The sequence below is a fragment of the Enoplosus armatus genome, chromosome 7 (assembly GCF_043641665.1).
Source record: "Enoplosus armatus isolate fEnoArm2 chromosome 7, fEnoArm2.hap1, whole genome shotgun sequence".
Classification (NCBI taxonomy): Eukaryota; Metazoa; Chordata; class Actinopteri; order Centrarchiformes; family Enoplosidae; genus Enoplosus; species Enoplosus armatus.
In genome coordinates this window covers 20,837,981-20,967,012 of record NC_092186.1, presented here as the reverse complement: position 1 = coordinate 20,967,012, position 129,032 = coordinate 20,837,981, and the positions used below count along the sequence as shown (strand labels likewise).

General features: G+C 42.2%; 4 protein-coding genes and 1 non-coding gene across 6 annotated transcripts; 2 read left to right on the top strand and 3 right to left on the bottom strand.

Annotated features, from left to right (window-relative positions):
• The first annotated feature begins 7,445 nt into the window (after positions 1 to 7,445).
• hmcn1 (hemicentin 1) lies at positions 7,446 to 85,346 on the top strand. The gene is made up of 107 exons (XM_070908312.1): positions 7,446 to 7,719; positions 24,137 to 24,207; positions 26,041 to 26,199; positions 26,282 to 26,404; positions 27,690 to 27,861; positions 28,643 to 28,749; positions 32,457 to 32,577; positions 32,702 to 32,965; positions 33,072 to 33,216; positions 33,515 to 33,636; positions 36,296 to 36,565; positions 39,805 to 39,946; positions 40,252 to 40,379; positions 40,773 to 40,886; positions 41,146 to 41,304; positions 42,135 to 42,326; positions 42,407 to 42,502; positions 44,090 to 44,217; positions 44,333 to 44,477; positions 45,612 to 45,724; positions 46,992 to 47,151; positions 47,814 to 47,979; positions 48,561 to 48,688; positions 48,778 to 49,029; positions 49,244 to 49,339; positions 49,605 to 49,799; positions 49,959 to 50,089; positions 50,936 to 51,083; positions 51,270 to 51,396; positions 51,487 to 51,641; positions 51,801 to 52,079; positions 52,605 to 52,886; positions 54,294 to 54,402; positions 54,487 to 54,656; positions 54,882 to 55,036; positions 55,675 to 55,798; positions 55,969 to 56,070; positions 56,739 to 56,915; positions 57,157 to 57,308; positions 57,672 to 57,795; positions 59,582 to 59,757; positions 59,983 to 60,079; positions 60,314 to 60,436; positions 60,573 to 60,728; positions 61,195 to 61,476; positions 61,628 to 61,795; positions 62,844 to 62,957; positions 63,144 to 63,230; positions 63,386 to 63,577; positions 63,703 to 63,876; positions 63,972 to 64,085; positions 64,379 to 64,524; positions 64,631 to 64,781; positions 64,986 to 65,183; positions 65,268 to 65,381; positions 65,472 to 65,659; positions 65,958 to 66,054; positions 66,264 to 66,425; positions 66,602 to 66,715; positions 66,826 to 67,028; positions 67,544 to 67,625; positions 67,777 to 67,908; positions 68,149 to 68,298; positions 68,566 to 68,725; positions 68,844 to 68,968; positions 69,083 to 69,266; positions 69,828 to 69,925; positions 70,030 to 70,308; positions 70,397 to 70,593; positions 70,714 to 70,795; positions 70,934 to 71,070; positions 71,170 to 71,311; positions 71,449 to 71,593; positions 71,814 to 71,941; positions 72,052 to 72,208; positions 72,339 to 72,460; positions 72,568 to 72,732; positions 73,117 to 73,224; positions 73,821 to 73,958; positions 74,040 to 74,174; positions 74,511 to 74,780; positions 75,284 to 75,474; positions 75,672 to 75,885; positions 76,047 to 76,181; positions 76,644 to 76,834; positions 77,022 to 77,103; positions 77,327 to 77,596; positions 77,785 to 77,955; positions 78,064 to 78,234; positions 78,334 to 78,504; positions 78,679 to 78,849; positions 78,994 to 79,164; positions 79,592 to 79,762; positions 79,853 to 79,999; positions 80,141 to 80,278; positions 80,378 to 80,499; positions 80,771 to 81,008; positions 81,205 to 81,267; positions 81,461 to 81,580; positions 81,671 to 81,805; positions 81,880 to 81,993; positions 82,172 to 82,297; positions 82,458 to 82,586; positions 83,676 to 84,044; positions 84,207 to 84,326; positions 84,413 to 84,539; positions 84,980 to 85,346. Exons 1-107 carry the CDS (start codon positions 7,461 to 7,463, stop codon positions 85,344 to 85,346), a joined length of 16,878 nt encoding a protein of 5,625 aa, XP_070764413.1. The 5' UTR covers positions 7,446 to 7,460.
• trnas-aga (transfer RNA serine (anticodon AGA)) lies at positions 53,747 to 53,828 on the bottom strand. Its single transcript has one exon. It is a non-coding gene; the product is annotated as a tRNA-Ser (tRNA).
• A 3,591-nt stretch (positions 85,347 to 88,937) lies between the features above and the next one.
• arpc5b (actin related protein 2/3 complex, subunit 5B) lies at positions 88,938 to 91,830 on the bottom strand. Of its 2 annotated transcripts, none has more exons than XM_070909192.1 (4): positions 91,575 to 91,830; positions 90,320 to 90,401; positions 89,724 to 89,900; positions 88,938 to 89,222 (listed from the first exon to the last, which is right to left on the bottom strand). In XM_070909192.1, the coding sequence occupies exons 1-4, from the start codon at positions 91,712 to 91,714 to the stop codon at positions 89,160 to 89,162; spliced, it is 462 nt and encodes a 153-aa protein (XP_070765293.1). In that variant the 5' UTR covers positions 91,715 to 91,830; the 3' UTR covers positions 88,938 to 89,159. The 2 variants fall into 2 exon arrangements, with proteins under 2 accessions (XP_070765293.1, XP_070765292.1); XM_070909191.1 differs by having other exon boundaries at positions 90,320 to 90,392.
• Positions 91,831 to 99,064: 7,234 nt separating this feature from the next.
• On the bottom strand, positions 99,065 to 118,075 carry pla2g4ab (phospholipase A2, group IVAb (cytosolic, calcium-dependent)). The gene is made up of 19 exons (XM_070908695.1): positions 118,003 to 118,075; positions 116,290 to 116,405; positions 114,669 to 114,750; positions 114,317 to 114,465; positions 113,872 to 113,985; positions 113,302 to 113,339; positions 112,638 to 112,782; positions 110,258 to 110,394; positions 109,642 to 109,864; positions 109,246 to 109,360; positions 106,805 to 106,942; positions 106,623 to 106,712; positions 105,290 to 105,355; positions 104,369 to 104,499; positions 104,102 to 104,213; positions 102,782 to 102,966; positions 102,493 to 102,682; positions 100,781 to 100,938; positions 99,065 to 99,631 (listed from the first exon to the last, which is right to left on the bottom strand). The coding sequence occupies exons 2-19, from the start codon at positions 116,305 to 116,307 to the stop codon at positions 99,473 to 99,475; spliced, it is 2,250 nt and encodes a 749-aa protein (XP_070764796.1). The 5' UTR covers positions 116,308 to 116,405; positions 118,003 to 118,075; the 3' UTR covers positions 99,065 to 99,472.
• A 1,331-nt stretch (positions 118,076 to 119,406) lies between these two features.
• On the top strand, positions 119,407 to 124,505 carry ptgs2b (prostaglandin-endoperoxide synthase 2b). Its single transcript, XM_070908322.1, has 10 exons — positions 119,407 to 119,550; positions 119,883 to 119,999; positions 120,097 to 120,240; positions 120,385 to 120,528; positions 120,916 to 121,097; positions 121,213 to 121,296; positions 121,394 to 121,640; positions 122,189 to 122,475; positions 122,584 to 122,731; positions 123,424 to 124,505. The coding sequence occupies exons 1-10, from the start codon at positions 119,490 to 119,492 to the stop codon at positions 123,834 to 123,836; spliced, it is 1,827 nt and encodes a 608-aa protein (XP_070764423.1). The 5' UTR covers positions 119,407 to 119,489; the 3' UTR covers positions 123,837 to 124,505.
• The last annotated feature ends 4,527 nt before the right edge of the window (positions 124,506 to 129,032 follow it).

The window sequence follows — 129,032 nt, the reverse complement described above, 5'->3', positions numbered from 1 at the left end:
CAATACTAACATGGGATTAGCATGTATCGCTAGCAAACATATTTGGCCACTACAATTATGAAGACACATACATAGTTAATAGTTCATGATGTGCACAGCCATTTCTTCTCTTGTTAATGATGTTCAAGAACTGTTAACTCATAGTTTTACAAACATATCTGTGGCAAAAAGTGTTTCTTGCATGATTCCTCCAGTCATTGTAGAGTGTAGAAATAAAGAGGCAGACAATATGGCAGACACAATAAATTGGAGAACTTATTCATTACTTTGCACAGAGCAACACTTCTATGGAGAGGCTGTTGGAAAATATGTGGTGGGAACTCACATGCCAACTAGAGGAAGAGAGCACACATAATGGACCACTTCCTGACCTTGCGCAATACAAGCCAAGCCAAAATGAAAATAAATGTTTTTGAAACGCTGAATTAATTAATGTTGTGAATTTCTACAAGCAATAGAAACCTCGGTATGACTTGACAGAGCAGATGTTCCATGCTGGAGTTCATTGTGTTTCTGTTCAACTGTAAAAGCAGTATTTTCAAACATGCAGACTTCGTGTTTTCTTCTATACTCTTATGTAAGATAAACATCAGCTTCCTCAAGGCCATGGGAAGTGAGACTTACTGATGAAACTCGTCTATTTTTTGACTAATGCCTCACAAACACACAAATGCCGTCTGTCAGGAGAAGACTGAGGTGGGCTGTGAGAGACTTTTTATTGTCAGAAAATCAACTGTGGTAGAAGTTCCTTCAGTGTGATAAGGTCAAGGAAATGTTTTGAGAAAAGGGTTGTATGGGAAGAGATAAAGTCTGCTTTCCCATAATAATCTAGTGCATGCATGTGAATGAGTGGGGGCTGCCTACATGCAGGTGCGTGGGTTTAGGGAAAAAGAAGAGACAAAGTGATTGTCAACCAGACTGAGAACGACTGACACAGTGTATTTATTGCATAATACAGTCATTTGTAGCGCATGTCCTCCCACCCTCCTCCTCCCTTTTCTCTAAGCTGTTACTTTATTCTCTTCAACTTAAATCCCTTCTCACTCGCCATCATCCCATCATCCATCCCACCAACCCTCTCTAATTCTATTATTTATGGCACATCCCTTTATTGCTGTCACTTTTGGCCAGTTTGTGCGTGATATGCCACTGCTCTTCTGTCCCTTGATTTACAGAGAAACTCTCTATTATACACACATGCACGCTAGGATAGAAAACAGAGAGGAAGACATAAAGCGGAGGTGACAGAAAAGAAAAAGTGGAGTGACACCAGCAACAAGGGTAAGAAGGATACACTTGTACACTGTCGTCTTCTCCTCTCTTCCCCTCCTTATCTATTGTGCGCTGCAGGCAAATTGGCAGAACACAATTATAGCCAGTTGCCACAGTTCGATTGGTCCATTTAGCAGAGTAGGAAAGAGGGAAAGCTTTAATTACCCAGATAGAAAAAAAGGCACGTGACTGACCCAAATTCCCCCACACAGATGTCATTGTTACAGTAGTATGTAAGATGGACAGTATCATGTCCTCCTAACAGCTTTGGTATTACTGTGTGTCCATTTCTGCTGTGGTATTAAACCTGGTGGGTTTGTGCGTGATTTTTCTGAGAAATCCACTGTCCTCAGGAAACAGCAGCGACTGAGCATCATCAGTTGCCTTGGTTCTGCAAATCACTGTTAATTATACCCGTTGCTTTTGAGAAACCATATTGACTCCAGTTTTAATGTTTTTGACCCAAATGATGAGTTACATAAACATCTAAATGTCAAATACGGCAGACACACTCTGTGTTAGTCTGTGTAAAACACGTTACATCATTTAAAGAACGCAATGGTTGAAATTGGTTGAAATTAAGAAACTGGAACAAGGAAATGTCCGTCATTTTATCATCATTGAATTAATCAATGATTAAAATGGTCAGTCATCAAAATGACAGATTCATTTGATGTCAGTCCACGAATCAGTCAATCAGCTATTTCAGATCTATAATAGAGTTGTGCAAGTAAGGGAATAGCCGGGTAAAACACACATATGTTGAAAGCAATGATGTTCTTATAATTGTAGTAATAAAGCATGTGGAATATTTCAATTGCAATTGCATCAATAAGCACACCAAAACCTGTAGTTGTCAATGGAGGTCATGTTGTTCTGCTCAGAAACCCACGTCACATTATCTTACTTGGCCTGTTTGCAATCGTAATTGTGGGGTGCTAAAGTTCACATGTTGCGTTCTAGCAAAAGTACATTTACACAAACACGCGCGCACGTATGCACACCATTCTCGCAGAGTCTGTGAAAAACAAAGCCTGGATGAATGCTTAATTATGTGATCAGCATTCACAGTCGCTTTGAGGGGAGGAATGTGCAGAGCAAATAGCACCAGAGGCCAGAGTAAAGAGAGTGACAGAGAAAGGTGCAAGGGACAATGAAATGAGATGGCCAGGCAGCGGTCTGGACAGATCCAGTTAGATCTGAAGCTGACAGACGGAGAGAAGCCTTTTCTTTCCTCATCTGTGATTTCCATGATCACCCGACTACACCGAGTGAAGACAGCGGTCTGTTTTAATTCAGAAGTCATATGTCCTAAATTGTCATTGTGTGGTTTTGTGCTGTAAAGTTACAAGCGGTAGAAGGCATTATTTTCAGGAGTGTAACATTTCCACTGAATTAAATGTCACTCTTTTTTCTACTTGTTCCTTGATGTCCGCTGTTCTCTCCTTCCTTCTTTCACTCCTTTTTTTTCACTATTTACAGACAACCTCCAAATAGCCAAGGAACAAACAAATGTTTTCATCACTGCTTGTGTGTGGCTGATGACAATTGTTTTTAATAAAAACCATTATTCGTGTGGTTAGCCATGCCCATACTGTACTGTTTATGAAAGACCCAGAGTGGGAGAGAATGGAGAGGGATTACAAAGAGTATGTTGGTGTGTATGTGCACAACCAGTGAGCCTCATTGGTCAGATGAGTTGTGTTCACTACAAAAGAGGGACTTCAGCGAGATGAGAGGCAGTAAACCCAGGGATTAAGTCTGTTGGGCAACAGAGCACCAGGCCCCAGGGCTTGCTTTCTGGTTGGCTTACTGGAGGGATGGAGCCCATGTGTCATGTGGATCTTGTTTGGGAGGCAGGGGGGCTGGTGTTTTTGTGCTGCAGTCATGCCTGTCCTGTGATCCTGCACTCAGCAGACAGTAATTTGCACCTATAGAAAACTACAATATAGGATGGAACACACACACACACACACACACACACACACACACACACACACACACACACACACCTAAATGTGGATCACCTGACTTGTAAAATGGCATATCCAGAAAGACTGTCTCACAAAAACAAATGCAATGCAGCTCACACTAACAACACACTCACCTTTTTAGCCCTTTCTAGTCTGTTTCCCATCCTGGGTATTTTTGAGAACAATCAAGAGAGCGAGAGCGAGAGAGAGAGAGAGAGAGAGAGAGAGAGAGAGAGAGTAGGTAATAAAAGATGAAGATGTGGCTGACTGCTAGAAGCAGAGAGCAGTGCAGGCAGGAGAAAGTTATTATTGTTAACCATATTGTGGCTTGAGTTTCTCACGCTTTCCTTCCTGTCATTACCTCAGCTCTCTTCCTTTTGTACCTGTCTTGTTCACAGGGACCCCTTACCTGTATGTAAAGACAGTGGGGCTACTACTGCGACTCCATTTTCCTCCTCCCTTTCCCCGTCTCCTCACTGTACTATCCCAACACTACAGGTACATGAAGGAGAAAAGTCAGTCTAATGTCAGTTTGTGGAAGCTGGGTCGAGATTCATTGTGCAATGGAAAGGGAAGTTATGCAACTCTACAGTATAGTAATGTGGAGTATTTGGTTTATGTTGGACTGGCCTCAGGCCAGAACCTAAAACAACCAGTCCTGTAGCATTTTTGCTTTTTGAATAAAAAGTGGGGGGGGGAGTGACGCAACAGTTTTTCACCAATACCTGCATTAACAGCCGCAGGAGTACAAGGTTTACCTATTTCAAGCAGCAATTTTGAGTTCTTAAAACCTAAGCAGACTTACATACAATTCATAATAAAAAAAAAAGACAGGGAAGTATTGCACATGTAGATTTCCAGAAAATAAAAACCAGTCAAACAAGACAAATCTGTGATTCATCGTGAGACAAGGTGTACAGCTGGAACAGTGACAGCACAAGATCCATGCCTACTAGTCACCGAAGTGAATCATTGATTCATTGTCTTTTGAAAGAGCTGTAGTAACTCTGGTGGTTGCCTTGGCACAGTGTTGTGCCAGTGAACAAATATCCTGTTTGTACCAACTGTTCAAGTTCTACAGAAGCCGTTAAAGTAAACATGTTAGGTACGGCAATGTCTCGTTTTATGGGGGAAAAGGATACCAAAAGCTGAATTTTCTATTATTAGTATGCTTTCATGATGCTACCAGTTAATGGTGTCATTATGAATACCTTACGGAATTGATGAATGATTGATTATACTGTCTCTATAATCATTTACATTTTTACAGTCAAAAGGTCATGAAGGTGCATTGAAATGTGTACCTGCTGAACTGGGTTGTGATGTGGAAACATATGTACCACCTTCTACTGAACAACGTTCAACTCTGTTTGCCTGTACCTGATAATACATCACTTCACAGAATTGAAGCTATAGCACGTGTCCACATGCGTATCTGTGTCAGAGTGTGTGTTTGACAGTTCAGACAGTTGTTCTTCATACGCGCCCTGCTCTCCAATCTCAGATTACATCAACGCCACCTTTCTGGATTCACAAACATTTCAACATATCTACCTCTGCAGATTGCCTGTGGATGAGTGAATCACATTGTTGGCTTGCCACATAGAAAGGAATGACATAAAATGATGGGAAATTAGTGTGAGTGAGTGTGTTAATAATCCCGTCATTGTTTCTTTCCTGTATGAACTTGTTAGGAACAGGATGTACCTCCAAGCTGTTGTTTTTTCTTGGAAAACGCATGATTTATTTATGTTGGGAAATGTGCAATCACTGCCTGCATGCTAGATTTGCTATGGTGCATATTCAAAAAGCTTTAGCCTCCCTATTTGTTTGTCATGTAAACTTCTCATCAGCAGATGCTCTCTGCGTACATCATTTGCGTGTATCTTGGTTAGTGAGGTTTGCATCTTATTTGAATGTTTCCGTGTAACTTTCTACCCACATCCTCCAGTGAAGACCTCCGAAGAAAGACAGCCTCTTCAATCCCGCTACAAAGCCATGTATTTTGAAATAGACTATGGCGATTTTCATATAATATCTCTTTACTTTTACTTTATTTTTTAAATCTTTCTATTATGATCCTTATGTTATAATCCATTCTAAATTGCCCTGAACTGAATTTATTCCCTGCAACAGCAGCAATATGAGACACCAGTGGTGCACCAGCTCCCCCTAGTGCCAAAATGTGCTCCTTGTTTGCGATTTATTGATTGATTTTTACATTACATTTAGATTACATTACACAGCTGTGACAGGCCGAGCTGCTGCAAATAACACATGATAAAAGCAAGAAACATTCTATCAGAATAATATAATAAGAAACATATTTTGTAGTTGAAAACCTGAAAACAGATGAACATTGAATTAACATCCATCACAACAGTTGCTCTTTGCTGTTCAAACGTTTGCTCAAGCACATTGACTGAAGCAAGGAGTTCAATTACAAAGACAATTTCCAACAGAGGCCTTTTTCATTCTGACGTGTCACAACATAAAAATGCACAGGTGTAAATGATAAAATGAGTTAAGGCCAAATTAGGTTTAGCTGCTTTGGTTTCAGGGTGCACAGGTGTTACCAATAACATAACATAACATAACATAACATAACATAATTGGGGCTTCATTCCATTTTGGCGCCCCAGTAAGTCATGCCGGTGAGGTGGCATGCGCTGTAGCGTGGCCCTGGACCTGGAACACCTGAATGGAATGGAGCTAATCGTTCACCTTGTGAACAACACCTGTGCCCTCCTACCATCCCAAGTCAAGACGTCTGCAGGGGGGAAAAAGGGCAGATCGAATCTCACTTGGTAAGTAACGTGTTAGAAAATTTGAGGATGTGTCTAAGAGTGGTCAGGAGGGGGTAGTATTCCCCACCTCTTACCTTCTGTGGCGTCCCCTCTCCAGTCAAACCAGCTAGAACAGGGGTTGAGATGAGGTGGAGACTGGGATGATGATGATGATGATGAAACCTTTTAAGGTTCCAAATTTGACTCCATTTGGGTGTTTGCAATAATTTGTTTGCTCAAGATGACAAACTGACAGCTGATAAACTTTTGGAAGTGGGGCAGTTAAAAAAAACAAAAAAACAACGACGGTTTTTACCTCTTTTTATATATCATTTAGTTAATGAATAGTTCTTTATTTCCATTTCACTCATGTGAAACCCTTTGCTAATGTTTTTGCAGTTTTTGTTATTTTTGGTGTGTTGTCCTCGTTTAGCCGCCCTTTTTTTTATTATAAATTTGAGACAAAACGTCTCCTATCAAGTCGTTGTAACGACACTGGTGCAGACATCTATTCCTATTAAAGTGTGTAGTAATTAACACACTAAATAAGAATTCCAAAGTGTATTACAGTCGTAGGCAATTAAGTGTGAGGTCAAACTACAACCGCTAGATGGCACTGCAGAGCTCAAAATCCCCGAGGAGCTGCTTTTTCTTTTTTTTTGGATTGTCCTCGTCTCATACCAGCGTGTCTCACACATGAGCTCAGCGTTTCAAACTTCACCTGAATTTCTTTGACTTCATTTTGTGGTTCACAATAGTCATACATCACTTGCCATTCTAATTATTTGCTTCTAACCGGTTCAGATTCCTCGTTGTTTCTCAAAACAATACATGAGCGCTGCAGCAAGTGCGTTCCTGGCACGTCAACCCATCAACATTACGCACTTACGACTGTACACATTTGATCATGGGGAACATGATAGCCCTGCAGCTCTTTGTGTTGGGCAGTTACGTGCTTGCTGTTAAGTAAATTACGCACACGGTCCCTCCAACTCACCCAAAACATCTCGTCCAATCAGAGCACGGCCTGTCTGCATGGGGTCGTCTGCGCCTGGGAGACGTTGTGCCCAGCTGAGAGGTGGTCTTTGTATGACAGAGCTGAACAAGGGCTCCTGACTCTGCGGACCACAGACAACAGGCACTGCTGCAGCTGCTGGGACCGCAGAAGTCTAGTTCACAGAGAGGTGAGAGGCTGCGACTTTTGCGCACGCAAACTGCAGAAGAAACCAAAAGACGCGCACGACGAGGGATTCCTTTATTCTGTTTTCTTTGGCTGATGCCGTGCCATTTGTGACTTGTTCTAAATACGTTTCAGTCCATTTTTTGAGAGCCCGATGTCTCTGCCTCTATCTCGAGACTCACCCTGAGGCTCAGACTGGCGAGAACAAAATACCCAAGAACTTTGCCTGAGAAGCATCTTGGCTCTGAAATGGGTAGCAGCAGTTTGGTGTGGCTGTCCCTGGCGCTGTCAGTGGCGTTTTCCGCCGGGCAAGACACGGGGACCGGGGCCACAAAGGAGGACATCCCGGAGGGCGCATCCACCCTGGCATTCGTCTTTGATGTGACTGGCTCCATGTACGACGACCTGGTCCAGGTCATCGAGGGCGCGTCCAAGATTTTGGAAACATCCCTGAGCAGACCGAACAGACCCCTTTATAACTTCGCCTTGGTCCCCTTCCATGATCCAGGTAATGTAATTACATATGTGGAGTGAAAGTCTAATTCTGTGGTGCTCACATCTTGGCTCATTTTTTTCGGTAAAATTTCTGCACATTGATTTGGAGTTTACTCTCTGCTGTGACAAAAGAAGCACACAGAAAAGTGAGAAATGTGATAGTTTGCTCACAGTCCGCCCTTTGAGTGCCTAATGTTCCTCACACCTCCAGAGGAGGGACTCTGGGATTCTGTCTCCGCACACAGATGTTCAGCCTGGCGGTCACTATCATTAGCATTCCGCCAGGGTAGTGTGTGGCTTTAGGTTTGCAATGCAGCCTGATGATTATCATCACTCCTGGGAGCTCTCTCATTCTGAGCAGCTAGTGCCTAGACAATATATCATTGGGCTATTTAACAGTAACCCTGGCTTGTAGGTCAGAGGTGCAGGCGCACAGTTATAAATAAAAAGTAAATGAAAAGTTCCAAAAAATCAGTGACAGACAGTCAGTTAAGGTTTGAGTCCTCCCGGCAGTGGTATGGGAGTATGGCAAACAAAGCTGCATTCAATGTGCCTGGTGTCTTACGTTATATCACTTTCCAGTCGTGTTTACCGTCACAACCACTGCTTTATTGAAGTTAGCATTTGAAGTTTGAAAGTTCTGGTGATGGAGAGACTTAGTGTAAGATAAGGTTAAAGTCCCTGTAATTACTGTTTCCTGAGAGGGGGTTGATGTCACTTACCTGCTTACAAAAACACCATCAAAGGCTGCTGTCGTGCCATGTCGTGGAGCTTTGTGTGCTGATTTAGAGGTGTTAGAAGTCCACCTGCGAAAATGCTCCATCAACAGCAAGAGCAAGGGGACATGCCAGAGAGTTCTCGAAACATGTAGTCTTTCCAGAAACATAGATAGACCTTATACAGGTCCACAGAGACAGGTAGTGGCAGACATGAGAGACAACTGAGGGAAAATCAGTGTGTGTTTGTACTCAATAGTGGCATTTAAGAATTTTTGGGTACAAGTAACTCAAATAATAGACTCTCAGTTTTGTAGCAGTTGTATAGTATCCACATCCAAAATGTGATTTAGGACGTTTTATATGTGCTTCCCCCTCACTACTTCATGATATATACATTTAAAACGTACTCAATTTGACTTGTATACACTGAGCAACTGCACAAACAAACTGATCCAAGAGATCTGAGACACAAAGAACGGGATGAATTGACCGAGGTGATCTGTGTGGTGAAGAGACAGATTCCTATTCCAGATGTTTGTTCTCCTCTGCTAAACTTCAGCATGTCACAAATTCTTATGAAGCTCAGTTCCTCAGTCATAGATTCAAGCTGCAGCTCTGTGCCTAGAATAATAATTATATTCAAGGAAGAACAAAAGATGATTTCATTATAGTGTGCTTCAGGGGGGAAAAGTACATCTTAGATCATTAGCAGATGATGCATGATATCTTGGCCAAAGCAAGGTGATGAAAGAATACTGTGATTACAACCTGTATCTAACTTCAAAGCTTGATTCATAGCAAGTGCTACCTTCACTTGGGAGTAACTATAGGATTCGCCTCTTACAGTAAACTGAAGCTGCAGCAGCTTGATTCAGAAATTTGGTGTTGACTGCTCTTGTCGCTTGAACTCCATGTCTTTGTGTTTGTCCCTCACCACCAAGTGACGTTCGTTTGCTTCTTAAAATGTTTACGAGGATGTCAGAATGTGTTCTCCAAAAGCCCCAGGGGAATAGAGGAATGATTAGCACAGCACACAGCAAGCAGGGGTAGCTGAACCTTTCCCCAAATGTTGCTCTGCCCCTCTCGCTCTCTTGTCTCACTTTTTGTTCTTCTCCGACAATATCCCAGACCCCCGGAGAGGATCCGTTTTGTTTTCATAGGAACTTTTATTTAGGGTTTGTTTCATTCTGACACAGCTCCATTTTCTCCGCTTTCCATCCGACCCAGTGCGATAACGTAGTCCCTCCTGTTTGATTTGGCTCCTTTTAAATCAGAGGCCGGAGCTTCCCCTTTATTTACACTGCAATCTGACACGGTAAACACTAGAGTGTGTGTTTGTGTATCTGTGTTTCTCTCGGCCTGTGTGTGTGAAGCGAGAGTGTCAGGAGGACGCCTGGATATTGGGGTCAGGCTTGTGTGGGAAGATCAGTCAGGAAGTCTCCCCCCTTTCCTCCATCCTGCAGGGCGAGAAAGAAAGAAAGCAAGAGGATACTTCACAAGTCGTTTTACTGAGGCGCAGGGGTTGTGTATTTAGCACTGCAGTCTGAGAACACTCCAACGAAACAATGGTAGGGTTGAATTTTGGCTACACTGTTGTGTTATCATTTCGTACCCTGGGTACTTTTGAAAATGCCATTCACTTAATGAGAGAATCCACGGTAAAATAACCATCCCAGACTGTTCAAATAACAGCTGTGAGCATGAACATCTCTCTTCTGTAGCTGCAGTCCAGAGAACAATGACTAATCTGTCATTAAGGAATCCAGTTTTAGGCCGAGAAGTCAAAGGTGTATTGCAAGCAGACTCTCTGGACTCATGGAACATTTATTTGAGAGTTTACAGCCAAATAAACTTTATTTCACAGCACTTCTACCATTCCCGAGCCAGGAAACGTGGCATTTGCCCCAGAATTAATGTCAAATTGTGCAGTTTTCCAATTAGCCACACATTAAGAAACTCAATGTGTGAAGAATGTGCTCTAAGGAGTTGAGTTGACATGAAATAAAAAGAGTACGTGTGCGCATGTGTCCACAAATTTGTTTCCAGTGTCCTCTGAGATTCTGAGTGTTTCACGGCTCTGCTGACGTCCATCCACACACATGCTTGTCCTTGTAAATACTACCTTGCTGTGAGAGGGTGTGTTTTTGTGTGTCTTGTACGTGCTTGTGTGAGTGTTTAATTAGCTGAGGTTGAGATGGGTCAGAGTCCAGTGTCTTGGGTCAGTGGGAGACCTAGCACTCTCACCACAGTCATACACATTCGGTGCAGTCAGAAAGTATGGAGACAGTGACACTGTCTTGCTGTGTTAGCAGCGCTCTCCAGCATAATTATTCAAAATGGAGCAATGACTGTAATGATCACCTTCTGACTCAGTGCTTTAATTTGAGGGTGTTTGCATCTCCACCAAAAGTGTCACAATGTCAGAAAGCAAAGGACAACTTAACATAAACTTAAACCAAGTCATTATATTTAATTTTTGGCTGCAAACCTCTCCAGTCAATAAAGTTTTTGCAGTCACTGTTGTCTCGAAAATTATACCCTCATCAATTCTTGGCTTGTTTTGCCATACGCCTGTGTTTGTCTTGTCTTTATGTTTAGGATTTTTGATCTTCTGAATTGTCCTAAATGTGGGTGACCGTTCTCCCAGTATGGATGCGAACACTCTCAAACACCCTCCAACAATAATAATGACAGAGGTATGCTAGTTTGTAGGACCTGTTGTCCAAAGATGTCTGAAGGCAGAAGTGGTTATCGCTGCTGTCATAGAGAGGGGCAAGACAGGATAATCGTTCAAATGGGGATAACGGTGCACACCTTTGGGCCGTCTTTCCTGGAAGGCATTCATAATGATACAGATGCTTGTACATGCAAAAAGTGAGGGAAGTCGTGATGTGAACTGTGAAAAATGACAAAGAGAGAGCTTTAGAGAGAAGTTCAAATCCTGTCTACTTTATTATCACCTCCACACACCTGGCCAATCACTGCATGAAGTGGGCGAGGCTGCTGGATCGTCCACTTTGGAAAGTTGCAAAAACTGTCAGATGCAAACACCTAATTCCATCATTGATGTGGTGGGTACGTGTGTGTGTGTGTGTGTGTGTGTGTGAGAGAGAGAGAGAAATATACATAGTTCTGCCTTCATACTTTGTGACTGCTCTGGATGTGTTCAAGGAAAGGTACAAGCCAAACAGAGAGAGGCTTACTGAGTGATATCTGGCATCAGCTTGCGATTCAGATTTTGACTTTCCAAAATGAATTCAGTCACTGACTCTAATGGCAATTTTTCAACTTTTACAACGTCCCTTCTTCCAGTTGCCATTAATACACAGTAGGAGTGGCCTTACGCAGACCCACTACAACAGATTTTTGCAGTTTAGTTTGATGAACGTACCAGGTTTTTCCAATTCTGCAAGTTGTAGCGTGTTGCTCTGCTAAGAACTGTGTGCGGTCCCTCTCCCTGTGCCTTTTCATTTCCTGTCATCTACGCCCCTACATATGAAACCCTTTGCATCTAATGACCACCTCCAAGTGTCCAAAACAATATTGCAAGATATATTGAAACAAAACAACATGACATGCCAGCAATAAACCTAAATGGCTCCTACACTCACATCTGACATGTTTTGCTTCTGTTTAATTGGTATCTAGTGTTTGTTTCAGCTACGTGCTCCGCAGATCGGTAACGCAGACTTGATGGCCTGCCTTGCTACCCTTCTCCAGTCAGCCTTAGTTAGAAGGAGATGGACCAAAGCCCTGGGCGTTGAGTGATGAGAGGAGATGACGGGATAGCTTCTACCTCCTCTGCATGATCAAAGGCACTCATCTCATAGCTCCCTTTGTTGGTGTTCAGCGTCCTTTACCGCCATCCCCTTCTCCCTTTGTTTCCTTCTTTCCAGAGCAGCAGTTTTTTGTCTGAATCGCCCCGCCTGTGTGAGATTACAAGGAGCCTGCGTTTAGCTGGACAGAGTCAATAATGATGCTATTAGGCAGGAATGCCAAAAGAGAGAGGTGGAGGTTTTTTTGGAGAATTAGAGGAGGAGAGAGGAGTGTGTCAGACTACAATGTGTGTTTCATGTTCTAATAGACCTGCACTGGAATATTAAAATGGCCTTTAATTTTTAGGACTGAACATACACCGTCTGAAGTGCCCCGAGGTGCTCTTAGCGCAATAGTTTCAACTCCATTTAACTTTGTAACCGGTGCTCAGGGGTTATCCCCCTTTCATGTAGGAAGGCAGCACATACCTGAGGGCTGCGACAGGCACACTTTGAAACGTTGTCCATTCTGTTCCCTGTTACACATTTATGTATGACAGCTTTAGATATTCAAAGGCTATTATGACTAAAGGATGTGGCTGGTGTTTAGAAAAGTCACAGGTAGTTGACGTTTGGATGCACTGGTTAACATGAATCCATTTGGCATGAATGACCCATTCAAGAGGCATTTGTCAAACGTTTGTGGTACATTGTATTCTCCACCATGTTGGGTTTGTTTCCCTCTAGGCTTTGGATATCTTTTCCAAGCCTCATCCTGAGGTCATGAGGGTTTGTGTGTCCTGGTTGTGATCTTCAGGGATCTTTGGCATCACTAGTGGTGTAACTGAACGTAGTTGATTGGTACAGACCCCCCCCCTCATCATAGTGTGAAATACAGTTTTACTGCAGCTGTTTGTCTGCAGCTTTTGTGGCTTGTTTTTTGTTTGTGTTCCAGCATCTTTCTAAGCATAGAGGCATGAATGTTGGACAGCGGAGAAACAAACTGGGAAGAATAGCAAGAATGTATGCAGTAAAACAAAATATTTCTTTCATCTCCCCAGACTTTGATTATGTGACAGGATCATTTAATGATGGAAGCTTTGGGCATGCCACAGTACTAGTGCCAACGCAGAGGGCTCCAGAAAAAAAAGTTGAACCTGGCTCAACTTTTGCCACAATGCAATATGACGTCATCCGAGTAGGTGCTGCGTTGGCCAATCAAATATGTGCAAGCTTACATCCCAGGTCGATTACTTTATAATGTGAGTGCTCCTACTGTTTACCTTGTGATCAAAGATAGAATGATTGTTACTGTGATAACCCCCCCAGACTAAAATCTAGTCTCATAGTATTATAAACCAATGTGGAGTGCATTTTTTCTGAATGCCCAAATAATAATTACTAAATGAACCTAATAATATTATTATTTAAGTTTAGACTATAATTTGCCCAATTCAAATGTATGATATCTGCACATGACAAGTTCAAAAAGAACTGTCTTTCGAAGGCAGTTCACTTGACAGAGGAATCTGACCATTACTCTCTGTGCACTGTGTTTGCTGCATGTCTAATATGTGTTTTCCCTGTTCTGGGGCAGACATGTTTACCTGACCTATCCCTAACTCTTACCATGTGTCCACAGCATAAGCAGCCAGTCACTCCAAGTCCATTTATCTAGGAGAGCCCAGCACCCAAGGCAATTCAGGTGATTTTGATAACAGCTGCCACTGCTTGCCTGTTGTTGGTGGGGAGCAGCTTTTAAATGCTGTTCTTGCAGTTTGTTTCGTCAATTGCTGTAACAGAGTAGTGGCTAGAGACGGCTGGAGCCACATCAACACAACACCTCTAGAAATTTCAAATGTAGTTATGAATAACATACTGACCCATTTTCATGCCGTTACAACAAAAGTTAGGGTCCCAAACCACTCTTTCAAAATTGCTAGCCTGGAATCCAAGTGGATTGTGTCCAGCTGCTTATTGCCAGCTATACCAGCTCCAGACATACATACACTATGTTGTATATTAGTATTTGCCAGTCAGCATTTTTACTGCTTTATTACTCATAATAATAAGCAGCAACCTCAGCACTTTTACCGTTTCCCCTTCAATGAGGGCTTTCCTCAAATCAGTGTTTTTATAGTCAATTTAGACTCCACAGATTGATGTCTAGACATTATTCTTCAGGAAACATTTTTCCTAAAGGACTTTTTAGCACGGATTCATTTGATTTCATTGTTTTACTATCATGCTTTCGGGGTCTGGAGGACTCATTTGGAACACATTAGATTTACGTCCATATAGCTCTGGTGCCAAAGTTGAACATTCCCATGGTTTGGTATGGCATGACCTCATTTTCTTTACTGTGTAAGCGGTTCATGTACACTCCAGTTGAAACACATGTTACATGTTTCAGCTGCTTGGATGGTGTGTTCAGAGTGACACTTACTCTCAAACCATTAATACTAGAACGATATGCTTCTTCCCATAGAAATAGATAGTCAGGAAATGGGGGAAGCGACAGGGGCATCGTATGGCTGGAGTCGAACCAGAGAGATCTTTTTCGTGTCTATCAGCTCTTTGTTTTGGTTTTACTGCCCACAACTTTACTGGTGTAGTTCTCTCTCAGCTGTTTTCTACAAACAAAGTTATCGACTAGCTGGTGAACATAGTCAATCATTTAGCTGCTAAAGAGCCAGAGATTTCCCTCAGCAGGTAGTCGAGACCAAAACGGAGGTAGAAGGAGGTTGACTATTGGAGTTACATATGTCAGTTGACCCAACTTGACTTGACACAAATGAAAACTGATGTTGTTCCGTATCTGCTGGATATTTCAACTGTAAACTAACACATTCACCCCAACAACTTTATAAGGTGATAATATGTCAGTGTTGCTTCCAAAAAGTCAATTATTGTACTGGATTACTATACTGGAAAAGACCAAGCAGGGCATTACCTCCTTGTAAAAGTTTAATGATCTTATTATCACAGGACCTCAGGTTTACAGCCATACGTGAGCAGGAGGTTTTTAGTGACAGTCTGTACAGTATGCATGTCTACAAAAATAGACAGTCAGTTCTTTAGGAGCAGTTGAACAATTTTAACAGTTCTGTCCTTCAGTCAGAAAGATATTTAATATAACGCAGACCATTCGATTTCTTGGCAATGAGCCAAAGCTCTGCAATGCTTTCATGATCAAAATTGTTCTCTGCATATGCAAGAAAACATTGTACCTATGTGCAATGTGTTGTGCTTGATGCCTCTTCCCTATTGCCTTTTGCAGGCATACTCTCTTCCCTTTTCAGGTCTTCTTATCCTCTCATTTCTCTCTTTCCACATCGATGCTTCTAGCTGCCTCCTCTTCCTGACAAACCTGATGTGGAGTGCTGAAGCATTTACTGAAAGGCTGCACAACAATGGTGACATGTCCATGTGTCTGCACCAGAGAAAGGGGCATAAGGATAGAAGCAAACAGAGACATTAATAACAAGGCATCTAAGAATTTAGATTGACACTGTGGCCTGTGTGGTTTTTAAATGTGTCTGAACCAGACAAGTGTTTAGGGAATCTGAATTACTGGCTGCAATGCTGAAGGTCAGGCTGTCAGTGCCCTCTGCCCCCTGCCTCTGAGGGGTATGTGTTGGTGGAAATCATGCATCATGAAGACCAACTTAGACCAGTGTTTCCCAACATTTGCTATGCCATAGCACAGGGGTATTCAACTAAAATTCGAAGAGGTCTAACTTGCGTTGTGATTTAGTGTGATATATATTGAAGTAGTAGTATTTATTGTCACTTAACATTGAACTATACAGGTATATAATACTGTAGATATGTATAATGTTCTTCTCTCATTAAGTAAAAGAAGGGCTGCATTTAAAAATAAAAGTGAGAAAATCCCTTAATCATTTATTGATTATAGGTCCGGGTCCGTATAGGACGGCGTCTGGGTCCGGACTCGGACCGTGGCCTGCCTGTTAGTGACCTATCCCATTGCACATGTTCCAAAAATCCCTGGGCACACCATAAAGCACTTAAACAATACAAAATAATATACACGTTAAATTGTGTTCATTACCTACGAATATAGTATCATTCAGTATGAAACCAGAGCTTGTTTTGATAAACTGTGTCAAACTGGTGACAAGCACATGCTGACCTCATGGTCAACTGTCTTGAACACCTCAAAAGGTTAAAAAGAATCTACTTTTCCATAGAACCATTTACAACTTAAATGTTTAATTTCCACAGCACACCTGGGCAGGTCTGAAGGCGCTCTTGTGTGCTGGATGTAAATCACTGCCTCAGACATCTGAGTGTGCGTCTGTGTGTGGTCGGCAGTGCTGATCTGCTGCATCTGAGCTTTCTCCGTCTGCTTCAGCACGCACAATTAGAATTTCCTCAGTAAAACAAAAGAGGCACACTAAACAGAAAACACCACCCAGTCACATTGGAGCACTGTGGGATTACACCATCACTCATAAAATGCCTGGTCATGAGCTTAGCAATTTGTGGTTGTAATATTGAGGTTGTTACCATTTATTTTCAAGCCCCCTACTTCAATTTTTAGTCAAATTAATGCAATTAAAAGGCCACATTTAATTGTAAAGTTCATTCTTTTCTGAGACTGAATCATAGGATTAGCCTCAGCCAAGTCTCAGGGTTTTGGCCTTTATTTCTACAATGGATACCATATGTAGAGACGTCACAACGTTCTCTGTGTGTTTGCTGCCTTTGCCAGTTTTTGCCCTTTCAATGAGAGGCATTTAGAGATTTAGCAGAGACCAAACAACCTGATGCCTCTGTAAGCCACAGCTTTGTCTTTTGTCCTCCTCCTCCCCCCTCCCTCTCATCCTTAATATGTTGTCAAGGCAATAAAATGAGCATCTGTCTTACATCTTTGCTGTGATGCATTATGGGTAAGTGAGATGTAGCACAAAGCAACCCGTCAGGGGTGGGGTCACTTTTGTAAACAGTTTGGTTTTAGAAGATCACACTGCTATGGTTGTAACCACGCACAGGTGTCACCAGTACTTGTGACCATGATTTGTTTGTTTTTGAGCTTTACGTTTTTCACAGACGAAGAAGATAAAGAGGTTAGGAAGATTTATCACAGCTTGACCCAGAAACCCCACTATCAATCAATATTGAAGTCAAGGAGCTGAGATAAATGAGTGCCTCTATGTAAAAAGTGAGGAGGTGCTGAGCTGAGAATTGATAACACAGCTCTGACAACAGTGATCATAAATCAGACCAGAACTCTTACACATTCCTTTGAATTTTCCACAGCATTGTTTGTGTGTACATTTGCTTTTTTAGATGTCTGAGTCAATGTCCTTTGCAATAGTCCATGTTTGAAATATTGGATATAAGCCACCTAATTGGTGGTTACAAATAAGTGATTTGACAAACCAGATTCTGGCAGTTTGTTTCTCAACATTAACTAAAACAGGAAAATATAAATAGTAATCTCAAAATACACCTTGATTGCCTAAACTGAAACTGAAAAGATAACCAACAATACCTGACCATGTTTTAAAACATTGTTAACAGAACAGACAGGAGCGTCGTGCTTCGATAAAGCTTCTATAGTCAGAAAAGTGTAGAGATGTGGATGTGTGTCATATGAAACACCTGCTTTCAAAAAGTGCTGTGGCATACTGTGGCTCTAGAGAAAGAATACTCAATTTTGAAATAGTTTAGAAAGGTAAACTAATGTGCTCCGGACGGATTTATGTATTGTTTACCCTGTCCAGACCATTCGCAGAGTTCAAGAGCACAGACGATAACCTGTAAAGGTCAAAGGTCAACCTTGAAGACAGGGTCAGACAGGGTCTCAGAAAATGATCACTCATTCCTCCTTGTTGTGCTTTTCTTTGAAACCCGTACAGGAGCACATACATCTCACCTCTACACAAGTCACCAAGTGGGTTTTATTTATGCAGCCCAAAGTCACGAATTTGCCACAAAGGGCTTTAGAACCTGTACAGCATACGACACGCTCTATACTCAAGAGATTTGCTTTCAATACATGCCATATATTCCTACACAGTGTAAACTCTATACATGCAGACTGGACAAATAATGCATGATTTTTATGTCTTATTTCTCAACATCTCTCTTGTTGCATGCAGACATAATGTATGTATGACAGACTGAACATCGTCTTCGTGAAGACCATAAAGTAGACAGTGACACTCTCACTTCTTGCCAGATAGTGAGAAATACATTATTCACTTACTTTTGCCCTCCTCCTCCTTCCGTGATTGTCTGCGCTCTCCTCTTGTGGCCGGTATTCAGACACAAAGTCTAGGCGGTCACCCAACCACACAGACAGATTACATTCAACTCTCTCTTTTATGTTTTTCTTTGTAGAAATCCGCCAATGCACACGTCACATTCAGTCATATGGAGCTTGTGGTGAAAATTAGTCTAAAGGCTTTGACTGCCAACATGTGATAATGATTATATGGATCCTCAAGAAAAGGCATCTTTGTTGGGTCCACTATGATCATCGCTCCTGACCCCACCCTTTCCCAGACCAGATGTAAATAAATGGAGCACCAAAAAGTATGCCGTAACAAGTTGAAATCATCGTTCAATTCCTTAACTTTACAGCCTATTGTGCATTCATGTCTTCTAGATAATGTTTATGAATACCACTGAGCGATAATAGAACACAGATGGCTGATATTTCGCATCCTTTTAAATCTTTGGTCGATCACAACACTTATTTCCTCAGATCATTTTAGTGAGTTACGGCTGTCATTAAAAAGGATGGTTTCACATCTGTGCACAGGCCAAGACTGTTCCGACACAATTTTATGGAGGGATATAACGTCAGTTTGAACTTAGTGACGGAAAGATAGGAGACAGAAAATGAGGCTACATTTATTGTTGTTGATGCCTTCGGCAGCATTTCTGTCTTCAGCATGTCATTGTCTTATTACTTTTAACACACCCACACATTAATATGCACAGGTATATAAACGTACAAATAATTAGACATAAACATACACTGGCAGGAGATTTCCATTTGCTGCAAGGTCGCCATGTGTCTTTGCTTGCATGAATGGCCACACCACAGAACCACACATCCCCATAAATGACAATCATAAATGTACACACACACGGCACACGCTTAATTAAGACTTGCCCTCGGGTTGCATCCTCTTCTGTGTTCTGTCTCCGGCACCAGTTATCAAGTCCGATGGATGACGGAGGGTTCAGAGCTGTCATCGGTCTCTGGAACACGCTCCCCATCAGGCCATGCATCTGGGAGGGATTACATGCCTGTGTGTGGTGTGTGTCCATCAGTTGGGTCTCACTACATGTTTGTGTGTGAATGGCTGTGTGTGATAATTTGAACTCATGAGTCATTAATAGAGATCAGTGGTTTTGTGGCCCATCGTCCCGAGACACATCCAATTGCGTCGAGTGAAGTGAAACGAGATACGCAGTGCCGCAACTAGCAGAGTTTAGCTGCCTGGTGGTCCTGCGCTCTCTCTCTGTTGGTTGTGGGGAGAAGTTTCCATCACAAGTTCAGTTTGTGGTGGTTTGAAATCAGGCCTGTTGTCAGTTCTGTCGCTCCGGGCTAAACCTCAGTCTTTAGATGGCAGCTGGTGAAGTCAGACAGGGTAAAAGATGCGGTTTGAAAGAGCAATGGTCAGGAAGAAAAGAGGGAGAAGAAACGGAGAGGGAGACACATAGGGAGGAACTGTAATAAGGGACAGAAAGAAAAAGTAGTGAAGAAACAGAGGGGCAAAAACAGGAAGAGAGAAAAACAGGGGCAAGATTGAGCATGGATTTTGCAGCCTGTTGACTGATAAGCTTTGAATCCAATCCAGAGGACAGAGTAAAAGCAGAGATTTTGAATATAGTCAGTTTATATCAAGCTAAAATGTGATCTTTTTTATGTTGACGGCCAGACTTTATTTGAAATAAATGGAGATTAGTATCCTGTGAGAGGGTCCAACCACCTCCTCCCCGCTAGGCTTTCCCATTTTAAATAGGCAACACATATGAACTTTGTAAAAAAAAAAAAAAAAAGTAAAAACAGGAATTAATCTTTCACAAGGCTGCAGTTTCCTGTTTGGGAAAATCTTTCAGGCTGATTTCACCACCAGTGTCTGAGTAAAGCTGGCCAATTTGAGCAAATCTAATTAGGGATTCAGATCTCTATCAACAAGGCAAGCTAAAAAGGAAGAGAAACTTAAAAGAAAATGAAGGAGTGAAAGTTAACAATAAATAGTAGTAGTTAAAAAATAATGGAAGAAAGGGAGAGTTAGCAATTAAGAAAGAAAGAAAGAAAGAAAGAAAGAATATAAACAATAAAGTGCGGCACATTGTTTTTTGAATGCAGCGTACTCAGACCTATTTAGTTTTGTTGCTTATCCCCAAGAGAGACATAGCATGTGTGTCCACTCTGTTAAGAGTGATGGCTGCTCATACTGAGGTCATCACAGAGCACTAGGTTGTTGACCTTTTATCTACAGTGTATTTGTTTGTGTTTGTGCGTGCATTTATATGTCAAGAGTGTAAATGGACTTGCGTGCCTTACCTCACATGTATGTCTGCAGACATGTTTGCTCCTTTGTGTGCAGTGTGTTTAGTGCTGGACTCTTTCCCAACCGAGGCGCACTAATTGCACCGTGTGCTGTTTCACATGTGTTTTCTCAGTGGGGCTGATTAAGTGAATTATGCCCCATAGCTGACGGTCAGGACGACAGCCACTCTCATTTTGGCAGGTTTTACCCTGAGTCAGCAGAATGACAGAAATCAGTGTGTGTTTAAAGCCTCTGTTGCTGTTTAGGGCTGTAACAGCTACATGTTGTGTAACCTGTTGGAATTAGTTGAACGGGGAAAGCCGTAGATCCTCTGTTACCTGACAATTATTTCAGGGAATAACTTATTCTAGCAATATACAGTGGTTCGTTAAACCAGTTTGAAACACTGGGCACATTGGGAACATTTTGTTAATAAAAATCTTGAACCATGAATGAACTGTTGCTTGTAAAAAGATTACAGCTTTTTGTAACGGTGTTGCTGCTGGCTGATGAACAGAAGGTTCAGTTTAGGGGTTCCTCAGGTTGATGTTGGCCTGTATGCTTTTATAAACCAGAGTAATTGTGAGTTTGGAACATCCTGGTCTTTGCCTTCAGGAATAAAAAAAATGAAAACAAATGTAGACAGTAAATGTGATTGCCGCCGCCGCTATATAAACTCTCCCCACTATGGCAGAAGGTTTTGGAGACAACAAACACGGAGCATATAAAGAGCATAACTTTCCCAAACTGCCACATCATATCATGGTCACAACTTTGAAGAAATGTCAGTGGTACATCATACAATGTCTCTTTCAATTGTCTATCCTGTAGCAGCTTGTGAAACTCTCATGTCTTATGTATTGCTGCCAAAATTTGGAATTTATTTGGTTGGAAGACGTTAACGGCTGTGACCTTTTCAATGCATTGGCCTTGGAATTCCTTGCAGCTGATGTTGTGAGGAAAGAGAAATTCACTCCACAGTGAATGCGTAAGTGATTCCCAGCAAATTACTTTAAGCCCGAATGTCAGTGGAGGTGAAACTGAGTTTGCCATTGGACAGTTGCCCAGTTTGTTCTATCCCATTAGACTTTCTGCAAGTGTTTAAGCTTGCATGTGATTTGCAGATGCATGCTTTTACAGCCGCCATTATGGGTGAATGCCGCAAGGTGGAGGCTGGAGTAACTTGTTTTGATCGTTTATTTCAAGTCCACTTGTGTCAACAGCTTACACAACAGAAAACAGGAAACACAGGATGAGATGCAGATCTTCATTTTGATGTGTTTGTTTTGGTCCATTTCTCTCTTTTGTGGTTCCTTCTTGTCAGACTTTAGAGAATTCTTTCACTCTGAGTTCATTCACTTGTTCACGCCACTTATGTGTTCCTTGTCATCACAGAGAAAGCATTTATTCTATTTCCTGTGTGGCAGCCAGAAGACTGCATTAAGATTTCCCTTTTATATGTAATCATGTACGGTGAGTTAACATCCTATGTCCTCAAACATGATGTATTCAAGTGGTAAGTAAGGAAAATAGCTTTGTTCCTTAAAGTCCAGTAATACAAAATGAATTTGTCCATCTGCCTAAAAAGGTACTATATTTTGTGCAAGGAACCACTGGTTTGACTCTCCAGACCTGCAGGGAAAATGAAGCAGATTTCCCTTCCCATAACCACAATTCATGAGGTGCCCCTGGGTAAGGCACTTAATCCCCAACAGTTCTAGTGGACTGCTGGAATTGGGAAGCTCCCAGGCATTAATGTTTGTAACTTTGGTACTGGCACTGAAAAGGAACATTCATGCTCTAGTTTCTAAATGTGGATAAATGCACATTTAAAGAGATTATAACGATGAACAGCAGTGCTATCTTTATGTTGAAATGTCAAAATCAAAGATCATTACGCACTTAGAGTTTGAAGAGTTTATCTCATCCACAGAGCTGGTGCAAAGACGGTGGCTGTGGTTTGGGGCACCATAGCCAAAATAGGCTAAAAAATTACTTACAACAGCCATGGGAACTTCTCCCATAAGGAAAGAGATGTCAGCTTTTCCATCTCTGAAAAGATTGGCTTGAGATCCATGTTCCGTTCTGAGCAGCCAGACACATTTCCATGTTAGTTTTAAAAAGCGTCTCTGATCGCCGCAAATGTTCCTTCACTCCACCTTGAGGATTTACAAGGATGCCAAAATCTGGGTCATTTGGAAAAAGGCTTCTTGCTTCTTTGTGTATGTTGTCAACGAAATTGAAAGTGCGTGTGGAGTGCTTTTCAGGAAGAAATGTGAGGTGATGCTGGTTGCAAAGAAAAGAAAAATGAAACTGCTTCTGATTCCTCATTGCATGCAGTGTACAGTTACGTCAAATTCAGCAACCTTAAATGTTTTACTTTGAAAAAATCACTTGAGACAGAAGAAGAGTAGAAAACTCTCAATGATAAGTATATTTATCATTCCTCATGCCTCTAGACAAAGTTGAAGACTGTTGTAAAACAGTTCAAACTGTATCCTTTTTCAAAAGTCAGGGATCCTTTGAAATGACCCTCTCTTGAACAAGGGAAACCTTGTTTTCCAATCTGCTTGCATGTGCAGAACTGCAGTGTGTGTGTGTGTGTGTGTGTGTGCCTACGTGTGTGTGTGCTTTTTGCAGCCCCTCATCAGGCTCATTCCACAGCACAGCTGCAGTGGCTGAAGTCACACAGTTTGACTCTAGAAGGGGCTTAGCAGCTCATTAACGGATAGAACAAAGTAGCTGAGAAACAGCGGTGACTACCAACACTGGCAGAGGTACAGAGCACAGGCCATGTTGTCACTATGTGGCGTTGGTGCTGTACGTTTATGGTACAGTGACAGATGGCCTCACTTGGGCCAAATCCTAAGCGGACACTGACACAAGAACAATACAGTAACTGAATTGAAAAGTCTTTCATCTGCAACCACAGAGGAGCCAATAACACAACTGACATTTTCACATCATCTGTTTTTTAATGACTAGTCTAAATTCTGATCCAGGACATGTAGATGATACCAGCTTTGGTACAGAAATGAATTGGAAGTCTTTTCAAAGCACACATGTCTGATCAGTACAAACCTTCACATGTTCATCATCATTGTACCTGATCTGTCTTGAGAAACATTTTAAGACTATAATTCCAATCTTCCCTGTCATTTCTTTTATGTTTTATGTCTCTTTCCTTCTTCCCCTTCTCTGTTAGTTAAATATATCTCCTTTCCTGAAGTTTTTCCTCACTGCGGTTCATATTGTGACATTTTAATCTGGACATCCGCACACATCTGCCAAAACTAATATTTAGCTAAAGAGAAGAATTTAGGAAACAAAAATTCTTTCAGTTATTCATCTGATGCAGACTTCAGCCTTTGGCCCTATTAATCACAGAGCCTCCTTCTGTTGTTTCTTTGCAGAGATTGGACCCGTAACAATCACAACAGACCCCAAGAAGTTCCAGTACGAGCTGAGAGAGCTGTACGTTCAGGTGGGTTCAGAGATCACATTCATCAAACCAAGAAAACAGCAGCAGCAGCCTGGAAGCTATTGCACTAGCATAAGGTCATCTGGCCTTGATGAAAGTGGCAGACTGTGGTCATACCAGACGTCTGGGAAGGAACGTTTGTTCGCTGATTAAGACCAAGCCTGATTGGTCAGTCTACGTTAAATGATGAAATAAGTTTCAAGCAGTTATTTATTTTTCTTTACTTTTAGATTTGCAATTACGGTTCCCATGTTTAGGGGATTTTCATCTTCATATAATAACTAGGGGTTTTCTCCACTCAAGGCTGTGGCCATATGTTGACCTTGCCGTCTTCATCCCATGTTTATTTGCCTTCCTGCACCATTACAAACAAATGTATAAACAAAAACATACAATGGCTAGAAAGCTAAACAGAGTTCTGCCAAGGTCGAATTTTTGTGTAATCACTAGGAGAGAGAAAGGAAGTTGTGCAGAAACCATTTGAGGAAAACACAAAACTGCAAAACTGGTACTCCTCATGTCTAAGGATGACAGAGCGACACAGACAGAGACAAGTAGCATTCAGAGGGTTGTCCTTTGAAGAAAAAGATCTTGGCAAATGTCTGTGCATCCTTGGCATGTGCTACTGTTAATCTGGTGTGCAAGCGTGTTGTGTGTAGCATGGAAGAGATCCAGTTTCCTCTCACTTGCTGCTTCATTCCTGAGTCTGTTTTTCCTCCCCTCACCTCTTCACCTGCACAACCCCTGAAGAGGTTTTGGCCAGAGTGCATGGAAAATATACTCTTTGGAATTGGACATTTTTCTTGAAATTGGAATTCTTCTGACATGAAGTTCCATTGTGTTTATGGGTGAAGATGTTAGGCAACACTTGGTATTTATAAGCCACAAGAACAAAAGTGCACTGAGGGGTTATCAGGCTTAGTATTGGGGGCAATCAGGGAACGGGGGAGTGGATTTTTGGCCGGAGGGGAGATGTTGGGGTTCAGGGGAGACAGAGGATTCCTGTCTCTTCACCTTCCGCCCCCCGGCCGAAAATCATGGGTCACTCCATTCCAGATGTTACTCTTGGGGGTGATGCATCCTAGCTATTGAACCGCTCAGACAGACAGAAATATGTCTGTTGAAATGCTGCAGAGGACATTTGTCTTTGACCCCATCAACAAGACAAAGAGACAGAGAGAACAGTGGATGACAAAGACAGATTGAACACTCACATTCACAAATACTGTCGCACATTTTTAACAGTGTTTGTTGCTCCTGTCTGGCTGGAACAAGTTGTTTTTCCATCCCTTTGTCTATTTTAACAGCATGTCTTTAAAAGCTACAAAGTTCATTAGATATTGACTGTCTCCTGGGTGTCATTTTTACCACTAGACATTAAATCTTTTTCAAGACATAATATTGATGCTGTTAAAATACCAAGTATTCACTCAAATGCAATTTTATTTAAAGATTTAAACTAGGAGAGAAACCATGACAGAGTTTTGCAAGTTTGCAAGAGAATTGTTATGTGTTGGTTTGTGCACTAAATGACTTCCAGTTGTAATATTTAATATATCCCCGGGATCAAAGCACTGAATTGCCTTCTGTTGTCATTGTCATAGAGGTGGCAATTCAATTATATGTTTTAGCATTGAGGTCTGAATTACGTTGAGAGGTTGTTTCTAATATTCTGCCCCCCTCATGTCAAAGACAAAAAAATTGATACACCTCTCAAAGTAATGTAATGTATAACCTTAGAAATCAAATCAGAGAACGGTGTTGATGGCTCACAAACTCACACATATATATATGTACATGCACACCATTTGCTGATGATATCCCCCTCTTTCTCAGGGAGGTGGGGACTGTCCGGAGATGAGCATTGGTGCCATTAAGATTGCCTTGGAGATCTCCTTGCCAGGATCCTTTATTTACGTCTTCACAGACGCCCGTTCCAAAGATTACAAGCTGACCCATGAAGTCCTGCAGCTGATTCAGCAGAAACAGTCACAGGTTTGGACATTACTGCAGCATACAGTATATTGTACACAGGTTTAGAGGTAAAGAGATCACATTCTTCCATATGTGTGTGTAGGTGGTGTTTGTGCTGACAGGGGACTGTGATGATAGGACTCACATCGGCTACAAGGCTTACGAGGAGATCGCCTCCACCAGCTCTGGGCAGGTCTTCCATCTAGACAAGAAACAGGTCAATGAGGTAAGAGCATCACTGAACGGAAACTTGGAGCTGCACTTCTGTTCTCTCTGCTTCTTTGCAAGTCGTTTTCAAGTTTCAGAGTCAGAAGAAAAACTTTCTGGTTTGAAAAGACGTGCTTTGGTCACAGTATTCAAATCATTTCAGCTTGGCCTGGGTTCTATCCGTAAGATGTGTAAATTAAGGTTTTACAGCCTCGCTCTTGTCTTTTGCTGTGCCCATGTTCAAGTCTGGACTCCAGATCAAATGTGCAGGAAACATTTAATTGATTGATGCATAGCATGTCTCTTTTTAACCTTTCCAAGAAATGTAAATCAGCAGTCTTGGACTGGGCTGTGAGTCAAAGCCTGAAGTTTGAATAGTATTTCTGTTTTATTACTGGAAGATAAGAGTCCTTTCTTGGGGAGGAAGGGATTGGAAGGGAACATTGAAAAATGTTCTATGAAGACTGCATGAGAGACCTTCGCTCTTTGTACCTCTTTTTAGTAATACTCCCATTTCTCAATTAATCTTTTTTAATTTTTTACATTTGGTTATCAGCAGTGTCATTTTCACTAAAAAATATTTGCAGGATCACATGCAACTCTCCTTTTACAATCAGCCACCAGAGTAGATTTAAAAGGTAAATACGTGAATTAGAAATATAAGTTGTTTTGTTTGTTCGCAAGGCTTATTCTAAAGAATCAGATTTCAATTGATATATTGATGTACAACAATTCTTGTGGCTTTCAGGAGCAGATGGATGAAAATTCATGACAAGTCAAGAAATTTAACTTTTTTGTTGTATTTCAGTACATTTGAGTCAAATCATTTCTTTTTCTCAGTGCCCCAGCTTTACCCTGAGACACATTACTCTCACGTCACAAATGTCTGCTCCTTTACACATTCTGAGTTAAATAGCGTCTGCGTCTGGGTCTCACACAGTAGCTGTTGAGTTCTCCATAGGGACACGGGGGAAACAGGGGGGCAGGACATGGGGGAATGTGAGAAACTTCCTGATGAAAGCTTTGCACATGTTGAGGGGATGACCTTGTATGCAGCTGAGGGGGTAATTGTGTGTGTGTGTGTGTGTGTGTGTGTGTGTGTGTGTGTGTGTGTTAGGTGATAGATCATTCATGTTTAAAAATGAATTTAAATTTAATAATGTTATTTACATTTGTTGAACATTGAGGTCTTAAAATACAGTACCTTATCTAGCTTCTACACTATCATAGTGACAGAGTACATTCCCACAATATTAATGATGCGTAATTTCTGCATTCTTCACATTTCCTTCCCATCGCTGTAGGTTCTAAAATGGGTGGAGGAGGCGGTGCAGTCATCCAAGGTCCACCTGCTGTCCACTGATCACTTCAGTGGAGTCAGCAACACTTGGCAGATGCCCTTTGACCCCAGCCTCAAGGAAGTCACTGTGGCCCTCAGCGGCCCAGCACCTGACATCGAGATTAAAAACCCGCAGGGTATGATGAGTGTTACCAAACAGAAACAGGATTGTCAGTGTATATTTATTTTATGTGTATATTTATTGTGCATTTATTGGTTATACGGTCACCTTGAATAATAGGTGTGATTTATGTTCACTATCTATGAATATTAGGTGTTTTTGTCTGATTAAGAAAGTACGCTCACTCTGTAGCACATAACTGACATGAAGGAAGTTAGTCATTTGAGTTTGTCCAGTCATTGTAGGCCTTTTTTCACATGTGAAAGGAAAGACCACTAAACATTGCTGACTCAGCATTACAGAAATTACAGTAAATATTCTGTATTAATATACTATTAATAAACTGTGAAAGAAAATTAAACCCAGTGCAGCTACTGGATTTTAAAACGCAGAAAAGCTTTTAACGAAATAAAACTGTGTAATAAAAGTGTCAGTCTCTCTAAATCAAAGAGCAGAAGCTTTTTCCCGACTATTTTGGAACAAAGTCCCACAATCATGCAGGAAGAGGTTTGAAGAAGAGGAGGACATTTTACTTTAGAACACGAAGCTAACTGTAGAAGCTGAAGTATAGTACACAGACCAGAGTTTAAGTGAGTACACCAAAAAAACATAGCATTTTTTTATCTTTCATAGGACTGGATTGGACCATATCCTGCATCTTTATATTTTGACAACTAACATAAATATTTTATATGTAACCTGCAGCCATGTATCAAGAAGTGTTAAGAATTAATTTGCATCAGTCAAAGCTGCAGGAAAGGTGAATAATTGTCTCGCTGTTCATGTTTGGCCTCCAGGGAAGATCGTGGGAAAGAGTGATGGCCTGACTGAGCTCCTGCACATTCCCAACTCTGCCAGAGTTGTCAACATCAAGGACCCACAGCCTGGGATGTGGTCTATCAAGGTAAACAATTCATTCTTTACCTGGAAATGTGTGCAAAATTACAGGCTTTTCCCAACAATTCCCAGAGCTGAGCTGTCTTTTTAAAAGACTTACTGCAGATAGTTCAGCAGTATAACCTTGGAATGAGGTCGCACCTCACACCCCAGGAGGGAGCTGTGCCCTTGAGGAAGGGTTCTTAAGTTGAATTACTGCAGTAATATATCAGCATGTTGAGATAGAGTGATATGCAATCAATTTAACATGCATGACGTCTGGTGAAAGCATCTCGGAGCAAACAAAACATGATCAGAAACACACATTCAAGATGATTTTTAAGACAGTCCTGGTAGATGAAGATAAAGTGTGTTCAAGGCCGCTGCTGTCAAAACAACCTGCTACATTTTTGTTTGGGGCACCCTTGCTGTTGTGGTTCCCTTGCAGAATTGAAGCTGTTGGCACCCTGCTGTTGAGGTAATGCAAAAAAGGTCACACATTTGACTGCCCGTACTGTCAATTCCAGATGTTGGGGAAATGACAAGCATTTTTACCTGAGTGATTTGTTGGAGGGGCCTCGATTCAGCCCCTGTATTCTCTGTAGACTCCTGCTGGGACACTTTCCCCTCATCTCTACATAGCTGCGTTATGTGTTAGCGCCCATTTGATTTACAGGGGAAGAGATTGAATGAAAAACAGTGTCATCTCTGTGTTTCCTCTCAAAAAAAAGTGCAGTTGTGAGCAGATGACGAGGCATGTATGTTGAGTTTTTTTGTATGTTTACTGTAGGTTCTCTCTCTTAAGGATTGCATTTCTCATCATTTGTTTTGGCATTTCTTTGCTTTCTATTCGTGTACAGCATATGCCATTTGGTTTTCATCACTTGCAAAACCATGAAACTTCCCTGAATAGGACTATAGTGTCTCTTTCTTGTTGTGCCTCTTCTTCTTGTCATGCCTCTCTAATCCCTTCTCAGTAGGCAGTAATGACATTATGGGTCATTATGGGCATTATGGGAGAACCTTTGAGTTCAAAGTTTAAATCACATGCATTCATTCGTCTAGATGTAGAGTTAAACCAAAAAAGGATGAATGTACATTCAACTAGTAATGCATTTTAGTTTTTAACTGAGGTTGACTCAGTGTATAAGATGAAACAAGGCCTTTCCAGCTGTGTCTGCACTTAACCCACAGGTTAATCTCGTGCTGGGGTCTGTCACTAAACACCAATGTAAGGAGCCCTTTCCCTGTTCACACAGAAAAACTGACAGGAGCTCAGCATTTCTAACTGTAGCATTGCTGGCTGTCTTTTTCCTCCTGTGTGATAGAGACTAAAAAACACTCCCCAATATGTTGCCTTACCTCTGGCAGACCTTTTTCAACCTTTGATTGATTGTTTACGTCTGATTTTTTTTGGCTTCATAACACTCTCTTTTCTCTATTGGGGGTATTTGGGATTAAAATATGCTCAAAGGTGAATAGCTCTGCATTACTGTGTGTTCTGTTTAATATCAGTTTAAACATCCTATCAGGAGGCTTTGGTTGAGGTCTTTACTTTCAGACTTCAGCCAATTAATACAGTGACCTGTTCCATGGACGGTGCTCATAGAAGTGATGAGGGATATCAAACAGGCATACAAAAGAGAAACTGCCTCCTCCTGTCTTATGTCGGTCCTGTGTTTGCCTCTCGCTCTGCTCCCTGTCTCATCTTTCCTCATGAATCTCTTGCTGTCACTTATCTTCTTTTCTGATTCCTCATGCATCTTCTTCCTCCCAACACAATTACTCCTCTAATTCTCTCCCCCAGAGAAGCACAGGAGGATCTTCTGCTCTCTCTTGTTTTTCCCATTTCTCCTTTTGGACACAGCCTTTTCCAACCTCAGTCCCCCACGTCACTCCATCTGGCCTGCAGACTAAAAATATCTCCCTGTCATCGGTAGCCCTGTTTCCCAGGACATCGCGAGAAATGTGGATAAATACTTTAGGGGGATTTCACTGTTCTGCCATGCTGGGTTTCAGCAAGGCTAATGGCCTGTGACACCGCAGTGTAAGGCCCAGGCCATAGATTGTGTGTGAAAAGGAACTTGATCCTTTTTAATCTGCCTTTAATTGGATGTCGTGGTGGAGTGTAGAAGGTGGGATCACCCCACTATCACCCCCTGCTTTCTTCATTTAGCTTTAGCTACCTTACATTCATTTTGTGCTAAATTCATAGTACATTCTATTACTATTACTAAGTGCAATCTATTTGCAAATACTGTTTTGGCAATTAGTGTAGACGAAATGATGTAATTTTCTGTTTTGCACTAATAGGAGATGAGCAGGCTGACCAGGTGTGCACAGACAGATGTCAATCAAACAGGGACAGGATATGAGAACTTGCCAGACAGCAAGCAACAATAATTTCCCAACAATAGTTAACTCTTTAACCTTGCTCAGGATGTCTCTGGAGCCACTGTACCTCTTTCAGAATTTAAAAAAAAAATCTTTATTGGCTGGCAAAACACAAAACACACTTTGAGCAAACAGTGAGGATGTCAATGGTTTTCTCTTTGCATGTGTTCTAAAGAATCACATCTTTAGGTCTTAGCTGATTCAGCTGAGTGAGGGTGTATCCGAGACCTGTGCTGCTCAATCTGTCCGGGTGGGTGTGAAATTGGGAAACCAGAAGCTTTAATGACAGGGACTCTTCTTGTCTTTTTGTAAGAGCATGACCTTTAAAGGACCTCTCCCCTAATTACGGCCTCATTTACAACCAACTAAAGACCCGGGATGATTTCATGGCGGCCATTAGGGCAGGTTTGATGACCACGGCATGTATTGTTTTTAATGATGGCAGGCATTAGCATTTAAGGCTGTGCTGGATCCCCTTTGTCCTGGAGTTGCCTCATTCTTTGAGCAATTTCAGCTCTTGCTTTGTTGTCTGTCTGCCTATATGCACTGCACTATCCTGTTTGGTACTTCTCTTTTCACTGGGACTTTAAGTTTTTGCCAGTTTGAACTCAGTAATCGTAAAATACAGTGAATGCACACATTCTCTTTCATTTCAGGCAGTTGCAAATGACAGTTTATGTTTGCATGCCTCACTCTGCGTTGTGAGTCAATGTCTGTGACTCCTCCGAGGTGTTTTACCTAAGGTGAGGAGTTTCCACCTCTCACCAACCTATATTTCTTTCTAATTACTCTGTCTCTATCTTTGCAAGCTTCAAAAGAACTCCACATGATAAAGACCACATGAGCCATTAGCAACTCTTTGATTATAGTGGTCATGTTTGTTTAATTAAAGTGTGAATGTCAGACTGAATGGGTCATCTCTGAATTGGTGGATGTTTTATAAGATCAGGTGTGAGATATTTGACAGTCATCCTTGACTTACTTAGAGTGGCTTGTCTATACATGCAGGGATGGTTGGCATACAAAAGGCTGTTACACAACAGTCTGTCATTTAGACCACTCAGCACTGCCTTTGATGCCACAACTCTTCTTTCTTTTGTTTTCTTGAGTTATATAAATATATACATATATATATATATGAGTGTCAGCCAGGGTTAAAGATGTGACTTTGTTTTATGTGCTTGTATTATATTAGCACATTAAGACAAAACTTTGTCATGAAGATAAAGCTAGAAACACAGATGTAGTAACCAGTAGTTCTGAGTCACGTTACCAGACCTGCATCGGGAGTCCTAGACATACATTTCTGTAAATCTACATGTCCCCGTTTTTTTGATACAGACCTCTAGTGAAGGAAGACACTCAGTCCGTATCTCAGGTCTCAGCACCATTGACTTCCGAGCTGGATTTTCCAGAAAGCCCACCCTGGATCTCAAAAAGACCGCCAGTAGGCCAGTTCAAGGTCAGTGAGGTCAACCTTACGAAATTGTAAAAAAAAAAAAAAAAAAAAAAAGGATATCACAGCTGTTGTCTGTTTTCGCTTTCACCTGTACCAGTATACAGTATATGTTGTACCAACTTTCCAGGTATTCCCACCCACATCCTTCTGAACACCACCGGACTTTCACCTCCTGCTCGGGCTGACAGGCTAGAACTCCTGTCGATCACAGGCAAAGTGCTCAAAACTTTGCCCATCCGCTACTACCCTGAGCGCCAGCCATACAGCCTCTGGAACATCACAGAGTTCATTCCACCCAACGAGGCCTTCTTCCTGCGGGTGACAGGATATGACCTGGACGGTTTCCCGTTCCAGAGAGTCTCCAGCGTTTCCTTCTCCAGCATTATACCTGGTCAGTGATGCAGGTTGTCACCCAAGATGTGAGAGATTACTTAATAATTTGATTGATTATCTGCCTGACTGATTTTTTTTGCTGTTTTCCTTTATCGCTCTTTTAGTTGCCCCTAAGGTGCTGATGCCAGCCAAAACTCATGGTTACTACCTCCAGAGAGGGACTGTCATCTGCCAGGTAGAGAGCCTGATCCCCTTCACTCTCCGCTTCAGCAGGGATGGGAGGCGACTTGGGGTGGACCAACTCTTCAGGTGAGCAGGGCTGGGGAGGACTATGTGTGTCAGTTTAAGGGACTGTTATGTTTTTCACCATAAGGTCATTTTGTCCATGCCCCCATTTCCAACCTGTTTAAAGTCAGGAGATTAACACATTTTTATGACTATAGCTGAGGAGGTTAAAACTCCCATATTGTGTTTCCATCTCTACACTCCTGTGTGACTTAATCCGATTGGATCAAGGGATAAGTTCATAGCAGATCGAATGGATTCAGCTTTAATCTGAACAAATGGTGATCATAAAGGTATTGAATGTTCTTCCTTTTGATTCTAGTGAGTCCGACAATGCATCATGGGAAATAGCCCAGGTAACTCTGAAGGATGAGGGCCACTACGAGTGTATTGCTGTCAACAGCGCTGGGACAGGAAGAGCTCTCACCTTCCTGGATGTATCAGGCAAGCACACATACCAAGACTCATTCACCCCATCACAAGATGATAACAGGCAACTTATTCAGCTTATTTGGTGATGTACTTGTAATGCCATAATTCCATTAAAATCATAATTACAAGCAGAAACACAAAATGCAAAGGTCCTCTGAAATTAGTAACCATATTATTAAAAACAGCAACTAAAGCAATATGCATTTGCAGACTGTGAGACAAATTATATATTAAGACACTATTACAACATGTCAGAAAGCTTCGCTACATAGACAGCCGTGTTGACTTTTGTCAATGGACTGTAATACTGTAGGTTATGTTAACTAACAGTGTATGGTGAGCTACCCTTCATTACTGAGTGTAATGAGCCAGGACTGTCAGGCAGGAATGCTTAGGAGCTGGCAGGCATTACACTGTCAACAAGTGTAATTGGTGTGTGATGGATCGACTTTCAGGACACTAAGCAGTTTAAAGTCCAACTGAAATTAAATTGCATTTTTCTGTCTGCTACAGCACACATATCTGCTCTGTAAATCACTTGTCCTTTGTTCTCCTTTGAGGAAAACGTAAGCGTACCTGCAAACACACATACTGTATAAAGACACAAAATACCTTGAGTGAAATGGTGCAGCACACACACTCATACCCACCTACACTACTTACAGACATAAGGTTGGAATCCAAGCGCCAGTCAATGTGGGTTGAATTTTATAGGGTCCAAGGTCTCTTGCTGTGGATCCCATGCAGAGAACCTGCATGACGGCAATATTAATGTAGCTTTATGGAAAATTTGACCCTAACACCATGTTGTAATCCATACCTCACAGCAATGATGTCATGGGGTTTATGGTATGGTTTGTGTGCCTGATTGGTAAAGAAATGGACAGCAAATATGATGTAAGATGAGAAAACATGTGACGGTGTAAAGAAGTTCCAGGCTGTGCACCAAGAAAAACCAGTATAGTGATAGTTTAGGTGGCTAAACTGTGACTCAGGTGCGCTGTTTCAATACAGCAGTCACTGGTCACCACAATAATAAATGCATAACAATTTACGATATTACAGAGAAATTCCTAATCTATGTAATAAATTACTTGTGTGATGATTTTGTTATTATCATGATGTCAAAGCTTTGAACACAAACAAAACCAGTGGGATCACATAATGATTTATAGTCCCACCGCTGGCCAAAACAAAAATTAATTTTTGCCTATTCCAAAATCCTCTGTAGTGCATTTATTTTTCAATCCGAACAATTTCCATTATGAGACACCAGAGCTGACACCACATGAGTCCCGTTGCCGTCAGTAACGGACTCTTTGTCCAAATTCTGCTTTCCAAAAAACGTCCTGCTTTGTGAAATTCACTGGAGCCTCATCAACATGATGGATGCCAAGCAGAAGGGAAGAAGGTGGAGTGCGGAGAAAAAGAGAGTGAGAGGTAGTTGAAAGATGCTTTGTGAAACAGAAGGAGGAGAGAGGGAGCCAGGCAGGGATCTGTGTAATGTATGAGTATAAGTCATTACTGTAACTCACCCACCATGTTCACAGTTTAAAGGTGCAGAGGGGACTTTGTTTGTCCAACTTTTACCTCTTGTGACGTCTCTAAAATTAGGTGAAAATAATCCTCTTCAGCCACAACTCCAACCTTTGTTACTTGGCCAGTGATATTCTTAACAGGATGGCAGCATTTCACACTCGTACACAAAGAAACACACACATAATACCCACTCCGCTGCCAAATCTGTCATCCTAATCCCAAGGATCTGTGCTGAAATCCCCAGCATCCTCCTTCTATCAGAGCCAAAGCCTCTGCTACCTCTCCTTGCCCTCATCTTCTTTTTCTCTCCCTTTTCCCCTGACTTCCCATTTTCCCTGCTTAGCTCGGGCTCACCCATGAAAAAAATAATTCACGACACACTGAGTGTTTTCGACATGGTGACGAGAGAAAAGACAGAGCTAGTGGAGAGAGAGAAAGATGATAGGAAAAGGACAATCATTCTCATAGAGGGTGTTTCAAAAATTTCTCTTGCACAAAGATGAAATAAACTTTATGGAATACATTTATACAAAACTTCTTCTATTGAAAACGTAATCTTTTCAGGTGAATTTTAGTTTCCCTTGTTCTAAATCAGTGGTTCCCAACCTTTCTGGCTTTTGTCCCTTTTAAAGTGAAGCATTTTCTACTAGTGACCCCTTGTCACAAGTTAAATATATCCATGAATTGTGAGCAGTTCAACCAAAGATTGACGTTCCCTTCTCCGATTGTTTAATTTTAGGCTTAAGAGCTAAAACCATTCAGGACTTCATAATAAAAGAGAAAGTTAGAAAGAAAAGTAAACATTATTCGTGTAGCAAAAATGTATTTTTTACCCCCATGATCTCCCAACCCCTCAGATTTGCCTTGAAAACGGTTCTAAACTGGTCTAAATGAGAGGCTAGAGGCATTTCCACCTTGAGTTAAGGTTTTGGCATGAAGATAGATACATTTAGGGTAAAAAATAACTATAGACTTCTAAAAATCCGTATGGTCCGCAACATTGTTGGAAAATACTTCATGTCTCTACATACGTAAGTGTCAGCAGGAAAGTAAGCTTTGAATTCCTGTTCAGCTTTCTTTATGATGTAAAGTTCCTGGCAGTTGCCAACAACAATATGCCCTCATCCTGCAGAGCCGCCTCCAGCCATCACAGTGGAGGGTAATGTAACCGCGTCTCCTGGCTCCCGTGCTGTCCTCACCTGCCGCGTCATCAGCACAGTCAACTTCAACCTCACCTGGCTGAGAGGAGGTCACGATGCCCGTCTGGACCCGCGGGTGGACGTCTTGACCAACCTCTCGCTTCAGGTGTCCGCCGTGACCCCAGACCACTCGGGCTGGTATGAGTGCATCGCTATAAACGAAGGAGGGGTGACGGCAGAGCGAATCTCCCTCACTGTTGAAGGTGAGGAGTGTGTGTTTATACCTGCATGTGTTTAATATGACTCCGTGGTGTAATATCAGAAATGTGTGAGTGACATTGCAAAACAAGTTGTTGCCTGTGTTCAAATACATAGGAGCACACATCTGCTTCCAAAAGCTGGGGCTACCAGGCTTCATTCATTTTGTTGGTGGTTTCTATGTGTGTGCTTGCATGTGTTTGTGAAACTTTGTCTGTGGTATGTGTGAATGTTTCTTCTGCGTGATTTACACCGTTGGGGAACAGGACTCTTGGCAAACACAACCTCCTTCCCAAATACATAATCGTCTCCCAAGTGTCCCCGCCCTTCTTCTCTCCCCAGCTCCCTATAATTCACCCTAATGCTTTATGGAACGTGTGAAAATTATTTATGCCTGACTTTCAGGCAGCGCTAAAGTAGAGTTTTCCGTCTCCGGACAGCTCTCATGGTCCCGTTCCTAACACTTCACTGACACTGAATCAAGAACACTTTGTTGTACGGATGGAAGAGAGTATCGCTGGCTATCTGGCCAGCACCACAGAGCTTCGGCCCGGGCCTGGCCAGGAAATGGCGATGTAATACAGCCGTTAAAACCTGTCATTAGCAGATGATTTCAGCCAGAACCCCTTGAGGAGAATCCAGGAGGTATAGAGAGTTGAAAGACATGGGAGCAGCAAAGAATTTTGTTTTACATAATTCAATCCGTCCAAATGAACATCCAGTATTTACTTTGTTATACAACCATCAGTCCCAGAAGAAGTTAATTCAAAGGCCATATGCTGCTTACTGTAGCCTAAATTCCTTCTTGTATTTGTCCTGCCAGGCCTTGATGCTTTGAAGCAAAATCATTTTATTCTTTCTCTTTTAAGATAAAAAAAGAAATAGTTCCACTTCACCTTAAGCTGACTTTTTTTCTTGACCTAAATTTGAATTTTTGAAGTGTTCACTGTGATTTTAACTTGGAGGGTTGCAGTTGTCTTTGCAAGGTAAACCTCAATGACACAGATTGAAAAGTTGCAGGTTTAATACTAGTGCTGCAGACAGGTTTGGAGGGGAACTCTGTCATTTGGCTCGTCTCACTGAGTGATAAGTTGCACAGTTGAGCCTAAGGCATTATCCCTCGTATAACAGGATATTTTTCTCTTTTACATCTCCTCCACCTGCATGCCATTTTTCACATCATCCTGTGATAATTTTCTTATTATTTACTTTAACTGATTTCTTACTGCTTCTTCTTTTTCCATTTTTTGCGTCATCTCTTTCTCTCTCTAAAACAGCTGTCAGCAAGCCCTGGGGGTGTCCTAATTACCCCTTGATCAGTCTCATCCTACTTATTAGTCTCACTTTGAAGTGAGTCAAGTCTGCTGACATCTTACAACACTTGGACAAAGAACACAGTGGAGCTGAGTGCATGTCCATGCTAAGGCAACTAAGTTTGAAAATGCATCTTTTCTTTTCTCCGTTTTGGACGTAGTCCACACTAATCACAGTATATATATATATATATATATATATATATATATCACACAATACAGGTGTTGTCATTAAGATGCATTTGTGTTTGCTATCATAACATAGAAGAACAGATATATGAAATTTGAGAACAACAAAACTGTGAGTTTGTTTGTTTGAGAGCAGGAGGGGACAGAAAGAAGGCTGCACCAGCTGTCAGCAATCTTTGTGATGCACTTTTGTTGTTTAGTAAAGATATGTAGCTGTTTTCCTGCTGTTGTTGCAGTATAGAAGGAAAACTTTAAACAACATGAAAATGCTATTGTGGATGCACATTCTCTCTCTCTTTTCTCTCAAAATGAGCCAGCTTAATGTGGATGTAGGGTTAGTTGAGAGTATGAGATAGGTTGAGATAGCAGGAGGATGCATTGTGAGTGGGAGTGAATGCAGACGAGCGAGGGAAAGATGGAGCAGGTGATGAGGGGAGTGCTAAAGACAGGCTCCTTCCTGACACATTTAGGCTGCTGCTGAGTCAGGGCAGAAGAATGCATCTTCTCTCCCAGGAACCTCCTTGTTCCTGAACGCAGAGGTGTCCCTGCCGCCCTCAGGGCAGGGTGACCTCGCGAGTTGGAAGAAGCAAGTGAGGAGAGAGCCTGGCTGCAAACACAGAAAAGGGCCCTTCAGTTGCTCTGACACCCTTACTTTTTACCTTATCTGGGTCATACAGTCAGTACAGTACAGCCTTAGGCACCGCTAAGATTAAGATCAATACAGTGGCAAGTTGAGGTATTTCAGTGAGTTTCAAGTCAAGGTTGTAATATATCAAACATATTGCCTGTAAATGTATTGTCAACATCTGGTAAATGTGCTGTATTACTTTCAAAATGTGGCATCACTGATGATTTAAGTTGAAGCATCAGTACAAAAATCTATACATTCCTTCACACCTCCTGTACTTATGAGAGTCTGTTCAACTTTTTGAACTTGTGACTACTGGCCTTCTAACTAACCCAGTGACAGACAAAGTCATATATTGGTTTGTAGACGGCATGCACGGAATAACAAGTTTGCCTTGCTGTTTTGCTTCTGGCCATAGGACAATTAGATACCTCAGAATAAATCCCTCTCTGGCATCTTAAATAGAAACAAATTGGAATTGTGTTGTTTTGGAAGTGTTCAAACTCTCTATTGTGACAACTAGTTCTCACACTGTATTTTCTTCACGATGGAAAGTTCAGAGACTCTGGAGATGATTCTAGCAGTGGGAATAGAATAGAGAAAACACGCCCTTGAAGGGTTGAGTTACACATCATGAATCAATTGGAAAATCTTTTCAGATTCCACAGCTTCTCCGGGTCTGGATTCAATATTCCTCCCAGTTTTACCAATAAAGAGGAAATGATGGTGAAAGACAGGCTGTGAAACATTATTAGATGTAGTAACAACCATCCTGCTATAGTGACAATAAAAGTTTATGCTCTGTTACATCCTGTGGCTGAGCCTAAATTCATTCAGGGTTATGGAAGAAGTTCCTGACTTGCATGTGAAGGTCCAAAACATCAAACATCACCTTAGGTGTACTAATGTGTATCAAGACTTTTATCTGAAGTTTCTCACAGCCAAATACACTCATATCCTAAATGATGGACATTCACATCGAGCAAAGCAGACCCAAATCAACTTTATATACATTTCAAAGTGTGACATTGATGTTTCACTTTCTGACTGAATTAGACAGAATATTGATTAATTGATTGATTTGTATTTTTGAATCACTTTTCTTTTCCTCTAGAGGTGCCCAGGGTTTCAGTAGAGCCTCGGAATCAAACCTTCACAACCAGAGATGAAGTGAGGATCAGATGCTCGGCCACCGGCTACCCTCCGCCCCGTCTGGTCTGGACCCACAATGACATGTTCATCATAGCATCCAGCAGGTGAATTCATCTCCCTTCACATTAATAGATCTGAGGACTTTGACTGTTTTAAAAATTGAAATAGACCCTAAGAATGGTTTCTTAAGCTGATGATAATGAGTGCCATGCTTATGATATGATTTGTATGGCTATACACCTCACATATGTTCGAATAGTTTAATGGTGAAAACTACTGTTAATGTGCTGGTGTTTTGGTGTTTTATGATATCAATCAATCAGAATCACTAGTTTTACTTCTTCTCTCTGCCTCGCTCCTTTTTGATCATGCTGAAATTCCATGAAAATACTGAATTTTGTATCTTCAGACACAGGATGACTCCTGATGGCACGCTGGTTATAAGAAACATGGAGAAAAAGGATGGAGGAGTGTATGGCTGCCTGGCCAGCAACCAGGCCGGGACTGACACAATGACCTCCATCCTCACTTACATTGGTGAGTGCCATCATGCATCCATCCATCCATCCATCCATCCATCCTTTCATTTGGTATACCCACTTATGCTGTGAGGGGGCTGGAGCCAATCCCAGCTGACATTGGGAGAGAGGCGGGGTATACCCTGGACATGTCACCAGTCAATGACCCATAGAGACAGACAACCATTCACTGCTCACATTCCCACCTACGGGCAATTTTTAGAGTCGCCATTTAACCTAACCCAGAACCTTCTTGCTGTGAGGTTGCCCCAGAGCACATGCAGTCAAATGGAAATAAATAAAACATACATTTATAATATGCACATCCATACAGTATGTACTGCATTTCTTTTTGCTCTGTCTATCATACTGATGATGTTCTGTCCATTGTTCAACGATTCTCCTTCCCTAGAATCTCCTGTGGTGACTGTGGCTTTGAGTGATATTCTCATTGGCACTGGAGAAACCACGGTGATGGCCTGTTCTGCGTCTGGAACCCCACAGCCTGAGATCTGGTGGTACAAAGGTAACACCTTAGAAGCAGAAGGAAGTGCAACAAAAAACAACATTTGCACATTCTGGAGGAGAACAAACAAACAAAAACCATGACAACATTCAAAGTTTAGTGTGGAGCTAAAACAACACCCCATTCTAATTACAGAAACATTTATTGCATAGATGGAGTAGCTTTTTTCTACTATTTGCTCACACTACCCAAATATAAGACTTGTTTTTTAAGAACCAAGCTGAGCACGCTCCACTGTTGCATTTATTCTAATTGCTAGGTGATGTCCAGCTGCATTCATCATCCCTCTTGGACGTGGACACGTTAGGAGGTACACTGACAATCAAGGAGACCCAGGATGTCGATGCTGGAGATTACACCTGTGTAGCTGTCAATGCTGCTGGCACCTCGTCAGGAAAGATCTCTCTCGATGTAGGAGGTAAGAGAGGCACCAAGTTTAGTTTGTAACCTAGTAAAAGCATTACTCAGTATAGTGAACCCAGATTAAGAACAGAATGAATAGGAAGATTACTACTTGTATAGCATTACCATAGCTGCGAATGTACAGACTGCAACACCATTCAATTTAACAGGAGTTTGATAGACATTGCTTGTTTCTTGTGTTGCCAGACCAGAATGACCCAAGCCTGGGGTCCATATTCCAAGCTAAATAGGTCTTTGCTTCTGTTCTGGACCATAAAATCTGTTTTAAGTGATGGCTTGCTTAATTTGCCATCCAATCCTGTTGTAGATTCTTATCTAGCTCAGAATATGGCTAAAAACTGTCTCTGAGAAAATACACAAAGAACACAAACCTGTTGCCAAAGAAGACCTCAAAGTGAAAGTGGGGTTTCAGCTCTCTGTGGTAGCTTTGAAGCCTCTGGTATGAACTTTATTCCCTCAGCAAACACATGCATATCTGCGAGACCTAGCTCTGAGGCCAAACATATAAGTGATACATACATATGTCCACTAAAGTAGGTGTCACTAGAACATTGACACATGTACTTTTCACCATATACACACTGATGTGCCTCTAAACCGTCAATGAATTGGCTGTTGTGGCTCACAGTATATCCGAGCGTGTGATGTGACGTCTGTGTAAAGTGATACAAAGGCTGCTTTGGTGGTGTTGTTACTGAACGATGCCTTTGTAGTGCCGTAGTGAACAACCCAAGCTTGCATGATGGACAGCTTGACTGTGTGTGGAATGCGATACAGATGGACAAACTTTTTCACCTTTGCCATCTTCAACCTTGATTGTTCCAGCTGCACCGAAGTTCACCCGAGAGCCATCAGATGTGGCGGCGGACATCGGCTCCAATGTGACCCTGCCGTGCCTCGTCCAAGGTTACCCCGAAGCGCAGGTCACCTGGAGGAGAGAGGATGGGCTTCCCCTTTCGAACACGCCCCGTGCACATGGCACTATTACACAGAGCAGGGGAGGTCTACATATCACCAGTGAGTTTTTTTAGTATGTGCATACACATTACACATGTAAATGCTCTAGGTTTACACCTAAATATCCTTTTTTCTCTCAGGTCTGTGGGTGGAGGATGAGGCGGTATATGTCTGTGAGGCTCAAAACCACTTTGGCAGGATCCAGGCCCAGGCCAGAATCACGGTGACTGGACTGGGTAAGTACAACAAGTACAAAAAGTCTTGCCTCTTTCTGTCTCTCCCTCTAAGATGAAAAAGTAGTGTCTCATAATCTTCAAATGACACAGCGCTGTTATTTCAGAGGGGCAGCAGGAAATGTAATTTTATATTTGCATCTGGGCTCTCTGTGACTTATTATTGATTGATACATTTACTTAATAATCCCCGAGAGGAAATGGCTAAAAAATTTGAATGCAGTAAGTTTAGTCGAAAGGGAAGAAATACAGGAGCTTTGCTGAACTGAAAATGGCCCTCTCTGCCTTGAAATTCTTTTGCACTTAAAAGACATAGCCCTGCAGAGCACATGCTTACATTCCTTTTTGCTGAATATGCACTTTTCTGAGTATGTGTAATCAAAGATCACATCTACTTTCCATGTCCATAACTTTTTCTTACACAGCCTTTGAGTACCTACATCTGTCTGCATGTCTTTGTGGATGTGTGTGTGTGTGTGTGTGTTTCTGTTTCAGTCTTTACGTGTGTGTGAGAGTTCATTAGCACATTTCAGTGGGTGTGTTTTGAACACATGTGCCTTGTTAACCACTGTTTCTGTTTCACCGTTTTCTCTACTGTGGAAACACACTGAGCTCTTATATGTGGGCCAAAGGTTAGAAACCACAGACCCACCCAGATGACATATATTACTGCCCCACTGCCCCATTTCCCTACTGACAACGTTGTCTCATGAGACGCGTACACCCAATGCAGAAGCACATGTAAAGTAGCTTCTTTGGATAAGGGTGGAAGTAGAGAGCAATAAATTTGGCACATTCATGGCATGCATGTGTGTGTGTGTGTGTGTGTGTGAGGGTGTGAGGTTGTATTCCCAGGCCAGTCAGGGTGGTTGACGACACCCTGATCACAGCCCCCACAGATGATATCAACATTGTCCATGTGACCTCAGCCAAACCATTTAAACAAATGTGATGTCACATGTCATTAAGTGTGTGTGTGTGTTTATGTGTGTGTTGTGTATAGGTATGCATATGTGAGGGAGGAAAGGGGTGTGTTGATACTTTTAGCAGCTGTGGAAAATGTACGCTGTATATGCTGTATTGTTGATGTGTTTATAGCAACCAAGCATTCCCTATTCATCACACTGCTCACACACAAACACTTGCACATGTGCTTCCTTTGAGTTTTGCCAGTGGTAAAGACCTTTCATCGTTAGGTTATTAATTTTGCCAGTAAAGTAAATACAACCACACTTTTTTGTCCATTCTGTTGACGTGTCATATTTTCGGCATTTTATGACTGTCTAGGACATGTGAGATTCTTAAAGGAAAGAATTGAATTGCAGTAATTCTTTGCGTTCTTTTGGTTGTATGCTTTCAGACTCTTGACCTGTATGTGTGTGTGTGTGTGTGTTTGGTCTCTATGCACAGAGGAGGCTGCTACCCACATATTGTACATCTCAACAGTATCAAATAGCTTCACATGATTATTACATGTCCCTGCTGATATGAAACTACATAATGATTTTCTTGAATACTTTCCTATCATCCTCTCAGCCTCCATGATTTGTTGACATAAGCCCTGTTTAACTGTTTGCATGGTATCTGCAGTCTCGCCTGTCATTGCGATGAGTCCGACTGTGCTCAGTGTGATCGAGGACCAGCAGGTGACTTTGCCCTGTGTGCTATTGGCGGGGAATCCGCTGCCTGAGAGGCAGTGGCTGCACAACTACGGACTGGTGAGGATGCAGAGAGGAAATCACACTTGTTAGATGTCTTCCATGTCTGTATTTTGCATCTGAGTTCAATAACCGTGATTTCATTAGGAACCTATTTAACCTACAAATCTTTCAGGTGACCTCAGACCAGTATGTGACAGTGAGGAGGGACGGCAGTCTGCATATTGATAGAGTCCGGCTGGACGATGCGGGTGACTACACCTGTTTGGCTGAAAGTGTTGTTGGGGCCACCAACCATACCACCACTGTCAACGTCTATGGTAGCGTACAAAAACATACATACAAACCAACTATAAACAGGCATACATATGCACAAACACACTAGTTTGGTCCCAAAGGTACCTCGTGGAGTTTTTGAGCACTAGCTGGAGCCATATTGTGCGTGTTCTAAACAATCCAAGGTTCCTGATATTGTGCACACTGGGATACTTAATGGAACTGAGCCATGGTTAATGTTATTCATCACCTGTTCTTTTTCTGCTGTGATGAGTCAAAGCATCTTTTGTGAAAAAGGTCTCTTGTAAATGTTTTATGACATATGAAATGCCCTCTCTGTCTTTTCTTTCTGCTCAATTCTGTTACCTCCTCCATGTCCCACTGCCCCTCTTGAATGTCTCCTCTACACTACAGAAGGCTCTTAACCTCATGAATAGGATTATCTTTGAGGCTGCATTAAAACCAGGGGCAGCTGAGGGTAATGGCAGAGTTTGGAGCACAGTGAGAGGGGAAAATGTGTTCTCCATTTATACTAAAGTCTGTCATTGCCAGATTCTACCAACTTAAATAGGAATGGTCCAAAGCATTTACGTAATAGCACTGGCTTCCTCAGTACATGTCAGTCCTACATGCAAAAAGCCCTGGACATTTACACTATGTAGGTCATTGTATAGTTAATTTGCCACTAACCCTTTGCCATGAGAAATACTTTCCGCAGCGCCTACATAATGCGAACTACATGCAAAGAGTGCAGATAGAAGACCACCGTGCAGTACTGGCTCGTATTGTGTACACTGTGTGTGATTTTGTTGTTTAGTTAAATCACATTTTTCATTTCCAAGAAGATGCTCCAGGCGTCCAAGCGGTGATCTTTTCTGCAGATTCCCAAGGTCGGAACAAACAACAAAAACAAGACAGATAGTGAAGGAGGGAGGGAAAGGAAAAGAAAGGAGAATAAAATGCTGTATGTTCAGTGAGGTACAGGCGTTCTCCGGATGCCTTTGAGACACACACCACAAACAAAGTGGTGGTAATATATACTGAGACAACCAAATGCACAGTATATACGGAGCACAACATTTTTACAATCACTAGATTTTGTCAATACTTGATGAATGTATGTATGCAAAAAACACATATTCAACTAACTGTGTCTTATTTTTTCCTTATGTGTCCAGTGATTCCTACCATTCAGTATGGCCCTCAGGTGTTCAGCACAATTGAGGGCACATCCATCACTCTGCCCTGCCGTGCCAGTGGAGTACCCTCCCCTGACATTACCTGGGCCAAGGTATGTATTGGCATTACCCCTTTGAGTATAAAGTAGGCCAAAGTAAGAGTCAGTACTCTGCTTACAGTGGTGTGCTGTTTTCCTGCCACTGAAGACCTTCATTTTCTCTCCATAAACACCAAAATAATAAAAGGGAGATAGAGGGAAACCACATGAAATGAGCATGTAGGTGAATAAACAAAAAAATGCAGGTCAGCCAAGATCACATTTTGGCCAAATCTCACCAGATGTGACTCCGCAACATGCAGTATTAGGAAAGCTCTATCGCCAAAGTAAGCCATGTCATGCCACCCCAAAATCATAATATCGTACTGATGGCTTCACATGTTCAAGAGGCATTTTATGATGTCTTGACTCACAAACTTCCACTCATGCATGAACCTCTTGACTCTTTACGTGTAACTGAATGCTGTTATGCAGCTCATTTGGATTGGAAATGTGTTCTATTTGTATTTATGAAGTGTGGCTGTGCAGTTTTGGGCAGTTATAAACTCAGCTTGAAGGAGTCCAGATGTGGATGTGGACTGTTTTCAACTACAAGGGAACTTGGTCCCTGTGTTGTTGTGTGTCAAAGGTCGGGGTTGCTATATATTTTTAGTACAATACTTACTCTATTGATGGGCTCTGGCAAGACAATAGCACATGATAGAAAAATGCCTGTGTGAGGGTACATGTGTGTGCCTCATGTGCTGCTCCATGAAATAAGCTCTACCTGTGACCATTGGCCAGTGTGCTCAGCCTTTACATGTACACATTTGTGTGTTAGTGTGTACTATAAGCCAGTGTGTGCATTTGTGGACAGTCCCGTCCTCTTTTTCATCTTTTCCACTAGTTTCTCTGAGTTGTAAAAGCGATGCTGTTAAAGTGAACAGGGCTACAGGGACATATGAAACTAGACCCTGCTAAGTTTTGCACCAGCTGTTAAGATGCGATTCCCTCTGATTCCATCGCTGTTCCCGATAACATCAGTCAAGTCAAGTTAGTCATGTTGGATCCAAAAGGACAGTCCAGAGAAGACACAGTCCTGATTCACTGACATTACATTTGCTTCATGTTTTGTTTCATTTGAGTGTATAACTAACATTTTCTTTCACAGGCTTTTTATTTAATAGCAGGGAAGAAAATCAAATCATAAATTTAAGAACTCTTAGTAGGCCAAACCACACATCTTACCTCTTTCTCAGACTCCATGTCAAGTGCTAATAAAGCTGAGTTAATGAAACAAACTTTGGCCCCTGCCCTTTCCCTCCTGTGATTTGTTTTGTAGGGTGGGGAGCTGCTGTACTTGGGTGGTCCAGCCTTCTCCCTGGATTCTGACGACAGCCTCCTCGTCACCTCCCCCTCTGGAAATGAGACCGGAGAGTTCATCTGCACAGCTACCAATGCTGCCGGCTACGCCTCCAGGAAGGTCCAACTCACTGTCTATGGTAAACCTCACCTCCAGCTAAAGGCTGGATAAAGTCTGAACGAAGATAAAGACGCTATATGTAGCAATTATCGTCAACAAATTATTACTAAATGAGACATTAGTATAATTACTATAATCATTGCCAAGATGTCTCTCTTACCACTTACTCTACCAGCTGAAAAACTCCATTAACAGTCATGTCACTGTGTCGGATTTTGCAAGAAAAAAAAAACTTCACAGCGCAAAGATGCGTAAAACTACAAAACAGGATCTAATATCCTCTATTTTGGCTTAATCTGCATGTGTGTCTGTAGCTCATTTATCACTTTTACCAGTGATAACGTTTGCTTGATAATCCCCATCTGCCTTAATATGATGACCACTTTTAAAGGTTGCCACTATATAGAAAATGGCTTTTCTGATGTGGTGGACAACACGCTTCGTTCTTTTCAGTATTTATTGGCATATAAATGCACGATGAGCAATGGCATACTATAAGCGAGGAAGGAACAATACAAACAGTCAATGTAAGAGGAGACAATTTTATTAAAATCTCTCGTCTTTTTCGCTCCCTCAAATTAACTCTTTTTGCATTTTTATACCTTATATATACTTTGTATGAAATTGAGAACTTTGAACTGAATTGTTTCTGTGTTTACCTGCCCATGTATGTGTGTCCAGTCCGTCCTAGATCTGATGTTGTTGGCACCGGTGGGTCAGCAGAACCAATAAGAATGTCAGTGATTGAGGGTGAGGACGCCATTTTGCCATGTGAGGTCCGCAGTGTCCCACCTCCCACCATCAGCTGGGCCAAGGAGAGGCAGCTCATCTCCCCTTTCTCTCCCAGGTGAAACACATACAGAACCACACACAATAGTGATGTTTTTGATAATTCCACAAGCCCTTACACAAGCCTGTGCACTGCTGGGGTAGAGTATTTATATATGCATATGCAGCCATTTTTCACTAAAATCGTCTCTATATTTTCAGAAACATGTGTCTTAAAATACCCCTCCCCCGAGAATAATAAACTCAAAGAGTTGGATTTGTAGTTTGTAAAGACCCTCCATGCTGTCTACATTGCTGTGCTGTACCTCTGGATTGTTCACAGCCTCAGGGTATAGTTTGTGGTTTTATAGGACGACTGAGTAATCATACTCTTCCCTGTGATCTGTTTCACCTACTGTGCGCCTGCCACAGCAGCGGTAATTGTGGTTGATGGTGGATTAGTAAGAACTACTGGAGTATCTTTAATAGAAATTACTGAATAAGTCACTGAGTAGAAAAAGTCAGTCAGTGTGTGTGTTTGTTTTTATTTGGAAGCTTTACAAGAATGATTGTCACCCAGACTTTCACTTTACAGTTTAGTTTATTGCTGTATGTGTGTGTGTGTGTGTGTGTGTGTGTGTGTGTGTGTCCTCCTCCCAGGCACACTCAGCTTCCCTCAGGCTCTATGAAGATCCTGGAGACCAGAGTGTCAGACAGTGGACTTTATGTGTGTGTTGCCTCCAATATTGCTGGTAACCTAACACAATCCATTGAGTTGAGTGTTTTGGGTAAGTTCAAAGATCACAAATACATCATTACAGGTACAGGCAAGGCACAAAAGATTATTAAATCTGGTCCTCTGTCATGTGTCCTGCAGTGCCCCCCAGTATCCAGGCTGGCCCCAGGGTAATGAAGGTACAGGTGGGTCACCCTGTGGAGCTGCCGTGTATGGTGAGAGGGGTCCCAGAGCCCACCCTCACCTGGACAAAGGATGGTAAGAGGTACCCAGCATCACCTGATGGCAGCCTGGCATTGAGAAGTGTGGGTCTGGATGACGAAGGAACCTACACCTGCACAGCCACCAACAGTGCAGGCAGGGACGAGGCTCGAGTTCGGCTTCTAGTGCAAGGTTGGTTTCAGTTAATGTCTTGATCCAACAGGCTTTCACTGTGTTCATTATATGCATGTGTGTTGACGTGTTTTCAGAGGTGTATATGAATGGTTTAAACTGGATTAAACCAAAGAACAAAACATTTATATCCCTGTCTGACTGTTGTTCCTTTAGTTTTTAAAAATAAAAACACATCAAATAATACATTCATTGATTACGCGCTTGTTTTTAGTGCCCCCTGTGGTCGAGGTATTGGAGCCCCCCTTCAATAGTCCCTTGCAGGAGAGAGTTGCAAACCAGCGTATTGCTTTCCCCTGTCCTGCCAAAGGTAAAGGGTTATTTCCACCCACCCTCTGATATTATGTGATTGGCCATTTTGTTTCCCTGTTTAAGATAACAAAACTTAATTACATTCCTGTCAGAAGTGACATTTACTGAGACAAAGTTAGTTAATTCTAAACTTTCTGCGAAAAGTATGTGCTATACTTTTGCAAATAATGATGATTTTGTCAAATAGAACACATCTTTTCTTTTTCATTGCCAGTAGTTTGGCTTTAATCTTTATCCTTTACATATTTTCTTCTCTCTTTCAGGTCTTCCTAAGCCTGTGATTCGGTGGTTGCGTAATGGCCAGGAACTGACGGGTAATGAGCCCGGTGTGTCCATCCTGGAGGACGGGACACTGCTGATTCTGGCCTCTGTGTCACCGCTGGATAATGGAGAGTATGTCTGTGCTGCTGTCAATGATGCCGGATCCACTGAGAGGAAGTACCAGCTCAAAGTCAATGGTGATTGATCTGTTCTCTATGGTTCTGCCTGTGACTTTGGAATAGTTTTGCCACTGTATCGCTAAAACATTATTTATCTATCTTACATTTTGCATACATTTGATTCTGTTGAAATGCTTAAAGCTCGAGAATCTTTGATAACCTTTGACACCTCCACAGTGCCCCCAGATTTCCGTGACAGTGAAACGCAAGGCAACGTGTCGCTGGTCCTGAGCCAGTCCACCAGCCTGGTGTGTGATGTCACAGGAAGTCCAACCCCTGTCATCACCTGGTACAAGGATGGGACTCTTGTAGGTGAAATCCCATCGAATAAGCTGTTAACATATATTTTATACAGAAAATGTTGACATTTGTCATTCATGTTCTTCCAACTCTCGGAAGATCCATATTTATTTTTAGCATTTGTACAAATGTTACTTCTTTTAAAGGTAAATACAGACATCAAAGACACAGTCAGAGAGATTACGTAACATACTGCCTTATAATTTGGATAACCTATACTTAAACTGTGGTCTAGTAAATCCTCTACAAGGATTGGATCACACAGTTTTAAATGCATAAAAGGAATGAGAAATTATAATGACCTTTCCTTTCATTTATTAATGAAAGTACTCATACAGACTGAATGAGCTCTGATCACAGGGTACACTGTCCAAGAGAACAGACCTTAAACCACTGTGGATCCTGTGCGTATGCATGTGTGTGTGTCACAAAGACCAGCCAGGCCAGCCATGGTCAAAGCTGTAATGATAGAATAATTATGATAAATTGATGCGAGAACAGAGAGTTAGCACACACTTTGCTGTGACATCCCCGTTAGCTGGCTGCCTTTTGTTCCCTTGGCTGCCTTACAAATTTCTTCCTGCAAGGCAGAAAATCAGAGCACTTACTTTAATCTGCTAATTATGCGCTATCTAAATCAAGATGCTCTGCTCTCTGAATGTTTTTGGCTCCAAGCAACAATTTTCATGTTTTGTGAACGTTGTTTTTCAATTCTGCCTGATTTGTAAGCTGCAGCTTCTTTTATCATGATGTCTCACAATTTGCCCAATCATTGCTGTCAGACAGTATTAACTAAACTTATGTTTTTAATTTTGCTTTTGCGTTTGATTTCATTTATTTGTGTTGATCGACAGGTAATTGCTAGTAACAACATCCAGATTCTTGATATGGGAAAAACTCTGAGACTACTGAAGGCAGCCACAACAGACGCAGGCAGCTACAGCTGCAAAGCCATCAACATCGCTGGCAGCACAGAAAAAGACTTCTACGTGGATGTACTGGGTGAGTAAGGGCAGTGAGCAGGTGTCTGTGGAAAGAGCTGTGTGCCGACTTGTGCACATACAGAACTTGAAATGAAATTGAAACCCGTCCAAATATGTCGGACTCGTAACATCTTGGGCTTTGTCGTTTGTTCAGTTTCTTGATGAGTCAGCTAATTGCAGCTAACAGTGATACTCTGTGCCCCAGTCCCACCAACCATTGTAGGGTCAGGCTCTCCTCAAGACGTTTCAGCCATTGTCAAACAGGAGATCAGTCTGGAGTGCAAGGTGCAAGGAGTGCCCTTTCCCACAATCCAGTGGTACAAGGACAGGAAGTAAGTGCCTCCTAATATGATTTACTGTCTACATTGTGGTAAGAAAAATCAAACAAAACGAAAAAACTCGGATAAATGTTTGTTTTCTAGGCTGGTGTTTCTCGGTGATCCAAACCTAGAGGTCACCAACAGGGGTCAGGTTTTGAGGATAAAAGGCGCCCGTCTTGGGGACAAGGCCCGCTACCAGTGTAGTGTCATGAATACAGCTGGAAAGCAGTCCAAGGACTTCAACCTCAGTGTCTATGGTGAGTGTGGATTTTGACAGATCCTAGGTAGTCAAGTACTATGTGAAAAACGTACTCTTTATACGATAAAACTAAGTAAATATGTTCACACACCTAACGTGAACAAACACTGCTGAATTACAAATATCAGATTTTATCATTTTTGTGCCATTGTTCCAGTGCCCCCTTCCATCAAAGGTGGCAACATAACCACAGAGGTCACAGCCCTGCTGGACACAGTGGTAACGCTGGAGTGTGAGGCACGTGGAGTGCCGCTTCCCACCATCACCTGGTACCGAAATGGAGAGGCCATCTTGTCCAACCGGCAGGCTCAGTACGTCGAGCGAGGCCACTACCTGAAGATCCCTCGGGCACAGGCGTCAGATGCTGGCCAGTACACCTGCAAGGTGGCTAGTGTGGCCGGGAGCGCTGAGAAGAGCTATGAGCTGGACATCTACTGTAAGAATCTGACATCTGACACCTGATAATCTCCACACATTTCCCTTTTTCACTGTGCTGTGTGTCAGCTCGAAACAAAGGCTTTTACAAACTCATCTTAGCTGTGTGATTTAGAAAACCGAGGTAGGAACTGAGGAACTCTCTGAACTAAAGCTCCCATTGTCTCTGCTTTTTTGCAATCCTTCTCATATGTGCTGAGCTCTGAAGCTTGTTATTGTGTTAATCAGTGCTTTAAGGCATTTGGTTTGGCCCTCGCAAAGCATAAAGACATTTGCAGCAGTCAAGAATAATTTCAAACAGCTGTGGATATTTGGTAAACTATTTAATTTTTTTTTTTTAATCCTTGATCCTTGAAGAGCACAAAAATGGATACAGAGAGGAGGACTTGAAGCATAAAGCAATTTTACATGTTGTTGGCTGATGAAAGCCTTGAGTGTGAGATGTAAATAAGATATCAGTCAAGCAGAAAAGTCCTCGAAGCTGTAATGCTCCTTTTGTTCTGTTCCTTTTTTGTGCACCCCCCAGTGCCTCCTACCATTGCAGGAGGTGATGACGGGCCAACTGAGAGGAAAGTGGTCCTCAGTAAGCCTCTGATCCTGGAGTGTGAGGCTGGGGGACACCCTCCCCCCTCCCTCACCTGGCTGAAGGATGGAGTTCCTGTGCGTGATGGTGAAAGTGTCCGTGTTCTCGAGCAGGGGAGTAAAATAGAAATCCTCTCAGCCACGGTGTCAGACTCTGGACGCTACGTCTGCGTGGCCACGAGCATCGCTGGGGAGAAGGAGGTCAAATACGACGTCAAAGTTTTAGGTATAGAAACACACAAAAGAAACAGTTTGAATTGGTAAAGCCATATACTATACTGACACTAACATGCACAGCACATATACACAGCTCATTGGTTTTATTGTTACTTTGTCACCGTCAGGCAGACCCAACCTAATGAGACTTGATGGGAAAACAAGTGGGCTATCTCTAAGAATGTGTACAGTACCTGTACATTTTGTAAAATATAACTATTGTAGGAGGTTGGCTTGCTTGTGTGGATGCATGTTGTGGCAATGTAATCATTTTAAGGCCTTGGCCTGACTTCACTGTTCTCATTAATGACAATAAAGATTGATTTGTCTCCCCGCATAGTACGTGAACAGCAGTTCAGCATTTAGTTCAACACTGCTCGCTACTCACAAAGACAGCAAGTTCAAAAGAAGTAGAAGTCAAACATTAGATTCAGCCTATGCCAGGTAAAAACACACCAGAGAGAAAACACTTCATAGAAAGTTGTTACCATAAGTGGCCAACCAGTTACAAGTCTTTTAGAGCTGCTGAGAGCCAGGACGTTTGTTGAGGTCCAGGTTGCCTAAGCCATACTGTAACAAGTAAAACCTTGATTTGCTTTTATGTTTTTCTACCTTTGACTAATTAATGATGCTCATCAGTAAAAACCAGAGGATAAAGCAGCACATTTTAATGGGTGTGAAGCAGGTCAAGTTGTCTGCTTTTTCCTTTATTGGCACAGTGCCACTTCAACCACATCGTCGATAGGAAGTAGCCTCTCTGGTATTTTAATCTCTATGAGCAAACCCAATCCCTCCAACAACTATAGTCCGTTTTTAAATAAATTTTGAGTTAATTCTTCAAGAGTCTGAGACTGCTGGAAAATGTAGTGTCGTTGTCGGCAGGATTCGAACCTGCGCGGGGAGACCCCAATGGATTTCTAGTCCATCGCCTTAACCACTCGGCCACGACAACAGTGTAACCTGATCTGGTACTATTCCTTCTTGCTGAAGTTGTTGCACCATGTGTGCATTCCACATGGGAAACAGACACCTGTCATTTCACTGTGGCTTTGCATGTCTGACTGAAATAACTCTTCACAAATACCAGAACAATTCAGTTCAGTACATTTCCGAGAAAGAGACACCAGAGAGATTGCATCTTTACATTCCTCATAATTTTTTTTGCTGACCTTTTCTAAAATGTGTTACTATCAGCAGCAGGAATACAGGAAGAATAGAAAGAATAAATAAAAGTTAAAGTTAAAGCTGTGACATTGTAATTAATTAAAACATTTAAAAACAGCCCTTAATACATTATGCAATGTTTTTCCAGTCTTAAATTTAGGGAAATTGCATTTATTGTGGTTTTCGAATTTGAGTCGAATACATTGACATATTACTTCAAAACTTCACAGAGATGTATCTGTTTCAATCCTAGTTCCTCCTTTCATTGACGGAGCCGACGACGTGACAGACAGCACAGTGATAATCAACAGCCCTTTGGAGCTGGAGTGTCAGGCCACTGGAACACCTGCACCCGTCATCACGTAAGATCTCATGCACACAGACAGACAGACGTAACAGCACATGCATGCACACACATATTCACTGTAAAAGCTGTTGTTTTCCAGGTGGTATAAAGATGGAAAACCAGTCAGACAGGGTGAGGGGTTGCGGGTGGCAGCCAGCGGTCGGCGGCTGGTCGTTTCCCGCGCTCAGGTCTCTGACACGGCTCGTTTTCAGTGTGTGGCCACTAATGAAGCAGGAGACCAAGAGAGGGACTTCAATGTGGTAGTCCATGGTAATATATTAAAATGCTAAAGTCTTCTGACAATAAATGAATATGGTGGATAGATAGCACGCAGAATAATTGTAATGAATGTAATTTATGCTTTAAATGCAAGCCACAGGGACACTCCTGCTTTGGGTAAATACTACTCTCTGCCTTTTTGTAATTTACTTTTCCAAATGAACTATTGTAAAGTGTAGTGTAAAGAAAATAACTTAATCTTCTTCATCTCGCCAGTTCCTCCATCCATTCGTACCACCGGGCCTGCTGAACGTTCAGTGGTTCTCCACAAGCCCACCAGTCTGGAGTGCATCTCCAGTGGCATCCCTCCTCCCAGCATTACCTGGCTTAAAGATGGCCGACCTGTCGACACAACACAGGGGCACCTTAAGGTTGGTTCCCTGATTGACTGAATTTATTAATTTTGATGTGACTGCAGTGGGCATAGCTGCAGGCAAAACGTACATGCATAGCTATGCTGCTGAAATGCACCGAACACTGTGATTGAAATGTGACCATTTTGTTTTAGGATGGGTCTTGATTGGTTATTTGAATCGCCAAGTGGGTTTTGTTTTGTGTTTCAAATTGGAGTCAGTTACAGTTAACTCTTTAACTATTGGCCTGTGATGTATTTTTAGCTGCAAACGTCTGCACGCAGGGTTAGACTTAAAGACACAGAAATTAAGCGTAACTTGTCACAACTTTAATGTTCATGCAGGTGTTTATTAAGGGTGATTAGCTTTTCTCGGCAGGATCCTCGTTGCTGCTCAGATTCATTGAGAGCTTCTTCAAACAGCAGAGCCTTTTCTGCCAAATGTAACTGAATAACCATTTGCTATAAATGGTCAATTTCCTGACATAAGTGTCTCTGACTGAAGTGGAAATTTCACTAGCAGATTCCCAAACTGACACGTTTTAACATGAAAAGCAGTTACCAGTCTGAATTCTGTGTCCTGTGTGTGTGTGTGTGTGTGTGTGTGTGTGTGTGTGTGTGTGTGTGTGTGTGTGTCTGTGCTTGTTTCTGTCACAGCTGGAGTCGGCAGGCAGATTGCTAAAGGTCACAGAGGCACGACTAGAGGATTCTGGGAGGTACACCTGCCTGGCCACCAATGCAGCTGGTGAAGCCCAACAGCACATACGGCTCAGTGTCCATGGTAACTGAAAGATACACACAGCGCTCCCCCTGCATGTTTCAGTCCCTCGTCTCACTCATCTCCTGCTTTCTGTCATATATCTCCACTTTCTGTGTCAAGGGATTAGGTGGTGACAGGAGAAGATCATCTGACAAATTGTTGATGTGTGTAATACTCTGTGTGTTCCTCAGAGCCTCCCAGTATCCCCAACTCTGGAGAGATCGTCAACCAGACCATCCTGTCAGGCTTTCCCACTGAGCTTGAGTGCAAGGCCACAGGCAGCCCATTACCTGGTAAGATGGCTCACAAACTTCCTCCTCCGTCCTGCTGTGCTCACTCACAGGCTCCAGGGCGTAGTTTCCTCTGACTGCTGAGTTGGAATTGGCCGTCCTGCTGCTTTCCTTATCTTTAACCATTAATGGAACAGCGGAAAATTGATCTCAGATGACTCCCTGCAGGCAGCTTCACTCTCTTCCCGCTGCCTTTCTTTCCAGTGTACAAGTTCAATACAGATAAGCAGTCGCATTCCTGTGTAATTCAACTCTCTTTTCTTGGGTTGTTTCTGCATTTCACAGCAGGTGTTTCATTCCAACAATATGATATTTGTGAAACGTGAAAACATTTTAGTAGAAATCTATTTCATGCTCCATTGTCCAAAGCAGAAGCATAGAGATCTTGTTTGTCAGCTACACTGCTTTGTGATTTTATGATTCAATAATTAAAACAAAAACATAAGGTCTGAGATCCGATTCAACTCTTTAAAATCAAGGCTTGTTTATGCACTATAACTAAACTCCAACCTGTATTCCTTTATCGATTATTCTTATCTTCATTTTAATTTATTTCATTTTATGTGAAAAGTGTGGTTTATTTCCCTTTCTGATGTCTTTTAAATGGTATTTTCATGCGTTTTGTTTTTTTTGCTTTATGTAAAGCACTTTGAATTACCTTTGTGCTTCAGCCATCACTTGGTACAAAGACGGCCGACCGCTGACGAGTGCAGCTGGGGTGACTATGCTGAAACGTGGCCAGGTGCTGGAGATTGAACGGGCTCAACTGTCTGATGCTGGGATATACAGATGTGTAGCGGTCAACATGGCTGGAGTTGCTGAGATATCCCACAGCCTGCAGGTGTACGGTGAGTGACTTTTTATATGGCATACATTAAACATCTGCTGATCCTTTGTGAAATCAAATAAGTAGGCATCATAATAATGATTCTCTATCATCAGGAGATGACACAAGGTTAAGACAGACTTCAGCTGTCCACCTCGTCCAACTAAAACTCCAGCAGTATTGTAGAATTCCACTGTATCTGACTATATGTCATGCTTATATGCAATTATTCTTTACCATGTACTTCTTTTTTTTTCTTGCAGTGCCTCCGGTCATCGCGAGCCGAGGTGGTACAGTAACAGTTGTGGTGAATGAAGCTGCCAGGCTGGAGTGTGAGGCTACCGGTGTTCCTCTGCCCAGCCTCACATGGCTCAAAGATGGCAGCCCTGTGGCGAGTGTCTCACATGGCATACAGGTGCTTATAAATCAGTTAAATGAATGAATCATGTCTCAATGAATGACATGTTTTTGTGACATGCAACTTTGATGTGCTTGAGCCCAAAAACTTTGTGTGTTTGTGGATTGTGGATGTACACACATTATTCCGAACTTGTATCTCTATCATTATATAGGTTTGTGATGTAATATGGCATAATATGTCCAAAAATTGTGATTTTTTTATTATAATTAAATTATACATGTGCATTATATGCCTAAAGTGTTATGAAACACATGTCAGAGAGTCATGGTATCATTCTGTAGGCTGTTTGGTGGCTTGTGTGTATTTGTGTGTGTGAGCTACAATCTGGTCTCTGACCTGTTTCTGTCTCGCTCTCAGGTGTTGTCTGCTGGCAGAGTGCTGTCTCTGAACAGTGCGCTGGTTAGTGATACAGGCAGGTACACCTGTGTGGCTGTCAACGCCGGAGGAGAACAACATAGAGAGTACAACCTGAGGGTTTATGGTGAGTAAATCACCATTTGTCAGTAGTTGCTACATACATGTAATATATATATACATATACAGTATATATGCAACAATTCTGTACATATACAACATATATATACAGTTACATACTTTACTTTTAGGAAGCAACGCTGTAAAAAGCTCTAGTAGGTTTCAATCCTACGTTTTGACTGACTTTCGGTGGTTGGTTTTTCCTTTTGCTTAATTTTAGGGCCTTTTATCAGCCAATAATGACATAACTTCATCATCATCATGACCCACACTTAAAAAGTGCTGCGCTATATTACAAATAAAGTCAGGCCTTGGATGAGAAGTCCTTTGCTGTGAAATGAGCATGGATTTTAGTATTTAAGTAGTTGTAAAAACATTAGCTTCATTAGGTATGTTGTTGACAGGCACTGTTGAAAGAACAGCACTTATGTTAAATTCCTCTCCTTAGGACACTGTCTTCCTGTTCATGACTTTAATGTCTTTTCCTTGTTCCCCGTCTTGTTTTACTCAGTAATGGTTATGGCCAACTCCAGTATGTCTTTCAACAGAGCACCAGGTCCAGCACGAAACATGAATTAAAATACTGAAACAATATTTGAAAAGGGCCTCGAGCAAAACATGTGCACGTAGAGGAAGTACAATTTGAGTTTAGCATTTCAATAAACCTTGTCAGTTTCCTACACAGAGCTGAGCTTGATGGCACATCAGTTGTCATACAAGTCTAATCAAAGCTAATGTCACTGAGGTAATAGGAGACAAGTAGTTTACATCTAGGGGATTGTGAAGTCTGTGCTTGTGTGTGTCTGTCCCCGTATGTCTGTTTCAACATATGAATGCAGAATACAAACATCCTCATGACGTGCGTTTCCTCACAAAGATCAAAAGGAGCGTGTCCAGAGAAATAAAGGCAGATTTGTTGTGGTAATTGCTACCATTCTTCAGCAGCTTCCTGTGTCTGGCCAAATACTGAGCTAAGGGCCTGTTTCTGTCCTTCCCCAATGACTCGTGCTCTGTCTGTCCAATAACCATAATGCAGGGGAAATTGGCCAGCAGTTATTTTCTAGAACGGGCCAGATTCACAAAAAAAGGGGTGATTATCACATGAAAAACGGATAAAGCTTTGATGAACAAAATAGCCACTTGAAGAGGATGTTATATTTAAGGAGTCCAGTCTGATGTTCGAATAGAGACATTGCCATAAATAGAGTTGTTGCACCAAAGCTGTCAATTAACCTTTTCCCACTGTTTGCCTCTCTGTGGCTCAGCGGTGTGTGTTTGGTGTTTGAGCCACATGCAAATCATGTCAAGCATTCATTCAATTTGTAGGAAATCTAGTTAACCGGTCTCAGCAAAGCCCATCTTTGGTTGTGATGATACTTGGATAGTCACAGAGGAATAAAAACATTGTCATGGGAATGTCTTTGCCCCCGAGTCATTATGCATCTCGGTGCATGTTAGCAATTTCCATGGAGGTCAGGTTTCATGAGCTTCTTAGAAATTAAGGTACTCTGATTGTTAATACCACAAACAAATGTTGAACTGGTTTAATGGTGCTGTCATAGCCCAAAATAGAATTAGTACTTAAAGAGCACCAGATGCCCAAATTAACAGAGCCTGTGCATCTCAGGAAGTAATTATTCTGTTTGCTTATGAGTAATATGAAGAATTTGCAGCATTCAGAATGGCTTAGCAGGCTAACTTTCAAAGTCCCTTTTCAGAGAAGATGTTTGATGATGTAATCTGTAATCTGTGAAAGAAACATTGTCAATAGCATGCCCTCCTGTCCGCCACAGTGCCACCTAACATCAAGGGTGAGGAAGTGAACGCCACAGTGATGCTCGGACGTCCAGTGGAGCTGCACTGCCAGAGCGATGCAATCCCTCCACCGACCCTCTCCTGGCGCAAAGATGGCCGCCCACTTTTCAGGAAGCCTGGCCTGACTGTTTCAGCGGATGGGAGTGTGCTCAAGGTACAGCCAGAGTTAGAGATTATAAAACAGTTTTGTAAATCTTTATAAGAGGTGACACAACTTGATGTGACACTTTCTGTGATTCCTCCTAATCAAAACCTTTGTACCTTTACTATTCGCCTCTTTTTTTTCCTTCAAAGAAATATCCAGTTTATTAGTTTTATATTTAAAGTATCATTGTATTGTTACCATATCTCATGATTTGCCTATGAATCTAATTGTTAGATCGATAGCGCCCAGGTGCAGGATTCAGGCAGGTATTCCTGTGAAGCCACCAATGTTGCAGGCAAAACAGAGAAGAACTATAACCTCAATGTCTGGGGTGAGTTTATCCTAATGTTTGGCTCTATTTGTTTGTTATTTTGTTCATAAGAATAAGATTGTGTTTGCTAAGGAGCTGATTCTGAAGTTTATTTTGACAAAAGTAAAACGTTTAAAAACTTTATTTTCCTCTCACATTTTCACAAACAGAGTTTTTCAAGCTCAGTGAAATGTACCAGCATGTAGTTTGAAAGAGATGTGAGCGCCTCCTTTTGGTGTCATGTCATTATTACAGTTTCTCCCAGTATCCGCGGCTCAGAGGAGGTGTCTCCTCTGACTGTGATTGAAGGAAGTCTCATCACTCTGGTGTGTGAGTCGAGTGGCATACCGCCCCCAAGCCTTACCTGGAGGAAGGACGGTAAGTGTATGTGTGTTTGTAAGAGACAGAGAGACACAAAGCGACAACAACAGCAAAAGAAATACGCTGTATGGACATCATGCACTGAATACTGTGTTAGTACACCACCCATGTCCTGGTTTGTGTGTGTCCCCAGGTTCTGAGGTCAAGTCAGACCAACGGCTCAGGGTTTTGTCAGGAGGTCGCCAGCTGCAGATCTCTAGTGCTGAGAGGACAGACACAGCCTCCTACACCTGCACGGCCTCCAGCACAGCTGGCACCACTTCCAAGGAGTACAGCCTGCAGGTTTATGGTACGTGCGTGCCACCATATATATCTGTGACTTCTAGTTATCAGAGTCATTTCAGTTGTTATTTTGCGTTTTATGACTGGAAAGGAAAACAAACACCAATCACCTAAAAGCCTGCTTTAAATAGACAAGGGGAAGTGATGTTTTTTTACATGTTGGGAGGCAACAGTAGTGTGTGGAAGATGGTAAAAGTGGTAGTATTTTAGTGGTAGTAGTTGTAGTATTAGAGCTTAGCCACCAAAGCGATGCCTACTTTTACCAATACAAATCAATAGAAGCATTGCATTTACAAATCCGTGTATCATTTTTAAAATGACTAAAACATCACACAGATAACTGGATCCACTTACATTGTGACTGACAGAAAGGTGTATATGTATGCGTCAAATAGGTAAAAGCCATGCAGTATGAAAGAATGTGCTAACATTGACAACATATACAATATATTCACTTGCTTTTCTCACTTTAGTCCGCCCTTCCATCAGACGCAGCGAGGGCGACACCGATGACGTTGCTGTGACAAAAGGAGGTGATGTGACCCTACAGTGTGCTGCAGAGGGCGTGCCACGACCAGCGGTCACATGGCTGAAAGACGGGCGGCCTATCACAGGCCAGCATGGTGCCAAGGTCCTGAACGAGGGGAGGCTGTTGCAGATTAAAGATGCCAAGGTGTCAGACACGGGACGCTACACCTGTATCGCTGTTAATGTGGCAGGACAGGCTGACAGCAAGCATGACATCAGTGTACATGGTATGAACTATCAACTGGTTTTTAATTTGTTTTTTTTGCTTTAATCTTTTTTGTTGTAATCACCAATCTTCAGTTTAGAGATTTACAGTCCATCACAGGGTCTTAAATTTTCTTTCTGTTCCTTCCCCTCATTCCCTCTCCTCTTGTTCAGTCCCACCTACTATAATTGGTCAGGTAAAGATGCCAGAAAATGTGAGCGTTGTAGTGAAGAACCCCGTTGCTCTGAGCTGCGAGGCCTCTGGTATTCCTCTTCCTGCCATCACCTGGCTGAAGGATGGTCGGCCAATCAAAGCTACCAGCTCAGTGCGCGTTCTCTCAGGTGAGTTCCTGTTTGACTTTCTGGGTTTTCTCTGATGTTGTAAGGAAAGTGTTCTTTTGATAAACCCAAGTTACAAAACTCAAAACATGCAGTATTTCAAATTGAAATCATTTTTCATGCTTGGCCTTCCAGCATTATACGTCATGTCAGATATCTATAAATGCTTTCTTAGTTTAGCGTCCTATTCATGAAGGAACAGACTCAAAATATTCAAAATATGAATGACTAATGTCTAAATCTTCAAAGGAGTAACTTTTTCATGCTATTTTGTTTCCTAGCTGATTTTCAAAGGCCAAGCAGTTGCAATACATCACCAGTAATAGGATGTAATAGGATCATTGCAACTGGGGCCAAACTCAACAGACAGTGATTTGTGAAATAAGACAAACAGGAGCAATTCCTTTGAAGTGTGTTTTTGAACATTCAACAAGATGTATTGGGTGCTTCCAAATTAAACCGTGGCCCTTGAAGTTAAGCATACTACCTAAATCGCTTGTGCAGAACTAAAAGTACCATGCCAGTTGACCTATTTGGTTTTTGACCTATGCACATAATGAGTTATGTTCATATAATGGCAATTATTTGGGAACCAAATGAACACCATTGTTTAGAAAAAGTTGACTATGTAACTCTCACAAAACAAAGTGCCTGTGATGTGATGGGTAGGCGCATGTTGGGGAATACAGTAGGTTAATTCAGTGCACTGCAGAATGCACATTGTGTCAATGTTTGTCACTTGTTTTCTCAGGAGATTCTCATGAACCCTGTTAAGACAAGTTGTTTTTAAAGACAGATGCCATTAATCTTGAATCCCATTAAAGTGATTTGTAAATGCTTTTACAGCTGTGAGCCTCAGAGTCTAAATTCTTTCTGTTAATTGATCCCAGTTTTCAAAGAGGGGTGATTTACTTTCAACAGGCTTGAAATGTTGTTAACACGTCCTTGGGATGTTTTCCTTTTGTGAAAAAAAGGGCAGGTTTATGCCAACATAGCCTTTGAAAACATTCCATGATGATAATAGATAACAATTGGCCCGATTAATCTCCAGGAGGCCGGAGTCTGCGTCTCATGCATGCTGCAGTAGAGGATGCTGGGAGGTACACCTGTATTGTGTCTAACAGCGCTGGAGAGGAAAGGAAGAACTTTGACCTCGACATCCTCGGTAAAGACATAATTAACACCTTGTGTTTTTAAAATTCTATTTGAAATTCTACGTCAGTCCTTTGGATTTCATTTAACGTCAAGCTGAAGAGATGGAGAGGAGGAGCATGCATCTTTCTGTGAAAGCCTTTTAATGAATTCTGAGACAGTGAGAACCATGTAATTGATTTTCAGTCTTATTCGACAGTTCCACCAAGCATCGTGGACCAGGGAACAGTGTTGGACACTAAAGTCAAGGAGAAACACAACATTACTCTCACCTGTGAGGCGTCAGGTAATTGATATAATAAATACATCTCTGCATTGACATTTAATCATATGTTCTGCTAATGAAAAATTCCCTTGATCAATCTTTAATGTAAATGACATAAAAAATACGGTAATCTCTATATTTTGCCATTTTGTTAACCTCACCTAATAATTTCCCAGGTAACCCCGTACCAGAGATTAAATGGCAGAAGGATGGACAGCTGTTGGTGCCTGACAGACGCCACCAAGTTTTGTCTCACGGCCGTTTCCTCCAAATCTCTGGGGCCCAAGTGGCAGATACTGGCAGGTACAGCTGCCTGGCCTCTAACAGTGCAGGGGATCGCAGCCGGCACTTCAACCTCAATGTCCTGGGTAGGGTACAAACACAGACTCTTTTTAATCCATTGAGGATCATTTCTAGAATTAATCAAACTATTTGAGATGAATTGAAGTCATCTTGATTTGTTTGCTCTGCGCTTCGCTCCTTTTTTTTTCAGTTTCTCCCACCATTGCCGGGTCAGGTCCTGATGGTTCTGCAGAGGAGGTGACAGTAACTCTGAGCAGCCCCACCTCTCTGTTGTGTGAAGTCCAATCCTACCCTCCTGCTCTCATCACCTGGCTCAAGGACGGCACTCCGTTTGAGTCCAGTCGCAACGTCCGAGTCCTTCCAGGTTTGAGATCATGTGTGCATAACAACCGAGTCGAAGTCGAATAGAGTACAGTCATAGGGTACATCTTTTGTCATCCATCACCCATGCTTTCACAGGGGGGCGAAGCCTACAGATTCTCAATGCTAAAGAAGAGGATTCTGGGAGATACACCTGTGTGGCCACGAATGAGGCTGGAGAGACACTGAAGCACTATGAGGTCAAGGTTTATGGTGAGATTCCTGCATCTTTGAAAACATGCTGCATCTTTCTGTACCAGAAAAGGAAGAAAAGGAGAGTACAGTATAAAGCTTTTCACATGGCAAATCTCAGTTCTAGCGTAGACTATTGCATAGGATTACATGAAGTTGATGTAACTAAAATCACCGATAATAATTATCAGTGATTACATTTTTAACACTAATTTAACTTGTTAACATACAATCTGTAAATTCTTGAAAAATTATGACCACACATACCTTTATACACATGTCAATGTAATCTAAAACATGTTTCTTGACTTCAGTTCCCCCTCAGATCAATAAGAACGATATCCCAGGGGAAGGACTGGCCCCAAAAGAGGTCAAGATCAAGGTCAACAGCACACTGACCCTGGAGTGTGCAGCTCAGGCGTTTCCTACCCCAGCACTGCAGTGGTACAAGGATGGACAGGTAGAAGTCTGATTTGATTCCATGAGAGATTCAGGGAGAAAATAAAGTAAATATATGTTTGAAAGCTATTCTGATTCTCCCCTCTCATGCCTTTTTTCCTCCGCAGATCCTGCGGGCAGATGACCATGTGTCCATAACAGCCAACGGTCGTATTGCTCAGATCAAGCATGCTCAGGTGTCGGACACCGGCCGCTACACCTGCGTGGCCACTAATATAGCTGGAGAGGATGAGAAGGACTTTGATGTAAATATACAAGGTGAACTGGGTTGACTGATGTGTTAACTGAGATTATTTGTGCATTTCAAGGGCTCAAAGAGTATTTTCATGCTGTTGTTTGTGTCATATAAAAAGCACATAATGAAAATGGTTAACAACTGCAAAAATAGTTTTCCAACAACACGTTCCAAAAATGCTCAAGAAGAGTTTTAACATTTTCCTCTTTTTCTTTTCCCCTATTCAGTTCCACCTAATTTCAACAGGCCTGGTGGAGTTGGTGATACCACGTCTTCCCCAGGCTTTGGAGGGGATGTTCGAGATGTGATACTCAACAATCCCGTCTCTCTGTACTGTGAGACCAACGCTGTCCCCCCTCCAACACTCACCTGGTACAAAGATGGACAACTGATGACCTCCAGTGACAAAGTTCTGATCTTGCCAGGTGAGGTAGACAAAAAAACAATACAGACAGATTGAGAAGGAGCAAGACAGAGAATGAGTTCCTACTAATGAGTTTTATTTTCAGGTGGGCGAGTATTACAGATTCCCAGAGCCCAAGCTGAAGACTCAGGCAGGTACACATGTGTGGCTGTCAACGAAGCAGGAGAAGACTCCATTCAGTATGATGTTAGAGTATTATGTGAGTAAAAACACTTCTCTTTGTGGTACAAGTATCAGTCGGTTTAACAAAGAGAACAGTTTCTCACTGTGTATTTCTATCCTGCAACAGTGCCCCCGATCATACGGGGAACAGACAGCGATTTACCCAATGAGGTCACAGTCTTAGTCAACAAAACTACCCAACTGGAGTGTCACGTGGATGGAAACCCCGCCCCCAAGATCACCTGGTTTAAAGACAGCCAACCAGTCAGCTCTGATGGGCCACACAGAATCTTGTCCAATGGGCGAACACTTCAGGTAACAACCAGGAAGCACAGATAGTTGTTCCCAACATGTCTCATGCTATAGCCCATTTTTGCATACAAACCCATTCCAGGTTAAAGTTGCCTGTAAAATCCACAGGAAGTCTTTAATCATCATACAGATACTACAAATATGTGTTGCTGGAAATGTATAATAATCAGACACACATTTACATTGTAATATCTGTCCCATCAAAAAGAAACGCTCCGTAACTTTAATACGGCAGATTATGTCTATGTACAGTAGATCTGTGTACTTACTTCTATATTTCTCCATCTTTCCCGACCATCAGGTGTCGACTGCTCAGGTGTCTGACACAGGGCGCTATGTGTGTGTGGCTGACAATGTGGCTGGAAGTGCAGAAAAACCCTTTAATCTCAATGTTCATGGTGAGTCACATGTCACATTTATCAAAAAGATGAACAAGATGAAAAGATTAGATACATCTGCATGTATTCTCATGTATAAAGTACTGCTTTCACTTAAAGACTGTTAAAGAATGGCAAATGAATGAAGTGTTAAAGCTATTCTGCACTCTAAGATAACTGTAAAAATACTGTTTGCTGTGCTTAATCTTTTTTTATGGTTTTCCTTTCAGTGCCTCCCACTATTATCGGCCTGAGTCCTGAGACTGTGACTGTGGTGGTGAACAACTTTGTGTCTCTGTCTTGTGAAGCTACTGGTCTCCCCCCGCCCACCTTAAGCTGGCTAAATGACAGGGGCCCCATTCAAGCCAACACCAATGCACTCATCATGCCAGGTACTGCGAGCTTGGGATTATCTACATTTAATAGATAGATAACATTGAGCAGTGGGTGACAATTGAAGCCATTTTGCACGAAAAGAATAATTAAAATATCTGGATATGAGTATGCCATAAAGCTGCATAATTACAGTACATTCTGAATGTGTCTTTGTGTCCATTTGTGCATTCAGGTGGTCGTACGCTGCAGATTCTGAAAGCAAAAGTATCTGATGGAGGAAAGTACAGCTGTGTGGCCATGAACGCCGCAGGAGAGGCTTACAAACACATCTACCTCACAGTTTTCGGTCAGTCCACATCCTAGCTGTGTGTGCTGTACACTGAGTGCCTGACTTTGGGCTCTAGTTGTACGTCATAAACTTACTGTAAATGTTTTCCTCCCCCCTCGGCCTTTCAGTTCCTCCGAGTATCCGGGACAGTAGTGGGGACTCTCCTGTGGTGGTGAATGTGCTCGTTGGGAAATCAGTAACTCTGGAGTGTGAGTCCAACGCTGTGCCTCCTCCCACCATCACCTGGTACAAGAACGGCAGGGTGGTGACAGAATCAGCCAACCTGCGCATCCTGGCAGAGGGACAGATGCTCGAGATCAAAGGCTCAGAGGTAAGAGACGAATGGATGCCATGTTGTCTGCTCTTGTTCTCTATCATCTTTATTTTTTCATCAACATCTTTCAGCGACCGCATGTCAACTCAAACAGTGTGGCAATTACTGTGATATCTGTTGTCTTTGTTTCGGTGAAAGTTTGAGTTTTCTGTAGGAGCCACTCTTGTCTTTGTGGCCTCAGCCATAGTTGGGCCAGCCACTGTAGTATATCCTGAGCAGACACAATGTAGATATAAGGCTGGGTCAAGCCATGGCGTATCTCCTCTTTGCTTGGTTACGTGTAGGATTTAAAGGTAAGTTAGGTCAGGGCTAGAGAATGGTTTTGCCTGTCATGCTGCAGGGCCTAATGACAAGTCAAAACATCATTTAACATGAGTGCTGGGCTTACATAGGAATGTTCACACAAGTGTTGGCACATTTTTCTGTGTATTGATAACTAACAATTATTTTAGATTTTTTTGTGTGTGTGTTTTACATCTTGCATTGTCATACATGTCTCCTCTGTTCTTCAGGTGTCTGATACTGGACAATATGTTTGCAAGGCCACCAATGTTGCTGGACAAGTGGACAAGAACTTCCACTTGAATATTTATGGTAGCATATTATAGATATTCATTTATTCACACAAATTAAAAATTGATAAAACACATTGTATTTTCAAACAATGCTTACAATATAATGTTAAAGTAAAATCTCTCTCTCTCTCTCTCTCTCTCTCTCTCTCTCTCTCTCTCTCTCTCTTCAGTACCTCCCAGTATCGATGGCCCAGCAGAGGAGAGTGTTGTGGAAACCATCAGTAACCCAGTCACCTTCGCCTGTGATGCTACTGGAATCCCTCCTCCCAGCCTCGCTTGGTTGAAGAATGGACGACTCATAGGTACGCTTAGGTTTAGGTTTAAGTGGACTTTTCTGAAAGCTTTTTGATAATCACTTAAACCACAAAAAACTTTTCTCATCTGTTAATGTCCTCCGGGGGAAAGGAGATTCATTATGTATCTGTATCTCAAGTACGGCTGGATGAGGCACAGTGAAAGGGGTAACATTGCATAAAAAGGCACGGTAGCTTTGTCATTGTCATTTCATTTATTCCAAACATATGAAATTCCTATTTCTTCAGAGAACTCGGAGTCTCTGGAGATGCACATCTTTTCTGGAGGAAGCAAGCTGCAGATTGCACGGTCACAGCTTTCTGACAGTGGCACTTACACGTGTGTGGCCTCCAACGTGGAGGGCAAGGAACGCAAGAGCTACCACCTCACCATACAAGGTACATGCACACGCGTAGCCTCAATCACTATGAAAACATTGTAACCCTTTTCCAGAAACTAGTTTCAAATTAAAGAAATACAAAAGCGTATTTGCTTCCAGAGAAGCCCCATAGAACATATTCTTGTCAAGCTTTATGTGTCAGCCGTATGCTGTCAAGCTTATATGTTATCATATGAATACATGTATTTACCATTTTATGGTTTCTAATACTATATTACTATATTATATTCATAGGACTGTGCTAAGACCAGTAATTCTCTCTTAGTCCCCCCCAGTATCTCTGGATCAGAGCTGCCCAGTGAAATGGGAGTCCTGCTAAATGAAAGCATCCAGCTGGTCTGTCGAGCCCAGGGAACCCCGACTCCAACCATCCAGTGGCTGAAGGATGGGGAAGTCATCAACAGCACGGGGAACAAGGAGCTGAGGTAATGCTTGCCACAAAAAACAGAAGAACAGAATGGAAGAAAACTGGGGATTTTACAGTAGGCCAATCCAGTGATACGTGATGTTATAAGGATGACGCGATGCTGCCTTTGTGTTCAGGATCAGTCCAGATCGCAGCACACTCACTGTGACTGGAGCTCACACCACTGATAGTGGCAAGTACACCTGTGTGGCCACCAACACCGCAGGAGAAGAGGACAGGATATTCAATCTGAATGTGTATGGTGGGTTTAATGCATTCTTATTTTGAATACATGTCACTGTCATTTTAGTCACTTGTCCTTGATAATTGCACAAGTTTTCATGTCACCGACTTTGCTTTCCATTTACTTTTTCAGTGCCTCCTGTGATAGACGGCAACAGTGAGACAGTTGAGCAGTTGACCACAATTCTGGACAGTTCTGTCAACATTGAGTGTGTTGCTGCAGGCTCTCCTCCGCCCCAGCTCAACTGGCTCAGAAATGGCCTGCCTCTGCCGGTGTCCTCCCACATACGGCTTCTTTCTGCTGGACAGATGCTCCGGTAGGTCAGTGGACAGGGCTCAAGAGTTTGTAACACATGGTGCTGCATTGAGAGCAACTTTGTCCCCATGATATGTGCATCCCGGTCTTGTGCACATAAAATGAAATTATTGCTAAGCAGTGTGTTATATTAGGGTAAGACTAAGATATTGGTGTAATTCTTTATCTGTAAAATCTGCAAAGAAATCTTAGTGTTTTCACATGTTTTGTACTGTTAATTGTATTTCAATTGTGTTTTTCACAATTTAATTTAATTTAAAAAGCTGCTGTATCCTGCAGGTGTTCCTATTATTAAATCAGTATGGAAATTTAGCCTGCCTAAAACAATTTCATCTTACTGGGTTGCAATCAAAAGTGTCTCAAGGTCTAGAATGTGCTGTTTCGAAGATTTTGCTACTCTACCATCAATAAAAAGGGTTACAAACTCCAAAGTCCAAGAAGTAGTCTAATAAATAGTATCTGTCTCAAGACACAATTTTCAAGTTGGTTGGTTATTTTATGCCTTCAGTGGCCGTTGATATGTAACAGGATACTTATATGTTGTACGTTTTGCATCTGTCAGGATTACACGAACCCAGGTGTCTGACAGTGGCACCTATACCTGCGTCGCATCAAACAGAGCGGGAGTGGACAACAGACATTATAACCTGCAGGTGCATGGTGAGTCTAAAAACATGTCTTGCTTGTAAAATCTGAGCAATAAATCACCAAACACAGTTCAGCGTTGAATGATAATCAACCGTATCTTTTATTACTCTCCTCAGTCCCTCCCGGTCTGGATGGAGCAGGGAGCACAGAGGATGTGACTGTAGTCAGAGGAAACGTGGCTTCTCTGCTGTGTATTGCTGATGGGACCCCGACCCCCACTGTGTCCTGGCTTAAACAAGGGGTGACTCTTATTCCTGACCCCCACCTCAAATTCCTCAACCTGAATACCACTGTGCATATCATCCAGGCCCAGGTCAATGATACAGGACGCTACACCTGCGTGGCTAACAATACCGCTGGTCAAGCTAGCCGCCACTTCAACCTGAAAGTGCTGGGTGAGTAAAAGCAGATTATAGCTCTAATTCTCCAGCTTCAGCTTTTGTTTCATGGATGAGAAACATTTTGTTTGGTTTACGTTGCCAGACCCTCCACGCATCAAGGGCTCTGGTGTACCAGCAGAAGTATCTGTCGTGGTTAATAATGTCCTGGAGCTTCAGTGTGAGGCCTCAGGTATCCCCACGCCCTCTTTGACCTGGCTGAAGGATGGACGCCCGCTCCCACAGACAGACGGCCTGCGCCTCCTCCGGGGAGGAGAGGTGCTCCGTGCGGCCTCGGCACAGGTCGGTGACCAGGGATTGATACAGTGAAATCCCATTTCTGATATATTGAATTCAGATTTAATCAGTTCCTCTCTCTTTTTCCATTGTTTTCATACTTTGTCACACTTCATTTATACTCAGTTGGAGGACACAGGCAGATACAGCTGCTTAGCCAACAGTCCAGCAGGAGATGATGACAAGGAGTTCCTGGTTCGAGTGCATGGTGGGTAACACAGATGTTTTAATACGCGTAGCAGTGTGCACTGTACATAACATAGTGGAAACAATCTATGGCTTGAAGGTAATTAACTTTAATATTAGATGCACAAAAAAGGATGAATCTGTACGTTTCCTGTAACAGTTCCCCCCAACATTGCGGGGGAGAGTACACCTCAGGACGTGTCAGTGCTGCAGAACAGACAGGTGACTCTGGAGTGCAAGTCCGATGCGGTTCCACCTCCAACTCTGACCTGGCTCAAAGATGGCAAACCTTTGCAGGTCAGAAATCAGTCAAATCAATCAAAAAAAACAACTATCCACACAATGTTATCACTTCTCCTAAAATGTATTCACAAATTGCTTTTTATCTTTGTGTAGGCCTCTGCCCGTGTGCGTATTCTGTCTGGTGGCCGCTACTTACAGATCAACATGGCTGAGCTCAGCGACAGAGCTCAGTATATCTGCGTGGCCAGCAACATTGCTGGCAAGACCACGCGACAGTTTAACCTGGCTGTCAATGGTACAGTTACATCTTTATCTACAACTAATGTACTGTATTAGTATTTGTCATTTTCCAATTTCCTCTGTAATTAGTTATAGAGCTAAGTTCATTAGCCAGCTGTAAATGAGTAAAAAACTCTGTCCCTGTCCTCTCAGTGGCCCCAACTATCAAGGAAGGCTCCCAGACAGTGTCAGTGCACATCAACAAGCCAGCAGTGCTTGAGTGTGTCGTAAGTGGAGTGCCACCACCTCGCGTAACCTGGAGGAAACATGGTGCCATATTGGCAGGAAACAACCCCAGGTAAATCCACATGTCATAAAACGTTTTTGCAGAATCTATCTCATCGTTATAAAACAATTGCATACACAGTTCTCTTTGATGATATCATGTGTTAATGGTTTCCCGCATATTAAATCTGCATACTTAAAATAATAGAAGTAGATTTGAATATTTTAGCACAACTCAATTGTTGGCATGTCCTGGATGCTGTACCTTACCCAGTTTGTACAAACGTGTGTAGGTACACATTTGCAGAGGATGGGTCATTACACATCCGACCTGCTCAGGTGACCGACACTGGCCGCTACCTGTGTATGGCAACAAATCAGGCTGGGACGCAACGCAAGAGAGTGGATCTGCAAGTATATGGTGGGTGGTAGATATGTGCATACAAAACACAAGAATACTGTCAAATTGTCTCAATCACCCACAAACACAGTCACCCAGTAATTTTATGATCCTCGGCTCTCATCTTTCAGTCCCTCCATCCATCGCTGACGGCCGCACCAATGTGACGGTTACAGTCAACGTTCAGACCACCCTGTCCTGCGAGGCCACCGGCATACCCAAACCCACCGTCAGCTGGATGAAAAATGGGCGAGCCATCAATACTGACCAGAACCAGAATATGTACAGGTTGAGCCAGGTTTTCTCCCTCTCTGTTTTCTAATTCAAGATTCAAAACTCACAACTCACTTTTAACCATTTTTATAGGGTGGACTATGGTGAAACTACTCTCAGGTACTAACCTTTTTGTTATTTCCAGATTACTATCATCAGGCTCCCTGGTAGTTATAGCACCCACCGTGGAGGACACAGCAGTGTATGAATGTGTGGTCTCTAATGAGGCAGGGGAAGACTCCAGATCCATCAACCTTACTGTCCACGGTGAGTAACACAGCAGCCGTTGACAAATTCTTACTAAGGTATGTTCATGGTTTCTATGATTTATCAGATCAGATATTTTCCTTACATGTTTTAACTTGTCCCTTTAGTTCCTCCATCTATAGCAGATGAACCCACAGAGCTAGTTGTAACCAGGCTGTCCCCAGTGGTCATCGCCTGTACTGCATCTGGTGTCCCAAAGCCCACAATTCTCTGGAGCAAAGATGGTGTGACGCTTCCCAAAGAGGGACAGGGCTACAGCATCCTGCCCACAGGTCAGAATCATATTAAAGCAAATAGCATCCAGAAGTACACAACTTTTATTTGGTACAACTTTCCAAACTACCACCATTTTGTTTTTACGTTAATCACACACTCTTTCATTAGTACAAATAATGCTATTGTATTCAGTTAATTCTTCAACTGGTCCTGCTAAATTTCAGAATCAGAAATACTTTATTGATCCCCGGGGGGAAATTATATTTAAAGAAATGTTACCACTGTGAGTCACCCAATAATGCTCTTAAGATTGGACTATAAGTGTATTGTACTGTAGGTGTTAAATGAGTTGTAGAATATGTGTTTTAATTAGATTTTGTCAACACTGGTAAGATTTGTTATTGATTATGTTGATTTGGTGTGTGATGATCTGTGCTCAGGTCCAGTAGAAATCACCTCAGCGGAGCTCAGTCATGCAGGACGCTACTCATGCACGGCCAAGAACGCTGCAGGCTCCACCCACCGCCACGTGCAGCTCACAGTGCAGGGTAAGAACATCCTGAGAAACAATATATCAAGAGACTCACTGCTGTTTAGAGGCTATGCAGAGTGCAACAAGTCAAAAAAATATTCATTGTTCAGAGCTTAATATCATAGTAGACTCACGACTGCCCATTCATTTGGTTTAGCATTTAATTAAAAGGAGATCTTTGACTACAATCAAATGTGTTTGACAAATGTAGCCTGCAATATTGTTGGGATGCCATGGTCCACTTAAACAGGTGCACTTATTTTGCCTGAGTAGATGTTTGAGGACTGTGTGGGTGTGTGCAGACTAGTTTTGTTGCACCTGTTGAGTGTGGGAGAGGTTCATCGTGGGCCTTTTCCACTGCAGACCTTTTCACCTGTCATAGGAGGAAAATCACAGGTGTTACTGATAACATTACTGATGGCTCTGTTGTATTGCAGTGAGTCAGCATGCACAATACCAGACCCTGAAACTGAAGAAACTAAATGGAATTCAGCCACCATTACTTTTATTATTTACACCTGTGCGTTTCCTGCTGTGCGTTTGCTACGCATGATGCTTACATGTACAATTGACTCTTTCTGAGCATCAGTGTTTTCTCATCCCTCTCCTCAGAGCTCCCAGTGATCCAGTCTCATCCGACCACGCTGGATGTGATCCTGAATAACCCCATCACTCTGCCCTGCAGGGCCACAGGCTCCCCCAGACCCACCATCACCTGGCAGAAGGAGGGCATCAATATACCCACCACAGGTAATTAATCCTGTCTATGTGTGTGTGTGTCAGCAACCATAAGTAATCAGTCATAACATCATGTCTCTTGCTTCATGCCAGGTGGAAGTTTCACAGTGCTGCCTAATGGAAGTCTGCAGATCTCTAAGGCCTCTGTGTCGGACTCTGGAACATACATATGTGTGGCTCAAAACCCTGCAGGCACTGCGCTGGGCAAGACCAAACTCAGAGTACAAGGTAGGGCTCACACTAAAGTAATGATTAGATGTATTATGTAATATTCAGCAGTCGCGTACAGGGATATAGGAAGAACACTGTGCAATCTACTGTATTCTGACACAATAACACTGCATTGAATGCTACTTTAATGAATAAAAAAAGGATAAAATTATGTGTTGAAACAACTTTTTACACAAATCTCTGGCAGAGCTGACTCTGAATTAATTATATTCCCTTTATCCTGATAGGTAACAGTTATGTGTCTTCCAAGTTCCAACATGCAACTAAAATTATGTCTGTCAGTCTAATTACTTATTTTGTCTTAACTGCATGTGGTATTTTTGTGTCCTGCAGTCCCTCCAGTGATCAGCTCAGAGACTCAAAAGTACCTGGCACCCGTGGACTCCTCTGTGACGCTGCAGTGCCAAGCTGATGGCTCCCCTCCACCCTCTGTCACATGGCACAAAGACGGGCAGCTGCTGAGTGAATCTGTACGCCAGCGGGTCCTCAGTTCAGGATCCCTGCAGATCGCCTTCATCCAGCCAAGTGATACTGGACGATACACTTGCACTGCTGCCAACGCAGCGGGAACAGTCAGCCTCGAGATGAGCCTGACTGTACACAGTAAGTTACAGTTTACACTGTATTTTAAACCACATCACTGATCACCACACCTTATGTTTGTGGTAACATAGAGTTGATAAAATGTACGTTTTGGTTGTCCTTTATGTTGTGTCAGTATTACATTAGATAAGTATGTCACACTAACAATATCTTGATGTTAAAGTTGCTGTTTTTTGGTTGAATAAACTGATCTAACTGAATGTGACAATATTTTCAAACCACATTTCACATAAAATGTTTGTTTTGATTGTACTTCAGTAGTTACACCATCTGTGATAGCGAGAAACCTGAAAGAACAATGCCTTTTCCATTTTTTATTCCCTTTTGTGCCATAAAGCGATGCTGCTAATTTGCCTCAAAATTTAAAATTTAGTGTACAGAGCATTAGCAGCTGCCGGTCCCCTCTGTGGTTGTATATTTTATAAAACCATACCTAGACGACATAACGACTAATGTTTTAAAATTATTGTGATAATGAAAATGATACGCCCCTACTCTTGCAGTCCCGCCTTCCATTCGTGTTGGAGAGCAGGAGGTCGCAGTGGTGGAAAACAGTCAGGCTCAGCTGGTGTGTGTGGCGGAGGGCGTCCCTCAGCCCAGCCTGTCCTGGGAGAAAGACGGTAATCCTCTCATTGAAAGCGCAGGGGAGTACACAATCCTGCCGTCTGGAGAGCTGGTGATAGACACTGCTCAGGTAAGGGAAACACAGAAAAACATAGAACAACAAATCATTTGTTGTTAATATCTGTAGATTGCTGGAAAGTGAAATAGGTCTTATTGGTCTGGCTATGGTTAACAGTTCAATACGAAAACAGTGAAGGCATCACAAATCAGTTAAATAATGTTTTCTGCTTGCTCCCCCTCTTCTCCTCTCCCCTCCCTCTGCACCAGCCTGACGATGCAGGCAGCTATACCTGTGTTGCCACAAATGCAGTCGGACAGGACAGTCGGACAGTGACCCTGTCTGTTCATACTCACCCTGTCTTCACTGAGCTGCTCGGAGACGTGGCCCTCAACAAGGGAGAGCGCCTCCTGCTGGCCTGTGGAGTCAGCGGCATCCCCCCACCCAGAATCACATGGGCCTTCAACAACAACATCATCCCAGGTATATAGCAAGATCCCTATTGATTAGGAAAATATTTCATATCAAAGGGTATTTACTGAATAAATCCATAATTTATGTAGCTCAATGTCGTATATTAGAATGAAGACTTTTAACCATGTTTTCCTCTCATTGTCTTTTACTGCCTTTTGATAATGCTTTAGTTCACTACGATCATGTGAACGGCCACAGTGAGCTGGTGATAGAGCGAGTAAGCAAAGATGACTCCGGCACGTACACCTGCGTGGCAGAAAACAGCGTAGGAACCATCAAGTCACTGGGCTTTGTCTATGTCAAAGGTAAAAAACACATGAAAGTATTTGACTCAGCTTAATTTTACTTCTGTAAAAACACTTAAGTCCCACTAATAAATGGTTTACAACCCATTATAATGTAGCTGTAAGCAGATATAAATGTTTATTTATATATATATATATATATATATGTGTGTGTGTGTGTGTGTATTTGATAACAACTTGAACTCTTGCTGTGGGCACCCATAAGTGGAGACTGATTTATAAACAGATAATAAATTACAATGTTGTAAAACACAGTTATAATAATATTAAATATGTCTTCATAGGAGAATTTATAATTGTTAACAAATACTGTAAACACTTAAAAATGTTCTTATAGCTGCATTCAACATAATAGTGTGTTATAAGCCATTTATTAAATGTTTGTATACTGCTTATGATATAAGCTTATAACTCACTCGACGTGTCCATAATGTCAAAGCAAGTTCTTCTGTCTGTCTCCAGAGCCTCCTATCATTGATGGGGACCTTCACTCCAACCGTATTGAACCTCTGGGTGGTAATGCCATCCTCAACTGTGAGGTTCGGGGCGACCCCCTGCCCACCATCCGGTGGAGCAAAAATGGAATAAACATCCCGATCAGCAACCGCATCCGTCAGCTGGACAACGGCTCTCTGGCCATCTACGGCACAGTGGTAGGAAAACACATGAGACGGAGACCTCTTGTGTAACACTCTGTACATGATGTTGATGCTGGCTCAATGGTCTAAGATGGATATCATGTAAACACAACTTTTTCAGTATCCTTATCTGCAAACAAATATATTTTAAGTAGTATGTATAAAGTAATAATGAACTATATTTTCATTAAATTTTGTACAGAGTGAAGATGCAGGCAACTACATGTGTGTGGCAACAAATGATGCAGGGGTGGTGGAAAGGAGTGTCACACTTACCTTGCAGAGTGAGTGTTTATCTTCTGTGTGTCAGTCCTATGTAGCATAAAATCTGCTACAAGAAGAAAATGTGAAAGTTATTATAACCTGAAAGAGCACTCCAGTGATTTATGACAATGTGAGGGGTTGTTTTCTTGGTGCTCCCCGTGTCTTGCAAACATATTTTGATGCGTGAAATCCGTAGAATTCCCATTTTAAAGGTTAGATCACATGGATTTGCCCGCCTTCCAGGTGCACCCACCATCATAGTGGAGCCAGTGGAGACGGTGGTCGATGCTGGCACCACAGTTGTGCTTAACTGTCAGGCGGAGGGTGAGCCTACCCCCATGATGGAGTGGTCCCGCCAGGGGCGCCCCCTGCTGGGCAACGGCCGCTTCTCCACCCTGTCCAACAGTTCCCTCAGGATCAGCAGCGCCCAGAAGGAGGACACAGCTGAATATGAATGCGTGGCCAGAAACTTGCTAGGATCAGTGCTGGTCAGGGTCACTCTCACTGTACGAGGTGAGCTGGACATTGTGGGGATTATTTTCATTGTGCCAGACTTTTGAGTCAACTTTCATTTTAACCTGTAACAAATGAACAAAATGTTCAAGATTGCATTGTTTCTTCCACTGTAAATGAAACGATCACAGGTAAAAAAAATAAAATAAAAAAAGAGATGTGTTAATGTGCACTGATTTGTTTTCCAGTTCATGGGGGCTACTCAGAGTGGGCAGAGTGGGGGCCTTGCAGTGTGTCCTGTGGTGTCGGCTCCCAGAAAAGGCTGAGACAGTGTAACAATCCTCTACCTGCCAATGGAGGGCGTCACTGTGCAGGATCAGACACAGAGACTCGTAGTTGTCAGGGAAAGCCCTGTCCAGGTGAGAGTGCTTTGAAAAATAAGACACAGAGGATTCAACCTGTTAGGACTTGTTTCACTTGCAAAAGGCATATGTGGTAACAAAATCTGTCCCTTTGTCCCTCTACAGTGGATGGTAACTGGTCAGAGTGGTCTCACTGGGAGGAGTGTTCTCGTACCTGTGGTCAGGGCAACAGAACCAGGGTCCGATCCTGCAGTAATCCTTCAGCTCAGCATGGAGGAAGGCCTTGTGAGGGGAAGGCAGTGGAGGCCATCATGTGCAGTGTCAGACCTTGTCCAGGTGAGTAACGAAGTACAATACTTGAGGAAACTTTCCACCACTAGGCAAATATGTGATTATAGACCTGTATGTATTGACTATCTGTTTATACTCCTGCAGTGATAGGTAACTGGGGGTCTTGGCTTCCATGGAGCCCATGCAGTGAGACCTGCGGTAAGGGTATGCAGTCCAGAATCCGGCTGTGCAACAACCCTCCTCCAGCATTTGATGGACCACAGTGTGAGGGCTCAGACACCCAAACACAAGTGTGCAAGGAGAGACCTTGTCCTGGTGAGGGCTCGGGGATTGTGCGTTTACAATAAAATGAGATTGGGGGAGACTTAAGTCCATATCCATATGTCTGTTCCCCAGTGGTCATACTGAAGTCATTGCTAAAATCAGGTTCCAAATATAATAAGTCTAAGTGACTGATGCCCCTGCTTCTTCTTTCCTTGTGCCCTCCAGTGGACGGAAAGTGGTCATCCTGGGTGAGCTGGGGAGCCTGCAGTGTTTCATGTGGAGGTGGGACCAGACAGAGGACACGCCTCTGTGCCAGCCCCGCCCCTCAGCATGGCGGCAGACAGTGTGAAGGCAGTGACGTGCACATTGACTTCTGTAACAGTGACCCCTGCCCCAGTGAGTCATATTAATTGTTATTTGCTCATACTGGTTAGATCTTCTATATCTTTATCTATACCTGTATATCTATCTGTAAAGATGTACCTGCTCTTTTGGCTTTTCCCTATTCTGTCTTTGACATTTTGACTTTCTTTATGTCAGTCAGCGGTAACTGGGGTCCATGGACTAGCTGGGGCAGCTGCAGCAAGACATGTAACGGAGGTCAGATGAGGCGCTACAGGACATGTGACAACCCCAGACCTGCCAACGGTGGGAGAGCATGCGCCGGTGCAGATACACAGATACAGAGATGCAGCACAGCCAACTGTCCCGGTGAGTCAGCATGTTTAAGACTGTGTCAGGGGTCAACAAGGCTAAGGGGGTGGGGGGGGGGGTAGAGAGGCTCCTGCATGTGCATGAAATGCTCTTGAAATGAAAAAATGAAGTGGCTGTAAATGCCCTGAATAAACACAACTAACCTGTTTCTGCATTTCACATTGAATTCACCCGATGTTTAGGGTGAGTAATGTGAGAGAGGGAAAAAAACGCATAAATATATAGGGAATGTGCCTTTATTTATTTATTTTTCAATCAAAAAGAAAACCTCACTGGTACAAACTGTGTATCTCATAATTTTTAAGCTATCCCAAGAAGACTAAATTCCCCCTAAAACTCAGATTATCAGACAATTAATAATTATGTGTCTGTTTTTCTGTGGTTTGTGTGTTAATGTGTGTACTTATCATACGTATCATTGCAGTTGATGGTAACTGGGGTTCATGGCAGCTGTGGGCAGGATGCTCTGCTTCCTGTGGGGGTGGAGAGAGGACACGCGTCCGTCTCTGTAATAGTCCGTCTCCTAGCAACGGTGGTCGGCCGTGTCCAGGAGACTCCTCTCAGCTGTCCAGGTGTAACACTCAGGCCTGCCCAGGTAAGGCATTTTGGTAAATGTATATTTTGTATATGTGTGCAGTTGAGTGCAGCACTCGACGCATTCTTATATACCTTCCCTTTTTGTCAGGTGGACCCCAGAAGGCACGAGGAAGCATCATAGGCAACATCAATGATATTGAGTTTGGCATCGCCATCCTCAATGCCACCATCACAGACAGCAAGACTGGCGGCAGAATCATCAAGGCCACTATTACTAATGTACCGAGGACATTAGGTCAGTTTTCCAACACTTTCACATGCATAAATCTTCTACTTTTAGATGTGATGTGCACCAAATAAGACCCTGTTCTCCTGAACTTTCTCAATAAATCTCATAAGAAATGAAATACGCTCTTCCTTTGCCTTTGATTTCAAGGTCCTGCGATGAGAAAGCTCATCTCAATCCTGAACCCCGTCTACTGGACCACTGCACAGGAAGTAGGAGAGGCTGTCAACGGCTACACGCTAACAGGAGGCATCTTCAGGCGAGAGACGCAGGTGGAGTTTGCCACAGGTAAGAACGGACAAACAGTGAAAATGTTGACTGATGATTTTGACGTGAATAATGTAAATTAGGCTGACTAACGTCTGTGGTGTAATTGAATCGTGGTAGGTGAGATCCTGAGGATGACCCACATTGCCAGAGGCCTTGACTCAGATGGAGCGTTGTTACTGGACATCGTAGTGAACGGACACATCCTGCAGCTGCCCTCACATGCTGACATCAGCATCAAGGTAAACGAATAGTCTATAGGTATATTTATTCGTTATTTTAAACCAAATCTGCACCTTCTATCTAATCTGGACTAAAATTATGCCCAAACCAAAAATTATGAGCCTAACAAATTTAGTGCATCATACCAATGATTTTCATATATTTTTCAATATTTTAGCCAGTTTACTGCAAATCACACATCCCTTACAGTCTGCATGATTTCTAGTGAATAAGCTAAAACCTGTCAAAAGACTTACCAGCTGCCTCACATGTACACTTTGTTCGACTCAGGACTACACAGAGGATTACATCCAGACAGGCCCGGGCCAGCTGTACGCTCTGTCCACCCGCATGTTCAGCATCGACAGGGAGAGTGTGCCCTACTCCTGGAACCACACCATCTCCTACGACCTGTCCAAGGGCAAGATGCCCTACCTGGTGGAGATGCTGCACGCCACAGCCATCAGCGCACACTACCACCCCCTGGAGGAGATACTGGAGTATAGCATCCAAGCTAGTATCGCCAAGGGTGAGAATACTGGTCTGTGAAAGGACTGAATGTAGGAACTGAACAAGGCTACTAACTTAATATTAGGTTCTGTATTTTTCCTTGTTGCTTCGTCATCCAGTCTGCCTTCTACATCGGATATTTCTTTTTTCCCTGCATGTTTTTGTCTCAAATGTAATCTGAATTTAATGATGAATAATAAATGTAATGATTCCAGGAGATCGCAGTAACCAGTGTCCTCAGGGTTTCACTTTGGTGTCTGCTGGGCCCTACTGTGCAGGTAATGTTTATCACAACATATTATGCTCACTCACTCAGTGAGAATCAGTTAAACAACATTGTAGTCTAAGTTTAAAAGTTGCATTTAAAGACACAGTGGATTTAAAAGCACCTTTTAAATGTTTTCACAGCTCATCCAAGCGCATCCTGATTTTCTTCAATTTTGTTGTTTGTGTATCATTTGTGTGCTGCAGATGAGAACGAGTGTGAAGTCAGGAACCCCTGTTCTCATGTCTGCCACAACGCCATGGGCACCTACTACTGCTCTTGTCCCCGAGGCCTCACCATCTCAGCTGACGGCAGGACCTGTCAGGGTATACGACCCACAAACATTCACTCAGCTGTCCTGAGTCAGTCACAAACAGGTCATTGTTATATTAATTCAATGCTCTTCACTCCCGTAGACATTGACGAGTGTTCACTGGGTGGGAACGTGTGCCACGATGGACAGGACTGTGAGAACACGATTGGCTCTTACCGATGTGTCATGCGTTGTGGGCGTGGCTTCAGGAGAACAGCTGATGGTCTCAGCTGCACAGGTACACCAACAAGCTTTATTGATCAACTCAGCATTTGTTGTGAATGTTGCTAACATTAAACTTTTGCTGCTCAGACGTGAACGAGTGCCAGGAGTCCAATCCGTGCAATCAGCACTGTCTGAACACAATTGGTAGCTACCGATGCGCCTGCGAGCCGGGCTTTCAACTCAGGAACAGACGCTGTATAGGTGAGACAGCCACACCTCTCCATATAATGCTGTATTATTCATAATAAAATGTTACTATTTTTGGCATTTTCTTAAATATACTTTCATCGCTTTAAACAACACAGTCACATGCCCTCACCTAAAAGAATTTCCGTGAAGAAGCTCTGGATTTGACACCTTCTCTCTCTCATCACCTCAGATATAAACGAGTGCAGACAGAGGGTTTGTCGATCAGATCAGCAGTGTAAAAACACTCGGGGTGGTTACACCTGTATTGACCTGTGCCCCAACGGTATGACTAAAGGCGCCAATGGGACATGTGTAGGTGAGTATTCACCAACATACTGTATTTCTTGTTAAGCCAGAGAGCATTCGCTGAAGCACAGATTTTTACATTTTTAAATTCAAATGTGACTGAGAGAGTTTTGTCAGTCAATCAGTTTTGCACCATGATTTGTTCCTGTATCCCTTGTGGCCTGCTGCAGACATCGATGAGTGCAGAGATGGCACTCATCAGTGCCGATACAATCAGATCTGTGAGAATACCAGAGGCAGCTACCACTGCACCTGCCCACGTGGCTACAGATCTCAGGGAGTGGGACGGCCCTGTGTCGGTATGTACATCCTTCATGTCTCTCATATCCTGTCAACCCCTCATCGGGCAAAACGTAAATTAAACACAATCCGACATTCAAAGGGCTTCATTTGTAGTCATCAGGCAGCTGAATGAAACATTTTTGCACTGCTCTTCCCTTACATTTGCCACCAGCTTGCTTACTTCTGCCAGCAAACTTCTCTCTTTGTGTCAGTGACTCACTCCTGCTGAAAGACTAAAATAACTCTGCTGTCATCTGCAATAGTTTGGACATGATATTCTGCCAGTGCTTGCTTATGTCTCTAAAATGCTGCAATAAAAACTGCTGACTAACTCATAACATTAAATGCAAAGACCCTGCAAAGACTCAATGCATGGTATCAGGTCCTCTAAAGTTCTAGGTTGATACTATGTCTACTTACCTGTCAGATAGGAGTAAGAGAAAGGGTAAGAAAAGGTCCACAGAGGAACGAAACTGAAAATAAATGTCCTCACCCCGTATAAAGACCAGCACCATCACCTCACAGCTCTCTGTCACTCAGTTTCCTTTCACTCTCTTCCAATTCTGACTTTTCAAACCCTTTGTGTTTGGATCTGGCTATTTCCTGGAGTTGCTTTGTAATGGCATACACTCACCGTTCCCCTCGTGACATCGTTAACATTGTACGCTGATGTCTGTCTTTGTGACATATTTATCTGGCATGGATTGGATTTTGTACCTGATATCAAATGTGAATTATATTTGATATCATTTCCTCAGATAAAATCTTGACTAGATTCAGAATTGAAGTTGTTATCTTCAAGGCATTAGGAGATAATCTCAATCTCATTCAATTTATGTATTTATGGTCGCAATACATTTCAGTCTTAGGGACATGAAAATGTATTGTTGTACAGTGGGGTAATTGACATATACCCTTTTTTCCCCTTCATTCTCATCTCCCTCCTCTATTTTCGTGGCCTACACCACCTCGTGTGTTCTTTTCCTCCATCATCTGTTTCTGTTACTTCTGCTTTATTTTTGCACCTTTTTCTCTGTCTGTCCTTCTGTTCTATCACTGTCCTCTTGTCTTTTACTGGTGCTGGTCTTTCTTTGTGCTGGGGGCAGACATAAATGAGTGTGAGCGGCTGCCACAGCCCTGTGCCCACCAGTGCATCAACACGCCTGGCAGCTTCAAGTGCACCTGCCCGCCGGGGCGCCACCTGCTGGGGGATGGCAAATCCTGTGCCGGTCTGGAGCGTCTGCCCAGCTATGAGAGTTACTCATACGGCTACCGGGCGTCACAATCCTCTCCTGAGCGCAGCTCCTACCAGCGACTGTACCACAACTTGGCCTCTCAGAGCTACCACTCCCACGTAGCCGCCACAAGGGGGCGCTACAGGAGCCAGAGTCGCAGAGAGACTCCCATACATTCCTCACAGCAGGGCCTCCCTGCTTGTCAGCAGGGGTTTGAGTCCAGGGGTGGCCGCTGCTTAGGTAACTATGGAGGACAGGCAGGGTTGAGATGAGGGAGAGGATGAAAGCTCTTCGCTTCACTGCTGCTTGTGCGTTTGTTGTAATTATGAGCTTTTAAAAATAATTAATGTGCTCTGACTTTCTCCTTATCGTTCTGTGGCTGTTTCTGTGTGACACCAACAGACATCAATGAGTGTGAGGTGAGGGATGCCTGTCAGCATGAGTGTATGAACACACCAGGGAGCCACAGGTGTCTCTGTCCTGCTGGTTACCGCCTCATGACCAACGGCAAGACGTGTCAAGGTGAGAACCACCAGCTGCTCCCTGTTTCCATCATTTCATTTTAGTATGTGCCGTGACAAATGACAAGCTGTTCGCTGTATCTGCAGATATAGACGAGTGCCTGGAACAGAACATCCAGTGTGGAGCGAACCAGATGTGCTTTAACATGAGAGGAAGTTACCAATGTATAGACACCCCCTGTCCACCAAACTACCAGAGGGATCCAGCCACAGGGTAAACCTTCACAGAAATACACTCGAAAAATTCAAATGTAATTTTTTCAATGCTGAAATTGCCCCACAAACTGAAATCAATTCACCTACACTGTACTGGGGTCATGGCTGAAGCACCAGCAGATATTATCTTAAAACTCTGGCAAAAATAAAATCTATGCCTATATACTGTAGCACTTGAACTAAGTGGGACATTTAGTTTTTTGGGATTTAGTTGAACTGACCTTTAAATAAATATCAGTATGTGGTCTCCATACACAATTTAGACATATCCCACGGCAGGCAAGCTTGTAAACAGCACTTTTGGTTTGTAATAAGTTCAAAAATAAACGTAACATACACTAGGTATCTATCTATCTACTCTATCTTAGACTGTTTTGCTTTCCCACACTATACTTTCTATAATCTGTTATAATCTATAATCTTCTGTCTATGTTGTAGCTTTTGCCTGAAGAACTGCCCACCAAATGACCTGGAGTGTGCACTGAGCCCTTACGCCCTGGAGTACAAGCTGCTGTCTCTTCCCTTTGGCATTGCAGCCAACCAGGACCTCATCAGACTGGTGGCCTACACACAGGACGGAGTGATGCACCCCAGGACCACCTTCCTAGTGGTGGACGAGGACGTCACGTTACCTTTTGCCCTGCGAGACGAGAACCTGAAGGGAGTGCTGTTCACCACGCAGGCGCTACGAGAGCCCCACACGTACCGCATGAAGGTCCGAGCCCTCTCCTACAGCGAGGACGGAGGCATCGAGTACCAGACGACCTTCATCGTCTACATCGCCGTCTCTGCCTACCCCTACTGAGAGCACTTTAAATGGCGCGGGACAAAGGTTGCGGTGATGAATTGTGTCCTCCACATGCAGCACCACTGAGATAAATGAGTGAGTGGGTGTGGTTTCGGAGAAGTTGCCACATCAGTCAACAAACTGAGACAAAAAAGACTTCAGTGTGAGAGAGGCCAGTGGGTGCATACCGCCCTGAAGAAGTAAGGAAGTGGATTTAAAGTTGATACAAATCAGGCAGGGGGCTTGGATGGAGGCTGCTTATTGGCTGTAATCCCCGGGATCCTTTCCTCGGTCTGGCAGGACTTTTTCAGCAACATGTTTGATATTTTGCCTTGTTATTTTCCCCTGCCCCTTCAGATTTATTTATAAGATCAACAAGATTTTGCTCCTCAAATCTGAAGTGTCCACCACTGGCTCAGAAAGTGGGCTTCAACCCTACTCAAGAAATCTTAGCTAGCCTTTTATTTACATCTAACTATTATTAACTTATTGGGAAGTGCTTGAACGAGAAAAATGGGCAGTTCCCCACCTTTGTTTTGCCCTCTTCAGTCACTAAAGTGGAGTTGTGACTGTTCAGATATGGTGCTCATTTTGGCCATAGAAAACTTGACATCACATATTTTGTATCCTCAGGTAGTGGCCCGTCATACACACAAGTGCATCAAATAGAAACCCTATCCAATCATTACACTGATTACATCATCAATGTGCCGTACTGCTCCATCCAATAGTTGATACCAAGATGTATTTTATTTTTATGACTTGTACATATGTTTTTTTTCTCCTCATAATGTATTGCCATACTGTACTTATTGTATCCATTTTGTAATAAAAATGTAATAAATGAATATACACTGAAATTAAGCATAACGTATGTCTGCAGCACGACTGCATATCAAGCATGTCACGTCTGGGAACAAATGGATCAAACGTCCAAGAGTTACAACCAAGAAAGCTCTAAAGAGACAATTTAGAAGTTAAAACGTAAAAGTAATTTAATGAGTGTGAAGAGTAAGGCAAATTTATCAAGCTACTTACAGCAAAGTGTAAGAGTATAAAAGTGATCATATGATTAAACCTGTGTGCTCCAATCCAATCAGAAATGAGGATTTACCCTGTGTTAAATTAGCAACAATCTAATATATTTATAATGTATATATATATCAATTGGGCAGAAATAATGGAAACAAAAAGAAAACAAACTGGGTCAATAAAGAAATTCTGCCGCTGGGAGACGTGATACAGCAAAGAATATAATATAACAATAGCAATATAATAATAAAAGAAATTCAGAATACGAAGATGCATGCAAAGTGATTGCAGACAAAATGAATAAAACTTGTTTGCACCCCTGGTAAATGCAAGAAAAGAAAGATAACATCAAGTGGTGTAACATCCTATTACATTTTTAAATCAAATACAAATAATAATAATAATAATAATAATAAGGTAAAACTACCCTGTTCTGAACTGTACATTTAGCTTCAGCTAACAGATTATTTATCATGACCAATGATATTTTGTAGTCACTCCTTAACGTGTCCCTACATCTTTCTCTGTTCGAGAAAGTGAAGGATTTTTACTTTTATCTTTCACTTAAGTCCAAACTTTCAGTTTCAGCAGTGACAAAAACAGTCGGGACAAAGTTATGATCAGCATTCATACCTTTTATTTTTTTATTTTTTGTCAAAAAAGCACAAACATAAAAAAGGAATATCGAGTAAGGCAGTTTGTACATCAGTTTGGTATGTTCCCCCGTCTTCTCGCCCTCGGCTAGAAGAGCATCTCGGACTAGAATACATGACGCAGAAGAAGAAACCAGACCGCTCTCCTTTGTGTTGTCATGTAAAACTAGACGTTACTGCATTAGAAAAGGAATCTAATGTCTGGATGCATCATCACTGATGACAGTATTCAAACATGAAAAGCCATGTCTAAATATCAACTGGTGATAACTCGTGAGTAAAACACAACTGTGATGATACTTTTGTGTTTTAGAAAAAGCAACATCCATTGAGAAATTCCACTCAAGTGTTTGATTTGAAATGAGCAGGAAGAAAACATCATGCTGGATCTGAATTCTCCTCATCGCTGGGTCCAAATAAGGAGCTTCAAGGTTGCTTATTTTCAAACCAGCAACCTTTTGAACCGTAACACATTTTGCTTTTATGTTCATTTATACTTTTTATAGTTTGTAGTCACCACTTTGTCTTTAGGATTACTCTCTAACACACAATGGCAACTAAACAGTCAGTGTAAGCTGTATTATTTCCATGAAAGCAAAACAAATCATTTGGCAACAGACATAATCTACCTGATAAGGCAGATAAAACTTTGACGTTTCCAGTTTTCCTCCTCATTTTATAAAACGTGTGGAAATTGTATGTGGTCATAATGGTTATGACTTCCTACTGCCTGACAATACCATGTGTGGAGGATTTGTTTGAATGAACGAGCAGAAGTTTAAACTCGGATTCAATACAAACATCACATTATTCTTCCAGAAGAGACACATAACATGTACAAAAGACAGGTATGAAATGCTTGAGAAAATACTCAAAATCTCAAAAGTGGGATCATGCAATGGATTTTCTTTTCTTTTCTTTTTTTTTTTTTTTTTTTAATCGCATAAAGGTCCCTCTCACTTTATAGAGAGACAAAATATTAATCATCTTAGTCTCTCCTGATATTGTCAAGCTGTTTAAGCAGTGTTTTCAATTTCCATTAAGTAGGGATTTGGCCATGAGGCAAAAAAAAAAATCGTTACTATAAAACAATAACAAAACCAAGGAAAATGTTTAATCCTAGATTATTTTTCTGTTAAATACCAAAATAATAAAAAAGAGAAAGGATTCATTTTCCTGAAAGTAAAGAAAAAATGTAGCTCTATAAACAGCAGAGCCACATAGTGCCCTGTACAGCAGCAGAGGGTACATGACAAAGTCAGACCAGCGGGAAAATGGGATTAATAAGAGTGGTGGTGGAGATGCATCGTGGGTAATAATCCTTAACTGGGACAGCAGGCAGCGTGAAAGGATGGATGGATGACGCCAACCCTCCCCCCTCCTCCCCCTCCTCCTCCTCCTCCTCCTCCTCCTCGGATGGATGGCGACCCCCGTGAGCAAATCCACCACCCTCCATCTGTGACTGTGCTTTTCAGGAGACTCCCGCTGCTAAAGTGTTACAGGGAGAGGCAATGAGAGGATTTACTGACAGACAGTCGGGCTTTTGTTCCATCAGGAAGTCTCTACTGCAGCGATAACACAAGAGAGTGATGGCTTGTGACCGCTTTTTGACTGGTTCACACTTGGAGACATTTCTTTCCTTGTTTTAACTGAATGATTTTTAGAGGCCTGGAGAGGTAAAATGATCCAGTAAAGATTAGAGGAATGTCTCAAAAAATAAACATCATTTTGTGTAGCAGGAATATGCGTTCCCCTGCCTGCGTTTTATCTCCTCTAGGTTGGGAACCACTGGTGTTTAGGAATGACATGGAGAGAGGAGGGGAGGGGGGGGTAATGTAAATAGATCAGGGAAGTAGCACAAAGACAAAAGGTGTGAAGTTATCTGTAGCACCCTGTGAGGAATACGATTTAGTATTACGCAGGGGAAGAAAGAAGAAAACCTACTTTTTAACCAAATGTGACCCAGATTTGATTTGATTTTTTTAGTCTAGCCTTGAACGCAGCAGGATCACATCAGGTTAAAAATCTGTTTTTCCTTTTATTCCCTATCTGTTAGATTACATGAACAGTACAGTACAGATGCCCCCCCTCCCCTCCTCTGCATCTCAGTCAGTGATGTGGAGTGAACTGATCCTCCGCTCCTCTTTTAGACCGTCTTCCTCGCTGTTAGTACCCTGACGATGCTGCCCACTCCTCCAGCAGCCAGAGCCTGAAGACACAGGGAGACAAATACAGTCGGTACTGAAACTGAGTCTCTGTTAACATTCTGGTAGCTCACCTTGTATTCAGTTCAGCTGTGGCCACATTTAGTCTATCTCACCCTGGGCCTTTCTTGATATTGCAGCTGTACAAATAAGACTTGGAGCGTCCTGGAGGTGTTTTAATTTAAATCTTGCTCACCACCACCCTCTGAAGTGTCAGCTTCTCCCTCAAGCCAAGCCAGTTTTATCTATATAGCCCAAAATCAATAAGGGATGCACTTATCCGATTGGTAACAGAGCCAATACTGAGTTTATTAAATGGATCAATCACAGATCCACTCCATTGGATTATAACAACACAATTTTATAAAATGTTTAGAGCTAAATAATTAACATTTTCCCAAGCCTAAAAAGGTTGGATTGGTCGAGAGGGATTTTAGGAAACATTCTTCTTCCCTCACCTCCTGCCACTTTATGATTACGTCAGACAATGAAGAGTAAATATTTACCTTTTCGTGCCACTGCAGCAGAACCGCGCTGCTGTTTTCTGACGGCCTCTCGAAGCCTTTGTAGATGTATTTCATCAGCAGGTCCACGCCGTTCTTGTCGAGGGACTGCACCCCTTTCTCAATGTCACTGCTCTTAAAGGCGCTGAGCACCTTCAGCACCAAACCCTCCGCACGATCCTGAAAAGAAAAGAGAAGGCGTGTGAAGGGGTTGCTATAGAGTTCAGATAATTATTAGCCTCTGAATTCCCGGCCCATTTGTTGGGCTGTTTGAAGGGACGGATGGATAATATATAATACATATGAATAATAAAGTAAAACAACCTGGCAGTTCAGTAAAAGTTAAAACTTATATTTAACTGCATTTCAAAATAATGTGTTTGAAAGGGCAATGAGTCTACAACCACATAAGGTCTGCTACAAAATGTGCATAAAGACAGATCAATATCTACTGGATATGTCCAAAAAATCTCTTCTCACAAATGTCTTTAATAATTGAATCATTCAAGAGTGTAAAAGCCTGCAAAGTGATTTATAAGAAATACAAGGATGTGGCAAATGTTCAAACCATTACTGACCCAAAAAAACGTCAAACCCACCTTGACATTCTGGTTCTTTGTGTTGATTGGCGGGTTCTTCAGAACTGCATGTAAAGCCTCCATGAGATTTCCTGTGCAGGGAGGGTTAAGGACGCAACACACAACAACACCTCCGAAAACCTGCTGGCTTTCTAATTGTACTAAGAACAAGATGCAGATCTGGTGAGGGTGCGTTTTGTTGCTTTGATCCTGTTTTCTGCACAAAAAACAACAACAACTGCCTGATGAAATGAGATCTGTCACAACTGTCTCCACTTTTACAAGAAAACTGAAAACGTTTGAGTTTTCTCAGGTTCATGATTAGTTACTGTAGGTGTGTGTCTGTGCTCACTGTCTCTGGGTGGGTGTATGCACATGCATTTTAATGTAAAGCACATTGAGTTTACTTGTAATGAAGTGTGCTATATATATATATATATATAACATTGCCTTGCTCACATCTCTGTCTTGAAACAATACTCACACGTCCTCTCATATGTACATTGAATAAGTTATTGCTATAACCGCTATAATCCTCCTGTCCATACTGGCTGTGAAGAGATCACATCTTAGTGCAACTTAAATGCACTCCACAGTCCTCCTTCTGGCAAAAACGCGTGTTCTGTTCATATTTTGAGTGTTGTTACTGTCAGACTTGAAAGAAAAGTGACCCTATCTTAGTTCTCCTGCACTGCAACATGAGGTGGGAGGTAACGCTCTCATTCAATGAGGAAGGGGAGCGCTTTCATGCCTTATATGGCCTATAAGACTGAAACCAAAGGCTCAGCTGGCTACACACTTTACAGCAAAACTTCCAACACAACAAAAGCCTCTCCACAAACCCTCACACCCAACATGCAACTGCTGGAGATCAAACCCTCTGCTTCTGCAACTCTCATCTGACTGAGCCAACTTGCAGAAACAGAATAAAGCTGCGCGAGTATTTAGAGACACCGCCGTTAATAAAGGCTTTATAAGATCTAATGGTGCACTTGTAGTTACACAAACGCATACTCCCGTTGCAGTTAATATACATAGAGTGCCTGTTCTGTCTTGGGGCAGAAATCCCTGGAATGTGACTGCCAGGCAAGTCTGGACAGTAACTGGCCTACTTGCAAAACGCCCATTCATACAGACAGCAACAGCAAACATATATAGAGAGGAAATATGCGGATAAAACGTGGCCCTCAACAAACCCACACTTGTCGACTGTGGCTTGTTTCCTTTGCAGGTCGAGCATGCTAACAGACAAGCTAGCTAATCATGTAAAGGATATTGTCTGATGAGGGAGTCCACCTCTGCCTCGTCAGGACCCAGCTGGTTTTCTCCTCCGTCCTCCTCGTCCACAAATTTGTTCTCGTCGTACTCGTCCACGTCCACTCGCCTGAAGCGGGCGGACACGGTGTTCTTCGACATGTCGGTGGCGGTTTGGGCGTCTTATTCTTCACCGAAAAGGACAAGAGTTGAAGCTCAAGTCTGGCCTTTTTTTTTTTTTTTACAGTGCTTTTCTTTGACACGGCTGTCACAAGCAGGCAGCTCCCTGGCTTCTTCCCTTTTCCTCTGTGTGCGTTTTCTGCTTCCGCGTACACGACATCGCCGCCTAGTGGCCAATGTGTGAACCTGCAGGCCTGTATTTCCCATTGTCGTCCGGTAGAGGGCGATCAAACATAAGGAACGTGATGACTGAAACCCTAACCCAACACACAGACGTCTATTTTACTCAATGTCATGAGTCAACACATTTTTGACAAAGCACCACAAAAGTATAAAAAACTCAAGATTTCCCATTTGTTTATTTAACTGTTGAATTATGCTGTAAATTTCCTCTCCATACATATGTTTCAGAGCTTTCTCTATGTTGCAAGGTATGTATAAATAATATATGTGTATGATTGTAGAAGGTATAAACTACTCGTGTCATTTATCCCAACAAAATCATAGAAATATTTTCACGAATATGACCTTTGTGCTCTCAGTAGTTGCTACAGCCCTGCTTTTATTTTGGTCTTTTTTTTTATGATTCACATGTTTATCTCAATTTGTCTGTAATAATTATCTGTCTTTCATTTGTGTTTTATTAGTTTATTAGTTGATGATGTAATTGCTTGCCAAAACACACATTCATAAATCTAAGTGCTCTAATAGTTTCCATCTTTCCAAATAGAATATTACAAACATTTTGTACTCTGAGAACAACAAAAAATGCCTGTAAAACGTGATGCGTATTTCTGTCTAAGAACCCCTCGTTGTGTTTCTTATTGTAACATGTTCAACAACAAAAAAACAAAACAATTCACACACAAACACAAAAGAAGCAGTTGACATAGCTAATGACCCATCGAGTGTAGACGAACAAACGAATACAACGAAAAACAAAACAAATATGAATCAGAATCATTCATTTAAATTCAACTTTATTGTCAGGTTACTTGCATACGATGAAACATAGTCTTATCATTGTTCTTGCAAAAGGTAATACAAAATGTTATTAGGAAATTAAATAAAAACAGTGGATGTAATACACATAAAACTTTCAGCACCTGGACAAATTTCCTCAGGTTCAGCAAACCATTATAATAATCCAGAGAGGCTACATGACTGTTTTCTTTCAAGTTTCAAAGCAATTTTCAACAGTGTGTTTGACCAGAGACACACCATCTCTCCATTTACAGAATATCCCCTTTGTCTCCAGCCACTTCTCACGTTGTTGCTTGGAGAATCAACAGAGAGAGAATTTAAACAGGTAGCCTCACTGAGATCAAGATCTCTGTTTCAACAGTGTAAAAGCAAAGACGAGCACAATTTACATACTAAGCTCAACATAGTGGCATTCAGCCTGAGTATAAGGTGGGGTAAGGTTTTTGTCACAGACTAAACAGTGCACACACTCTCACTCCCCTACATAACATCCATGTAATTCACCATTACGCTTGCATGAGCTTTTAGTCTGATAGGACCCAGATTCAACTGCTCCAGTGATTAAATCTGTGTTTTATCTGCTGGAATCTAAACAGATGATCTTCACAACCAGCATTGGTGTGTGAGTGTGAGTGTGAGTGAGTGTGAGTGAGTGTGAGTGTGAGTGAGTGTGAGTGTGAGTGTGAGTGAGTGTGAGTGTGAGTGTGAGTGTGTGTGTGTGTGTGTGTGTGTGTGTGTGTGTGTGTGTGAGTGTGTGTGTGTGTGTGTGTGTGTGTGTGCATGCGGAGTCACTGCATCCAGGCTTCTGACCATTTCACCGCTGTGGCGTAAGTATTTATTTAACCGTCTGGTCATCCCACAGACCACCACGTCGTCAGCTCCGTGATGTCAGTGTGTTCCTGCGTCACATCGAAGTGCATGTTTTTCTCTTTGCAGGAAGTAAGACACACTTTCCATGTCGCTAAATAACACACTCATCGTTATTTGAAGATCAGCGAGACAAAAGTTGGAATAAACACAGACATGTCCGCTTGTCAAGCTGCAAGACGAATGGGTGAAAGTTTTGGCTCCTTCCAGATCCTCTCACATGAGCTCATGTTAAATTCTGGCAGGGAGTCCTGTGATGTTGCCATGGGTGACAGGCCCACAATTCATTGGTATGGATCCTGACCAATAAAAGCTAGTTCATAACACACAGGGCTTTTCTGGGAAGTGGGACACTCCTATGTTTCATTTATGCCTTTTTTTTATTGAACATGGACTTTTTAATTTCCTTATCTGCGCTGTCTAGACTGCTGGCCCTTTGCCTCAGGAGGGGAAAGCATAACACTAGCTAATGTATTTCCCAGTGTGGACCTTCCTTCCCCATTCCAGCAAACGCACACGCACCATATCTGACCCAGGAAGTCTGATTCAGAAGAGTGAGAAAGTGTTGCTCACTGCACTGGAGAGGTCTATGTAAGTGTGAAGCCGAATAACACAACTAGAATAGCAGGATTGACTGATTGTGAAACAGAGGAATCCCCCCCCCCCCATACACCCCCTCTCCACACACACACACAATAGATAGATAGACAATAAACACTCATGCTTGAAAACATGTGTACACATTTCCTCTCTTTCTCCGTCTTTCTTCCTTCCAATCCCTCCCTCTCTGTCTTTCTTTCACACACACACTCACACACACACTCACACACTCACACACACACACACACACACACACACACACACACAGCCTTGCGTGCATTGGTCATGAGTGTCCTCATTGCGGGCTTTGTGGTGCGCCCCAACCCGTCTGTGCTATGTGAATGACTCAGCACATCAAAGGCGAGGATACAGGCACATACATGACCCTCACGTGAATGTGCAAATTAACAAGCCCTGGAAAATTTCAATATGGAGGCCGCTTCCCCCCCTACTGTGCAGTGCACACAGAGGCAGACGGCCCCTGCAGAGGAAATTAAACCTGAAAAAGCCTCAGAGAATCTGTCCTACTCCAGCTTTCAATGTCAGAGCAAATCTGCGGGGCGCCAGGCCAGGCGCTTCCGTGCCAGAGAAAAGGACTGTCACCATAGCAAAGTATCCTAAGCACATAATTAGTACTTTCACATGAGGGGAATATTGCTCTTGGATGATGATTTAATTGGGGAATGTAATGAATTAGCGGGTGCTGCGTTGGAGCAGGTCTTCAGGCTGGGAGAGACTGTGGGTGGCTCCCTCCTTTCTGGAGGTGAAAGTGGCTCTGGTGTGTTGTTTTGTAATCAGTCATCATAAGTCTGAATATGAGGCAAGCTCGAAGTGATTTTGGACACAATCACTGACCAAACAATGCAAGGGAAATATTCTTTCTGGTGTATAAAACACATAACAGAAAAATGATGCTGATAGTTCTGGTTTTATTTGCTCAGGTTTTGAGGTTTCTGCCTTTCTGCCTGCACGTGTAAAATAATTCTTTATGGCACATAAAATGCACAATTTCACACACATTTAAATGTTCAGTGCACCCAAAAAAAAACCCACATTGTCTCACTTACCTCTACTGGTTTCTCCCCATGCAGCTAGCTTTGGTTTTATTTGTCCAGCTTTGGATACTGTCTCTAAGATTTCTGCCATGTCCCCAACACAGTGGAGGTAAATGGGACAATATTTTTGGCATAAGTGGTTGCTCAAAATGTGGGTAAATAAAAGCAAAACTATCTATAACAGTGACTATAGATGAACAAACCCTTTAAATGAACACATTTAGAGCATGTTGAGTCGTATAACTTCAATGCACATAAACGTTTTTGGCCTGATACATTCACATCGTCATAAGACTCCTGACAGAATTTCAGGCATGCTGGAATAGATTCACAGCCACTGACAGTAAGCGACATGATAAGTAGTCTTTATGATGTGTAAAATGCACTATGTAATGTGCAGTGAAATAGTCTGTTCACCCAAATTACAAAAAACATATTTTCTCACTAACCTCTAGTTGTGTCTTCTCATGCAGAGTTTTGGTTATACTGTAGATTTTGCAATATCCATCCACCCAGAAGGTTTTTGGCTTTAGGATTTACTGACTAAAATATTATCATTCACCATAAAACTCCACACTGGATAAGTGGCAGGCTAGAACTGATCTTTAATACAATCATTAGCAATACAATATGAATGCAATTTCATTTGTGGTGCTCACAGCATTGAATAATTACCTTATGAAGAATAATAATACCAAAACTCTCCATATCCATGGCAACAGGACTACAAGTAAGAGAAGAAAGTTTTTTTTGTAACTTGGGTGAACCAATCCTGACATCATTATGAGCGTTACATTATTATTTCAATGCGAAAGATTTAAAATGAAATGTTTCTGACTTTGAGATTTGTTGACTAACTTATTATCATTCCTATGAAAACTTTTGACAGGAAGCACAAACAAAGCTCCAGCTCCATTATAACCGGGAGGCAGCAGAAATCTCAGAGGCTGATATATAAAAAAAAAACAACTATCTGCACAGTTATATATACCTCTGGAGTGAAGTGAGAAAACAGGTTTTTTAATCATTTGTGTGAATCAAGCCTTTAAATACACTGTTTCAGATATTTCAACATGTCATATTCTTGCTTGCAGCATATTCCTTCAGTAGTCTTAAAGGGGTACTCCCGTACTTCCATACACGTGGGGGAGTCACAAGAGACATTAAAAAAAAAAGAAAGGTGAAAATCGAAGATATTCTGCCTTTAACCACCAGTATGGCTCAAACTCAGAAAATGCTGGATCCCAAATGTCCCATAACCCTACCTGCCTGGCAGACACCCACGTCTTTCAAACTTACGTGACATAACACACTCCCATTTCTAACATGTTACAAATTTGTATTCTCCGAGGCCGGACCGAGACAACCTTGAAGACATTAGCAGTGTTATTGTCTTAGACTTTAGAAAGGCTGAGCAGTACTCCTCAGTACTAGTAAACTGATCGTCATGTGTCATCTCTTTGCACTATTGTATTCCTGTTTACAATTTACAGAAAGTCTGACAAGATGCTTTTATATTTTCACCTACTTGTATGTACATAATAGCCAGATGTTTACCTTTGTTCAGCTATGTGGCCCTCATTTCATGTGTTAAGTACATTCAGAGCACAAAAGAAAAAACGGAGTCAAATTCCTTGTATGTGTGCACATATAGTAGATAAAAGCAGATTGTGAGGGCTAAATAAATACCAAGAAAGTGGTGTGGTGAGCCAGACAGCCAGGAGGACAAACACTGGAATTCCACATCTCTGCTGTGGATTAGCCTTGCGTTACCGTCCCACGCACACGCTAAAACCCACATTTCATTTGGTTAAAAGATCCGCTTACAAACTGGTGGGCATATCTGCACAGACCAGTCCTGTCCCCCGACATTTTTCAAATAGATAAGTCAAACAAAAGGAAACAGAACATGCAGGAACTGCGACCCTGCACTTTTCCCTCAGCTGCTGTGTTATTTCAGGAGGGGTCTCGCAGATATGAAGAAAGGGTGTCAAATGTTTCAAGAGCAAACATTACACACAAGATAAATTCTTCCTTTTATTGTCATCCTTTCACGATGCACATGAACATTACATATGCCGTGCTGTGCCAGTTATAATACAAACAGGAGTATTTATGTACACGTCTTGATTCCCTCGAACTGACCGTTTAGCATCTTACACATTTGTAAACATTGTCAAAGATCATAATAATGCAACATGACATGAAAATATTAGAAAATAAAATAGCTACAGCTCATGCATGATTTCTAAATTAACTAACCTTAAGCTACGAAGAAAAATAAAAGTGTGACATGACAGCTGACAGAGTTTGATAAGATGTCTTCACAACATGACAATGCTTGTTGTGTTGCACATGGATACATTTGTCTTAATGGAGTATTTCAACATTTTGGGAAATATGCTTGTATTGTTATTAACCTAAACGGAAAGATTGATGCCATTCTCACATCTGGCCGTTACATCTAAGACTACAGCCAGCAGCCGGTTAGCTTAGCTTAGCTTAAAGACTGAAAACAAGGGGACACAGCTAGCCTGGCTGTCTCCAAAGGTAACAAAGTCAGCCTACCGAGTGAAAGCGGAACTTCTAGGTTTAAACTCCGGAACTAAGAAAACCTCATTCAACCGTTGACACTTGTAACTACCCTACTAACTAAAACCAAACAATTTCTTTAAAAAACACATACTTGTAAGAGAATGCTGTTAACTACAGAAAACATAAACATGCAAAAACGGACACAAATGATCTGCTGAAAAATCAACGTGAAGGCAGTTCGAGTTGCAAAGGTTTGTTGGTCATGAGTCCCTGCAGCAAGACTGCAGAACACTTTTATTTTGTTTTTCTCCATTTCTTGCAAACCAGCAGGGTTGAAACACGAGCATATAGGGGTATACAAGTGCTTCGGTGTAAAATTCCACTGCTCTGTGTGCAGCCTTTGGGCCCCTGCAGGTATAGGTGTAGTGTGTCAGATTCCAGGCCTCCACTGCTGCAGGTGTAGGTGTAGTGTGTAAAATTCCACTGAGCGCCGCCGAGAGCCACCGTTTTCAGCTGCGGGTCTCGTGATCGCACTCACCACTCCTCCCAGCCTCCCCTCGCTCTGACCTTAGCTCCACTACATCATACACAGGGGCAATCGAGGAGTCCTGCAGCAAGTTGGGTTTGTTGGGGGAGGAAATGGCCCGAGAAAAACAAACTGTGCCTGTATCTAAAAGGCAGCCTGAAACAACATGGTCAGGAAAAACACACCTTTATTCCGGTGGAAAGAGAGAGAGAGAGAGAGGAGAGAGAGAGAGAGAGAGAGAGAGAGAGAGAGAGAGAGAGAGAGAGAGAGAGAGAGAGAAGAAGCGGAGCCGTTTCTATGGTATCAAGTTTTGTTTTTCCAAAATGGTGGCTTTAATATGAGACACTCCCTACAGGGGAGTGCTCCTTCCCTGTAGGTGGGTAAGCATCATTGAAATGTTTGAGGTATCCAGAGGGGGTGCACTCGGAGTGTTTAGGAGTTGTCATCAAACAAAACCAATGGTTACGAGCTCCTCTTCCATGTTTTCAAACAGGATTACATGTTTAGACGAGCCATCCGGTGAAAAAACAAAACAAAACACGGTGATTTGCATGCTTTGTAGTCGCACGTTCAATATGGAAAGAGTTCAGCTGACAAACAGCGCAAGTGAGGCTTCTTACAGTGCATTCACAGCTCGGAGCAACATTTGGAAACAGAAAGATGTAAATCTGCTTGGCTCCCGGCAGCAAGAACTGAAGCCAGGAGGTGTCCACGTGGACTGGGAATGTTGCAACTGGAGTAGGAAATTCACATGATGAATGAAAGTAAAGTGAATGAGGACATTTATTTCAAACTAAGAGATAGCATAGTTTGGGACTCTCAGTAAATATCAAAAACAAAAGAAAGGACTCACAAACAAATCTCCTGTTGTTTGTGATGGAGCCAGATGTTTGCCGTAACAATCCAGTCACACTGCAGTGTTTAGTAAGTGTTGATTTTCATCACCCAGCACACATCAGCTGTTTGTGGTCAATAAACAGCAACACATTCAGCCAGATGAAAATTCTCAGTGTGCCGTATATGAATGCAATCACAAGGCTTTTACCAGTAAACGTTAAGGTTGTATGATTAAAAGTATACAGAAAAGAGATCAACACGATAGCACTTTCCAAAAAGAAAATGCTGCACTTCCCTAAATCCTAAAGTTCGCTTTATCCAAAGTCTTGGATCAGGCTACTGGCTATCATTTCCCAGCTGACTCCATGGATTTCCCCGAGGATCTCTTTTGAGAAACCTCTTTTTCGGGATCTCACTGAGGGAGAAGGGAAGGGAGCGGCACGAGGGATTCTCCTTCCGGGACACGACGCAGTCCTTGATGGCTTCTTTAATCACCTACAGGGGACAAATATAGGGATTCAATCCAAAATGCCATATTGTGTCCCTCAGTGCACAATTGTATCATTGATGAGGAAAAATGACGTTATCTCAAATCCATTACACTATTTTTTCAAAAGCTCAGGCAGCTCTATCAAACATCATTTATTATAAGAAGAGGTCTTTAGGTCCACTGGTGATTTCACTATCATACAACAATGTTGAGATAGTGGTGGGCCGACCGACCGACCGACATAGCCTTCCCTAGAGCCACGCCGCTAGCATGGCTAAAAATAAATGCTTTAAATAAATAAAGATAACTATGCACAAATTAGTCTTGTGCTGTAGAGTGCATATAATTAATGCTGGATAAATGACCAAACTCAATCAATGGCCGCAGACCAACATGCCTCTGGATGCTACAACCAATCAGAGCAAGGAGATAGTTCCAACATCCAGCTCATATGGCTTCTCGTTGAGCATATGACACAGACGTTTGGCATGACATGATTTGGAAGCCAACCCTTACCCCTTGTACGTAACGTGAACTACCGTCCAGTTAGTTTAATACTTTAATACTGACGCAACAGTTTCACATCAGCGGCAGCCATCTTGGTTGTTTACGAAAATTGGTTAAAACAGGCTAAAACATCAAGCTGGAATGCAGTTTTCCATATGTTAGTGCTGCTATCAAGGTATTTAGGAGAATATTCTTTATTGACAGTATAAGTCTGAATGAGCTGACCTTCCTGTCAAATACATTGCATCACATATGAATCGTTGCTCAGCAGGGAAGTGATTCAGATAGAGTGAAAGTCAGTCTGACCTCTCACAGTGGCACACCTACCTTAGACTAGACAAGACTTGTACCATCCAGTCTTAGATGGGCTTTTAGGATTTGAAATGTTTGATGTTGCACAACATCATGATATTTGTGTAGTAACAAAGCAAAAATGTAAAACCTCCCCGCTGACAACACTGAATACGGGTAGATTAACAATGAAGGACTGAGGGAATGAATGAAAATCAGCCAGCCTACGTAACAAAGGACCTTCAACCCGTTGCTGACCTTGAGTCTTACAAACCGACACATTACATCACAATTGTTTCCTGTTGTTTGATGTCAGAAACCTCATCCTGTAGTGAAACCATAGGGGCAGAACTGACCTCCAGGTTATTGAGAGTGTTGAACTCCATCAGGTCATGGAGTCTGGTGAAGGCCTCGTTGGAGTACTGGAAGTTAAAAGTGGAGAACGGTGACTCGGGGTCGTCAAAGATGTCAAAATCAGCCAACTCCTTCTCCTTCTCCGTCTCTCTGGGAACACCTGTGAGTAAATTAATAAGTAAGAAATTAAGTAAGTAAGTAAAAAAACTCAGAGTGATCCTCTGGGATGAAAACAGAGTTGATATTAGGGACAAAATATATGATACAAGTTGAGTTGATCTTTGAAACAGCAGTTGACAGAACGCTCCAGAAAGGCTAATACTAGACCTTAAGGTGAGTTTGTTTTGTCAACTATATAATATATTACCAATGTTCCATTCAAACTTCCTTTAAACATGCAACTCATTGAGAAGACATACTGCAATACAAATCGTGCTCTTCTCTCATTAAGTAAAAGAAGGGCTGCATTTAAAAATAAATAAAATGGCTTTTGAAAAATTGTGCATCTTAAAAGGAAGTGCTTAATTTTAGAAAAATAAAATAAAGTGTAGCAGCAGCTTGAGTTTCCCTTTTTCTTTGTTAACATCTTGACTTAACAGTCTCTCTCCCTGTATCATTCACTCGTCTTATCATCGGTCACTCGCCTCTCACCTCTCTCGTCTGTATTCAGAGTCGCAATGTTTAGCGCCTGGAATGCACAGATTTGATTGGCTGAGTAGCGTCACGTGGGTTGGCTTAACTCCTATGCAGTTGATCTGTGAGTTTCCTGATCTGCTAAACCAGTGCCGTAAAGACTAGTAACGCTGCACCAGTTAAAATAGAAGCGCCCCGTCAAAATGTAAAATCCCTTAATAATTTATTGATTATAGGTCCAGGTCTGTATAGGATGGTGTCTGGGTCATCTGTTAGTGACCTATGATGGTCAGGTTTGAAAATTGGTTCTCCTTTAATTGTAAGGAATAAAATCTTCCTCTCCTAGGTCAAGAATGAACTTTCCCATTCAATATTCAAAATAACTCTAATCACACCTAAAAACACTAAAATTGATCCTTAATGTGTGAAGATGACAGACCACATGCAGGAGGAAGTTATGGTTTGGACAATGCAAACACACTACCACGGGAACGGGAAGTCCATTTACGGAATAATTCCTCCACATGTCTTTTGGGTTTGGGTGCAAAAAGCTTACGTAACGTCCATAAACAGACTGCGGAAGTATGTGGGCTGATGACCTACTGAATGTAAAGAGGCAGCAGTGGAGATGTGGAGATGCTGTGTTAGTGTGTCTTTGTGTGGCTCGTGATATATGGCCTGTTTACACACAGAGCTCTCCCACTGGAGCGAGAGATTCCCTACCAGCACCTGGCTCCTCCAGGAACCATAATTCACCCGAGCAGCTCATGAAACACTGAACACACTATGGTTCACATCCGCGCGCGTGCACACACACTAACACTCAGTAAACTGCAGGTATGCTTAAAGTGCAGAGATGTTTTTACTGGGGTCACTCAGATGAGGGGCCCAACTTTTGGCTTAAACATAAAAAGCTGTCTGCTGCTGACTGAATGTGGTTGAATTACAGTGTGCAATTTCGAGGAAGAGATGCCTCATGTGCGATGACGGTAAAACAGCATCATTATAATAATACAAAGAGCCATGACATATTTTCCTCCTCACACATGCTGTGGAAACCTCCACATGTGCACATACTTACCAGGTGCCTTGAATGTCCTGAAGTTGATGTTGACCAGTACAAAGTGGATGACCGTCGGGCAGTTCTTTTCGCCTTTCTTTGGTTTGAAGATGTAGCATTCCTTCAGGCCTTCACGGTCGAACACTTTGGGGTCAATCTTGGGAAATGGAAGCTTGTTCATTCGAGCCCACTTTTCTGCCAACAGAAGCTCCTGAGGCAAACATTTACAAATTTTAAAAAAATGTTCATGGTCCCCTGCTGGCACAGATCATTTTTTGTAATTCATGACTGTAGGAAGAGTCAGTCTGACCTTGAATGGGGGGCTGGAGTCGCTTGGTCGTGCAGAAAAGTCGAAGGAGATGATGAGGTCAATGCCGCGCTGCGGCCGCAGGATGAGAGGGTAGGGGAGGTTGTAGGTCAGGCCGCTGTCCACTATATGGATCTTCTTACTCTTCACATCCAGAGGCTCATAAATACGATCAAACTCATCTGGGTCTGAGAAGATCATACGAAATGGAATGAATGCCGCAGGAATTGGAAAATTTCTTTTGTCTGCAGCCAAATCTTATTCCACATGACCAACCCAAATGATTTAAATCTGTAATGACTCATTTGCGTAATGTTCAGTGGAAGTGGAGTATCATTTGAATTTTTTTCAAACCACACCTGTGTTTCAGTATCAGTGAAGCTACCTTACACTGCCAAATATACATGTTTAAGAAACGGGGAAAAAAATAGATAGATAACTAGTTGTAAGTTGTCCCAGGTGCAACAAATGAAATAAAAGTGCAAACGACCAATCAATCAAAGGCACAGGAGAACAGCGGATTTTTTAATTTTGTTTGAAAGTTGAGGCGCATTTGAGATCATGAGGAAATTGTTCCATCTGTGTGCAGCATCGTAGCTAAAGGCAGCTTCGCCCTGTTTGGCTCTGACTCGAGGTACAACCAGCTGACTGCTTCCTAAAGATCCAAGAGCCCCTCTGGGTTTATGTTCTTCAAGGAGATCGGAAATGTATTTTGGCCCAAGACTATTGAGTGGACCAGCAGCTGCACTTTAAAATCTATTCTGTAAGTAACAGGAGTAATGTGCTCAGTTCTCTTGGTTCTCGTCTGAACTCTGGCAGCAGCGTTCTGAATGAGCTGAAGTTGTCTTTTCGACACCAGACAAGAGACCGTTACAATAGTCCACCCTGCTGGAAATTAAGGCATGAATGAGGAAATTGAATTGCGTCCAGCCATCTACTTGCTCTATGCATTCATAGAGTGAATCTAAGGGACCATAGTCACTTGGTGAGAGAGCTAAGTAAATCTGAGTGTCATCTGTGTAGCTGTGATAAGCAACATTATTATAACATTAAAGCTGAACTAAGCAATATTTTGTATATTAACAGTGGGTTAAAATGACTGCATGTAATGTGAAAGTAGGACCAACATGGAGTATAAAATCAACTAAATTATGATTTAGATTTGGTCAGTTTGATGCTATTTGCTTGATACTGAAAATGTATTGAGTTTGGGTTTGATAACAATTATTTAAAAAGAGAATCTGTCCTGTTTTTCATTTCCTTGATTGCTGCAAAAATGAAGTCTAAAAGCAGTGAATTGTGACAATCATTTATCCTTCTTACCTGTAACGGCGTCCACCTCCTCCTCAAGTGTAGGGGCGCTGCACGTGACCTCACTGATTGGAGAGAACGGGATGTTGGTGTTCAGGTTCAGGCCCAGCATGAAATTATGCACCTGGTGACAGGGTGAGATGGGTTATGGAGAAAAAAAGAAAAAGAGGGAAGGTTGTTGTGAATTTGAATATAGGAAAAGTGAAACAACAATCCAGCGAGAGCACATGCAGTGTTACATCATTTCATGGCTTCCTGTGAATTGACATGTTCAGGTACCTTCCCGGCCCGGCCCTCTCTTGTGTTGAATAAGGCAGAGTCACTGACGAGCGACGTGAACATTCGTTGAACCCAGCTGGCCCGAGCGGTGCGATGGTACTCGTCTTCTGCCTCCTGGTTCTCCGTCCCACCTGAACACCAAAATAGTGACACTGTCAAATGTTGTGTGACAAAGACATGTGGCTCAGAAAATAAAACTGGGAGAACTAAATCACAACTAAACCAAACAAGGTTACTTAACCTTGCCTAAAATACACTAACATTAAAAACAAACAAGATATAGATTACAAGAATCACTTAACAAAAAAGGATTCGCCTGAATTATCACCTGAATCTGCAGATCTCTCGACTTTACAAAGCTTTATAGTGAGTTTCAACTCATTGTTGAGCTGTTTTTTTTTCAGATGCAGCAGGCAGCTGTTTTCAGCAAAAAAGCTCTAAAACCCTTTGTATATGACCTGCTCAAGACCAAACGACAGACAAACACATTTACCAACTGGCTGGTGAACATAGTGGAGAATTTAGCAGCCAGATATTTCCCTCAAGAGCTGGTGGAGACCAAAAACAGAGCCAAAAGAGAGTGAATACTGGACTTACATTCATCAGGTGGCCAGAGACACGACTCCAAATTAATGATAATGTTGCTCCGTAACTGCTGGATGTGTCAATAAGCAACTGCTAACAAGTTCAACAAATCAACTTAAAAAGTGATGAATGGTGTGTTCACAACTGAAGTGATTTTATAAATAGAAGTGTGAAGTGTGCAAAAAAAAAGTGTTAAGGGGTCAAACCCAGTGTGTCAAAATGTTTTCTGACCCACATGTCACACATCTCTATTGCACCATAACACATTTAATTATACTACACGATAAGGTGTCTGTTTGTGAGCTCCTGGTATGAATCATGCATCTCTTCGCTCACCTTTACGTGGCTCGTCGTCATTGTCCAGACTGTCTTCTCCGACAATGTGCTGAGGTTTGATCTGCTCTGTAAGACACAAGACAGCTTCACTTGTCAGGTTACTTCATAAGAAGCTTGTTAATCTCATTTATACCACATATCAACACTGTGCCTGACAGAATGCTTTTGTTGTTGACATTATCAAATTCACTGTCTATTGTTTATCTCTATCTCCAAATAAGTCCTAAGAGAAATGCAATACACCTGATAAATTAATGCATTCTTTAACTGGGTGGAGATGTTCTTAACACAGCCAGTTAATACATTACCTGTCTGAATGTTTAAAGGTCATCCCCAAATAGGTGCATTCAACCAAAACAAACATCAGATGAGCTGTCAGAATGATAACAGGAAGCTGATACCTCCCACTGTTGTAGTAACACACACACACACACACACACACTCATGCTGCACATTTAAATACGTTGAGATCATTTTAGGTTGGCTATTTTTAAAGGTGTGAGGATGCCTACTGGTGTCGAATTGTGTGAAAATAATTGTGGCATGAGACAGAGAGGTAAGAAAAGACAGGTAACAATAGGACCTCAGACACGACTCAATACCAGCAGGAGGGTGTACCCTGTGGTTTGTTATTTCATGTCATGTATGACGTCCCCTGTGCTTGAGCGCCAGGTACACCTCTGCATTGTGGCTTTTGTTTCTTTCTCATTGATTTACAGTGCAACATCCATGCAGCGCATTTTCACTCATCCACTCCCTACACTACTGCCTTTACAGATCCCTCCAACTTATTTGCTTGATTTTGTTGTTTTGTTGTAAATAAATTACTTTGTCATTTAGTATACCAGTGTGTCTCCAATTTCTGTCCCTGTGTAAGAGCCAGGCTTATTTTATCAGTATTTATACAGACCAAAGACAATGGCATCAACAACAAACAAACACCTATACCCACTTACACACAGTACAAGTACCCATAACTAAAAACGCATATTTCATTATGTTTCAAGATCCACAATTTCCAAATATATTGTCACATATACTGCAAGAAGGATACTCGACACTGGAAATACATTTTCTTCAATAAATGAATAATAATCTAAGATAAATAAATGTATTGGCAAGTACATCCATGTATATAAAATGTGCTAAGAATGAGCTTTCAATCTCATATCAAGATCACGTGATAAGATTGAAAGCCACTGAACAACTACTGAATCGACCTTGTGGGGAGATTGGTTTGTCAATCATTGGATGAAAGTGTTTCCGTTCCGTTCAATCAAACAGTGTAGCTCAAGACAAAACACATGTAGAAAGAGACACAGACGAAGATTACCTAACTCCTCCTCCATGGTGCTGCCACCAGCGGTGTCTTTGACTCCCAGCACTCTGTTGAACAGAATGGAAAAGGCGCTGCCCCACACACCTGGCACAGTGAAAACAAACTGTTAGTGGGTGACTCATGTAAAATTGACTGACAGCTGTGTTCAGTGGCGTAGATGAAAACATCTCTCTCACCCATCAGAAAATGAAGAGGGTTTTCCTCGTATTTCTTGACAACAGTTCCCATGAAGAACTTGCTTCCAAACAAGTCAGGAGTCATGAAGGTGCCGTACTTTGCCATCCCAATTTCATACGGGCTGAACTCCACCCAGTCTGCAGGTTGAAACCTCAGTGTTAATGTAACAGAAATGTAACACATCGACATGATCACCAAAGTCATCAAGTACCTGTCACTGACTCATACGTCTGCTCTGTGTGCTCAGAGTGCATTTATACACTAGAATTACAAAGCAGAGTCAATAAACGCACTTATTGTTGAAATTGCACAAATTTAAAAATCACACTGAACAAATCTGGGCTGTTGGTTGTTCTTGGCAAGGAGATGGACTCTTTCAATTCAGCATTCAAGGCATGATAGTCCCTCCCGCCCAAATGTGCATTTTTGGTAGGCTAAATCTGAAGACAACTGGATTGAAATTTGACAACATTTGAATTTGAATTAGTGGAAACCAAGCACTAACTGAAAAGTGAAGGCAATGTGGAAGTGCCTTAAACCTGCATTCTTTCTAATGACCAGGGAGTGACTCCACTTGTTGCAAAAAGAAGATTGTATAGAAGTCTTTGAGAAAATGACTCTACTTCTCACTTGATTGATAAATGATGGTCCCATTTAGACTAAAATAGATGATAAAGCAAGGTATGCTTTAGGGCAGGGTTACCTTGTGACAAGCCTCTACCACAGTGACCTGTCAATCAGGATAGAGGCCTTCGGTTGTACTAAAAGACACTCTAGGAGTCGGCTGTTCATTTTTTCTGGTAAGCACATTTACAAGCTCGGCGTAGCCAGGAGCCAGGTGCAGTCAGGTTGCCGATGTAGGTAGGCCTGCATAGTGTCCTCGGGTTCTCAGATCCCCAACTCAACCCTCTCACCCAAATATGGTCACTTCTGGTTCCAAAAAAACAAGATGGCGACAGCCAACATGCAAAACTTGAGGCTTAAAAACGGTAGTCTACAAACCAATGGGTGACTTCATGGTGGCTATGTCCACTTCCTTTATACAGTCTATGATGAAAACTATGATTTGGAATTATAGTTAAATAGTAGTCAGAGTGCCTGCAGTTGTCAAAAGGGCACTTAGATGCGTACTTAAGCACATCCAGATTCTTACACAATGCACAGAGAGAGAGGTGGGAGGAACCTCAGGGGTTTATAAGGGGCAAGAGCTCAATTATGTCCCAGGGCCCACAAGGGGGTTATTCTGGTACTGGCTACATTTCTCTCTTTACAAAAGCTTTTACAGCAACAAGCTGTCACGTTCACACATGCACACACTCTCAGGCACAAATAGTTGCCTTAATGCACACAAACATACATAGACACATGCACATACAATATGAATACTTAAACTTATGTAACATTTTAGACAATAACTGCCTCTTAAATGTGAAGATAATTCCACCGCTTAACTTTCATTAAGCTGTCTTTTGACAATACGGTATTTTCCACTGAGCCGGGTCATAAAGAAACCAGGGACTTTAGGTAAGAGGAGAGTCAAAACACTGAAGAAAAATTCTAGTCACTCTTTTAATGAATCAGCACTTGAGTGTCAACTTTTTAAAGTTTAGCTGTGATGGTGAGAACTAACTACAGAAAACAATGTACAACTCTAGATTGTGAATGATTGTGGCCTCACCCTGATGCATATCAAAGTGACACTGCACAATACCTGCATTTCCTCCACCAGAAATAACAAACAGCATGCTTGAGGTGAGTTTTCTATTGAGCCAGTCGTCACAATTGTGTTTCATTCTATGTCGCCTACACCCTAAATAAGATATCAATAAGGAACCGTAAGTACAGTATTGTTATCACTGTTGAGTCATGCGTTTAATGTCATCCTGTGAATGAGGATATGAACATTTAATTGGAATTGCAGCTACCATGATTACATCAAATGGAACAAATTGAACTTGAAATTAAAACATGCTCAGAGTCAGACTCCTATTTATTGTTTACAGACGAGCCCCAGAAAGTGTCGCCGAAAGTACATCACCCACTGAGTCTTACTGTAATACTATAGTTTTGTGTATATTCACTGGAGATTTTTGTTGTTCTATTCAAATGTCTGTTCCACTGAAACATAGTGAACAGTTGCTGCGCAGGTTCCATCAACAATGAGGAAGTACTGTACATCATGGCCTTTTGCACTCTACTCAGTTCCTTGATACAGAATAGTTGCTATCTGTCACCACAGAGCCGTCATTAGATGACAGCCCACCATGTCATGACACATCCTCTCTGTGGTTGCAGAACAGTATTATAAGGAAATGAGGACCGCTTGGTCATTTTGCATGGGGCCAAAGTCATCTGATCCTCTCTAGTTACTTATTATTATATATGCAAAACTGTTCTCTGAAGGACACGGGCTACATGCAACACACAAGACAAATTTTACCTGCGAACATGAGCTCAGAAACATCTGGCTTGACATGCAGACATGTGAAGAGAGGAAGAGGACTCTGGGCCTGGTTTATTTTCTCCTGGATGCTACTTAGCTTGATGTCCATCCTCTGGTTAGGAGAGAACACAGTCTTTGAATCATTTAAACTCACACTCTTCAGGTTGTAGGGGTTTCATTTCATCATGACTATCATGGCTGTGAACGTGGAAGTAAAATAAAAAAGTAGAAATAAAAATGGAGGAGAAGAAACAGCATAAAATGAAAATAAAAAGCTGAAATAAGGCTTGGGTGGGAAAAAGAAAAGAGAGGAAATGAAACATGGACTTAAGGTAGGGGGAGGGTTGACAAACTGCTGAGTAATAAGGAAATGGAAAAATAAGGAGCTCTTACCGCAGGTATAAGCGTCTCTCCTATGAGCATACCGAAGATATCGGTAAAGGTAACAGGCTGCCCTGTGGCCTTTTTGGTCCAGAGGGCCTGGATGTAGTTGGTGATGTGTTGGGGAAGCAACAGCCTCAGTGGGTTACTGCTAACTCTGTTCATCAGCTCCTTGTTGATGTCCTTTGGACCCTTATTAGGAAAGTCTGGGTGGGAGTAGAGAGTTGACATGTACCTACGCCAATAAAGAAAAATAAGTTTGAAAGAGGCATTGCACAAATCTCAGTGCAATGTAAAATGTTGTCAAATCAGGCAATACATGCTTTAAAATATCACTCTACTCTTTACAAGGTTTATGCAGGAGGTACTGTACTTGTAAGGAAGTTAAATCCAATAAGTCATTCGACAAACATGAAGATGGAGACTGATATAAGCCAGAGATGCTTGTTTGATGACATCTTCATACCAGCAGAGGAAGGCAGGAAAGTCTGCCAGAGAAGGTAGGAGGCAACACCGAAGAGTCCGAAAGAAAGAGGGACAAGAGAAAGTGTCTTTGGAAATAAAATAAAAAGGTCAGGGGAAAGAGAAGGTGAAAAGAGAGCGGAGCAGAGGAGAAATAAAAACTGACCATGTGGATCCGGAGAGGCCGGCAACATATGTGGCACAATCCAGGACCCCAGACTCAAACAGGGCTTTCATCACACCTGAGAAGCCGACCATGGCACGGAAACCGCCTCCTGAGCCCGCTATGGCGATCACCGGCACCTGTAACACACACACACAAAAGGAGAGTGTCACAACTTGAGGAAGACAGAGGTAAGCTTAATCACATAATTACATACTACACAGCTCAGAGTATGAGTCTCACATTCATTCTTTCAGGTTGAGTAACTTCCCCCCCTGTGCCTCTATTTAGTGAGAGTGCCATGCCAGTTGCGTCACAACATTTTTTTACTTGTGCCTTTGGATTTTCAACTATTTCATAATTGTCATTGTGCAACGTCGCTTCCTTTCTGCAGTCTGTTTATCTCGAGGGTCAGCGCTGAATATTCTGACAGACGTATTTCCACGGGAGTTCCTAGCCTGGATAGGGAGCTCGTAGCATAGTGGAAAGCAGTAGCTGGCTATATCTAATTCCTCTGGCGCTTCCGGCACATGTTGAAGACATGAGCAGGCCTGGCTGGAGATTACAGCCAGCCCCAAGGGCGTCTAGTCAAAACCACACCAGCGAGAAAATGAAACTTAGCTTAGCTCAGAGCAGGGGAGCTTTGTAACATGCGTACTGTATGGTTTGCTTCCCAGGGTGAGAAATGTTATTATTAACTGTGTGAAAAAGTGCATCACAGTTTTGAATTTAGCAAGTCTGCAGCAAGTCTGGTTACGTTACTGACCTCAAAGATTTGCACGATTTGTCTTCGTCTTTTTTTTCACCTTCGCTAGTAAATGCTACATATCATAAGAGTGAATCTGTACTGGAATGAGAGATGCCACAGTAAGCTCACATAGCACATCCATCATTCCTATATACAAGTACAATGTTAAGAGGCTACAGCAGCTGTAACTCAGCCAGCTAACTCATGCGGACTGGATTATTATGTGAGTGTAAAATATGTACAACGTACGTATTTGGCATCTAGGCTCTGACCTCATCACTCCCCACAAGAAAACACCATAGCCCGGCACAGCACAGAGTGGGGGGTGATGATATTAACTTCCCTCAGAGCTTACAGGTAGATGCTGGGGTGGATTTTGAAATGCTCTGCGAATAGCAGCAGTAGCGGCTTTCAGACGAGCTGTGTGGCAGCAGGCTCGCGGCAGGGTGGGTGCTTGTGAGCACTGACAAGCAAGTTCTCCGCCATACTAAAAAAGGTGTTAAATATACAATATTTTGCAACGAGTGAGTACGTTAGCTGTGGACTGGCGTTGACTGCTTGAATAAGCTTGCTGGCTTCACTTCATCATTGTGGCTCTATTATTGAAGAGGAGGTATTACGCTTGTTTCCAGCTCTTTGTCTTTATTCTGGGACACCACTAGAGTAGCTTTGCATGATTCACTTTCCTCTGATTGGCCAGCTCCCTGCAGCCCACGAGGGGCAGGGAAGACGCCTCTGAGCCCTGAGCACAGCGCACCGCTTCAAACTCGAGCCGCTGTGGTCGGTTGCATGACAGCAACAGTAACTTAGCTTGGAAAATAGAGATATGGGGACTGAATTTGATGAACTTACTGTTTATCAGACCACAAATGAGACAAGAAGTAGGTTGGAAAAACGATAGATGCTGCCGGAGCGGAGTGTTTCTGGGGACTGGGCCTCACTGATGACTGTACAAAAACACACAACTTTATTCACTGATTTTGGTGAAAGTCGATCATTATATGGAGAAAATGTTTTCTGGTTTTCCCTCTGATGTCCTCCGGCTGCTCAGGCTCAACTCTCTGTGATTTACAGAGTTTCCTGATGGACAGAAAGCTTTATGAAGTAACTGATAACTGCTGCTAACTGTAGCTGCTGTTACTACCTGAGAAGTAGTAAAGAGCAGTCCTGAGAGGAGAGCAGCCGAACAACTCAGACAGACTGAGCGGGTGGATGAGCGTGTCCATCTACTTCGTGGCCGTGCTTTTTTTTCTTTTTTCTTCTTCTTCGTTGACCATCTGAGGAAATCCAGGATGTGTTTCGCAATAGGTCTCACGGAAGTAAGACACGAAAAGCGAAGGGAGCGCTCTGAGCAGTCTGAAGACTGAGCTTTTGCCTCACAGGGATTACTTTTACATACATTTTCCTCATTATTTGGCAACTTTGGTCATGTTTAATAGGCGTATCCAACATTGTAACACTATGTATATGACAGGAAATAAGGGAAAGCATAATGGGTCCTCTTACTTAGCATAAATTAATACTTAGCATAAAGAGTGGAATCAGGGAGAAACAGCTATCCAAAAGGTAGAACAGAATCTGCCTTATATGTTGCCATGTTAAATCTACGTTAAAACTTTGTTGCTCTGTTCCCACCTCCTCTGGAGAGCTGGGGAGGAAACGAGGCTTCTCCATGTCGAGCAGCTTCTTGATGCCCAGCATCACTCTCTCTCTGCGGGTCTGTCTGAACTGCTTCTCTTTGTCACACAGGGCCAGGCTGAACCGCAGGTCCAGCTTGGTGCTGCAGAAACAAAAGACAGAAATAAGGTTTACTGAAATCTGATAGTGGGAAGACAAACAATAAGTCATGTTTTACATTACAGAGGCAGACAGAGGATATGGTCACACTACACTACATAACAATACTGATGATGTTGAAACTGCTCTGCCTCTGGGTGGTCCGGTGTGAAACCCACATCCACAGACAAACAGTCACGACCTCTCACCCTTTACTGCTCACCTTCTCATAATTACTAACACTTCAAACATGTACGACATTTCCAAGCCCTCCCACTAACCTTTATACAGTGATGTCACAGGAATTTTGATGTATTTTAACCCTATATTATCTTACACAAGTATCCTGCCTTTACTGAGTCATGCTGCTTTATGTTCTACAAGCCTTCATTTATATATAACTGCTATAGCCGTTTCACATGAGGGCCTTTAGGTGGATCACAGAGCAAACTGTGCAAAATAATTATTGCTGTGTAAAGTAAATACAATTACTACTACTTTGATTTTGAAGTGACATACATACCAGATCTCTAGCGACATCTCTAAGTATACTTTGGTTGCCTGTCAAAACAATGAAATATGTGATTATTGTCAAGGAGCAGCTGGTTGTGGGTGGTAAACAGGCAAAGTGTCACAAACAAAATCTATGAGGTGAAAAAAGAAGAAGGAAAGAGACAGGAATGGCTTATTTTAAACTTTTTTGCAAACTTTTTGGCACCATTTGCAAAATCATTGGATTATTTAAATAGAAATATAATTAATCGCTTAATCATTTTTAAGAATTGAATTATTTCATCTGTTATAATTAACCACCAAAAAAGTCTCGAGTTATTCTGTTGGCACACTCTAGACTCCATACACATGCAGTGTATCTTCAGTCAGCAATATTCAACATTACATTGTATGTAATATAGAAAATATAAGGTGGGATGTGCACATTTCCTTGTAATCCATCTCCACATATTTAATTTCTTCAGAAATCCTGAACAAGAATTTAAAGGAAACACCTGTAAGTTTAAACAATGCTGGCCTGCACAATATGAGTTGATAACGATGAAACTGCCAAAGAGTCTGCTGGAGTTGAATGTCTTACTTTGCCAATGAGGAAACTCTCCATCTTTGTCTGGCCCACAGTGAGATTGGTGATGTCATAGGATTCAGTCCCAAGTGTCTCATCCATCACGTAATTGGCGTCCATTAATGTTAACTGAGTGGAATAAACATCAGCAGTTAAATGGTTAAATACATTTCAAGAGCTGCACATTACTTTTTCTGTTATGTGTTTAAGAGTTCACCTGAACAACCAGTCTTCTAGCCAAACCGTTAAACAACGATCAATCAATGATCTGCAGTAAGGGCTCCTTTGGGACGCACGCTCTACCAGGTGAGCTACCAGGGCGCCCCGTGGTGATACTATTTATCTCACATTATCTCATATCAAGCTAAAAGTGGTTTATGTGGGTTTATGCTCCACTACATCCCTGCCTGTCCTCCTGTACTGGTATAGGCTGTGCTAGACAACAAAAAGCAGGCCTAACCTCCAGGACGTTGTGCTGGTTGGGGTCTAATATGAAGGTGAAGGTCTCGTTCCATTTTGGGTTGATGTTGTTGTCTATGTGCTTGGTCCTCTTTCTGCTCTCAGGGGCCGTTGGGATGAACAGCTCCACATATGGATCTGGGGTGTCCACTGCACACACGCACACACACACACACACACACACACACAAAGATGTGTCCCCCCATACATTTGTATTGTTTTTTTGTGAAAAGTTCACGTTGATCTAACATGATTGTGGTGAGCATCTTCTCCACATAGAAACAATATAACAATATGTTTGAATGTTAGAGTCGCATGCACAGGGGCAAAAAAAAAAAAGTATCAATACTCACACAGGTCACCCAGCGCTCCCTTGGTGACGCTCTCAGCTCGTGCCACCGTCACTGTGAATTTGTGAGAAAACTGCTGTTCCACCTGCAACACAGCGTTCATTCAGTTCAGCTTGGCTTCATTGCCTCATATGGGAAAGTCAATCCCACCACAATGACGACGCAGAGATTACAAATACAAATCACTCAGCTAAGTAGGCACATCACCCACACTGCATAAGAAATATAGTTATGAAATATGATGTGAGCAGGTTCACTGCAGATTCAGTCATTCAGTGAGAACATCTGGGGTTTTTGGCAGGTCAACAGTGAATTTCTCTTGTTCAGGCCTCACTTCACGGCTGTGTTTACGCGGATCAATAATTACTTTATCCTCTCATTTGAACAGGAAAATGCTAATGTTTTTAAATTCAGTACCACAGCCTGGGATTAACAGTGTAATTTTGTTGTATGGATCAGGTACAAATAAAACACTTAACGGTTCCTACTGGTACTTTAATGTAAGTACAGTGGAAGTAGAAGGCTATGGAGAACACAAGAGCAACAATGGGACACTTTATAAGAGCAGTTCGAGAGATTTCCCAAAGCCCCTTACGTTACATTACTGTACCCCCACAGTTTTGGTAGCATATTGTAACTGTGAAATACGTTAATTACTTTATAGGTTCCGCAGAATATCAGTGTTGTTAACACCATTTTCCCATAAAATTCAGGTTTGTTTCCCATTACTGTACCCAGCAGTAGGTAACCAGCCTTTAGAAGAATACTGGCCCAATTGTTTCTCCCGTGTTTTTGTTTTCTTCCACTGTACCTACATTTAAGTACCAGTAAGAACCTAAGTAAGTGTGGTATTAGCACCTGATTCATACAATGAAATTACACTGTTAATCACAGGCCGTACTATAAAGTGTTAACAAACATGGTATACAGGTCACTTTCACTTCAAAGTTTGTCTCCACTCTCCAATGCTGAAAAATACAGAGATATATGAGTTAAAATACAGGCATCTTTAATCTCTAAACAAAGTTTTGTTTGTCCTTCATACATATCCATCACTGAACCCCCATGTTGGATTAAGAGCAGAAGTTGTTTTGCATTTTTTTTTCTCTGTTGTTTCTTCTGTTGGCCTTATAGATAGCCAAAACTACCAGTCTTTCTTAAGGAATCTTGACATCTGTTAATATTCACTGCAGTTTCAAGGTGTGTGAGGGACACCCTACATTATGCAGGCAAGAAAATGTGGTTTCACCTACCCATTTACAAGTATTTAAAACAAAGTGTTGAGAGACTTTTCACTTATGTACAACAGTCCTTCAGGGCTGTGAATGCAGCTATCACACAGATTATCTCATGCTAATCTTTGCTGCTTAAAACAACCCACATTAACACTTGTCACTCCCTGCAGTGATGATGAAAAAGGCCTTGCTGTTGAGATATTTAATGCACAAAAGGTTTGTTGCTTTGGAGCAGCAACAGCGAAATGTATTCTGCTGTACTACTGAAAAACCCGTAAACTAAGGCCAGTGAGGCCTGCTATGAAACGAATGGCATCATGATTGGAACCACTAGAACCTTTTTGTATTTCTGTTTCAACTTGGCTGTCAAAACAGGAAATAATACTCACAATTATATTGGAAGCCATGGCGTGTTGTCAGGTGAGTAATTCTCCGGAAAGCTTTCGTCACGATGTGAACTTAAACTCAGGAGAACATCTCAGTCGGGAAGTGGAGCATTTGGAGCCTGGAAATAAAACTGCTTAATATCAGTGCAAATGTAGCAGTGCAGCTTTAACAGACAGACAACATTTGCATGGAAAAAACACACGCTCAAATATGTGATGCTTTGAAATTAAAAACATTGATGTGGCATTTTGCACCCTCTTATAAAAGCTCCTTTTGAAATATCAGTGACGCCTTTTACATCTTGACACAGGCAAGGGGAAGTGTGCTGAGCCACAAACGCATGATAGGACGACTGAGCCAATAGCAACCCTTTAGGTGTGTGAGTGTAAGTACACCACATCCATACGTAGAGAAAGATGCCAGTAAAAAGAGAAGTATCTATGCCAAATGTGACTGATATGACGAACAAAGATGCCGTGTGTGTGTGTGTGTGTGTGTGTAACATACTGCACAGTCTCATGTTGCATTTGCAGAAGAGGTGGTGAGATGATTATTTTTAGCAACATTAAGACTTTCTCTTTATGATGGTTGAACACACACATGTTGATAAGAAATTTGCATTCACCGTGTGTGTGTGTGTGTGTGTGTGTGTGTGTGCTGGTGATAGCATATCAAGGTCAGCGAGTCTTTTCTCAGCTGTTCACCAAAGCGTGTCATTACTGAGGGGACTGTGAGCACGTAGAGAGTCTGTGTGGTCACGTAGTTTGCCTCAGTGGTCCAACTTTTTGAAGGTGCCAGCTCACTCGGCCCTTGTTCTGCAGCGTACAATGAGTGCATGCAGGCTGCTGAGTCCTGTGTGTGTGCCAACAGAACCCAGAGACTTCACAGCGCTAAATGTTCATATGAGGACGCAAAGTGTGAAAAGGACACAGCAACCAGCCGTGATGCAAAACAGCTGAAGTAATTATAGGTTTTGAAGTCATATAGTAAGCCTGCTGCTGTGCAAGTGTATTCCTGCCTGAGTCGTGACAGATAAAGGGTTAAAGGTTAAAAAAAAAAAACAAAAGAAAAAAAAAGATTATCTCTATGAATCGCTGTGCATTTCCCAAAAGAAATATTCCAGGGAAAAGTCATTACAGTAGAAGTAGTAGTACAGTACTGTAACTCTTATGTGGATTATAGGCTTCATTGAAAACTTGTTATTAGGCCACTATAAACAGGTTTTGCCTGATTCTTATTGGCTGGGCAGAACAAGGTCAGCTCTGGGAAGGCCTGATGGTACGAGTTTGCACCATACGATGATAGGTAATGTTCTAGCCTCAGATAATGTAAGGCAATAGAGATGATCGTGTAAGCTATTCATTTGCATTGGTGAAAACATAAAACATGGTATACAAAAAAAAAGGGAAAAATAAGGAAATATTTATGAGTATAAAGACTTTACGCTCTTACAGGCAACTAACTGCATCTGTTCGCTCTGATTTGGCGCTTGATACAGGGTTACAGCTGGATTAATAAAGTATCATTTGTCTGTAAGTGCTAGCGCGTTTTCAGTTTCCTTATCCTCTGAGTTGTGTAAAGGGAACTGTTCACGAAGACGCTGCTTAAACCACCTCCAGCAACAGTTACTGGCGCACACCTTCCTCTCCAAATTCCTGTGCGATCCTATTTGCAAAAACGCTGTATCTTGAAAAGAAAGGAAAATGGAAACGTACCTTAACTGGAGAGCGCTATCAACTCATAACTCCTGAAAAGTGTGTCATGCTCATCGAGAGCGTCGTTCCACCACTGCAGGACTGGAGCTGGAGGAGGTGCTTCTCCGCAGATGCACAGTGTGCGCACACCCGGCAGTCGTCTCAGGGGGGATCGCAGCTTGCGGTGGCAAACTTCCAGATGAAAGGCTAGCGCACACGAACCGCACGGAGAACACGAAGAGAACCTTCGGGTCAAAATGTTAACTTGAAAGGCAGGAAGGAATTGAGATTGAGAATTTTGAGTCAGCGGAGGAAGCTGCGGCGGACGGCAGCTCTCCAAACGCGCACCAGTGCGCAATGACGTCCACGTGAGGGCGCGTAAGACTGATCTTGTTGCGAGAATAAACAGCTAACAGTTTGTGGATTACTTAGAACATGACACAGGGGTGACGCTGCGCATTTTACTCAAACATTCCCTTTTGGGTCAATCTGCGGTTTTTTTCCAGTCCGTGTTTTAAGCAACAGACCCTTTGGGTTTTATAGTTGGGTTTGACACAATTATAATTCAATAAAGTGCCTCTCTCTTTTCCCATGCGGTGTTGCCACCTTGAGCACATAAGTAAGAATTAATTAGACAATAAAAAAAAGAGAGACTGCTCTGCCTGGACTGAATGCCAACAGAGACCCGTGGCTCTACAGGTTTCATACAGCCCATAAAGTATTTCACTACCTCATCTCTTATACATCAACCGGTAATTTCTCATTGATTAAATAGAACAAATAGATTTCATGTTTTTATTTCTGTATGTTTGTTCCGTGGCAAGTTATATAGGTTGTAGATCTTTTATGTCAAATTAAATTATATCATTATCTTGAATTATAGTCGTCCTCTTGTGGAAATATAGTTTATATAATTAAGACATTCAGGGGACAGTCATCTATTTAAGACGTATCTTTAATATTGTACAAGTGGCCGTTTTCTATTGCACTTAAAAGATAAATAAAAAGTAAAGTAAATAAGATAATGCGATGCATTTCTCCATGTCCCATATTTTATAACGTGCCGTTTGCAGGGGGAGAAATACAGCAACAACATATGAAAGATGTCTTTTCGGGCTTTTTGTTATAAATTCATTTCAATATTTTCCACTTAAAGAATTCCGTTGAAAAAGAATGAAAAGGAAGATGAAAAATCTGTTTGGTGCCAAAAAAAAAAAAGAAGAGACACAAAATACAATCCTCCATATTTCAGTGGGGATTGTGAAAGAACAAATATTCCTCATTATGTGTTACTAATCAATTACTTTCGTAGGTTGTGTTCACAGACACGTCTGTATCATTCATACGGAGCTACAGGTGACGTCAGCCCTCTGCAGGCATATAAACGTGCACCGCTGAGCAACTCCCAGACATTCAAAGAGTCAGCCTCAGAGCGACACAACCGCGGAGGACAGGAGAGAGAGAGAGAGAAGGAAAGAAAGAGAAGATCCGAGAAAATTCGTTGGAGTATGAACAGGCTCACTTTTGCAGTTTCCCTCTTGGCACTGGGGTTTCTTGTCTGCGAAGGGGGTAAGTAGAAGAACCAGAAAACTATATCTGACAGCTTCACCAGACTCTCGCAGTCTTTAAAAGTTTGGTTTTAGGTGTAAAGTTTTATATTCATTTTTGTATCATTTTTATATCAGAAGTCACTGATGTAATTATAAACCACTGACATTATGTTTATATGGATTTCATAAGAAATATATATATATAGTCTATAACACGAAAAGGTTAAAAATACCATTAAACTATGATTTCATTGTCTCAGAGATTTAATATATTATAGTGGTTTGGGCTAACAGATTTGTGTTGGTATCTAAAGGGAATTGTCTGTAACCGCCCAACATTGTCTGTTACAGGTAACCCATGTTGCTCAGACCCATGCCAGAACAAGGGCGTTTGCACAGCGCTTGGAACAGATAATTATGAGTGTGACTGCACACGCACAGGATATTACGGACAGAACTGCACAGAACGTAAGTATGAATGGCACAAGTGAGGTGAATCTAAAATCAGGATGTGTATGTTGTGGTGATTTGTTCAATAATTCATTTTCCCTGCGGGCCTCTACAGCCGAGTTCCTCACCTGGGTCAAGATCTCCCTGAAGCCGTCGCCCAACACCGTCCACCACCTTCTCACCCACTTCAAGGGCTTCTGGAACATCATCAACAACATCTCGTTTCTCAGGGATGCCATCATGAGATATGTGCTGACATGTAAGTGTCTCTAGCTGAAGGCAACACTGAGAAGACAGATTGGAAACTGCCTCATAAAACATCCAATAATTTGTACAGCAGGTTGTAGAGAAGCAGTTGTGGCGAATATACTAATAATGAAATGCTTTTTTTTTTTTTCTCTAGCCCGATCCCACTTGATTGACAGTCCTCCAACTTTCAATGCAGATTATGGTTACAAAAGCTGGGAGGCCTATTCCAATCTTTCCTACTATACACGCACCCTCCCCCCTGTATCAGAGGATTGCCCAACCCCTATGGGTGTTGTAGGTGAGTACACTCTCTCTGACTTTGGAGAACCAGTTTTCTTAGATTCTTGAATACTGAGCAAGAGTGGCTTGGCCCCATTACATCAGGGGAAGTGCACACATTGAAATTATCCCTTCTGCTGGACTGGAAGAGTGGAAATGTGCAGAGGGGGAACAGCAAAACCTGTCCCAGCAAGCCAAAACTAAGGAACATGAAACCGCTTTTTTCAAATTTTTACATTAATTGTGTCTCAGGAATTTACAATGACAATAAACCTCAGTTAAAGCTTTTCCAACAAGTAAATCATCACTTTTTAATCACGTTCATGTTTGTTATCCAAATTAGACTGGCTTGGTTCTGTATGATAGTCTTGTATGCTTACTGTAATGTTCTTAATTGTTTCCCCAGGTAAAAAGGAGCTACCTGATGCTAAGCTACTGGCTGAGAAGCTCCTGATGAGAAGACAGTTTATCCCGGACCCGCAGGGCACCAGTCTGATGTTTGCATTCTTTGCGCAGCATTTCACCCACCAGTTCTTCAAAACTGATATGAAGAAAGGACCTGCTTTTACCGTAGCTCAAGGTCACGGGGTAAGCAGATTTCAAGCCCCATCAGACTTTAGTCAGGAAAGAGAGACACAGAGGCCACAGTTATGAAAGAATAATTGATTAATGCATGTGCTAATGGTGTTGTTTTTGCTTTCAGGTGGACCTCAACCACATTTATGGAGACAACCTGGAGAGGCAACACAAGCTCAGACTCTTGAAGGATGGCAAGCTTAAATATCAGGTATGAGAAGAAACAGCTGCACGGTAGTTTAAACAGCCAAATTCTTCAGACCACACAAGTGTCTAACAGTTGCTTCCTCTCTTGTGTAACTCTGCAGATCATAGACGGCGAGGTGTACCCCCCAACAGTAAAGGAAGTGGGCGCTGACATGCACTACCCTCCCCATGTTCCTGACTCTCACCGCTTTGTTGTGGGCCACGAGGCGTTCGGCCTGGTCCCCGGCCTGATGATGTACGCCACCATCTGGCTACGGGAACATAACCGGGTCTGTGATGTGTTGAAGGAGGTCCACCCCGACTGGGATGACGAAAGACTCTTCCAGACCGCACGGCTCATTCTGATTGGTGAGTTTATGAGATTATGACAACTGCATAAAATGTTTAAAAACATTAGCTGTAATGTAGCTGGGAGAATAAAGTCGAAATAATAACAACAAAGGCACACAATGCACTTGTCATGGTATTGATGTAGTTACCATGGGAGTTACGAAAGAGGAAGTTGTACTTTTTATTTTGGTAATCACCAACTAGCAACCCTGTTGCACACAGTGGAGCATTTGAGCTCTACTTTGAGAAACAGGATTTACTGAAAGACGTGAGGAAGAGGAAATGTTTTGTTTTTCATGTCAAAAATTCACTGCGGAACTATTACAGTCAAATTATCTCCAAAATAATTTAAAGATCTCCTCCAAACATGTTTTAATACATAACTGATGTTTATCATAAGTGTCTGATATGGATTTTCCCCAAAAAAGCAAACTGCCACGTTTAAAAAAAGTACAGTGAAGCTGAAACATCTAAGTAAAGTAACAAAAAGCAAAACACATTGTACGAGGAGTTTAAGCACCTATAATATCTGCATTATATAAAATATTTGATCATTCGTCCTGCAGGAGAGACCATCAAGATTGTGATCGAGGACTACGTGCAGCACCTGAGCGGCTATCACTTCAAGCTCAAGTTTGACCCCGAGCTGCTGTTCAACCAACGCTTCCAGTACCAGAACCGCATTTCATCCGAGTTCAACACCCTGTACCACTGGCACCCACTGATGCCTGATACTTTCCACATTGAGGAGAAGAATTACAATTACAAACAGTTTGTCTTCAACACCTCTGTGGTGACTGAGCACGGCATCGGCAACCTTGTGGAGTCGTTTACCAAGCAGATTGCTGGGCGGGTAAGAACTGTTTTGAGCTCCAGTAGCAGCACTTAGATTTAGATTGTAACACCACGGTTACTGTCACTGCTTTAAGGCTGATTAACTGACGTCTCATTCATTTTTTAGGTTGCTGGTGGCCGAAACGTCCCAGGGCCTATCATGTATGTGGCCATTAAGTCCATTGAAAACAGCAGAAAGATGCGCTACCAGTCTCTGAACGCCTACAGGAAACGATTCTCCATGAAGCCCTACAGCTCTTTTGAAGAAATGACAGGTGAGGCAAAGATCACTTACAAAAATAAAATACTTGCTGGTGGAAAGGGTGATATCAGATGATTAGTGAAGAGGTTATTATCAACCTGAAGTAAAAGGAATTGTTGCCTCAGGCCACATTATTCTTTTATTATTAATAACATTGTCATGAGCTGATTGTAGGAATGAGATGCGAGCTCGAAAAACACGCCCAGACGCTAGAGATCAAAGCTTATGTCATAGATTACTTATTATTAAAGAAGTGGTTTGGACTCAGCTTTGGTCCCCAGCAGCTTTGGAGGTAAGGGATTTATTTCCGTGACTCAAAGAACCAGATGTTCATTTCATCTTGAGATAGTGTAAGCAGATTGTCATCACAGAGCAAGACATAAACAGACAGGAGAGGCCTCCTGCCTCAGAGCAGTAGATTTCGTTTCACAAGAAAAGAGGAATTACTGTTGATTAAAAACTAACTGTGATGTATGAGAGGAGAGAGAAATATCAGAGTGTGCATGCTTGTAAGAGAGACACGAAGAAGAAAGACGTAAAGACAACAAGAGAGATCATTTTTATCTACTACTTGCTGGATTTGAATCAGTCAAAACACAGAGCTCATATTTAGACTAGCAGCAAGCTTTGCAGCTGTGTGAGCGTGCGAGAGAAGCCAGATTGAGGCGCTAAAACTAAAACTATTTCCTCCTTTGTGTAACTCAGGAGAGAAAGAAATGGCTGCAGTGCTCGAGGAGATGTATGGACACATCGACGCTGTGGAGCTCTACCCGGGTCTGTTGGTGGAGAAACCCAGGCCTAACGCCATCTTTGGGGAGACCATGGTGGAGATGGGGGCCCCTTTCTCTCTTAAGGGCTTAATGGGAAACCCCATCTGCTCCCCGGAGTACTGGAAGCCCAGCACATTCGGAGGCAGCGCAGGCTTTGACATCGTCAACACCGCCTCCCTGCAGAAGCTCGTCTGCAATAACGTCCGGGGCCCCTGTCCAGTGGCATCCTTTCATGTGCCCGACGTTGAAGAGACGGGGTCCATGATCATCAACTCAAGCACATCCCACTCGCGCAGCAGTGATATCAACCCCACAGTCATTTTGAAAAAAAGGACTACTGAGCTCTAATTTTTTTTTTATTCTATTAGTTTCTAATATATGTATTTATTTATTTATTTATTTTTGTATTTATTGTCTTCTATTTATAACATAACATGAGAAAGTGCAACACACCTTTTTTTTTATACTGATATTTTTATATTTTTGTCTGGTTAACAAAAGTCTGTTGTTGTGTTTATTTATTTAAATATTCATTGTATTATAAGTTATTGTTACAGTAATGACCTCAGTCACTGCTAATTGATACTTGAAGGTTAGTTTACACCCTGGTTGAACTACATAGTAGCGTACGTCACACTTCTAATGTAAATTTATGTTCATACAGTTGTATGGCTGTCCCTGTACACCACAGTGATCTGTTATGCAGACAGTGATACAGTAGCACAGTACAGTAGTGACGTTCACGGTGAACTTAAATGACTGAGCTTGACTCTCTTGATATCATTTAACACAAAGCAAAGTGCATTCCTATTTCAGTATTGTTTTACTGATTTCTTCAATCTGCATATCGGCTTGGGTAAATTGAACTGACAATAATAACTCTGAGTCTAAGCTGCACTGTTGTTCAGAATTGTCGCTCTATAGAAATTCTAGTTTTTTTTATTTTGTTCTCAATGCCTATTGACTTGCAACACTAATAAATGCTTCCAGGAAATGGAGCACATTTCTCAGAAATCACCTGATGTTGTTGTTATTTTCACTTTGTGACTCTCTGATTGATGCCCCGGGATTAAACAAGCTTTTACAGTACAGTCTGTTGCTCCTCGGACAATCAATGACACACTGCCGTTAAGAACTCACACAGTTCGCTAAATCTTCCAAATCTTCCACATCTTCCACATCCCACAGATATTTTAATGTAGGTGTAATATATGACGGCTACGTAAATTAATTTCACCTCTACACTTTTCCAAATTAGTTTTCCGTATTTGTATGGTAACAGAAATTAGGAGGGCAAGACAATATTTTGTCATAAAAATACAGGCCAACTTCATCATCAAAAATCATGATATTTCTGCACCACATGATATTTCTGTCATGCAATTTCTGCATTGTGTCTTCCTGTTCGTTTGTTGTACTTCTTGATTTGACATTTTCAGCTTAAATTAGTTGTCAAGACGCCATCTATGCATGCTGGCATGGCACTTCTGATCTCTGATAAGTAGGCATGGGAATAGAAACCTGTTTCCACTTGAGAACCAGTTCCAATTGTCCAATCCATCGAAAACCTTTGCCTCCGAGCTTATCAATTCCTTTTATCGATGCCGGCACGTTTTTCTGACTGTTGCACATTGCAAGACAATGGCGTCAAACTCATGCATCTACGCTGGTGGAAACTTGCAACAAGAAGGAGCCATGATGACAGAAGAAACGGTCCAAAGCTTGGCTTCATTTCACGAAGAAAGATGACAACAGTGGTAGTTGTAATGTCTGTAAAATGATCATTTTAAGTAAGGAAACACCAGCAAGAGGCTGAAACATCTTTCTACACAACATGGATTTGACGCTCTATGAACAAGTGCCACTTCTTCCCAACCGTGCAGCACTTCTGTTATCAAGGGTAAATATCCTGTTATGGCCTCAGGCAGGCTTTACAGAATTGATAAAGAATTCATTATTTTCTCGAGATGACGAAACAATTAACTTGTCTCAAGATTAACAGCATTTTAAAAATTGCAAGCACGGCTGTTCTTGGCTTCCGCTCAAATCAGATGAAACATGTAGACGCTTGTCAGACTCGAGGAGGTCTGCATGCCGTGAGGCAACATGGCATGATCTCCTGGTACACAGATAATATGTGAGATTCAGGAAATCAGTTGAAGAGGAACAGATCAGGAGCTTCTCACTATGACTATGTCTGTTAATTAGATGAAAAAGTTCATATTCCTGAAGCAAAGTAAGAATGTCTTCTACAGTCTACCACAGTATTCCCAGCAACAGCTTTGTGTTGATTTTAGATTACGTTTCTTATTACTCCTTTAAAAAACATTACAGCCTCTCAAACCTGATGGGATACAGTATATACATGTATATATTTATACATATATATATATAAAAAAAAATTCAGTCTCTCCCGACTTTTTATCCCATTTACTTTTGATGTTTTTCTGCATATTCCGTCATAAGAGGAGCAAGGAATATTCAATGGTTTTACTAAACATAAACGTTGCGTAACAACACATTAAGGCTGATATCGCTCGCACATCGCTATGGCTGATGTCCAGCTTCATCTTTTGTTATCTCTGTTCAGAAGTGAAACAATGATTGTATCTCATTAGCAGAAGCTTCTCAGACCTCTTATCAGACAGTCTGTTCCTTCTTGAGGTCAGCACCAAGCCTCTAAACTAAAAAGCCGCACTTCAGGTGTGCTAGATGGGGTCGGAGTGTAGTACTTCATGTAAATGTTTTTGACGTTTGAGAACTGGTTCTGAGTCCCAACCTCATACCCCTGGCTGACGTTGTGGACACAGAGGCAGGGTCCTCTGCAGGAGCAATTGTGCGACACACTCTCCTACCCTCATCTCTCAGCCATCGGAGTTTGAACTACTGACAGCTGCAAGAAGTGTGTCTTTGCTATCCAGTACACCAGCAAAACGAGTCTGTGGTGTTATGCACACCCCTAAAACTTTCCATTAGCTGGTGTAAGCATTGCCGGGAAAAGGTACAGACGGATAAAAAGACCGTTTTACTGTATATGAGGTGTGAAGATTAGCGCCCAGTCCAAACGCGTACAGGAAACCTTGCCTCAGCAGCACCAACAAAGGAATAAAGTTATTTTCTAGGGTACCCCTTCCAAAACAAACATGGTGGAAGGACTGTTGACGTGACTGCCGGCACAGAGTGGTGAGTCAGACCGCCGGGCATCATCCCTTCTCAACACAGACAATGACAAGCTAAATGTTCCCATCCATTCACACATTTCTCTCAACCGATACAGAGAGCACATTTACTCTCTCCCCTCACGCTGGACGATTTGTGTTTTAAACACAAAACCACAGACATAAGCGAGGAAATCACATTAATTAAGTTATGTGCATCACTTGTCATCTCAACTGAACCTAGTGGACAGCTCCTCGTCCATCTCATAATCTTTGTCCTGTACTTCAAAGGACCAAGCGTAGGATTTCCCGTCCTGTCAGAGGGATTTGGCCTGTCACGACATGAAAATGACCTAATTGTGTGTGCACATTGTTTGTTTTCTCCACTGTCAGTTGCCCGAGGGTGAGTATTATTATTCCCTTGTGCATCAATGTGTGGCATGCTCAGGTCCCGGTCTATGAGATCGAGCGGGGGAGCACATCTTGCTTTGTGCGGGTGTAATGAGCATGAGCAGGCCGTGGGCCCTGGTGTGGGAGAAGATCAGGAGACTTCAGTGTGTGTTTTCCCTCTGACCGCTTCTGGACCTCTCTGCAACCAGACCCGGTGTGGAGGCCGTGAGCCGAGACCGGAGTTACGTGACGCCTTGCAGGTGGCAGGAACTGGGGTCAACTGTGAGCTGGCGTCAGCCACCTCCGCACGAGAAGCACTGGCACTGACCCACTGGAAGCCACTTGTCACATAGATTCAAATGACATAATCACAAATGTAGATTGTCTGAAACAGTTCTGCTCAGTTGTTCTGGCTCAATGTATGAGAGAAAATCATGATTCTGAAAACACAATGTTAAATGTTAAATTCTCAAATCTATAGTTCATTTTAAAACGTATAAACAGAAACATCTTCAGCTGACCAAGTGGTGCATTCAGTTAATTTAGCATTTCACTTCTATAACATTGTCAGAGACCCGATGAACAGTTCTTAAAAAATCGATGCAGCAGAACCAGAGATGTTGACTTTTTCTCCCCCACACATTCTTCTTCCTTGTGAAAACCTGACACCTACATTACCCACAATGCAAGTCAACTGTAGACAACTTGGATTGGAGATTTGGATGTGTTATGCTAGATGCGGTTAATGTAGCTCAAGCAGAGATGAGTAGCGAGTCTGGTAAGCTCACTTCTTCCTAACTCCACACCCCCAGACTGTTTTCGTTTTCAGCGCCAACCACCGCTGACTTCACCGTTCATCACTTCACATTGTTGATGGCATATCAGTGGTTATCGGGAGGGCGGGAGGGGTGGACACAGACAAAGACAGCATGCTGCCAGCGAGGACATCACATGTAGGGGAGAGAGGCAACCCGAGGCAAAATACTTCTGTATGTCGTAAGGCAAAGGTCAGATATGAAATGGATGAAAGGCTGTGACCAGATGGCAAGTTGCACACTGACAGTGAGAAACCTGTGAATGTAGTGAACTTTGAAACTGGCATTGAGTTTTGATGAATACCATTCAGCTGCCTGTTGAGGATATTTGAATTTACTATTTGGTTACTGTATGTCTATATCTCAATAACAAATGAAATACACTAGACTATTTTATTGAATAATACTTGTCCAGCCAGAAGTCCAGAACCAAATCCTATTCAGTTTACAATGATATAAAACCGAGAAAGGCAGCCAATCCTTACATTGAAGCTGAAACTAGAGAATGTTGTTTTTGCTTAAAAAACAACAAATGACATGAATCGATTATCAAAGTAGTTGTCGATTAAAGGTCCCATATTGTAGAAAGTGAGATTTCCAGGCCTTTTTTGATTATAAAGCAGGCCAAGGTGCTATATAAATACTGTGAAAGTATCCAAATGCTCAGTCCACAGAGAAATGCACACAGCCCGTCTTCAGACACTGTGCCTTGAAACCTTGAAAGCCATCAGGACTTCCGTAAGGTTGTGATGGTTGTTCAGCCGCTTGTTTCAGACAGATGGTGAACTGAGGGGCTGCAGGAAGGGCCAGTAGAAGATAAATAAAGACTTTTTTGAACTGTGAATCATTCAAAGCTACTCTAGTGGAATCCCAGAATACAAATATAGAGCTGAAATGAGCAAAATATGAGACCTTTAACTTTCTGTTGATTGACTAATCAATTAATTGACTAATCGCTTCAGCTTAATTAAATGTTTTGAATGAGTGACGGCACTTTGCAGGACAAATTAAGTGTTCTGCTGCACTGTATAAAGTGATGTGCTTTTAAGCTTATATCCTGACGCTGAGTCTCTGCCATGATGATGGGTCATGGCAGAGATGATGGTGTTTTGTTGCTGTCGGGACAACTCAACTGCCACAGGGAAGGTCTCCGTTTGTCATTGTCAATGATGTCATTCTTT

Excerpts from the sequence above, each read along its gene's own strand:
- hmcn1 (XM_070908312.1), top strand. The coding sequence starts at position 7,461 with ATGGGTAGCAGCAGTTTGGTGTGGCTGTCCCTGGCGCTGTCAGTGGCG. Across the intron at positions 41,305-42,134 it reads GATCTCTCTCGATGTAGGAG|CTGCACCGAAGTTCACCCGA; the intron begins GTAAGAGAGGCA and ends TGATTGTTCCAG. Across the intron at positions 60,437-60,572 it reads CCTTACCTGGAGGAAGGACG|GTTCTGAGGTCAAGTCAGAC; the intron begins GTAAGTGTATGT and ends GTGTGTCCCCAG.
- arpc5b (XM_070909192.1), bottom strand. The coding sequence starts at position 91,714 with ATGTCGAAGAACACCGTGTCCGCCCGCTTCAGGCGAGTGGACGTGGAC. Across the intron at positions 90,402-91,574 it reads GTGGACTCCCTCATCAGACA|TCCCTGCACAGGAAATCTCA; the intron begins ATATCCTTTACA and ends CGTCCTTAACCC. Across the intron at positions 89,901-90,319 it reads CAAAGAACCAGAATGTCAAG|GATCGTGCGGAGGGTTTGGT; the intron begins GTGGGTTTGACG and ends TTTTCTTTTCAG.
- pla2g4ab (XM_070908695.1), bottom strand. Across the intron at positions 106,943-109,245 it reads TTCTGAGCTCATGTTCGCAG|ACTGGGTGGAGTTCAGCCCG; the intron begins GTAAAATTTGTC and ends TTCAACCTGCAG. Across the intron at positions 102,683-102,781 it reads ACTCCAGCCCCCCATTCAAG|GAGCTTCTGTTGGCAGAAAA; the intron begins GTCAGACTGACT and ends TGTTTGCCTCAG.
- ptgs2b (XM_070908322.1), top strand. The coding sequence starts at position 119,490 with ATGAACAGGCTCACTTTTGCAGTTTCCCTCTTGGCACTGGGGTTTCTT. Across the intron at positions 121,098-121,212 it reads CCGTAGCTCAAGGTCACGGG|GTGGACCTCAACCACATTTA; the intron begins GTAAGCAGATTT and ends TTTTGCTTTCAG. Across the intron at positions 121,641-122,188 it reads CGCACGGCTCATTCTGATTG|GAGAGACCATCAAGATTGTG; the intron begins GTGAGTTTATGA and ends TTCGTCCTGCAG.